This window comes from Carettochelys insculpta, chromosome 20 (assembly GCF_033958435.1).
Source record: "Carettochelys insculpta isolate YL-2023 chromosome 20, ASM3395843v1, whole genome shotgun sequence".
In the NCBI taxonomy this organism is placed as follows: domain Eukaryota; kingdom Metazoa; phylum Chordata; order Testudines; family Carettochelyidae; genus Carettochelys; species Carettochelys insculpta.
The window spans coordinates 24,189,130-24,326,878 of NC_134156.1; the positions used below are offsets into that span (position 1 = coordinate 24,189,130).

Consider the following 137,749-nt stretch of genomic DNA (forward strand, 5'->3'; position numbering starts at 1 on the left):
AACAAAGGACAAAAGTTCAAAATGGACACCGCCAGGTTCTCCTCATGGTCCTCTCTTGTGTCCAGGGACAAAAGCCCTTTCTCCTTTCGATCAGGCACTGGTAAGTTTGGCCTACCTGCGCCAGGTGGGCTGCTGTGGCCACATGCCATTGGTTGCTGGTTTTGCTGGCAGGCCCCAGTCATTGACGTGGCAGGTAGAATTGACGTCTGGGCCTCTGATTTCAGTTCCTTTGCTCAGCCCAGGTCACCTGACCGGCGGGCTGCTTTCCACTGAGAAGTCCCGCATTTCTAAGATGTGAATTCAAGGTGGGAGCAGCTGGTTCCATCCTATTGTTTAGCTCCGTGTCCCGGCTGGGCTGAGTTCACACCTATTGTGAAGCAAACTGGACAGTCTCTCCGTAAAAGAATAAATGGAGGTAAATCAGACATCAGGAACGGGAATGTGCAGAAGCCTGTGGGGGAAAACTTCAGTCTCCCTGGACACTCAGTGGCAGATTTAAGGGTGACAGTCCTGAAACAAAAGAATGTTACAAATCAAATGGAGAGAGAAATTGCTGAGCTGCAATTTATTTGCAAATTTGACTCCCTTACCCAAGGATTAAACAGAGACTGGGAGTGGCTGGCAGCTTACAAAGGCAGCTTCTCTGCTCTGGGTGTTGATATCTCCCCATTAGATTCTGACAAAGGCTCACATCCCTGTCTGATCTGATTTGTTTTTTCCTCTTTTGGTAAGTACTGTTGATACTGGGCCATTTCCACCTTGCTGAATAGACCTTGTCAGCTGTGGCCCTCCCTCTTCCTGCCCACCAGCTCTGTCCTAGAGCTACGACAAGAAAGCCCAGGCAGCAGCAGGCACAGCGGGGCTGGGACAAAGCTGCCCCCTCCCTGCATTGTCTCTGTGATCAGGGTCCCGGCTCAACAGGCAAAGCTCTGCTGATGCCCAGGGCTCTGCACGGCCTCGTGCTCAGTCACACCTGCATGGTGGCCAGGGAGGCCTGGTCTGGGGACCAGCCTGGGCGAGCACCGGCGCTGCAATTCTCCGGCACAGGGAGGACTGTAGAGGCCCACACGGAGCAGGGACAGAAGCAGCCCCGACCGGAAGTCAGAGCATTTCCCTCCCTTCTGCAGGCCCATCACACGCTCCAGCCCTGGGGTGAGGTCACAGCTCAGCACTACCCTAGAGCCCTGCGGGGTGAGGGTTTTCATGGGGTAGCCTTCGGCATCCTCTGCAGCGTGGTGTGTGGCACTGCCGTGGGTCCCAGTGAGCCAGGCTACCTCGCCTACCGTCTGAACCTCTCGCATCCGGCAACAGCAGGGGCCCGGCATGACTTCAGCTCGCCGGACGACCACTTGGTCGTGGGTGTGGCCGAGATGTGGTCTCATAAAGTCAGTTTCCAGCCACCAGGCCTGGTTCCCAGTGTTCTGTGCTCTTATTTCGCTCTAAGTTACCCTGAAACGTCTTCTCCAAGCCCAGCAAGCAGTGGCCGGGTGGGGAACGTGCTAGGTAATATTGACCTCCGGGGGCCTGGCAAATTCCCTCGTTCGACGCCAGTCAGGTCCCGGGGGTGCCACATTACAGAGGTTCAACCTGTACTCCCAGGCAAATTGCTGCGGGCCTGGCCCAGCCGGGGATGCCGACCACTGCAGACATTACGCCCGCCAGCTGCCGGCGGCGCAAAGAGGAGAGGCGGGCGAGCTGGCAACGTGGTGGGGCGGAACGGTCCCTCCAGCCCACGGTCCTGCCGCTGGCTGCTGCAGAGAGAGGCAGGAAAAACCCGTCGGGCAGATGGGCTAAGCAATTTTACCTCCTAATGGGCCGCAGCATGAGGAAGCCTTGCTTTGATGAGGCCCAGTGCGGGTGCTCAGATCTGGGGTGGTTTGGCTGTGGGGTCCTGGCCCCAGCTACAGGCCCCCAAGCTGCAGATGACTCAGCGCTGACTGTTATTTGCTCCCTGTGGCTTTAAGGCCCCTCCTCTCCTGGCAGCTAGCCCTGCTCACCGCTGGGGCCTGATGCTGCATGGAGCAGGGCTCTCCAGAGAGCCGGGGAGCTGGAGTGCTGGACACAGCCTGGTGCATCAGAAGGGGTGGGTGGGGCCTTCCGAGGGCCCCACGGTGCCCAACAGGAGCCTGCCCCCCCAGACTTGTGGGCCGGGGGAGGTGGCTGGCGGGTGGGCACCTTGGCAGTGCTGGCGGGGTGGGTCTGTGTTCCCTGCGCAGGCGGAGGAGCAGTTATGCCACCAAACTGAACCCTGGCTGGCTGCGGCCACGGGCTGGGCAGCAGATTCCCCCCTCCAGCCCCAGCTGCGCCCCTGAGAGCAGACACGGACAGCTTGGGGGGACCCGCTCACGCCCAGCGTTAGCCCAGCCTAGGATGGGCAGAGCAGACGCGGGGCTGCAGAGAGGGTGCCCACTCGGCTTGCATCCCCGCATCGCCCTGGGAGAGCAGCTCGGCGCCCCTCCCCGGAGCAGGGCCGCAGGGCGGACGCAGGCAGGCAGGCTGGCTGGGAAGCTCGCCAGGTGGCACACGAGGCTGGCTGAGCCAGGGAAGAGACTCGGTACAGACACCGAGGGCTGCTCTGCTCTCCTGCGCTCCCCAGAGCCACTTCCAGCACAGAGCCCCCCGCAGGACACAGGGCTGGGGGCGGCACGCTGGCCCCTGCCCAAGGGCTGGCGGATCCATCCCAGGGGCCGGGCTCAGCCCCACTGCCCTGCACGTCCCTGAGGAACGCCCCCACGCCCACTCCAGTGCTATGGAAACGCGCTGGCAGCCAGGCACTGCCTGCCCACGGGCACAGGCTGGGGTACAATAGGAATGAACCAAGTGGAAGGGATCCCCCCCGCCCCCCTCCAGATCTCTGGCTGCTAAACCATGTCACCTGCTCTCACGGTTCCCTGCCCCTGGACTCCCTCTGCCCACAGCCCCCGGCAGGGCGGAGAACGTGGCTGCTGGGTACGTCACGGTGACCCCCAGGGCCCCTGCAGGCTGCGCAGGGCAGGGATGTGAGGGTGCTAGGCACCCATTGCTCTCCTGGGGGCTGGCCCAGGGCTGTGCCCCCGGGCATTGCTGGAATGACACCGGCTTGAAGAATGCACCTATCAGCCCCTGGTCTGTCCCCATCGCCAGGCGGGGGAGCCAAGGGCCAGTCCCGGAGCCAGCCGGCTGTGTTTGCAAGGCGTGGGCGGCTCCCAGCCAGCAGCCTGAAATCACCAAATATAGACATGCCACAGGCTCCATCCCGCCGCCACCTGGGTAGCTCCACCTGGTGCCCACACCCATGAGGTTTCGGGACAGGCGGCTCCCCCTGCACGTCACGCTGCCGGCGAGTGACACATTCTGGGGAGAGCCTGGCGGGGTGGGGCGGGGCGGGACAGGGACCCCACCAGCTGGGCAGGGCCCTGCAGAGTGAAACAGAGCAAGTTCCCTCTTCCTGGGGGCTGTTCCCATACCATGCACCGGGGGGTGGGGACTTCTCCCCCACACTGGGGAATGCCCCACACCAGGTAGGGGAGTCAGGCTGGGGCTCTGCCCCCTGGAGGTCACACTATGGTGGGGGCAGCTGCCCCTCAGTCCCTGCACCATAGTAGGTTGGGTGGGCAGGACTCCACCCCTCCTGTCGTACCCTGGGGGGGCAGGGACCAGGGAACCCCAGGCGTGGGTGTGCTACTGAAGAGGGCCCTCTGGGTTTGAATGCTGGGCTGTGGGTGCTGGGGGCCAGGAGGGGCCAAAGCTGCAGAACACGCCACCTGCTTTAGTTGGTGATGTGCCCAAACTGCCCCCCACTACTCTGCACAGCTGATCTCCGCAGTTTGCATTGCCACCTGTAAGAAGTCAGTCTGGCTCCCGGCTGCGGGGGGTGGGCGGGGGAAGGACCAGCCCGTGACGGGAGAAAGCCCCGGTGCAAGAAGAGGAAGGGCGACAAGGGCCTTGCCATGCAGGCCGGGCTGCCTGTGTTCGGCGCGCAGCAGAACGTACACGTGCAGCCTGGAGCCAGCCCGTGGGTTGTTATGGTATCCCTGGGCCTCCTGAGGGCCCCAACAGGAGGCCGGGTACCATCGCCAGGCACATTGGGGAGCCTGGGATGCTGATGGGAAGGGGTCGAGTCCCTCCTCTGATCACCAGCAGGGAGCGTGGAGGTCTGTGGGTATCACCCCCAATGTGGTTTGGGTGGGTTACAGGGTGATCTGGGGAAGGGGCAGCCGGTCACACTGGTTATCTTAGCAAGGCTCTGTCTACAGAGGCAGGTTGCGTTCCGCTCAGCAGCGGGGTCCTTCTGGCCCCCTGGAGGCGTTTTGCCCCTCCCAGGATCTGATCTGGAGTTACTCATACACATGAACGCTCACTGCTTGGGGCTTGGCGGCACTGGCAATTGGCTTTCTGGTTTGGACAAGAGGAAGAGAAACAGGTTCGTGCTGTGTGGGAGGAGTGAGTCACCGGTACCTACCCCAGGGCTGCTTAGCCAGCTGTGTGTGGAGAGCGTGGGGATGGGAGGGACCCAGCCATTTAACTCTCCCGTGCCAGAGCTGCTTGTGTGCAACAGGGTTTTGCAGGCCATCCAGCTTGGCCAGGAGAACAACGCACAGCAGCGGCTGCTCCTTTCCTCTCCCTCCGTCCCAAAAGGCACGGCTGGTTTCCATCAGCACCTCTGGAGTGTGGCTGGAAAAGCCTTTTAGTGCTGGGCGGCTGAATAACGGCTCTTTCCTCTAACTAGGTGATTCGCCCATTTCCCCCAGGCCCAGAGCCGGGAGTGATGGAGGATGATGTGTTTTCCTAGATGTGCTGGAGATGTCCTGGGCTGTAACAGGAAAGGAAAACAAGGCAGCCTGGCTTATTGTCGGAGGACAGGCAGCCGAGCATGAGATGGTTGTTCATCGCTCCAGCTCAAATATTAGAGAGCCCAGCACATCCCTCCCCACATATGTTAAAGAACTCATCCAAACCGTAACTTCCAGCCGCACCCCACCTCCATAACACATGCCGGGAAATTCTCTGAGCTCCTCCCCTCAGATTTTTTTCAAAAGACGAGATGATCTGTGCCGACTCCTGTGTATTTCATTACTCCACCTCATCCGCTGGTGCGTTATTTCATTTCTATACACCTAGGGGCTATAGTGCATCTAGATTTCCTGCTTCAAAGCTAATGGTGGGTATTTGTTTATCTAGCACCAGGGTGTGCTCAGGGCGTTCCATGGCAAGGTCTCTCCCCCAAGTGGGGTTGAGTCTCCCTAATAATAAAGGTGTGATGACAAATACAGTGCACTGCCCCCCCAGCCCCGGAGCCCTTTCTTCTCTGTGAGCGGAGAGGCCCCAGTGACCTGAACTGCATTCTGGACATGGAATCAAGCTGGCATTTTTGTTCCATGTCCCTGGCTGCAGGGCCTGGCGGCTCACAGTGGTAACTAGCTGTCAGGGCTCCAGCTCTGCTACCGGCTTCCTGTGACCTTCACCTTTCTCTCTCTCCGTTTACCCACCTGTAAAATGGGGATAAAGCTATCTGCTCACCCAGGCGATAGGCTAGTAGGCAGAACAGCCCGACAGCGAGTCACATCTCAACTTTCATTCTACCTCCAGCCACTATGTGCAAGTTCTGCTGTCTATTTATTTGCATCACATGGAGAGATTTCAATTGACTGTTAGTAACCATCTCCCCAGTGTGTCTGACCTAGATTCCTTGGCCCCAAATATGCAGATCCTAGCAGGTCTGGCAACCCATGCAGGTTGGAGGAGAATTGTTTGACTGACACCTTAGAAACCGAGCTCCTGCACTGATACTTCCAAGGCGCTTTGTACACTGACGTCCCTGGGAACAGCAATGCTCTTTCTTGGTCCTGCTGTGTCATCCTTCTCCCCAGAAGTAGCTGCATTTCACTGCTGCTGTTCGCACATTCAGTGCAACTCACATTTACAGAAAACTCCATTCCATGCCCCCTTTTTTCATCTACACTGACTATTTCCTCCATTATCCATATTTATTTAGTGCTCCCATGATCCCCTAGCAGAGGACCTGCTGCCCTCTATGGTAGGGCTGGACGCGGAAGCCTGAATAAACCTGGGTAACCTGGTATTTGCTTTTTCTTGCAACGGTGATTCACAAAAGCAGACTGCCTGGTATTTGGTCCCCAGCAATGGCTCCCCCAGGCACTAGAAGAACCCATGAAAACAACCACAATTACAAACATTAATTAGTTAGTTTGTGAATCCCTCTGATGACGGCAATCAATAGTAAAAAGAAACGCAAACTCTAGGCGACCAGTGCCCCTGCGCAGTGCAGTGGAAAGGTGCTCTGAGATTTAAGCCATGAAGCTGCAGGGCCGGATTACAGGGCCACGGGGAGAATGCGGCCCACCCTGCTCCAAGGCTGGCGTGACAGGGGTATAAGGTGGTAGAGCAAGGCGGGGATTAGACGATGGCATTGGTGCTGAGACACTTAGGATAAAGCTCATAGCAAAGTTGCACTGCAGGGGGCTCTCAGCTGAGGCACAACCACACCATGCTGCGGCTGGGCCATGCCGTGTCTGGAAAGGGACGGTAGTGGCACTGGGGCGCTCTAGCAGTGCCACTGTGTGACCGGGGGGGCTGGGATGCCTCTGCGGCACCAGGTGCAAGGTGCGGCAGTGCTGTCATCGTAGAACATATTGCCTGGCTCAGAGGTGCTGGAGGGCCACCCAGCGCAGGGCCCGGGGTGATACTGGGGACACAGCACAGGGCCGGAGATGTCGAGTGACGGTCCCAGGAGGAAACAGCAGCGCCTGGGTTGATATTGGGGCACACAGCCAGGGCTGATCTCGGCGTGAGGGTCCCAGGATACAGCAGTCTGGGCTGATATTGGGATGCACAGCCAGGGCCAGAGGTTAATATTGGGGTGCATAGTGCAGGGCCAGGGGTGTGCCAGTGGGGCACAGAGCACAGGGCCCAAGGGTGATATTGGGGCACACAGCACAGGAACAGGGATATCGAGTGAGGGTCCCAGGAGTGCCAGGAGCACACAGCATCTGGGGTGATATTGGGGTGCACAGCCAGGGCCGATCTCAGGGTGAGGGTCCCAGGAACACACAGCAGTGTCTGGGGTGATATTGGGGCACACAGCCAGGGCCGATCTCGGGGTGAGGGTCCCAGGAGCACACAGCAGTGTCTGGGGTGATATTGGGGTGCACAGCCAGGGCCGTTCTCGGAGTGAGGGTCCCAGGAGCACACAGCAGTGTCTGCGGTGATATTGGGGTGCACAGCCAGGGCCGATCTCAGGGTGAGGGTCCCAGGAACACACAGCGGTGTCTGGGGTGATATTGGGGCACACAGCCAGGGCCGATCTCGGGGTGAGGGTCCCAGGAGCACACAGCAGTGTCTGGGGTGATATTGGGGTGCACAGCCAGGGCCGTTCTCGGAGTGAGGGTCCCAGGAGCACACAGCAGTGTCTGCAGTGATATTGGGGCGCACAGCCAGGGCCGTTCTCGGGGTGAGGGTCCCAGGAGCACACAGCAGTGCCTGGGGTGATATTGGGGCGCACAGCCAGGGCCGTTCTCGGGGTGAGGGTCCCAGGAGCACACAGCAGTGTCTGGGGCGATATTGGGGCGCACAGCCAGGGCCGTTCTCGGGGTGAGGGTCCCAGGAGCACACAGCAGTGTCTGGGGTGATATTGGGGTGCACAGCCAGGGCCGTTCTCGGAGTGAGGGTCCCAGGAGCACACAGCAGTGTCTGCGGTGATATTGGGGCGCACAGCCAGGGCCGTTCTCGGGGTGAGGGTCCCAGGAGCACACAGCAGGGTCTGGGGTGATATTGGGGCGCACAGCCAGGGCCGTTCTCGGGGTGAGGGTCCCAGGAGCACACAGCAGTGTCTGGGGCGATATTGGGGCGCACAGCCAGGGCCGTTCTCGGGGTGAGGGTCCCAGGAGCACACAGCAATGCCTGGGGTGATATTGGGGCGCACAGCCAGGGCCCGAGGGGATATTGGGGCGCACACCGCACGCCAGGGCCCGGGGATCCCGGGGTGCACGGCGATCTGCGGGCACACCTCGCACACCGCCGCCCCCCGCCCGTTTCCCAAGCAGGTTCCGGGGCGCGCGGGGCTGGAGGGCGTGGCCAGGCCGGTGAGCCGCCCCACGTGGCCTGGGCAGCGCCAGCCAATGGGCGCGCGTGTTCCTGAAAGATCTCCATATATGGCTATGTTCTCGGCCGGCGAGGCGGGGCCGGCACCCCCGGCTATAAAAGGGCGGGGCTGGGCACTCGACGGTCTCACTCAGCCGGCGGCAGCGCAGCCAGCAGCCTCGCGTCTCGCAGCACCGAGAGAAGCCTCCTTCCCCGCCCCAGGTACGGCCCCACCTCGCGCGTGCCGGCCGGCCCGCCCGCCGCCCGGCATCGCAGCTGCCCGCGCCTGCGCCGGCCCCGCAGCCCGCCCGCCCGGCGAGCCCCTCCGGCTCGAGCCCGGGCTGGCCCATTGCGGGCGGCGCGACCCGGGACGCGCCCCGGCCGGCTGTTTGAGCGGTGTGAGCTTCTCCCCCCGCCCCGGCTCGCGGTGGTATCGCCCGGCCGGCCGTTTGAATGGCGCGAGGCCGTGTGCGGGCTCTGGCTAGGTAGGGGCTGTGATTGGTCCCCTTGGAGGGTGACGTAAGGGAGCGGGAGACTTGAATGGCGGGGCGGGGCTGCTTCTCCCCAGCGCAGGGGCGGGGGCTGCAGCCTTCTGGTTGCTGTGGCAACGGGCCCCTGGGGCTGAGCGCGTGCTGCCGGGGACCAGCCAGGGGGCGCTGCCCTGCAGGCAGCCCGAGCCGCCGGGCAGGTGTAATGGGCGGTGCCGTGGTGCGGCGCAGCCTCAGCTGGACCGAAGGTGCAGCAGTGGCGGGTGGGTGGGGCTGGCCCGGCTGCCTGGGTTAGGCTGGCCCAGCCCTTGTGGGTGCTGGAGGCTCGGGCTTCAGCCTGCGGGGAGGGCCCCTGGGTGTCCAGCGCCGCCGACCAAGGGCGTTCCCATCTGCAGCAGGATCTCCAAGATGGAAGAAGAAATTGCAGCGCTCGTCATTGACAACGGCTCCGGTATGTGCAAAGCTGGCTTTGCAGGCGATGACGCTCCTCGAGCTGTGTTCCCCTCCATCGTGGGACGCCCCAGGCACCAGGTTAGTAGCCAAGCAAGGTGCTGCTTGACGTTCCCACTTCCAGTGTTAATAGGAGTTGGCAGAGATGAGCATCTTGAAACCTAATCACTTGCCTTGTTTTTAAAAGGGTGTTATGGTTGGCATGGGACAGAAGGACAGCTATGTAGGTGATGAGGCCCAGAGCAAGAGGGGTATCCTGACTCTGAAGTATCCTATTGAACATGGTATTGTCACCAACTGGGATGACATGGAGAAAATCTGGCATCACACTTTCTACAATGAGCTGCGTGTGGCACCTGAGGAACACCCTGTTCTGCTGACAGAAGCTCCCCTGAACCCCAAGGCCAACAGAGAGAAAATGACACAGGTATAGTTACTGCAATATATAACCACGATCAGCTGTCATCTGTTTTTCACGGATCCTTTTTGTGTTATCTTCTAAAATGTAAGTGTTCTTTCAATATTTTCAGGGTTCTGTACACCTGGCATTGCCTTCCTGAAGTCTCAGGTTTCTTTTATTTGCTTTTTCTGCCTGCATTCTTTGCTTTTCTCAGCACCTCAGTTTTTGCATGTGTGTGTCTAACATGGGTTTGAGGGGTTTTTTACTACTTGTAAATAAAACATCACTTTGTTTTTCCTAGATCATGTTCGAGACCTTCAATACCCCAGCCATGTATGTTGCTATCCAGGCAGTGTTGTCTCTGTATGCCTCTGGTCGTACCACTGGTATTGTTATGGACTCTGGTGATGGTGTTACCCATACTGTGCCTATCTATGAGGGTTATGCTCTGCCCCATGCCATCCTGCGTCTGGACTTGGCTGGCCGAGACCTGACAGACTACCTCATGAAGATCCTGACAGAAAGAGGCTATAGCTTCACCACAACAGCTGAAAGGGAAATTGTCCGTGACATAAAGGAAAAGCTGTGCTATGTTGCCCTGGATTTTGAGCAGGAGATGGCCACTGCTGCTTCATCTTCCTCACTGGAGAAGAGCTATGAATTGCCTGATGGTCAGGTGATCACCATTGGCAATGAGCGGTTCAGGTGTCCAGAGGCCCTCTTCCAGCCCTCCTTCCTGGGTAAGTATTTGCAGACCTTTATTGAGGACAAATCCAGGCTTGTCTGGACATGGCTGAAGCACTGACCTAGCTTCAGGAGACCCAACCCCTGCTTTAGGCTGCTGCTGTGTAAGGAGCTCACAGCCAAGCTGTCTTGCAATCCAGAGGGTATCTACCTCATGCTGTACTAAGTGACCACTCCTGTCTCTTAGGTATGGAATCCTGTGGCATTCATGAGACCACTTTCAACTCCATCATGAAATGTGATGTAGATATTCGAAAGGACCTGTATGCCAACACAGTATTGTCTGGGGGAACCACAATGTACCCTGGAATTGCTGACAGAATGCAAAAAGAAATCACAGCTCTGGCACCCAGCACAATGAAAATTAAGGTAAATGACTTGACACTCTGAAAGTGTCAGTGAAATTTGGGGCGGGGGGCTGGATTTTTTGATTGACTGACTGATTTACCTCTCATCACTTCTAGATTATTGCTCCACCTGAGCGTAAATACTCAGTCTGGATTGGTGGCTCCATCTTGGCTTCTCTGTCTACCTTCCAGCAGATGTGGATCAGCAAGCAGGAATATGATGAGTCTGGCCCATCCATTGTCCACCGTAAATGCTTCTAAATGGACTGCTAGCAGATGTACAGCATCTGCTGCATGAATTTTCACTAGTATACATTTGCCTGGGCAAATTTATACACTTCATGCTAGCCTCAAAACTGGAATAAGCCTTTTTCAAAGAACTTGCCCTTGGAAAGTCTGTATGAGAAATAGATCCAGTGTTGGATTGAACAGTCGCTGATTTGACCCTGTATTCAAGTTAACTGTTCCCTTGGTGTACATTTCAGCACATACCCTGTACATATCTGAGCTAAACCTTGGTTACAGGTGCCATCATTCATGTTGACAAATGCTAGGGTCAACTTCTGTTCTCTAGAAGGAATCTACCAGTGAGGCTGTAGTTCTGGTAACTTGTCAATATTGACAAGTGACACTCCCGTTTTAAACTCTTCAGGGTAAGACTAGATGTGTACAGGGTATTTGTTGGACTTCCACTACACAGCGCTGAGTGGTCCAGATGGTGGTAGAGGCTGGTAGGAGTTCATCAGAACTTTTTTGTTGCTGCCATTCTAGCAAGGCTGGGAACCCTGACATTCAAGCCTTATGAACCAGGTTTTGTTTTATTACCCCCACCTGTTTCCTAGCAAACATCCTCGGGGCTGAAGTTACTCAACTTGGGTTGCTGAAACTGCATTTACACATGTAAATTTTACACATCACATTTAATTTATGTAAGGTTTTTGTATGCTGCCTTAATGTTCTCACCTGACAGTAGAAAAACAATTTGTAAGTCATCTTGAAGTTGAGAAATTGTAATGCCCAAACACATCAATGTGTAAGGAAAAATAAAGTGCTGCAGTAACAACTCCATTCCTGTCTAATGGGTTTTTTTTGCAAGCGTCAAGCTTGACAACCTCCTGGGAGCCTATGGGTTAACAATCAAATGTTTGGGAGTATGACAGGCTCTAAAAGGAGTAGACTACTACACTGAGCCAATAGCCCTTCTTGGCATTCTAAGACTCTCATGTTCACCTTAGTGTTGGGGAAAGGAGATGGTATGTTCATTGTAATGGGGGCTAGGTAAGCTTTTTTGAGAGCAGGAGCCTATCAGCTGCAGCCATAGTGCTGGGGCTGTGGCTGCGGCTGCAAGCATGAGTCATGCCTCAGCGCAATGATATCGACTTGTGTCCAGAGCAGAAGTTTAAATGCTCCCCTACCTTAGAAGTTTGAGCTTGATGCATCAACCAGAGCTCTTAGTCTTACATATGAGTAGTCGGTTTCTCATTGAAGTAGTACAAACATGTTAATGCTCTTCAGAAATTCCCATTTCAGTGTCCCTGGAAGAGCTGGTGGCTTTAGAAATGCTAGTAACTCCTGCCCTTGATTCAGGTGCAGTTTCGCTTTAAAGCATGGGGTTAAGCTTCACGTGGTGGTGGTAGGGCTGTTTGTTTGCCTGGCATGAGCAAGGATGTAAGTTCAGCTGGTTGGATGCTTTCACCCTGTAGGTTTTGAAATATGTAGATTGCTTGTGAGGCTTTAGTATAACGAGTTTCCTGTTGGCAGGGAGTTGGCTTGCTGTAAAGGAGATGAATTTTCAGCAGTATGCAGAGGCCCTGTAGAGAACTGGCTCATCTCCATAATGGTGCACTCTACAGAGCTGTGTTGCGCACACACACTAGCTCATATGAAATCCCTGCTTGGTAAGTTGTCTTAGCAAATAGGGGAGAAGAGATGCTAATTAATTGAAATACTGAAGGTCATGCAGTGAGTCAGTGGCAGAGCTGCAATTAGGCACTTGCATTTGCTTCTCTAATTAGTGCTGTGCCACTGTTCAGAACCTTGTGGTTTAAATGTTAAACAGAGCAGTGCTGCTGTGTTAAGCACCATGGCAACGGGTCTTAACCATCCAACATCACTTGCCTCCTTATACACAAGCTGCTGTGGCAAATCAGCATTGCAGGTGGATTTTCAATGGTGCAGGCACATACCTGGGGAGCAATATTACAATCTAGACTGTAAGAAGGAAATAGGGCCTAGAATAGGGGAAGTAAGAGTTTCAAGGTGATAAGATTGGGAAAAGTAAAGCAATCAGCTTAGGAGCAAAGTTGAGCATTTTGAAAATGTGTATTCAGCATGTTGTAGGGCTGTGAGCCAGGAGTGATAAAAGATTCAAAGACAAGAATATTGATGATCCAGAGTTACAGAAAGATCCTGAGAAAAGGATGGGTGCAGAATGTCGCCAACAAGGAATTACATGGCAAGATACGGCTGAAAGAACCTGCTGCAGAAGGTTGTGACACCAGTTACAGCTAGTTAGGCGCATTTGCAGAATGAAGAACAAAAAATCAAGACCCTGGTATTTGGCATGATGGATGGCTCAAATAAGAGGCAGACCCTGCAGAGAACGTGTAGCTGCTACAGTAGATAGGTGCAGTGTTAGTCTACAGAACTTAAGCCATTCTGTGCTGGAGAGGGAAAGATGGAAACAGGCATCAGACACCAACTAGAGCTGAGCCCATGGTTGATGATGATGAGCTGGGTTTTGCACAAGATACAGGGTGAGATTTGAAAAGTAGGACTCAGTGCATTTGCTTGGGCCTAGCTCCACAGAGACATTTAGGCTCCTACTTTCATTTCCAGTGGATGCTCCTTTCTTCAACCCACTCAACCTTTCAGATTTCCAGACTGAGCAAAACCGTAAGGGTGGAGCAGCTTCCTTTCCATGGAAAGTGTCTGCTTGCAAAGTGCAGCCTTCAGCGAGCATGAGGTCATCAATCACTGTTTTAGAAACTGCCAGCTTGGATCTGTCTTGGGGTGGGTCCTTCTTGCCCCGGTGGTCTGTTTCTGACACTAGCTAGCCCCAGATGCTTACCCTGAGTTTCTGACTCCCACTAGCTAGAGACTACCTGGGCCCTGAAAAATGAGGGTTTATATCCCTCAGAGCTTTCCTACCTGGTCTATGTTTAAAAAGTTGCATCGCTCAGGAGTGAAAAAATCTCCACCCAAGTGACTCAGGCCAGGTCTACACTAGGACGAAAAATGGATGTACAATATGCAGCTCCAGCTATGTGAATTGCACACCTGGAGTCAAAGAACCTTACAGCAATTTACTGTGCTGACCCCATGACAAGAAACTCTCCTGTTGACTTCCTGTAATCTTCACAACTGTGAGAAGTCCTGGGGTTAGGGGGTGCTACCAGACCTGCTAAATCAAACCCTGGAAGACCAGCCTCTGGAGTGTCATCTCCGGTAAGTACAGACACACCCTCAGATAAGCCGAGTTCATCCCCAGTGCAGACAGGGAGGGGCAGGAGGTGCTGTGCTGATGAGTGAGACCCCCCCAATGTCAGATCAAGATGTGTCCACACTGAAACTCTCGCAGCGCTTTTGCATCCTGCCTCACCCTGGCCTCACCAACTTGTGGCAGTGAATTCTCTAATCTGCCTGAAGAGGAACAAGCTGTTTGTGACGTGTAGAAGGCATGAGAAGGTGCATTAGCCATTTCCACGGGAAGAGCAGCAGAGATTTTTCACTGCCATAACTCACCTCATGTTGGCTTTTTGCTGTGCGATTTGCCAGGGAGCTGGAGGGGAGGTGTTGAGGTGTCTTGTTTGTCTATAAATATCCTCCGAGCTGGCCGGCAGGGTGAATAAGGCCTTACCTGAGCAGCAGACTGCCTTTGGATTCCAGGGGGCAGGGAGATTTCCTCTGCCGTGGAAAAACAATTCCGTCTTCTGAGATGCCATTTGGGATGCCTAACAGATGTCAAGCTAAATAAGCAGACTTTGTCGGTTGGAGAAATTTTGATTGGCAGCCGCTTGCGTCTGTGTTCACAAAGGCCTTAGCTCTAAATCCCCTTGCAAGGGTTTGTGTGTTACAGGAGCTGATGCAGTGTCCCTCCCCTCCTAGGTAGAATGGTGGCACATTAATCACCCCAGGAAAAAAGCGAAACAAGAAAGAAGGAACAAAGTTCTGCAGGGGCAGCGGGAGTGGGAGGCTGCGCCTGCTTACTCAGAGCAGCCAGTATGCTGCATCCCAGAGCTGTGAGTTCACCCTGCCTCTTTGCTTAAGAGCGTGGCAAGTGCTCTGGCCACAGGTGGCTTTCCCATGGTGCTGGGCATACATAGCAATGCCCCGGGGTCAGGCACTCAGTGCCCCCCAAGGCACCTTGTGTTTGCATGCCAAGAGACAGGCCAGGCCATGGCTTTGAGCGGTAGGTCAGGTGATCTGGGGCCTTTACTTCTCCTCCCAGCCATTGTCTGCCTTGGCTGATCAGCTGGTAAGTGCTTGAGGCAGGGATGGTCTCCCACCCTTTGCCACGTGCTCCGTTTCCTTCCTGGGCATGTCCCTGGCGCTCTGGGCCAAGCAGCGACTGCACTGTGGGTGGACAGCCTGGGTGGGAGTTGTGCCTCTGGTTTAAGGTGCAGCCTGCTTTGCCCGTTTTGGGGGTTGAGTGTTGGGCAGCCGAAGTAAGTTATGTTACAGCGTAGCCCGGCAGTCACTTCGCTGCCCAGGGCTTGGATCACACCTGGCTCCATTCCGTTAGCAAATCCCTGGGGCAGAGTTTTCTGCATGAAAACTTCTCTCAGCCCCATGTCCTTAGCTGGGCAGATGAACTGTGTCTGGCAGCGCTGGCCGGCTGGACAAAGGGCTGCACAGCGCGTCAGATGCTAAGCCACCAGTGGGTGATGCGATTAGCTGCAGAGAACCCGGCTAGTGAGTTCTGTTCCCGGGATTCCAGGCACACTCTGTTCCCTTCGCTGCAGAATAGACAGGGCCCCACAGTCCCTGCCTGGCCTCTCCTTTGTTTCAGGACAAAGGGCCCAGCCTCGGGTCAAATTCAGCAGCCAGATGTCGCGCCCCATAGGGGCCTGTCTAATAAATTCTGCTCTCCCCGGGGCTAGGGAACCACTGATTCTCTGCTAATCAGATTGCTTCAGCCAAGCAAATACCCCAGTGCCAAGTCCCACAGCCCCCCAACTGTGATCCCCCAGCCAGGGCTGCACCCTGGCCCTACCCCGCCCCAGCTCACCAGGGCTAGCGGAAGCTTTTTTTAAAAAAATTGTGTTTTGCCAGAAAGTCACAAACTACAGCAAAAACCGATGGCCATTCGGGGGGCGGGGCTGTTTGTTTTAAGCCCCCTCTTCCATTGGTTACATCTAAACGGGGGGAGGGGAATCCACCTCTCATGCCCACTACCTCCCTGTCTCCCTAGCTTTTTGGAGCCCCCCCCCCCAGCAGCCCATGAGCTGGGAGGGGGGGTGAAGCCCAGCCCTAGTAGTTTTGTTGTGTTCTGTTTTTAACAAAGGATAGCACGTGCTCTTTGCCCTCTGCCTGCCGCCAGCCCTGTGTATTTCAGTGGGCAGACAGGATTTCTCCTCCACTGCCCTGATCAAGGCACCTGTCTGTCCGTCCGCTCCATTCCATACCCCTCCGCATGGTCGCTCTCCCTGCCCCAGCTTGGTGTGTCTGGCCTCACCCAGTAGCCCTGCACGTGCGTGCGCGCAGACGCACACACACACACACACACACGACCAGTAGCCCTGCAAACACACACAGACACACACAGAGCGAGTAGCCCTGCACACAGACACACAGACACAGACACACACAGAGCCAGTAGCCCTGCGCGCGCGCGCGCGCGCACACACACACACACGCACACGCACGCACGCACACACACACACACACACACACACACACAGAGCTGGCCAGGCGTGTGCCTGGAGGCTGCGGGCTGCCCCTTCCCCACCCCCGCCCCCGGCTGCCGGAGCCGCGGCTAACGGAGGAGGCGCCGCTGCGCAGGCGGCGCGCTAGGGGGCAGCGCAGCCCCGCGCGCGCCCGAAGCGAGGCAGGGGACGGCTCCAGCGCCCCCAGCAGGGCGGCCGGGCCGGGCCGCGCAGCTCACCAGCGCCGCACGGGGGAGCCGGGCCCTGCGCTACCTCCCCGCTGCGCGGAGCCCGGTGCCGGCGTCGCGGCTGGCGCTCGCGGGGCTCCGCGCTACCCGCACGGCGGAAACAGGCCCCGCTCCGGCCAAGACTGACGCCGGCAGCCGTGGGTGGGCCGGGGGAGGGGGGCGAGATCCCCTCTCCGCCCCAGGGGTGAGCCCTGCAGGGCAGGCTGCGGCGGTGGGGGGCGGGGAAAGGCGGCCAGCATGTCCAGCGCCGAGCACTGGGCCCCAGGAGCTCCCAGCCCGCTGCGGGGTACAGCAGTCTCCTCGGGGTCGGGGGGAAACTGAGTCATGCAGCGAGCTAGGCCGAAAGGCCGGTGAGTTTGCGCCCCCAGGCTGTAGGCTGCTTTTCAGTGGGTGCTGAGCCCCAGCCTGCTGCTCTTCGCGGCCTGACTGCTATTTTGCAGGGCAGAGGGACTGGGTTGGGGGCCCTCCAAGGCAGGATTATGGGGGACCAGCAGAGATGTGGGCACAGCCAGACAGCACCTTCAGAGTGACCCAGGAGCAGTGCCCAGCAAGGGAGGCTGCTGGGATGCTGGGGAGTCTCAGTCTGTGTGCATTGGGGTGCTGCGCTGGGCGGGTCAGAGTCGAGGTCCCACCAGATTTGAAAGTGCAGTCATGGTGCTGGGAACACTCCTTTGGGGTGCAGGGATCCCTGCAGTGGTGGGGGACTCCTTGGGGTGCTAGGCCACTGCTTGCAGCCTTCTCCTGGAAGAAGGAAAATCCGTAGGTCAGACATCTGCATGGGGTGGCCCCCAAGAGTCCCAGCAGGCCTCAGCCAGAGACCAGCGGTCCCTGCCCTGGAGGGGAGCCAGCCTGCACAGTGGGCACCGTGTTTTGGGGCCCCAGGTGCTTGCTGCACATTGCTGTGCCCTGGTGGGGGGAGACCTGTGGTGAGGGCCAGTGGAGGGGCCTGGGACATGTGGCCATCTGATGGGGGCAGGGGGCTGGGGCATGGTAGAGGGCAGCGTCCTGTCCCATGATGCCCCCTGCAGGCAGCGCCCCCTCTGAGAGCTGAGATGTGCCAGGGGGCATTTACCGTGACCCAGCACCCCAGGGAAGGGACCCCACCGAAAGGGCAGCCGTGGGGCAGGCCAGGGCAGCCCAGCAGGTGGAGGCTGGCGCAGAGGTGAGCCAGGGAGGGCTCTGGCTGCTGGGTCTGCCAGCCCCCGCTCCGGCCCTTGCCCTGCTCTCACGCTGTACCGTGCCTGGCTTGCTGGGAAGGAGCGAGCCTGACGCAGCTTTTGCTTGTATCTCAGCTGGCGCTTGTCACGGTCTGGGAAAGCCAACTTGGCTGCGTGTGGTGGTTCACTTGTTAACTTGCTGAGTCGGGGCCGTTCAGGTCCTGGCGTTGGAAGGGATTCCCGGCCTGCCTCCCTGGGTCCCTGTGGCTGCTTAACTCTGCCGCAGCCTGCAGACAAGCCCCAGGGCTGGCACTGCACCAATTGCAGAGCTCTGGGGTGCCTGCTCACTGCCCTGGGGATGGCACATGCCCGCCCCCCCAAGTCCAAGGAGCCGGTGCCATGTGTGGGGAGAGGGTCTCCCGGCCTCCCCCGCTCAGGGTCAGAGGCTGCTACGTGCTGGGGGGGTGCATCCCCTTCTCCCAGCTCCAGCTGGCACCTCCTGCTCTGCACACACAGCCCACCTGGGCCTGCAGCGTAGATGCCCCTCGGCGCCCCTGGTGCCAAGTGGCAGCTGCTTGCCCTGCCTGCCATCCTCGGGGCCCTGTGACTGCTACTCCATCCTGACCCCTGTTGGGGGCTCCAGGACTCACCGCCCCCCCAGCTGCCCCCTGCCCTTGGCATTGGCCTGCTGGGTGCCACCTCGTGGCTGAAAGCGGGATAGCCTCGTGCGGCTCAGCTTGGGGGTGCAGGAGAGAGGCCCAAGGCACTGCACAAAGGGGGCCCGTGCAGCTTGGCACACATAGGGGTCAGGGTCACGGGTGCCCACAATGCCGGGTGGGGGGCCAGCTGGGCTCCGGCTTCCCGCGCCCGTACAGCTCCCCTGGCCGGTGCACCAAGGCGGGGCCCCGGGCTGCGAGCCGTGCTCCGGACCCTGCTGGCCAGTGACTGCCCCGTCGGGGGGGCGTGTGGCTCACGTGGCTCTGCCCACGCAACGGTTTCGCCCGTGTCGGGGTGACCCCGGCGCTCCAGTGGGGGGGGGGGCCCGCTGGGACCCCTGAGGACTCACCGGTACCTCTCCCCGTGCACCACTGAGCTGCCGGCTGCTGCGGGATTGGGGAGGGGAGGCACGTGCGGGTTCCTGCCCCAGCCCCAGCCCGGGACGGTCGATGGGCGGAGCTAGCAGCGGCCCTGCAGCGCCCCCTGGGGGAGAGCGGCTGCGGCTGCCTGGCCTTGCCGCGGGCAGCGAAGGGTTAACCTCACCCGGCTGGCGAGAACAAAGGGGAGCCCCGCTGGCCAATAGGTGCGCAGAGCTGCATTTTGACGCGCTCCGGTTGGCTGCGGTAGGACCAATGGCAGGTGGGCGCTGGGCGCCGGTCCTGTCCCACGTGGGTGAAGGAGCCGCGAGGCACGTCTCCATTGGCTGGCGGGGCGCCCGTCCGTCGCTCAGCCCGGCCCACGTCACCTAGCGTCAAGGAGCCGCGTGCGGGGCCCGGTGATGGGCGCTGCAGGGGGCGGGGCCCGAGAGCCCGGAGGGATTCCCCCCTCCCCCCTCCCCGCCGCGGTGGGGAAACTGAGGCAGGGGGAGCGCCGCGGTTTGCTCCAGCGCCCCGTGCTTGGGGCGGAGCCTCCCCTCCCCCTGGGCTCCGCGGCCCCGTGACGGGCTGTTCTGCCCCGCCCATCCCGCCCGCGAGCCCCGGCGCGTGTCCCCCCCGTGTGCGTGGCCGGGAGCGGTGCGGGGGGAGTTGCGTTCCCCGTCGCCCTGCCCCGGCCGGAGCTGCCCCCCCGCACCTCGAGGCCTGGAGCCAAACGTTCGTCAAACTCCCCCGGCCCGGCTCCTGCACCTGCAGATGCAGCGCCCGGTCCCAGCGGCGCCTGCCGCCGGTCCCCAGCCTCATCCCCGGGGGGCCCGGCCAGGGCAGAGCACAGTGCAATGGTCTAACCACTGACCACCCGGCCGGGGGCGGACCGGGTCTGCCCTGCCCCGCTGGGAGCCCGGGTGCCTCCCGCGGGAAGTGACTTTTCCCCTTGCACTGGGTGTCAGGCTCTATAGGCCGGCTCCCTGCAACCCGGCTGAGCCCAGCGGCGCTGGAGCTGGGGGTGCCCAAGGGGCCTGCCCGCCCTGCGGCCGCTTGTGGCTCTGACCCCACAGTCCCCCTTTCCTAAGAGCTTCCCGGGTCTGGCCTGGCACCAGGAGCTGGGCAGAGGGTGGCAGAGCCCTGTGGAGCATGGCTTGTCTTGGTTCTAAGTGGGTATCCGGCAGTGGGAGGGGGGAGCCGGTGTGCCAGGGGCAGGCCAGCAGCTCAAGGTAGAAGCTGGGAACCCTGGCTCCCTGCACGGGGCTCGTGGGTCATGCTGCCCAGGGGACTTAGGAGCCTAAAGACTTTTCAAATGGGCCTGGGCAGCCTGAGCGTTTTGGGTCCCTAATTCCCTTGGAGAATCTGATCCCAGCTGTGGTCTCTGGGCACCAGGGGCTGCTCTGCTCTTCCCTCCACCCCACCAACTTGGCATCTCCCCCACAGCAGTTGGTGAGGATGGGTGGGAGCTGCCGGTGGTCACTGGCCCATGGGTGCCAAGGAGGAGCCAGGCAGGGCCAGGGTTTGCCTTGGGGCGGGGGGGAGCTGGGGCGGCAGCTGTCATTTGCCCTGGGAAGTTGGGGTGCTGAGAGCTGTGTGCCTCCTGGAGGATCCCCAGCACCCCAGCTTAGCAGCCACACCTGCCCCTTTCCCTGGATGAGGGACTGGGGTGGGGGGGCTGTTGCTCTCTGGCCTGGCCCCTGCCCGCACCGCTGGGCAGAAAGCGAGGTGGGCGCTGGGTGGGTGGCTAATGAATGCACCTTGGTCTCCAACTGGTCTGTGGTAGAACAAAAGAACTATGCCTTGAGGCTATGCCTAGGGAAACTGAGGCACCCACCTGCAGGGCATCAGGAAACATGCGACCCCAGGGAAATAGCATCCTCACCCACCCACTGCGCCGCAGCTTGCATACAGCAGTGCAGGGAGAGGCGCTCAGTGCAGCCTGCTACCCTGGGGACCCAAATCCAAGGGTGGGGGCTCACTGGGCAGCTGGATGTGGGGCTGACAATTCGGGCTCCTGGGCCCAAGAGCTCAGCTCGCGGGGTGCATGCAGGTCTCCGCACAGGGGGCTGAGCACCAGGGCTGCCGTGCGGCTGATGGGCTGTGGGCGGCTCCAGGGCCTTTGGGTTCTGTCGCTGCCAGTGCAGGTTGGCTCTGGCCCTGGACTTTGGGGGCTGGCATCTGGGAGCGCCCCCCTCCCCCACCAGCAGCCTGGGTGGTCCTGTGAACGGGGTGCTCGTCACGAGACGGTGCCGCAGAGCCCTTGTGGGACAAGCCACATCTGAGCCGCCATGACTGGTCAGCCCAGCACGCGTGACAGCTGCTGTGGCATCAGGCAGGGCCTGGTGATGGGCTCCTGTGCCAAACGCCATCTTGGGCTTCCTTCCACTCAAGAACCATGGCATTTCCTGCCATGGGCCAGAGTGTAAAGGGGACCCTGGTGTGTCTCCACCTCAGGCTTCAATCCAGCTTGTCAGGTCAGGAGCAGCTTTGCTATGACTGGAGCCGGGCAGGCTCACAGTCCACGCCCCCACCCCACCGGCATGGCCCCAGAAACCGCCACCATTACGTGCCCCAGGCCACAGCCCCCCCCCCCACCCCCGACACACTGCAGCCCCTACAAAGGCCCAGCGGCCCCCCCCCCTTCCCCGCGAGGGACTGGACACTTGGCACCAGCAACATTTCATATATTTATTCATAAGCCAAGTTATCGATAGAAAAGTTCCATACTAAAAGGCCTTTACATCGTCTGCTGCTCAGAAAACCGTCGTGTGTCCCGTTTTTGTTGCAGTTTTTAGTGTTTACACTGAACCCCACCCCCAGCCCCTGGGCGCAGAAGGGCTTTTACACATGTACAGCGTGGCTGCGGGGAGGGGGGGGTGTCTTGTGCACTCAGCAGGAATCTGGGGTACGCTGAGCCCATGGGGGGGGGGGGGGCCTTGTCTCGCAGGAGTGCTACGTTTGGCCCTTTTCCTCCAGCGGAAGCGGGGGCTGGGACGGGCCAGCGTCCCCCTGCACCAGTGAGGGCAGAACCCACAGACAGCGATGTATTGCACTGGGATGGGGCTTCGGGGCACCTCAGCGCGCGCCGCAGCCCTGGGCTGACACGGGGACTTGGGGAAGGCTGGGCCGCGCTTCGGTGGGGGAGAAGGCCTGCTCAAGGGGGGGGGGGGGCCATGCCACCCTGGGCTGCATGGCACTTGGGCAGGCTCAGTGTGTGCCACCTCTGGGCAGGGGAGCTGGCACGGAGTCTACATGGCCAGCCAGCACAGGGACCCACTCCTGCCTGTCTCTGCTGGCTCCCCCACCCCAGTGCAACAGGGGGCTGCTCTGGGTTGTCTGCGGGAATCCACCTACTGCCCCTCTGGCTCATGCGGTGTGCCAGGGGCCAGGATCTGAGCAGGGCACAATGCCCACTACCGCCTGGCTCGTGCCCCCGGGCACCTTCGCACTGGGTTCTCCGGCTTTCCAAAAAGGCCCGGGGGGTTCCCTCGCAGGGGCAGCCGCGTGGGAGCGGCTGACAGCACGTCCCATGGGCAGTGCAGGCGCCTGCCTGGCCCCCAGCTCCTGACAGGGGCAGGGTTAGTTTGGTGTAACAGGGTTCAGACCAGAGGCTTGTGGCTGTCAGGTCCCAGCTGGGTGGGGTTGTGGTGCTGTATGGCCCCCCCTGCAGTCTGGCCCCCCCCCCCCGCGTGCCCCACCTGTGATGACAGCTCCTCCCCCCCCCGCCCCCCCCCCCCGGGCCATTGGCACACACCCACCTTATCCGGTAACCAGGGTCCTGGCGCGGCAGGGGGATGCTCAGCTCGGCCCCGGTTGTGGTGTGTGTGGGGGTGACGGGGGGGCATGCAGGAGCCTGGCCGGGGGGGGGGGGCAGCCTTGGGTCCCAGGGAGCTGATGGTGCCCCCCCGCCCATCCCGAGCGTGGCTTGGCCTCCCTGCACTAGGTTATAGTAATATATATACTCTGCGGCCCCGTCCCAGGGCACGGCCCCTCTGCAGCACGCCAGGGCCACCAGCAGCCACACAGTCACGACAATATGAATACACCCGAGGGGCTATATTACAGTCTGGCCACCCCAGCCATGGTGGGGGGCGGGGGAGCACGCCAGGGCCCTCCCCGTTCCCTCCCTATATACAGAAATCCCCGGCGCCCTGGGCCTCCGCCGGGCTGAGAGCAAACTGCTTTGCAATACCCGCCCGTCCATCAGTTTCGCCGTCTTCCATAAAACTTCCCAGAAGAAATACACTATGTACAGAGAAATAAATAGAATAATACACCTGATTTCTGCGTTACCTGCTGGCACAGTCCGAGGTACTAGGGACAGTATGGCTTGAATTCACAGCCTGCCACCAGGGACAAGCGCTGTGTGTGGGCCGGGAGCCGGGCCACTGCTCTGCGGGGGATTGCATAATTCCCAGCCCGGCTCCCAAGGGTGGAGGCAGCGTGGCTGGGGGAGCCTCCCCGCTGTGGGTGCCCCTCCCTCGGCCGGCCCCGCCGGAAGTGGCGGCAAAAGGCCCCGGGGGCCTGGTTCCTGGCCCCTCTCCCCTGCACTGCTGGCGGGGGCCAGAGGTGGTGGTTCCGCCCCAGAGGGGTCAGGACAGGATGGGGACGCCGTCGGCCGTCACCAGCCGGCCCGTGGTGGGGTCATAGGTCCCGGCCAGGTAATACAGGTCCTGTCGGTCCTGGTACTTCTTGTTCCTGGTCAGCTGCTCGTAGTGCTCACGCCCCACCACCTGGCACTTGTGCGAGATGGTTTGCACGTCGTTCTCGTCCTCGTGGCACGACTGGTACAGCGCGTTCTGCAGGCAGAGGGCAGGCCCGGGCCTCAGGGGTGGGAAGTGCAGCCCCCAGCCTGGCGCTGGGAGCGCAGCCCACAGCTTCTCTGGGGGGCTTGGGGAAGGAGCCGTCCCGTGCCCGGCTGCCCAGCCCCTCTCCTGTGCCCATATGCCCAGCAGCCACCCCCAGGTCCAGGGTCTGTGCCTGGCTGACCCCCACCTCCCACCCCTCCTTCCAGGCCCCTGCCCAGCCCCCCGCTCACCTTGCCGTCGCTCTGCCGCTTGCCCACCTTGGTCTCCTCGGGGTGGTAGAACCACTTCACCTTCACCACCATGTTGCTGCCCCAGGACTCCCACATGCTCTCGATGCGCCCGATGTAGGGCAGGTGGGGCCGGCCGGCCGAGAGGAACACGGCGCAGTCGCCCACGCGCAGCGTCTCCTTGCCCCGCACGATGGCCTTGTAGAACAGCTTGCGCGCCTTGCCCTTCATGCCCCGTCTCTGTGCGGGGGAGGCGCCGTCAGGCCCAGCTCCTGCCCCATGCCGCCGCCCCCCCCGACCCCGCCACAGGGGCCTGGGAGGGACCCAGCTGCTCCAGCCCCGGAGCAGGGCCGCCAGCCGGGGTGGGAAAGGACCCGGGGAAATAGCCGGTGTGCGCCAAGCCGCTGCAGGGGCTGCCTGAGCCGCAAGAAGCGCCATGCCAGGGCTCTGCCGGCAGGGGCTCCCTGACCCACACGTCCCTGGGAAAGGCGCACCCCCCCCCCCCGCCCCCAGCTCTCCCCGGCCCGCCGGCACTGCTCTCACAAGCGAGGGACAAGCACATGGGAGACCTTGGCCTGCCCTGCTGCTGAGTCTGCCCTGGGACTGGGGCCACGTACACAGGGGGAGGGGCCAGACCTACCCTGGGGTGAGCCCAGACGTACCTGACGCAGGGCTGGGTATAGCCAGGGCGGAAGGGGCCAGATGTACTAGGGGATGGGGCCAGAAACACCTGGGGGCGGGACTGGACCTACCTAGGGGTGGGGCCAGAGGTTCCCAGGACAGGGCCAGATATAGCTAGGATGACAGGGGCCAGATGGGCTGGGGGCGGAGCCAGGCACACCTGGGGGCGGGGCCAGGCACACCCGGGGCGGGGCTGGACCTACCTGGGTGGGGTTCCCCGACCACTTCCAGAGCTGGCGCGCTGGCAGGAATGCGGAGATCTTTGGCCGATTTTCCACCGACGGCAGCCGCTGCCTCCGGGAGAACTCTTTGGCTTTGGAGAAGCTCAGGGCCTCCTTGCGCTTCAGCTTGGCCTTGGCGCTGGCAGCGGCGGCCTTGGCGAGGAAGCAGCGCTGGGGGGCGCTGCTCTTGGAGCGCAGGGCTTGGGACTGCGCCAGCAGGGTGGGCACGGGGTGGGTGAGGCAGGTCTGCAGCAGCAGGGCCGAGTCCTCGTCGTCGGAGCTGCAGGAGGAGTCCTCGTTGTCGGAGGAGCAGAGGCTGGAGGTGGAGCCGGAGCCCGAGGAGGAGGAGGTGGATGAGCCGGAGGAGGAGGACGAGACCGAGAGGCGCGTCAGGAAGCGGGAGGGGACGCTGGTGCCCAGCCTGCCGGCCTCCTCGTCCTCGTCCATGTCGGAGTAGGAGCTGTGGCAGTCGCTGTCGCAGGGCAGGGCGTAGTCGGCCTGGCCGGAGTACTTGCGCAGCGCCAGCCCCATGGGCAGTGGGTGCACGGGGGCCCGCCCCTTCTTGTCCTTGCCCACCAGGCCCGGGTGGTCGTAGCCGTGGCTGGGGAGGGGCCGCTCCAGCTTGGGCCCAAAGCCCTTGTCACTCATCAGCAGGGCCTTGCCGGCTTTGTTCTTGGGCGAGGTCACGCCCTCGTGGTCCAGCTTGACCAGGTACTCACTGCCTGACTTCCGTCGGCTGCCCTCTGCCTTCTTGGCCCGCAGCAGCTTGTGGGCGCTGGGCAGCCCCAGGCCGGTGCTGGCGCCGAAGGAGGCGTAGGAGCTGGCGATCCTGCTGAAGGAGTCGGCGCCGAAGCCATTGCCAAAGATGGGGGCGGCCACACTGTGCACTGGGAAAGGCGCCTCCTTGCGCAGCTTCTTGCTGCTGCCGTTGAGCTGGAAGAGGTTCTGCAGCGCGGCTGGGTTTTTGCTGGCTGCCTTCCGCTTGCTCTGGGCCACAGCCGACCAGCTGAGCAGGGGGCTGCCCCGTCGGGAAAGGAAGTGATCGGCTGGAAGCAGCGCTTTTGCACCCGTGGCCAAGGCATCGGCTTTACCTGCGGGGGAAGGAAACAGCCGGGTCAGGATGCGGGAGGCAGCTGAGAACAGCTCCTGATGCACCGCCAGACCCTGCCCACAGCCCTACCAGCACTGAGCCCCCACACGTGGTCGCCGGGTGCAGCTGAGATGATTCCCTGCTTGAGTCACAGATGAAGCTGATGGCTGGAGAGTGCAGCTTTGCTGGTGCTCCTCACTCCCAACCCGCAGCCCCCTGCTCAGCCGGTGCCGGCCTGTGTGTCGTGTTCCCTCCAGGGAGCAGCGTCGCTCTGCTGCCTGTTTTGGGGCAGGGCAGAGACCCCCGGCCTGCTGGGGCGCTAATTCCCAGCCCCAGCTTCACCTACCAGCTTGCTCTTTGCTGGCAGCTGTCTTGCTGGGGTTCTTGGCTGGCCCGGTGCTGTCGCGCCCATCCACGCACCGGCTGGGGGCCGCCTCGCTGGAGGGCCGCTTCGGGCGCCGGCACGTGCTGGTGACCAGCAGGGCAGGGGAGGGCTCCGTGCCTGTGAGACAGCCAGCATCAGGGCTGGGGGGACCTGGCTGAGTCCCTGCCCAGCCCCCAGCAGTGCAAGGTCAGCGCCCTGGTCCCCTGCCCTGCGGACCCAACTTGAGCCTCTCTGTGGGGCTTTCCCCAGCGCCGGGCAGGACATGGGCCCCAGTCCCCTACCCTGGCCCCAGGCAGGACGCACCCCTCAACCCCTCCCCCAGCCCCAGGCAGGACGTGGCCCCCAGCTCCCTTCCCTGGCCCCGGGCAGGACGTGCCCCCAGCCCCCTCCCCCGGCCCCAGGCAGGCGGCTCACACTGGATCTGGTAGTCGGGGGGCAGCAGGCGGATGTTGGACAGAGAGATGTGGCCTGTGTCCCCGTCGTCGAACTCCACCACCACCGAGTCCAGGTCGTCATCCTCCTCGTCGCTGGAGGCTCCTGGGGGGACAGGCTGTCAGTGCCATGGGAGTCTGCCGCCCGCTCACCAGCTGGGGCGCTGGGCGGTTTGCCAGGGCCTCTCTGGGTCACCATTGCTGCCGCACGTGGCACAAGGAGAGTCCTGCTGCCCCCGCCCTCCCTCCAGCCCATCCCCGCTGACGGGGCCTGGCTGGGCAGGGCCGGCTCTGCGGAGCTCTCCTCCGGCTGCCCTGCCACCCAAGCACCACGCTGATGTGCGAGTCCCTTCGTCCCAGGCGGGCTGGGGCGCGTCAGCCCCCTGGCAGCGGCTCGGCCCACGCCCCGCGGTGCCCACCTTGCACAACGCTCCCGGGGTAGAGGCAGCGGGACTTCTGGCTCCAATAGGCACACACCCGGGCGCCTGGCGGGAGGTGGCGGCTGGACTGGGGTCGGACGTCCAGCACCTGGAAGGAGACGAGAGCGCGTGGCAGCAGGAGCATCTGGGCAGGGCCAGCTCCCGGCTGCAGGGCGGGGCAGCGGTCGCGTCCCACGGCCGGAGCTCTGCCAGCCCTGGGCTCCAGCACCTTGTCTCCGCCAGCGCCCCACACGCAGCCCCTGCTGCCCGGCTGGGGCTCAGCTGGTCCCGTGCGCGCCAGCCCCATGCCCCCGGTGCCTGCTGGCCCACCGCGGACGTGCTCCTGACCTGCTGGCTGCGGTGTGCGGCGCGAGCTTGCCCCGCCCGCCCTGCCCAGAGGGCCAGGCCCTTCCCAGTGGCCGCTGCGGGCGGCTCCCACCCGGGGCGCTGGGCCAGGCTGGGAGTTTGCCCACGGCAAGGGGAGCACTCACGGCTTCCTGCAGGAGCTGCTCCAGGGAGTAGATACGCTGGCGGTTCCCTCTCTCGCCCTCGAGCACCACGCTGTAGCTGCAGGGACGAGGCACATGCGGCTCAGGCCAGCGGGGCGGCTCCCGCTTTCACAGCTCGCCCTAAGGGGCAGGCGGGAGGGCCGGCACCAGGGCCGTGGCGGTGCCGGGCGGCTCCTTGGGCACAGGGGCAGCGGGACTTGGGCAGGGCCATGGCAGCAGCCCAAAGAGCAGAGCAGATCGCTTCTCTCAGCCCCTCCGGGGAGAACGGCTGGGAAACTCCCACGGGGCCCCGGCCTGCCAGGCCTGGCGGGCAACCCACCGGGGGCAGGGCGGCAGCGTCTGCCTCCCTCCTTGTGTGTCCCCAGGCCCCTCCCGGCCGCCCGCCCAACCGCCCGCCTGCCCGGCCCTCACATGTCCGGGGGCTGCAGGGCCTTGACGCTGCCGGCGTACAGCAAACTGTCCTCCTTGGGGATGAGCACGCGCAGCCCGTCCTGCAGGTCCTCCTTGTGGATGGTGCAGATGTGCGCTGGGGAGAAGGCAGGGCGTGAGTCCTCCAGGCTGGCAGAGTCCGCCCTGCCCACGCTGCGTCCCCAGACACACGCACGCTGCACCAGGGATGCACACACGTTGCACTACAGACCTTGCACGCTGCACTATGGACACTTGCACGCTGCACCAGGGACACACACACATTGCACTACAGACCTTGCACGCTGCACTATGGATGCTTACACGCTGCACCAGGGATGCTTGCACGCTGCACGATGGACGCTCACAAGCTGTACCACAGATGTTTGCATGCTGCACTATGGACACACTACACTATCGACACTTGCATGCTGCACCACAGACACTGGCACGCTGCACCACAGACACTTACACGCTGCACCATGGAGGCTTGCACACTGCAACACGCATGCTTGCACGCTGCACAATGGACGCTCACACACTGTGCCACGAATGTTCGCATGCTGTACCATGGAAGCTCGCACACTGCGCCACAGATGCTTGCACGCTGCACTAGGGACCCTTGCACGCTGCACTAGGGACCCTTGCACGCTGCACTAGGGACACTCGCACACTTCACTATGGCCACTTGTGTGTCTCATGTCCCTCCCACAGCTTGAGGCTGGAGTGGCTCATTGGCTGCCAGGGCCGCACACAGCAGACTGGCTCCAATGAGCGAGCACCACAGTGACTGGTGAGGTGCACAGGGTCCCCAGGACCCTGCCGTGCCCTGCTGTGCTCAGGCACCCCCGAGCGCTGCGCACGTGGCTGGATGGAGCCCCCAGCCCCAGGGACACTGGGGATTCCTGCACAAAGCCCGGCCAGGGCGCAGGAGCCTGGAATGGGCTGCCGTAGCCCCGGCCCCCCAGCTGTTCATTTGCTCACGCCCCAGGAGGCGCCAGTCCCCGAGCCCTGCGCTCACCGTGGGCTGTGCCCCGCCCAGCTCCCCGCCGTGGGCTCGCCTCCTCTTCTGAGAAGCTGCTGTTGTCATCAAACTCAAAGTCGTCCTCCACGGCGAAGCTCTGCAGCAGCCTGCTGACCGCCCGGCCCTTGCACTGTGGGGACATGGCAAGGGGCAGTCAGCAGCCAGCCCCTGCAGGGTGGGGCGGCCAGGGAGCCCCTGGGCCCAGCCGCTGGCCTGGCTGCTCAGTGCAGCCATGCCCAGCCCAGGGGAAGTTGCGGGGAGGGAGGGAGAGATGTCACAAGGGGCTTCCTCCTGCTCCCAGGGGCAGGCCCCGGCTGCCCCCCCTGCACTGCCCAAAGGCCCAAAGACAGCCCTGGCCAGGCCTCCCAACCACCCACCCCAGGCCAGCTCCATCTCTGGATGGCTCTGCCTGCAAGTGCCTGGCCAGCCCCTTCTCACTGCAGGGTGAGGGGCTCTGGAACCCCACCCATGGGGGGCTGGCCAAGACTGGCGCAGGGCCCAGATCCTACACACCCAGCGTAGGGTCTTGGGGGCAGGGCTGGCGGAGATGGGGGAGGGGTGGCTGTAGTGGGGGCAGGGCTGGCAGAGGTGGGGGAGGGGCTGGTCCTCTGGGGGAGGGGCAGGACTGGCAGAGCTGGGGGAGAGGTGGCTGCAGTGGGAGGAGGGCTGGCAGAGGTGGGGAAGGGGTTGTTCCAGTGGGGGAGGGGCAGGGCTGGCAGGGGAGGGGGAGGGGTGGCTGCAGTGGGGGGCAGGCAGGGCTCCCTGGCTCCCTTACCTGCTTGGTGGCCACTTTGCTCTTCACCTTGCTCAGCTTCTTGCCTTTGCTGAGGATGGCTTTGGCGTTCCTGGGCGAGAGGGCCAGGGCCAGGGCCCCGTTCTTCCGCTGCCGGGGCAGGGGGGAGGGCGGAGTGAGTGCCCGGCTGGTTCCTGCCCACCCCAGCCCTGAGACTGCCCACCACAGGCCACTGCCCCACACCACACACCACACCCCCAGGGAGCCACCAGCCCCTGCTGTACCCCGGCAGCTTCCCCATACGAGCCCCACCCTGCCGCCTGCAGGAGCCCCCCTGCCTCGAGCCCCCCCCAGCGCTCACCCGCAGGAGCCCCCCAGCGCTCACCCGCAGGGCCGACTGCAGCACCTTGCTCTTGCGTGTGGCTTTCTTCAGGCGCTCGCTGGAGATCTTGGCCACGTCGTCCCTGGGCGTGAACTGCCTGGAGCTGGCGCTGGCGAAGGGACTGGCACTGGGGCCCAGGCTGCCCGCCCCGGATGGCACCAGTGGCCGCAGGCTGTCCTTGGACTTCCCCTTGAGCTTCTTCTTGGTGCCGCCCTCGCAGGCCCCAGCCTTCCTCCTGACCGGCAGCTTCTCCAGCTTCCCTGTGCCCGGCTCCGGGCCGGGCTTGCCCGGGCGCTGCTTGATCTTGACTTCGCCCTCCGGGCTGGAGATTCGACAAGGCCCTGCAGGGGGAGAGGTGGGTATGGGCGGCTTAGGCTGGGTCCCAGCAACTGCCCCAGCGGGCCTGCCGGCTGGCACTGAAACATCGAGTCCAGCCCCTGCCTCAGGGCAGGACCAGTACTACCTAGGTCGCCCCAACGGGTGCGTCTGAGCCGACGCTGCAGGGGAGGCCGCGCGAGTGCGCAGGGGTCCTGTCTTGCTCACAACGCTCCTGTCCAGCCCCGGGCGGAGGTTTGCTTTCTGCGACTGGCCCATTTGCTGTGTGTGCCGCGGCGCCCCCGGTCCAGCTCCCTTCCCATCGCCCCCATGTGGGCCCCTGCCCCAGGGGAGCCCTTTGCATTTGGCCTTAGTGAACTGAACGGCGCCCGGTTCACCCCAGAGCACGGGGGTTGGTGAGTCCTCGGGCACCCCTGGGGGAAGCCGGGACGGGTGTGCCCACGTGAAGCAGCCCCTCTGCTGGGTGCTGGCCATCTGCTGGTGCCTGGGGCCAGCCCGAGAGAGGCCAGCTCAGCCCGGTGTGGCCCAGGTCACGTGTCCATCATGGCAGCTGCAGAGCAAAGCCTCCGGCACGGCCTGCTATCTCTCCAGGTGGGTGGATGGGGCCAGCCCTGGTACGGCCCAAGCCGTGCCAGCGCACGGCCCCTGCTCTGGGCAAAGGCAGCCCAGCCTTGGCGGCCTGCTCCCCTCTCAGGAGGGTCGGTGCCAGGCCCCCGGCCCTGTGCTCCCCGCACCTGGCACCTGCCCATCCCTGGAGCCCCTGGCCTGCCTTTCCCGTTACCTAGCAACCCCTGCCTTTCCTTTTTCTTCTTCGCCTTCTGGTTGGCCTCCATCTTCACCACCGAGGAGGGGGAGGGCCCGACCACGGCGGGGGGCAGCGAGGGGGGCAGGCTCTCGTCGGGCGACAGGGTGGCGCCATCCTCGCTCTCGTAGTCGGCATCTGCAGGGCAGGAAGAGATGGGGGGGGTTGTAACGGTGGCCATGGGACAGAGCCCCAGACAGACAGACAGGAGGGTACCTGGGCGCAGAGGGGCCTGGACCTATGCAGCCCCGGCTCTGCTCCACCCACCCTGCCCCAGCTGGCCCCGCAATCGGGGAGGGACCCACGGGGCAGCTGCCGGGCACTCAGTCCCTTCCACAGGCAGGATGTGGGCGATGCCCGACACTCTGCACCTCCCGGCAGCACCTGGCTGGAGCCGCGGCCCAGCTGGAGAGCACTGGGGACTCCCTGGGGTCCCCCTGAAGAGTAGGGTGCAGGGCTGGGATCCCGTTTCCAGCTCCAGCCCAGCCGGCAGGGGCATCTCTCCTGTCGGCCGGTTTGCTGCAGCCAGGCACTGCTGAGCCGGGCCAAAGCGGGACATTTCCTCCTCCGATCTGCCCTTCCCAGGTCTCTGCCCCTTGGCCAGGGCAGGGCGCTCCCCGGGGACGGCAGCTCCTCCGCCTTCACAGCGAGCGCTTCCTGCCCCGGCTTCCTCCGGCTGCATCCTGCCCCGCCGGGCCCCTCTCTTTGTTCTGCCGGACCAAAGGGCTCGTGGGGAGAGGAAGCCAATGCTTTTTCCCAGTCTTGTGTCAGGGCCTGGGGGCAGCGCTGGGGTCGCTCCTGGGCCTCAGGAACCAGCCTGGGCCAGGTAGACGCAGCTATTTTTAAAGTCCCACACAACTTCCTCCGGCCCTCAGCCAGCCCGTCCCCCGGGTCTCTGGATCCAGTGCTCGCCCCCGCAGCCCCCCAGCCCCGCTCCAGGCTGGCACCCGCAGGAGCCTGCGGGGAGGGCGGCAGAGCTGCAGCCCTGCCAGCTGCGCCGGGCCCACCGAGGCCTCTGTGCAGCAGCCCTAGAGCTGGGCGCCAGGGGGCCGACTGCGCCGCAGCCCCGTCCCTACCTGCGCTGGCTGCCCCCGGGCTGGGTGCGGCTTGGAAGAGGGCGGGCTCCCGGCTTGCCAGGTCTGGCTGTGGGTACTTGGGGGAGGCGGTGGCTTTGGTGCTCTTGGCCTGGGAGAGTTTCTTCTGGATCCTGCTGCCGGGGTTGGGCTCCTTCCGGCGGAAGGGGCTGATGCCCGCGGGGAGCCCTTTGCTCTTCACCTTCTGCGTCAGCTGGGAGACCTTGCGAGCCACCTTGCAGGCCAGTTTGCTCTGGGAGCTGCTCTTCTTGCACCGCGCCTTGTCCTGCATGGGCCGGGGGTGAGTTCCTGCCAGCGCTGGCCCCAGCCCCGCCCCGCCAAGCCAGAGGCCGAGGCTGTCTGGGAGTGGGGCTGCCCCGGCCCCCCCGGTGAGCCCTGGGCACTGCTCAGCGCACAGGGCTGGCAGGATCCCTGTTCCGTTGCCCACAGGACGCCCGGAAGCAGCTACACGCCCCCCCTCTGACTCCTACCTAAGGGTGGCCCCTGCCCCAAGCGCTGCCTCTGCAGCTCCCATTGGCTGGAAATTGGCCAATGGGAGTGGTGGGGGCAGGAGCTGCCAACAGGAGTGTGCCGAGCCTCCTGGCCACACCTCCAGGTAGGAACTGGTGCATACCGCCTGGAGCCTGCCCCTCTGAGCCTGGCCCCCGACTCCCTGCCCAGCCCGCCCCCACTTCCACCCTCTGAACCTCTTGGCCCCCTCACTGGCTCCATACCACACCAACCCCCTTCCAGCCTGGGGCAAGTGAGCTAAGGATGGAGTGAGCAGGGGCGGGGCCTCACAGGAGGGGTGGGGCCTCATGGGAGGGGGAGGGGCCTCATGGGAGGGGGCGGGGCAGGGCTCACTCCCCTGCTTCCCCCAGTCAGCCAGGCAGCGCTGCTCACCTGGGCGCCCTTGAGGCTGCTGTAGGCCACCTCGGCGATCCTGCTGCGCTTCGTCTTGGGCTCGCCGGCACCTCGCAGCTCCGCACACAGCAGGGACAGGCTGGTCTTCACGGCCCTGCGGGGGACGGGGTGCGATGGCCCTCAGTGCCCCAGGCGCTGAGCCGCTGCCAGGTGGGCGCTGCCCCGAGGGCCCAGAGCCCACCCCCCAGCCTGCTGGGAACTCTGCCCTGTCACTGCCCCCGCCTCCCCCGGCATGGCCACGACCCCTGCCCCCCTCCCCAGCCCTGCCCTGCTGTCCACATAGCGGACGCCGGAGCCTCAGCTGCCCGCCAGCCTCCACCAGCGGGGCCAGACCCCGGCCCCCATGACACCCAGCTGGCAGCTGTGAGCAGCCCCAGGGGGCAGGGAGGGCTTTGCCCCCGCCCGGCCCCTCTCTGCAGCACCACAGCATGCAGCTGCTGGGGCCCGCTCCCTGCTGGGCACAGAACCAGAGTAGGTCCAAACTTCCGCCCTGGCCAGGGCACCGCTGCTCCTCTCCGGGCGCCCTGTGCCTCAGTTTCCCCCCGTATAACGTTTCTCTGTACCCTGCCTGGCAACGGGGAATCTCAACCCGGGGTGGGGCTTTGCATCCCTGGGGGAGGGGCTGCATGGGCCCTGCGAAGCGTCACCGCCCCCCACCCTGCGCCCTCTTCCCTTTCCCAGCCGGGGCGTTATTGCGGGCGCCAGGCTGCACTGGGACCCCCCCAGCAGTGAGCACAGTGCAGGCTGCAGCTGGGGCAGCCCCCGCCCTGCCCCGTGCATCTGCTCCCTGGCAGGCGCCGGGGAGGGGGGGCTCCTATCCCTGGGACATTCCTGGGCTGTCCTGCCTTCCTGTCACATTCCTTGGGGAGCTGAGAGGCGGCTGCTGCCGGAGCTAATTAATGCGGGGGGGGGGGTGTCCGTGGACAATCGCCTCTTTCACTGACAAGGCACCGGCGGCCCCAGCTGTCATGGCGCTTTATGGGCACGGGGCTGGCATGGGGCGATCGCTCCCACGTGCGGCTGGCCCGTTTGCCAGAGGTGTAGCGCTCCGGGCCGCCAGTGGCAGGGGGTGGGGGACGGCCAGCCCCGACTGGAGAGGCACTGGCACTGCTGCCCGGGACGCGGGAGGGGACGGGTATGAGCGGCGAATCGCCCAGGTCTGTACAGCACCGGGGAGCCAGGCCAGGCCTGGGAACAGCAGCTGGGCACAAGCGGGAGGGGAGAGGAGTCAGGTCACAGCCGGAGCTGGGGCTCCCAAGACCTCAGCTGGCATGGGGAGGTGGAGGCGACACAGGACGTCCCGGCCCTGCCCCCACAGTGCGATCAGCAGGGCAGTCCCTGGGCCCCAGGCACACACCAGACACCATGGCCAGGGCTACGCCCTGCCCGCTCTGCAGGCACCAGCCCGCGGCAGCCGCCCCATGAGCTGTGGGAGACTCCCCGACCGGTCCCGGACGGGGCTTGTTTCCTCCCCCTGCTCACTCCTTCCCAGGGGCGCAGCCCCTCTGTCTGGGGCACCTCCCTGCCCGTGGTCTGGCACCGGGATCCCTACTGAGCCCCTGGCTGCGGGGAAGCTGACTTCACTCCCCGTCCCCTCGGCAGCGCCTGCTGGCACAGCTGGGGCAGGGAGGCAGCCTCAGCCAGCCACCAGGAGTTCAGGCAGGAGAGGAGGGAGGGACGTTTGCAGCTCCCATAGCCTGAGAGGGGGGTCCTGCCGCCCAAGGCCGGGGCTTTGCCTTTGGGCGGCACCTGCTCCGATAGCCCCACGCCTCGGGAGCTCCCGGGGGAGGAATGTCGGGCAGGATGGCGGCCAAAGAGGGGCAGGGCCCAGGGGAGCGAGGCTGTGAGCCACGCGTGGGCCAGGGTGTGGCTGTGCGGACAGGCATGTGCAGGGGGTCAGAAGCAGCGTGTTAGCCGGGGAGCGGGCCTCACCGCGATGGGCACACAGATGCATCCGTGCGAGGACAAGCCAGGCAGGGAAGCTGCAGGACCCCCTCTCAGGCTATGGGAGCTGCAAACGTCCCTCCCTCCTCTCCTACCTGAATTGCTGGTGGCTGGCTGGGGTACGCGTGGCGCGAATGAACTGGTTTGTGTGGGGGTAGGGTGTGCAGGAGCAGCTTTGAGCAAGCGCGTGAATGAGTGGCAGGGCCGTGCCGGGGCGAGCGGCACAGGCCCACTTGACTCTTTTGCCAGGCAAGCAGACACGCTTGTGATTCCGGCCTGCATGCAGCTGGGAAGGGATTTCCAGGTTTGCCCGTCCCCTGGCCCTGGCCCCACCGTGGCATCATCCGCCCTGCCAGAGCGCCGGCAGCTCAGGCAGCCCCGGCCCGGATTCTCATGCACGGCTGGTGGTGCCACGTGGGGGCTGGCCCCGTGCTCCTCATGCTGGTCGAGGGTGACGGGAAGCTGCAGAGCTCTGAGGACGGGGGGGCTGGGGGGAAAGGGGGATTTCTCCACTGGTGTCTGTCTACACTGGGTGGGGAACAGCAAACACAACTGTACAAAGACCCCAGGAGAATCCCCCCGCCCCAGCCATATGGTTGAGCCATGTTGCAACCCTCCGCCAACACTACCGATTTTTTCTGTCTAACCTTCACTCCGTTTGCTAATGTTTTGTGACATAAAACCTCGAGATTAATTTTTTTCCTCTGTCTTAATTGAAGGCCCCATTTAGTGCAGATTTAACTATTATTACCAAATCATCGGGATTGATGCACTGCGAACACGCACTCCAATCATGTTTGGACTAGCTCGGAGGATTTATGCAAATAGGCCTGCCGGGAGAGGCAATTTGTAGCCGAGAAGGACAATTATACAGGGCCCGGGAGTGCGGGAATGACTGTGCCGGGCGGCTAATGGATAATAATAAAGCGCCGGCAGCAATGAACAGCGCTGCAGCGTGACCAATGACTTTATACAGCGCAGATAAAGAGGCTTTTATGCAACACTGCTTTCCCTTGCGCGGGGGGGAGGTCCCCGGAACTGCGCGGGCGAGTTGGAACCGCTCCGGCAGCGGCGGGATCGGGGGGAGCACTGCGTGCAGCGGGAGGAGGAACCAGCCCTGCACCCGGCCGCTCCCTGGGCACGCTCGGCACCGAGGCGTTCCTGTAACTGCTCTGGCGGGTGCACGGAGCAGCAGGTTCGTAGTCCCTGAGGAGGCCCCCGCACACACAGGCCAGTGCACGGTGCTTGGTGGCCGCAAGGTCTCTCAGCCCTGCTTGGCTCTGAACGGGCCGGAGCCTGTCAGCCCTGGGACAGCCAAGCAGGGGTCCCCTGAGCAGTGCTCGAACCTGTCCCTCCATGTGGAATAAATTTTGTTCCATGCACCAAGGCACAGGCAGAGGTGCACCACCAACCAAAACACGCTGCTGGCTGCGGGTGCTTTGCCACTCAGCTGGACAGCCCTGACTCTCCCGGGGCTGCCACCCCCACGCTCAGCTTGCAAGGAACGCTGCTCCCGAGTCCGTCTGCCACCCCAGAGAGGGGGATGAGCCTCCCCCCACCAACAAGTGCAGCAGACGTCTGGAGCCAGAGCCTGGGGCTTGCTGTGGACGTGTGACCCCAGAGACAGGCCCCCACTGCTGGCCCAGCCCCATGACCCCTCTGCCGACAGCAGCGCGCTCAGCCTCGCTCACTTGACTTTCCTGCCGTCGGCCCTGCTGAGCGCGCTGCTCTGCCTCAGGGTGCTGAGTGTGCTGGAGTGCTTCCGCTTCCTTGGCCGCCCTGGGCCGCGCCGCGCCGGGCTCCGCGAGCTCTCGTCATGCCTGCGGGCAGCAGCCAAAGCCACAGTGAGGCCTCCTGCCTGCCACCCTCCCGGGCTCAGCCTGGGCTGCTGCGCCTTCTCCAACGACTGGCTTGGGGGAAGCAGGCTAAGAACCGCCTCAAACTCATCACCCCAGTGACTCTTCACCCGCCGCGTTTCCCTGCCGCTGTTACAAGCTCCACCTGGGGCAGCTGTTCTGACACCCCCAGGACACGGCAGAGGCCACCGGGGCTCCCTCCTCTTCCCTTTGTGGCGGATTTTCCGCCCCCTGCACCAGCGCCTCCCCCCCGGGCCTGGCGCCGCAGTGGGACATACTCGTGGTCGTGCCGGCGCTGCAGCTTCACCAGCTCCCGCTGCTTCTCCTTGTAGCGGCGCTGCAGCTCCGCCAGACGCACCCTCATCTCCACCTCCTGCGTGTCCAGCTGCTCGATGGCCGCCTTCAGGGGGCAGACCTGGGGGCAGGCCCAGCGTCAGCGCAGGGAGGAGAGCCACGAACGCACCCCTGGAGCCTGCAGAGCTGGGGGCGCCGGGGAAAGCAGCCAGCAGCACCGTGCAACCCCACTGCTAGGGGTGGGCCGCCCCACCCTACTCCAGTTTCCACCGCTCCGGAGGGGCTGTGGGAGAGCACAGGGGGCCTTTCCCGGGGGGCAGTGAGGCTGCCACTCACAGGCTTGGCTTTGGGGGTCCAGCTGTACGTCCGCCGCAGGCTCCGTGCGCGGGAGGGCCGGGGGGCCGCCAGGGGGCTGAGGCAGGGTGGGCTGCGCTCCTCGTTGGCCACCTCCAGCAGGGCCGCAATGGTGGCCAGGCTCCGCAGGTTCACGGCTGCCACGTCCTCGTCCTCCCCTGCATGGAGCAGAGTGGTCAGGGGAGGTGCAGGCTCCCCGCCCCTCCCCAGGGGCGGCCCGTGGGGCTCGGGGCCTCACCGCTCCCACTGTGCTGCTCCCAGGCCCCATCCCGGGGGCTGCACCTCCCCCCCTCTCCGAGCGCCCCAGGGAACCCAGCCGGCTCCGTGCTGGGGGAGCTGCATGGGCTGGGGGGATCCCTCTGGCGGCAGAGAGCAGAACTGGCTCGGCCCTGTCCCAGCCTTGGGCAGGAGGGCGCTGGCATGGGAGGTGGCAGGGCAGGATGCAGGGAGGGAGCGATTCCAGCATCCCAGCCCCATGCCCCCAGAGACAGGAAGGCACCAGTCTGCACTGGGCCACTGCGCCCCACTGGCCACCCTGACACCCCATGCATCCTCCTGGCCCCAGTGCCAACCCCACACTGCAACTGCCCCACCCCAGAGTGAACCTCACACTGCAACCGCCAGCCCAGTGCCAACCTCACACTGCAACCGCCAGCCCAGTGCCAACCCCACACTGCAACTGCCCCACCCGCTGCCCACCCTACACTGCAACTGCCCCACTCCAGTGTCAACCCCACACTGCAACCGCCAGCCCAGTGCCAACCCCACACTGCAACTGCCCCACCCAGTGCCAACCCTACACTGCAACTGCCCCACCCCAGTGTCAACCCCACACTGCAACTGCCAGCCCAGTGCCAACCCCACACTGCAACTGCCCCACCCAGTGCCAACCCTACACTGCAACTGCCCCACCCCAGTGTCAACCCCACACTGCAACCGCCAGCCCAGTGCCAACCCCACACTGCAACTGCCCCACCCAGTGCCAAACCTACACTGCAACTGCCCCACCCCAGTGTCAACCCCACACTGCAACTGCCAGCCCAGTGCCAACCCCACACTGCAACTGCCCCACCCAGTGCCAACCCTACACTGCAACTGCCCCACCCCAGTGTCAACCCCACACTGCAACCGCCAGCCCAGTGCCAACCCCACACTGCAACTGCCCCACCCCAGAGTGAACCTCACACTGCAACCGCCAGCCCAGTGCCAACCCCACACTGCAACTGCCCCACCCGCTGCCCACCCTACACTGCAACTGCCCCACTCCAGTGTCAACCCCACACTGCAACCGCCAGCCCAGTGCCAACCCCACACTGCAACTGCCCCACCCAGTGCCAACCCTACACTGCAACTGCCCCACCCCAGTGTCAACCCCACACTGCAACTGCCAGCCCAGTGCCAACCCCACACTGCAACTGCCCCACCCAGTGCCAACCCTACACTGCAACTGCCCCACCCCAGTGTCAACCCCACACTGCAACCGCCAGCCCAGTGCCAACCCCACACTGCAACTGCCCCACCCAGTGCCAAACCTACACTGCAACTGCCCCACCCCAGTGTCAACCCCACACTGCAACTGCCAGCCCAGTGCCAACCCCACACTGCAACTGCCCCACCCAGTGCCAACCCTACACTGCAACTGCCCCACCCCAGTGTCAACCCCACACTGCAACCGCCAGCCCAGTGCCAACCCCACACTGCAACCACCCCACCCCAGTGCCCACCCCACACTGCAACCGCCAGCCCAGTGCCAACCCCACACTGCAACCGCCCCACCCCAGTGCCCACCCCACACTGCAACCGCCAGCCCAGTGCCAACCCCACACTGCAACTGTCCCACTCCAGTGCCAACCCCACACTGCAACCGCCCCACCCCAGAGTCAACCCCACACTGCAACTGCCAGCGCAGTACCAATCCCACACTGCAACTGCCCCACCCGCTGCCAACCCTACACTGCAACTGCCCCACCCCAGTGCCAACCCCACACTGCAACTGCCAGCCCAGTGCCAACCCCACACTGCAACTGCCCCACCCCAGTGTCAACCCCACACTGCAACTGCTAGCCCAGTGCCAACCCCACACCGCAACTGCCCCACCCGCTGCCAACCCTACACTGCAACTGCCCCACCCCAGTGTCAACCCCACACTGCAACCGCCAGCCCAGTGCCAACCCCACACTGCAACTGCCCCACCCCAGAGTGAACCTCACACTGCAACCGCCAGCCCAGTGCCAACCCCACATTGCAACTGCCCCACCCGCTGCCAACCCTACACTGCAACTGCCCCACCCCAGTGTCAACCCCACACTGCAACCGCCAGCCCAGTGTCAACCCCACACTGCAACTGCCAGCCCAGTGCCAACCCCACACTGCAACTGCCCCACCCAGTGCCAACCCTACACTGCAACTGCCCCACCCCAGTGTCAACCCCACACTGCAACTGCCAGCCCAGTGCCAACCCCACACCGCAACTGCCCCACCCGCTGCCAACCCTACACTGCAACTGCCCCACCCCAGTGTCAACCCCACACTGCAACCGCCAGCCCAGTGCCAACCCCACACTGCAACCACCCCACCCCAGTGCCCACCCCACACTGCAACCGCCAGCCCAGTGCCAACCCCACACTGCAACTGTCCCACTCCAGTGCCAACCCCACACTGCAACCGCCCCACCCCAGAGTCAACCCCACACTGCAACTGCCAGCGCAGTACCAATCCCACACTGCAACTGCCCCACCCCAGTGTCAACCCCATACTGCAACCGCCAGCCCAGTGCCAACCCCATACTACAACCGACAGTCCAGTGCCAACCCCACACTGCAACCGCCCCACCCGGTGCCAACCCTACACTGCAACCGCCCCACCCCAGTGCGAATCCCACACTGCAGCCGCCAGCCCAGTGCCAACCATACACTGCAACTGCCCCACCCGCTGCCAACCCTACAACCCTGCAACTGCCCCACCCCAGTGTCAACCCCACACTGCAACCGCCAGCCCAGTGCCCACCCCACACTGCAACTGCCCCACCCCAGAGTCAACCCCACACTGCAACCGCCAGCCCAGTACCAACCTCACACTGCAACCACCCCACCCCAGAGTCAACCCCACACAGCAACCGCCAGCCCAGTGTCAACCCCACACTGCAACCGCCAGCGCAGTGCCAACCCCACACTGCAACTGCCCCACCCCAGTGTCAACCCCACACTGCAACCGCCAGCCCAATGCCAACCCCACACTGCAACCACCCCACCCCAGTGCCAACCCCACACTGCAACTGCCCCATGCCAGTGCCAACCCCACACTGCAACCACCCCACCCCAGGGCCAACCCCACACTGCAGCCACCGCCCAATGCTGACATGTGATGTTATTGGATTTTAAGCTGAACATGCAAACTATTGCAACCACCCCTGAGGTTTGCACTAAATCTTGTGCCAGGTGGGTCAAGGGAGGTGTCTATTGAAATCTGGTGACTCGCCGAGCCTGTTTGTGCTGCTCAGATGCTTGTTCCGTTTTTACATGGGGAGTTTTAAGCACTGCTCTAGGTGGGCATTTGAGAGTTTAGTTTCTTGGAGGCTGCCCCTGGAGACGTGGCACCGACTGCGGGCAGTGCCTAGCCGGGGAAGATGTACTCGACAAAGGGCCTTCTCAGGTGCCAGCCAACATGTGAGGGGTTTGGCTGTGAGGTGCAGCCCAGCACAGAGGCAATGGCTGACACCTGCTTCCACCCAGCCAGAACACGGAGCTCCCTCCCCATGGGCAAGGGGGTAAGGGGGCCCTGAGGTTCCTCTGTCTTTGTCTCCACTCCAGCTCATCGCTTCAGGAGCATCTCTGCTCTGAACCGAGCGCGGAAGGATGGCTCACTCGGCCTAAGAGCAGACAGGCTCCAGGGACTTTAAAGCCAGTACCATATTCCACCTCTGCTGCCAGCCTGCGCCAAGGCCTGGCTGGGGCGTGGGACCCGGTCACTTTCACCACTTTATGCTCATCCTTTTCTGTCCTTCCTTTGTCACTAAACCCTTTGGTGTTAGCTCTGAGGGCCCAGCCCGGCTGCTCGCTGGGGCCAGGTCTGAGGTAGTCGCTGCCCTGGGGCTGGGGCTGGGCCTTTGGAGTGGGAAGAAGCTGTGGGGATGGGGTGCGATGGGTTTTCAGAACCTCCCACTAGCGCACGGAGGGCCGGGCTTGGCCCCAGGGAGGCTGGAGCGCTGGGGGGGATTGCTTGTGCGACGTGCTGGCCAGTGCGGCGACAGAAGGGCCTGGTGTGGTGCCCGACAGTGGGGGACCCCCAGTCCCCGTTTTAAGCCATTTGCCCTGACTTGGCTCCCAGGGCTGGGCCCAGAAAAGCTCCAGTATCACACCCCACCCGCAGCCGCCCCGATTCCATCCCCACACTGCCCAGGCCGCGGGCTGGGCACCCAGTTACAGCCCAGGAGTGAGTGGCACTGCCCAGGCTGTGCCCAGGGCTGCTCCTTACCTGGCCCGGTGGCGTCACACCGCTGCCGCTGCAGCTCCAGGTCGGCCAGCTCGCTGAGCAGGGCAATGCCCGGAAGGGCTGAGCCGCATGGGCAGAGCGAGGGGGGAGCCGCTGGGAGGGGGCTGCAGGCGGGGCTCAGGGCCGGGAGGTCCCCCAAGTCGATGCCCGCGATGATCAGTGCATCCAGCCCGCTCAGGCCCTCCCGTGGGAGGCTGAGGGAGTCGCCCTCCTGCTCCTCTTCACAGCTGGCCTCCTCTTCCTCCTCCTCCTCCTCTGCGCCCTTCAGGGCTGGGGGGCTGGGCCCTGGCAGTGCCCCCAGGAGCTGTGCTGCCCCTGGCAGCTCCTCCAGGCCCTGGCTCTCCTCCGCAGCTCCCTGAGCTGATGCTGAGCCGGGCGTCCCCAGCACGGGGCTGTAGGGCGCCTCACCCAGCCCCTCTGCTGCCCCGAGCAGCTCCCCGGAGGCCAGCCCCGGGGCATGGAGGAGGTGGTGGTGGCGGAGATGCTGCCCCATGGAAGCCGGGGCCGTGGGCTCGGCCATGACGCCCTCGGGCGCCCGCCCGGGCTCCTCCAGCAGCGCAGTGGCGGTGGCACAGGGCGGCTGCTCGGCGGGGGGGAACGTCCGAGATTGCTCCGGCTCGGCGGCCGGGGACAGGCTCTGCATAGTGTCGGGGTCAGCCGGCTCGGCGGCGGGCACGGCCAGCGGTGAGGGGTAGCCCATGCTGACAGCGGGGTAGCGGTATCCGGGCGGGAGGTCTGTGGAGCCAGACAGTGGGATCAGTGGTGGGAGGGGCCCGCAGGCCCCACAGCCCTGGGCCAGCCTCATCCCAGCCCAGGGCCCGGACACTGTTCGGACACCCACTGTCCTCCGGGAGCCTGGGCACTCCCTGCCGGGTGCTGGTCAGGGAGGCCCCACAGCCCTGGGCCAGCCTCACCACAGCCCCGGGGCCTGCCTGCTGGTCAGCGGCACTGGGGAACCCTGGCCCTGAGCTGCCAGGGGCCCAGGAACACATGTAACAGACCCACATGTCTGTGCCTGTACCTGCCCTGCCACACCGTGGGGGCCGTGGGATGGGTCGGTAGCCCACGACGGCTCAGGCCCCTTGGGTGGGCCAGGCCATCCGCTGGAGCCCTGCACCCCCGCTTACCTAGGGCTGGGTCAGCCCCGGACGGGCCGCACAGGGCGCTCAGGCCCACGCACCCCCAGCTTCTCTCCCGACTGCCACCCCCCTCCCGCAGGCCCCATGGGGAGCCAGGGCCCCCCAGCACCCCACCCTGCCCCCAGGGATCCAGAGCTGCCAGCACCTCCCCTGTCCCACGGCCAGCCCCGGGGGGCCCTGGCACCCCCCCACCTCCAAGTCCCCCCACCCCCAGCGGCCTGCTCCCCACCTGGCTCCAGCGACTTGGGGTAGCCCCGGGCCGGCTGCCCCTCCACCCGCTTGTCTTCCGCCTGGTGGCCCTTGGAGCTGGGCGCAGGGCCGGGGCTGGCGGACGGGGAGCGCGGGGCCAGGGCCGAGCTGGGCGCCGGGCAGACGGGTAAAGTGCAGGGGGCGGCAGGGTGCGCCGAGGGGCATTTCGAGGGGTGCCGCAGGGCAGGCGAGTGGCAGCAGGGCGAGAGCTTGGCAGGGCAGGGGGCCGGCGAGGACAGGCCCTGGCTGGGGGGCGTTAAGGCAACGGCTTTGTGGTTCGGCTTGAGGGGCTTCTCGGGGCCTGGCTCCTCCAGCTCAGCTGTCTGCTCCTCTGCCTTCCGCTGCAGGGCAAGGACACGCGTCACCCCACTGCCCAGCCCAGAACAGCCCAGCCCCACTGCCTAGCCACGTGGTCCAGCCCCACCGCCCAGCCCAGAACAGCCCAGCCCTACCGCCCAGCCCAGAACAGCCCAGCCCCACAGCCCAGCCCAGAACAGCCCAGCCCTACCGCCCAGCCCAGCCCCACCGCCCAGCCCAGAACAGCCCAGCCCTACCGCCCAGCCCCATGGTCCAGCCCCACAGCCCAGCCCAGAACAGCCCAGCCCTACCGCCCAGCCCCATGGTCCAGCCCTGCCTGAAACAGGTCCCCCCACAGCCCGGCTCAGACCAACCCAGCCCCACGGCCCAGCCCAGAACAGCCCAGCCCCACCGCCCAGCCACATGGTCCAGTCCCACAGCCCAGCCCCGCCCCACGGCCCAGCCGGAAACAGCTCAGCCCCACGGCTCAACCCGAAACAGCCCAGCCCCACGACCCAGCCCAGAACAGCCCAGCCCCACCGCCTAGCCACGTGGTCCAGCCCCACCGCCCAGCCCAGAACAGCCCAGCCCCACCGCCTAGCCACATGGTCCAGCCCCACAGCCCAGCCCCGCCCCACGGCCCAGCCTGAAACAGCCCAGCCCCACGGCCCAGCCCAGAACAGCCCAGCCTCACCGCCCAGCCCCATGGTCCAGCCCTGCCCGAAACAGGTCCCCCCACAGCCTGGCTCAGACCAACCCAGCCCCACGGCCCAGCCTGAAACACGTCCAAGCAGGGCCCAGGCCCACAGCCCGGTCCTGGAACAGACCAGCCCCACGGCCCCCCCACGGCCCAGCCCCACAGCTCAGCCCTGCACAGGTCACCCCACAGCCCAGGCCGGAGCAGACCGGCCCCACGGCCCAGCCCGACACCCATCCCAGAGTGATCACATGGCCCCAAGCCAGCTGCCCCAGGTCTGGCAGGGGCAGATCCCTGCACCCCTCCTCTGGAGCCCCCACCCCAGCCCCCGGCCCCACCTGGATCTGCGACTGCCTCTGCAGCTCCAGGGCCTGGGCTGCCCGCTGCTGCTGCTGCAGGGCGTACAGCTCCTGCTGCCGGAGGAACTGGGCGCGCGAGTAGACCGGGAGCTGCCCTGCGTGCTGCAGGTGGGAGCTGGGGCCCCGGCCTGGGTACATGGGCGGCCACAGTGACGCCTGGTCCATCACGTCGGCTGCCGGGAGAGAACGGGGCTCAGCTCTGCCGGCCGACCCCCGGGGAAGGGGCCGCCCAGCCCAGGCAGGCAGGCGAGGGGCCTGGGGAACGGGGCAGCACCTCTGGGGGCCGTCCTTACCCAGCGCGTGCGGGGCACCATGGGCCGGCGGCTCCGTGGGCAGGATGACCAGCTGCGCGGGGGGCTCCTGCGGCAGGGGGAACACGGACTGCATGGTGCTGGGCATGGAGGCGGGGAAGCCGGGCGGCAGGTTCTGGTGCAGGGCCGGGTGGCTGATGCCTGGGGAGGGAAGAGAGGGTCATGGGAGCCCCAGCCCAGCTGCCCCTGCTCGGGGCCGGCAGATGGCCAGGCTCTGGCCCTGGCACTGACCATACGAGGGGCCCCCCATCCAGAGGGAGGGGCTGCGCGTCCGGGGCAGCCAGTGCGCGTGGGCGCCAGGGTCCCCTCCCAACTGGCTGGCCTGGAGGGGGGAGCTGCTGGCGATCATGAGGTGGGGGCCGAGGTCGCCCGGGCAGCTGTTGGATGGGTGGATCCTGGCAAAGTCCACGAGGTCCTTGTTATCCCTGCAAAGGAGAGAAGAGCATGAGGGGCCCCCCCCGGAGCCAGGCCCTGCGCCCCCACCATGCCCACTGCTGTGCAGAGTTGAGGTGCCAGGGACAGTGCGGGCACTGGGGGCCCAGGGGCAGCACCCAGCAAGGTCCCAGCCATGCACCACAAGGGCAGCTGCCACCTGGAGTCACGTGGGCGCCAGGCAGGGCCCAGGGAGGCTCTCCCCCTGCCACAGCGACAGCCGGTGCCCAAGGCCAGGCCTACAGCAGCGCCAGGAGCGGACCCCAGGTATCCTGGTGCCCAGCGGGCTCTGCGCCTGGCTCGGGGACGGCTGCTGTCTCCCCACTCCCCACAGTGCAGATGGGCCCTAAGCCGGGGGTGCTGAGCACTGCTGGGCCCCAGCAAGAGCGGCCAGTGCTCGGCGCCATTCAGGATGGGGCCCTGGCCACGCTCTGGCTCCCAGCCCGAGCCCCACTCCAGTGAGGCCCCCCAGAGCAGCAGAGGCCCAGGGCAGAGGGACGCCGGGGGTGGGGTGGGGGTGGGGATCCTGCCAGGGTGCTGGGTCCTTACTGGAGGAGAAGCTCTCGGCCTGCGATGCCCAGCCGCTCCTCACCCACCTCCAGGTCGATGACGTGCATGGGGCGTGTGGTGCCAGCTGCCAGCCGCCCGCGGGAGAGACCAGAGAGAGACAGGTGAGGGCAGGAGCTGCAGCATCCCCTGGCTCCCTGGGCTCGGCAGGGGGCACCAGACAGGGCTCAGCCTGCCCCAGCCTGGGCTCATCTTGCCCCCGGCACGGCCTGAACTCTCAGTGTAGGGCTATGGGGCTGCAGGAGAGGCCAAGGGTGCGTCTGAGGGGCAGGCCAGGGACGGGGCTGTGGGTCACAGTGAGGGACATGGCTGGGACGGGGCTGTGGGTCGCAGCAAGGGGTAGGCAGGGCAGGGCTGGGACGGGGCCGTGGGTCACAGCGAGGGGCAGGGCAGGGCTGGGACAGGGCCATGGGTAGCAGCGAGGAGCAGGGCAGGGCTGGGGGCTGCGGGTGGGGATGGGGCCTGCGCTGACCGGCAGAGCTGTGGCGGGGGCTGCGGGTGGGGATGGGGCTCGCGGGGGCTGCGGGTGGGGATGGGGCCCGTGCTGACCAGTGGAGCTGTGTCAGGGGCTGCGGGTGGGGACGGGGGCCTGTGCTGACCGGCAGAGCTGTGGCGGGGGCTGCGGGTGGGGACGGGGGCCTGCACTGACCGGCGGAGCTGTGGCGGGGGCTGCGGGTGGGGATGGGGCTTGCGGGGGCTGCGGGTGGGGATGGGGCCCGTGCTGACCAGTGGAGCTGTGTCGGGGGCTGCGGGTGGGGACGGGGGCCTGCGCTGACCAGCGGAGCTGTGGCGGGGGCTGCGGGTGGGGATGGGGCCCGTGCTGACCAGTGGAGCTGTGTCGGGGGCTGCGGGTGGGGACGGGGGCCTGCGCTGACCAGCGGAGCTGTGGCGGGGGCTGCGGGTGGGGATGGGGGCCCTGGCTGGATGGAACGCAGCAGCCCGAGGAGGTTGGCGGGGGGCCCCGGGACGCCACGCAGCGCGGGGGGCATGCGGTTCCCTGGCCTGGCCCCACCCGGCCCTGCCCTTCCCTGGGGGCTGCAGGCGAGCTGGGCTGCAATGAGAACCAGGCAGTGTCAGTGTCTGGGCCATGCCCCCCAGTGCTGCCCCGGCCCCCGGCTGCCCCTCGGCACTGGCACTGGCCCTGCCCTTGGAGGCAGCGTGCGGCCGGCCTGGCTCCGGTACCTTTCAGGCCCAGGGCTGCCTGGCTCTGCCGGCTGGAGCTGGGCCCGTAGGAGGGCTCCGGCCGGCTCAGCGTGTCCTTCTGTCGGGCCACAGCCACGGCGATCCCCACGGGCGGCTGCCGCACCTCACCCTCCCCGTGCGCCGGCTCGTGGTCTCTGCTGCGGGCACAGTCCGGCCGCTCCAGCTCCTGCTGCCCTTTGCCAGCCGGGCACTTCCCGTCCTGCTGGGCGCAGCTGCCCTTGAGGGTGCCCAGCCCCACGAAGGGCGCCTTCTGGCCCACCAGCAGTGCTTGGTTGCTGTACTTCAGCAGGTTCTTCATGGCGGACACCTCGTCCGGGGGGCTCTGCATGTCCTGGCTCAGCACCGCGCCTGGAGCCATCAGCCCCGCCTGCTGCAGACCGGTGCTGAAGGGGTCCAGGTAGGACGCCTTCCTCTCCTCCGCCAGGGGCATGGGGGCGCCCTGCGCTTGCATGCCCCAGGGTGGCAGGGGGGCGCCGCTGTACCCCATCGGCTTCCTCTTGGCCTCCGAGCCGGCCCCTGCCAGCTCGAGCTCCAAGGGCGCGTGCTGCTGGTGCCGGATGCGTGCCACCTTCTGGTCACCCGGGCCCTCCTTGGCGCCCTTGTCTAAAGTGCAGCAGGACTGGCTGAGCTTGAGGCACAGGGCGTCCTGGTGGCTGGCGCGGGAGCAGTCCTGGGGCGCCGGCGGCGGCGCCATCTCGAAGTAGCTGCCTTTCTCGGGGCCGCCTTTGGGGGCTGGGGGCAGGCTGGGGAAGGGGCCCTCGGAGCTGGCGCCGCTGGGGTACTCGGGCCCTTTCGGACGGGCGGTGGAGCCCTGTGCCCACTCCAGCCGCCGCTCCGCCTTGGCCTCCGCCTTGAGGTGGTGGAAGGAGTTACCGTAGGCGCCCGCGTGCTCCGAGCCCACCTCGTGCCGCTCCTTGGCCTCGCCCCCCAGGCTGCAGGCCTCGGCTGGCGCCTGGAAGGACCGGCTCTTGTCGGCCACGTGGCCCACGGAGGGCACGAAGGTGGCCCCACTGAGCTTCAGCTCCCGCCCGGCTTTGTCTTGCAGGGGGCACAGCGCATCGGGGCCGGCGTGCAGCTGCAGGCAGGGGAAGGTGCTGGCGGAGGTGCTGAGGGCTGGCAGGCTGGACGGCACGGTGTAGGAGACCGAGTGGTGCAGCAGCTGGCGCCGCTCCAGGCACTCGCTGTAGGGCTGGGGCGACTCGTGGGGAGCCAGCTCCCGCTCCGCCCTCCCGGCGTCCCTGGGGCAGCGGCTGGGGGCGGCGTGGCGGGGCAGGGCGCCCCCCGTGCAGCTGGGCAGCACGGCCTTGTGCGCGTCGCCGTTGAGCACTTTGGAGCTCATCAGGCAGGAGGTGAGGTGCTTGGCCCGGCTCTCGCAGGAACTCCTTGGGTGGATGCCCTCCTTGCAGTGCCCCTCAGGCGCCAGGGGCAGCACCAGCTTGTGCCGCTCCTTGGCCTCCTCCTCCGCCTGTCGCTCCTTGGCCTCCCCCTTGCCCGCCTTCTCCTTGGCCAGCAGGTAGCGGTCGTAGTCCTTGGGGTTCTTCTGCCCGGGGCCGGCGTCGTGGTCCCGGCTGCAGGAGCCGAGGGGGTGGCCGGGGGCTGCCCGGGCCAGGCTGGGGAAGTTGTGGTTGGCAGACAGCAGGGCGGGCTGGGCGGGCAGGTTGCGCAGGTAGAAGTTATCTGGGGGCACCAAGGTGGGCAATGAGCACAGGGCCGTGTGTGGCGACGGGGGCGGCACCCCCAGCTGGGCAGCAGCCCCCGGCCTGGCCCATGACAGGCACTCGACGGGGCTCAGCTGCCCCAGCGATGCCAGAGTTCAGCCCAGCAGCACCAGCGTCCACAGCGTCAGAAAGGCCCCTCAATCCTCCCCACCCCAGCGCCCCAAACTGCCCCCACAGCCACCACCTCCGTCACCCCCACCCCAGCACCCTACAACCCCCTTCTCCACCACCAGAACTTCCCCTCCTGTTTCCGTCTGAACGGCCAAAAACAATCAGCTGGTTGGCCCAACCCTGCACAGGGTTACAGGACGGGCCAGGCACCGCTCACAGCACCACAGCCTGGCCGGCGCCCTGCGGAGTCACTGGGAGGGACTCAGCTAGTCCTTGGCCACGTGCTGGGCAGGACTCTCCGTACATCGACTGGAGGTCGTGGTCTCCAACAGCTCCATTGGTGCTAAGGAGGCAAACCTCCCGCGGGGGGTAACGGGCCCCACTCCAGAGCGCCGCCAGGCCGGATCCCCCACAGGGAGCGCCGCAGGCAAAGGAGGCTCCGGGTGGCAGCCTGCCCCTTGCCCCAGCCCCCCGACTCAGCCGTGCCCCCGGGGAGCCCGGCAGCTCACCCCACGCCTGGGCCCGGAGCCGGGCAGCCTGGCCTGGCCTGACCTGACCCCGCATCCTGGTACCTGCCTTTCTGGCTTTCGTAGAAGCGGTGCTGGCCGTAGAGCACGTTGCCATTTCCATGGTGATCCAAGTGGCTCATGGGCAGGAAGGTGGAGGCCAGACTCCCCGAGAACCTGGAGTACCCCGGAGCTGGAGAGAGACAGCGAGTGAGCCGGGCCGGGCTGTGAGGGGAGGTGGTGCTGGGCTGGGCCGTGACGGGAGGTGGTGCTGGCCCAGGCCAGGCTGTGACGGGAGGTGGTGCTGGGCTGCGCCGTGATGGGAGGTGGCGCCGGACCACGGTGACCCCCGCCCACCCAGCACAGCAAGGGAGAACCTGCGGCCGCAGAGAGCACCTGAGTGGGGGACATGCCAGCCCCGCTGCACAGCTGCTCCCTGTGCTGAGACCCACCAGACTCGTGTCACTGGTGACTCACAGCCAAGATGCCACTTGTGGCCCCCGGGCGGGAAGCTGGGAGCCTGCAGCCCATCTCCTCCCACCCTGCTCTGAGGATGGGGTCTGTGGCAGCGGTTCCGTGGGGGCTTCCCTCCGGCACAGGTGGGCGCCCGGCTGAGTGATGAGCTCTGCACTGCCTGCCCCTTTCAGCCTCATTAGCCGCCGGTGCTGGGCCGGGCAGCAGAGCCACTCGCGACCCTGCCCAGGCAGCTGTGCACTGCCCCCCGCCCAGCGAGCCCCGGCCTGCCAGAAGCCAGCTGGCATCAGTTCAAACTACAGCTGGGCTCGGTGCCAGGGCATCGTGCCAATACCACCTCGCTCCTCCGCTCTGCATGACCCGCGCTGACCCAGCGCGTCGCACCCACAGCAGGTGGTGGCACCGCACATGCAGCCAAGCCAGTGGGATGGGGGGAAAGGGCTGTGGGGCAGGGCTGGGGGCACCAGCAGAGCCAGGGGCAGGGGTGGGACAGGAGGGGGCTGCAGGTCAGGAGTGAGGGGCTGGGCTGGCAGGTGATGGTGGGTTGCGGCTGATGGGCACCTGCGGAGCTGGGGGCACAAGGGGTGTCTCAAGGCAAGCCGGCTGCCCAGGGCTGCCGGGGGGCCGCAGGGGCAGCTCTCCCCTGGGGGCAGCTGGCTGGGGGCCGGGAGCGAGACAGGACAGGACAGGACACGGTTGGGGGCGTGAATTCTGGGGGTTTGCCCAGCCCAAGGCGGGCACCGGGTGTGCTGCTCCTGGCTGCCAGGGAGCCCGTTCCCTGGGGCAGGGCGCAGTCTCGCAGAGCCCAGCCGGTTGCAGTGCCGCTTGGCTGGGGGCTCAGCCAGGCCCCCCGTCTGCGGCAGCCGCATCCCCCAAGCAGCCGTTAGCGGCGCAGGAAGCCGGGGTGTCGCCGGTTTAACCACAGAGGCCCTGTGCCGCTGAGCGGGTGGGGGAGCAAGGAACGGTGCCGGCCCCCAAGCAGGCCACAACCCCCCACCCCCACTCTGGGCGCCGGGGCTGCAGGAGGGAAAAGGTCGGGGTCACCCCTGCACCCAGGGTGCTTCTGGAGAGGGGATGGGTCCATTCAACCCCCTCCAGGGCCCCTCTCCCAGCCCCTGCTGCTTCTCACAGCCATCAGGCTGGCGGGCAGACACCTGCACTGTGGGGCGGGTGTCGGTTATGCCGGCTGCTCCCTGCGCTGCTTCCTGGCACCTGCCCCCCAACCCCGTTCCAAAGTCCCGAGCTCCAGCTCACCCAGCAGCGCCACGGAAAGGAGACTGCAGCACAGTCCCCAGGCTGCCCTCCTCCCCAGGACGTGCCAGGCCTGTGGGCAGGGCCGGCCCCCAGGGCACCGCTCGGCTCACAGAGCAGGCGGAGCAGCCGCCACTTGGCGGTCACAAGTGACACGAGTCTGACCGGCCTCAGCCCTGTTGGTGCACATCAGACAAGCAAGTGGGGAGCCGGCACGGTCACACGCTGCCTGGGGGAGGGGAACTCGGAGGGCAAGAGGGGAATCCCTGCACACCCTCTGCCTCGCTCTCTGAGCACGGTGCTCAGCCACGCCCCAACACACCACCCCTGGGGCCGTCCCCCAGCACCTCGCTAAACAGTCTCTTTGCAGACACCGTCAGCCTGCAGCATGGCCAGGTGTCAGTGGCACACAGCCCACTGCCAGCTGCAGCTACCTCCTGCGCGCCAGCCATGCAGTGAGCCAGCCCCTGCCAAGCCTAGTTCTCTCGGGCCCTTGGGCTGGGAACCAGAGCTGGGAATGCCAACATCGCCTGCCTGGGGCCAGGAAAGTCACCCAGCCCCAGCCCTTCGGCTAGGGCCCTGCTCACACAGCCAGCCCGGCAGAGACATACCCAGCACATCCAGGGGGACGCAGGGCTGGGGGGAAGTCAGCACCTCACGGGGCAGACGGCCCTGGGGCAGGCAGACAGCCTGTGGCTGCAGGGTCGCTGGGGTGCTGCTGCTCACATCCACTCTGTCCCTCCATCCTGGTCCCCCCCAGCACCACGAGGCCCCTCCTTACCCTCGTGGGAGTGCGAGAACCACAGCTGGGAGGTGGTGGAGTGTGGGCCCCGGTAAGCTGGCTCCGAGGGGGCTGAGGCAGGGCCCGCGGGGTGGGGGGGCGCGGCTGAGCCCAGGCTGCTGGTGAGGAAGCTGCCCATGAAGGAGGAGGGAGGCGTGTTCCCCATCAGGCCGCTCCCAGCTGTGAACAGAACAAAGGACCATTAGCTCCACCAGGGCCAGGCTCACCCAGACATGCACCCACGGCCCTGGTCCTCGTGCACCCAGGCCATGTGTCCCCACGTGCGCCAGCCCTGGTCTGTGTGGAGAAATCGCTACAGGAACACCCCGTCCAGTTTGCACTTGGAGTCTGGTGCAAGGGGGGCACCTGGGAGGCACTGCAGACACCTGGAGCATCGCACTAGGGCGAAGGTCTGCCGGCACTGGTGTGCAGGGCGCGTGTGCGTTCCCTTGCACGTGTGCATGTGTGGGCAGGGGGGAAGGGGTGCCGCGTGCCCCTGCCTGTTCCTGTGTGTACACGCGAGTTGGCGCAGACGCACTGGTCCTGGGGAGCCGTGGCCACCCGTGGCAGTGGGCACCGCCCTCCGCTCGTTGGGGGTAGCTGGCACTGCACGGGGCCAGGAGGGCTGGGCCCTTTGCTTGGTCCAGTCCCCGCCCCTCTTCCCCCACCACCCTCCAGCCAGCTGCCATCCGGCCACACACAGCGAACCTCACTGGGCCTCCCGGCTCTGGGCCCTGCTCAGGCTTCCACGGGCTCTGACAGGCAGGTGCCACCGAGGCTGCAGGGCAGCTGGTCCCAGGCAGTAGGTGTCACAGGCGGTGCCCAGAGGGAGCAGCCCTGTGGGCTGGGCCCAGCGCAGAAGGCAGGAAGCCTGCCTTGGTGCAGGCTGGGGAGCACAGGGCAGCCAGTGCATGAGAGCGTAGCCCCATCCTGGCGGCTCAGGCCCCCTGGTGTCGGAGCTGGCACTGCCCCCAGCCTGCGGGATGGGACAGCGCCCTGCACAGCCCAGCCTGAAGTGCCCTGCAGAGGGCAGATCGCTCCTGTAGCTGTTGCAGCCTGCAGGCCTTGGCAGCGCCGGCCCGCCCAGCGGCCACAGGGTGCAATCACCAATGCCAGCTGCTCACCCTGCCTGGCCTGGCCTAGCCCAGAAGCAGCCGACTGTGATACTCCCCAGCTGGCAGGAGCCTGGCTGAGTGGGAGAGGGCCGTGCCGGGAGCGGCTGGGGCTGGGGAGGAGGCGAACGCGGACGACTGGCCTGTGAGATCATGCTGGAAACATCGCAGCCAGTAGCCAAGGGCCGGGCGCCTTGGCCCGGGGCCTCTCCCTGCCCCAGCACATGTGTGTGCAGCCGGGGGCGCGGCCGGCGGGGCCTGGCCGGGCGCCCACGCAGGAGGAAGTGAGCTGTGCTCTCTAAGCCAGCCCACGCTCCGGAGTTAATCCCCAGGATGCCTCAGGGATGAGTGTCGGGATGTGGTTACGATCACCCTGGCCTTCCCGTCCCACCGGCTGGGCCAGGGGCTGGGCACCGGAGCAGGCGGGCGAGGCCACGCCCAGCAGCTGGCCCGGGGGCGGGCGCCTTCTCCAGGGGGCCAAGCAGCCAGAGGGGCCGGATGCCGGGGCCTGGCTCCAAGGAGGAGACGGATTTTCCAGGCTGCGGCTGAGAACAGGGAGCCTGGGCCCTCCCACGCCCAGCGCAAGGGGATTCCCAGCAGGAGCAGGGGGGCCTGGGAACTGCAGCCTGGGCACCACACACCACCTCCTGCCCCCCCAGCCACTGCGGTGCCAGCCATGGGGCAGGCGACGCCCCGAAGCGGGGCTCACCTGGAACCCGCCCCCCCCGAGCGGCACTTGGCCCCCCAGGCAAGGGGGGGCTCGGCCCATGTTGCCGCGCAGCGCCCACCCACGGCTGCAATGCCGCAGGGATGGGATGGGACGGCACAGCCCAGCACCCCTGCACCCGCAGCCAGCCCAGCTCTGCCCCAGCCCAAAGCTGCCCGGCATGAGCCGTCCACGCAGGCACAGGGCAGGCTTAGAAGGGGCCGGCGCCCCCAAAGCATGGCCACTCCCAGCCCCAGCTTACCATCCGCCCCACCCACACTGCCAGCCCGGGGCTCCCCCAGCTAGGCCAGAGCAGAGCCAAAGCAGCTGGAAGCGGCCCCCAAAGAGCGCCCCCCACCCCGGCTCCCACTTGTACTCTCCACCCAGGGCCAGTCCCTGGCTCCGCTCACTGTCAGCCCAGCTCCTGTCCGTGGGCTCACACGGGGCCGGGCTGGAGATGCTTTGCTCCCAAGCCCCCAGCATTGCATCAGTGGCTCCCAGCAGCTCCGGCTCCGGCTGGGAACCCCCTGCTCCCCCGCAGCCATGGCAGAGCCAGTGGCAGCCTACAGGCCAGAGGCTCCGGAGCACTTGCCCCTCCCCAGCTCGCCCAGCCCGAGGTCTCTGCCTCCCCCCTTCCCTGCCCGCCCCACGTCGCCCCCTTCTGACGGGCTCTTCGGCAAGCACCTCCGCCCGTCCCCGGCTCCCGGGAGGTCCCTTCTGCTCCCCGGACCCTGGCAAAGCCCCGCAGCTCTCCGGGGGACCAGCCTGCCCCCAGGCCTCACCCCTGCACTCACCGAGCCCTGGCCGACTGCCCCGCAGGCCCACTGGCCCCGGCGAGCCCCACACCCTGCCAGCCCCGCCGGGCAGAGCTCTCGGCTTGATTTAAATTCGCTGCGCTGAGGCACGCCGTTTCCAGGCCTGGGCAGCTCGGCCCGCAGCCAGGCGGCAATTCCTGGCCTGCCGAGCCGGCGGGGGGGGGCTGGGCTGCAAACCCAGGGACCACCGGCAGGGTGCTGGGCAGTGGGGGAGGGGGCCCCCCTGCCCCCCCTGGGAGCCCCAGGCGACCCTGCCCCATGGCGCTCATGCTGGGAGGGGGAAGCAGGAGACGTCAGGGCTCATGGGCCCAGGTGCTGCCCACCCCTCAGGAAAGGACCCACAGCCTGTGGCACAGAGGCCTGGCCAGGTGGGGGAGGGGTGCTCAGCCTCAGTTTACAAGGGACACGGGCCTGGGGGGCCAGGCCCAGCAGGACCCCGGAAGCGGCTGCCGGCTGTGAGAGGCATCTGACCGGGACAACGGGAGGCTCTGGGGGGTGGCACCTCCCTCAGGCATACAGCCAAGCCCGTGGGGGCGACTGGCACCAGACAGCCCCGGGCTGGGCGGGGGGCCGACGGTGTGTGGGCCCAGTGGGGCAGAGAGACCGGGCAGGAGGGGCTCCGCAGGCAGCCCTGGCAAGCCCAGAAAGGGGGCAGCAGCCTAGGGTGGGAGGAGAGGGGGATCAAGGGGCGGGGCCAGGAGCAGAGAGGTGGTGTTGGGGCACAGCAGCTGGGGGGCCGGAGAGGGGTGTGTGGCGTCCCAAGGAGGGGGCCACCCCACCAGGCTGTGGCCAGGGCGCAGGACCGAGCTGACCCCCCCCCACGCTCTGGGGACTCTCCTGTCCCTGGCCAGGGGGCTGCAGCTCCCCAGCTGGTGGGGTGAACAAGCACCCTGCTAACCGAGCAATCTGATTGGCTGAGCCAGGTTCAGCGAGTAACTCCTGCCCCCCAGGGAGCATCCAGGGCAGGGCAAGGCGGGGGTGGGGAGCCGAGCAATGGGGAAGAACTGGGAAGCGGGGGTGGGGGGAGCTGGGCAGCAGGGGAGGGGGGGAGGAAGTGGGGTGGGAGCCAGGCAGTAGGGCAGGGCCAGGGCTGCCCCGTGCTCAGCCCCAGAGGCCAGGGCTCTGGCCCAGCCTGCTATGGCCGTGGGGAAGCAGGCGGCGGTGCTGGATGGCTCAGGGCTCCCTGAGAACAGGGCCCCCCCAGCCACTCTCACACCCCCCCATTTCCGACCATGACTCACAGGCACTGGCAGTGACTGCTCCCCAGGCTCTGGGCCTGGCTGCCGAGCCTGCGGGCAGGCGAGCGCCAGGTTCCCACCCCCCTGCTTTCACACACTCCCGAGCACAGCCCTCCTCCAGCAGAGCTCTGCTCCCACAGCCCTGCCAAGGGCCGAGGACACGCACGTTTCCCTCATTCCCAGCCCCGGCCCCGCGCTGCCGAGAAACCTGCGAACCCACTGACGAGGCCGGATCTGACCAAGGGCCTCTCGCACAGGGAGAGACAGCCCCTCGCACGGGGACAGACACAGCCCCTCGCACGGGGGCCCTGGGCAGGAGAGAGACAGCCCCTCGCACGGGGACAGACACAGCCCCTCGCACGGGGGCCCTGGACAGGAGAGAGACAGCCCCTCGCACGGGGACAGACACAGCCCCTCGCACGGGGGCCCTGGGCAGGAGAGAGACAGCCCCTCGCACGGGGGCCCTGGACAGGAGAGACAGCCCCTCGCACGGGGACAGACACAGCCCCTCGCACGGGGGCCCTGGACAGGAGAGAGACAGCCCCTCGCACGGGGACAGACACAGCCCCTCGCACGGGGGCCCTGGACAGGAGAGAGACAGCCCCTCGCACGGGGACAGACACAGCCCCTCGCACGGGCGCCCTGGACAGGAGAGACAGCCCCTCGCACGGGGACAGACACAGCCCCTCGCACGGGGGCCCTGGACAGGAGAGAGACAGCCCCTCGCACGGGGACAGACACAGCCCCTCGCACGGGGGCCCTGGACAGGAGAGAGACAGCCCCTCGCACGGGGACAGACACAGCCCCTCGCACGGGGGCCCTGGGCAGGAGAGAGACAGCCCCTCGCACGGGGACAGACACAGCCCCTCGCACGGGGGCCCTGGACAGGAGAGAGACAGCCCCTCGCACGGGGACAGACACAGCCCCTCGCACGGGGGCCCTGGGCAGGAGAGAGACAGCCCCTCGCACGGGGGCCCTGGACAGGAGAGACAGCCCCTCGCACGGGGACAGACACAGCCCCTCGCACGGGGGCCCTGGACAGGAGAGAGACAGCCCCTCGCACGGGGACAGACACAGCCCCTCGCACGGGGGCCCTGGACAGGAGAGACAGCCCCTCGCACGGGGACAGACACAGCCCCTCGCACGGGGGCCCTGGACAGGAGAGAGACAGCCCCTCGCACGGGGACAGACACAGCCCCTCGCACGGGGGCCCTGGACAGGAGAGAGACAGCCCCTCGCACGGGGACAGACACAGCCCCTCGCACGGGGGCCCTGGGCAGGAGAGAGACAGCCCCTCGCACGGGGACAGACACAGCCCCTCGCACGGGGGCCCTGGACAGGAGAGAGACAGCCCCTCGCACGGGGACAGACACAGCCCCTCGCACGGGGGCCCTGGACAGGAGAGAGACAGCCCCTCGCACGGGGACAGACACAGCCCCTCGCACGGGGGCCCTGGACAGGAGAGAGACAGCCCCTCGCACGGGGACAGACACAGCCCCTCACACGGGGGCCCTGGGCAGGAGAGAGACAGCCCCTCGCACGGGGACAGACACAGCCCCTCGCACAGGGGCCCTGGACAGGAGAGAGACAGCCCCTCGCACGGGGACAGACACAGCCCCTCGCACAGGGGCCCTGGGCAGGAGAGAGACAGCCCCTCGCACGGGGACAGACACAGCCCCTCGCACGGGGGCCCTGGGCAGGAGAGAGACAGCCCCTCGCACGGGGACAGACACAGCCCCTCGCACGGGGGCCTTGGGCAGGAGAGACACATTCCCCGGTGCAGCCATGGGCCCCGAGAGCCCCGTGCAGTGAGCTGAGGACAGACGGACGGACGGACAGACAGTGGGGGAATGGCTGGACGGACATGGATGCACAACCCAACTCCTGGGAGCCCAGGAAACACACGTCCCCCCGACGCGGCGCCCGTCCCCGGCTCGAGGTGACGGCAGAGACGCCGCAGGCCCAGCGCGCAGCAGAGGGGGCACAGCCGAGCCCAGCCCGGCCCTGCACTGGATCACAGCTGGCTGGGGATCCTCCCCACGATGCCAGAGTCCTTAGGGGAAAGCCCAGGGTGGTTCCTTCCCACGGCCTGCGGCTGGTTCTCACTGCCCGGCGGATGGCTGCCCAGCCCAGCCCAGCCCAGCCCAGCCCAGCTGCGCTGGCTCTCAGGGCTCCCGCGGGGCGGGGGGGGGGCGGGGGCGGCAGCTGGGGGGCAGCTGCAGTTTGGAGCTGGGGTCTCCCCGCCTACTGAGCGCCCACGGCTGGCTGCTGAGTCCTCCCACAGCCTGTCCGAGGAGGGCCGGGCAGCACCAGCCATGGGACCCCTATGATTGTGCAACCCCCCTTGCCGGAGCCCAGGCACCACCCCCCTCACCCCCAGCGCTGCCGGCGCCCCACCCCCCAACCCACGGCCCCAGAGAGCCCAGCCCTGGGCGCTCCCCGAGCTGCTCCGCGCCGACCCCCACCCGACCCACAGAGCCCAGCCCTTGGTGCTCCCCAAGCTGCTCCGCGCCGACCCCCACCCGACCCACAGAGCCCAGCCCTGGGCGCTCCCTGAGCTGCTCCGCGCCGACCCCCACCCGACCCACGGCCCCAGAGAGCCCAGCCCTTGGTGCTCCCCAAGCTGCTCCCCGCCGACCCCCACCCGACCCACGGCCCCAGAGAGCCCAGCCCTGGGTGCTCCCCGAGCTGCTCCGTGCCGACCCCCACCCGACCCACAGAGCCCAGCCCTGGGCGCTCCCCGAGCTGCTCCGCGCCGACCCCCACCCGACCCACAGAGCCCAGCCCTGGGCGCTCCCCGAGCTGCTCCGCGCCGACCCCCACCCGACCCACGGCCCCAGAGAGCCCAGCCCTTGGTGCTCCCCAAGCTGCTCCCCGCCGACCCCCACCCGACCCACGGCCCCAGAGAGCCCAGCCCTGGGTGCTCCCCGCCGACCCCCACCCGACCCACAGCCCCAGAGAGCCCAGCCCTGGGCGCTCCCCGAGCTGCTGTGCCGACCCCCACCCGACCCACAGCCCCAGAGATCCCAGCCCTGGGTGCTCCCCGCCGACCCCCACCCGAACCACAGCCCCAGAGATCCCAGCCCTAGGTGCTCCCCGCCAACCCCCACGCGACCCACGGCCCCAGAGAGCCCAGCCCTGGGTGCTCCCCGCCGACCCCCACCTGACCCACAGCCCCAGAGAGCCCAGCCCTGGGCACTCCCTGAGCTGCTGTGCCGACCCCCACCCGACCCACAGCCCCAGAGATCCCAGCCCTGGGTGCTCCCTGCCGACCCCCACCCGACCCACAGCCCCAGAGAGCCCAGCCCTGGGCGCTCCCCGAGCTGCTGTGCCGACCCCCACCCGACCCACAGCCCCAGAGATCCCAGCCCTGGGTGCTCCCCGCTGACCCCCACCCGACCCACAGCCCCAGAGATCCCAGCCCTGGGTGCTCCCCGCCGACCCCCACCCGAACCACAGCCCCAGAGATCCCAGCCCTAGGTGCTCCCCGCCAACCCCCACGCGACCCACGGCCCCAGAGAGCCCAGCCCTGGGTGCTCCCCGCCGACCCCCACCTGACCCACAGCCCCAGAGAGCCCAGCCCTGGGCACTCCCTGAGCTGCTGTGCCGACCCCCACCCGACCCACAGCCCCAGAGATCCCAGCCCTGGGTGCTCCCTGCCGACCCCCACCCGACCCACAGCCCCAGAGAGCCCAGCCCTGGGCGCTCCCCGAGCTGCTGTGCCGACCCCCACCTGACCCACGGCCCCAGAGATCCCAGCCCTGGGCGCTCCACGAGCTGCTCTGTGCCGACCCCCACCCGACCCCTGGGCTGAGCTGGTTTTCAAAGTGAAAATGGCCCCGCCAGTCACCTGCCCTGAGGACCGGAGGCAGCAGCCCCCGCCCCCCCCCCTGCCCGGCACACACAGCCACAGCCCCTCAGCTCCCGTGACCCAATGCAGCTCAGGCAAAGCGTCCCAGGCACCTCCTGCCTGCCCCAGGGGAGCTCAGGCCCCCGCTGTGGGGTGGGAGGGTCCCAGAGCCGGGCAGAGCAATGCCCAGTGCCAGTCCTCACCCACCTTCTCCCCCGGGGAGGCCACCGATGCTGAGCCGGCCCTGCCCAGCCTGCTGGTCGCTGCATCCGTCTGTCCCAGGCAGCCCGCGGCACAGCCCCATGACAGAGCCAGCCAGCGCTGGGCGGGAGCCAGGGCCTGGCTCCTGCTGCACACCCGGGCCATTCGCGGGCCTGCTGGCCAGGGTTGCTCAGGGCCCGGCTGCGCCCTGCGCTGGGCTGGGTGGGGAACCCGCCGCCTGGGCTCGGCAGCAACCACTCCAGCCAGCACGCCCTGACCCTGGGTGAGACCCTCTCCCCTCTCTGCCTGCGCGGCCCCGGCTGCGCCCAGCCCTGAGCGCCCCGCAGAGGGAGAGGAAGGGCACCGCCTGGCCATGCTGATGGCCGCCGAGCCGTTCCCGTGTCCATGTGACCTGCCGCAGCTGGACACCCCCCACCCCCCTGCAGCTCCTGCAGCCCTGCCCCAGCTCTGCTCCAGCAGGGACAGCGCCTGGGAACGGGGCGGCCCAGAGCCCTGGGAGAGCCCGGCAGCCCCATGTGCTTCCCATTAGCGTGGGAGGGGGCCAGCAGGCCGGGCTCTCTCCTCCCACCACCCAGAGCAGCCAGGCACAGGCCGCCCGGCCCCTCCCCAGCTGGGACCCACGAGGACCAGGCGGCCTCGCCCCCACGCTGGCAAGTGTCGCAGGCCCTCACCCACCACGCTGCAGGATGGAGCTCAGAAGGGCAGAGAGTGAGAAGGAAGGGCCAGTGCCCCGGGGCCAGAGCCGGGAGGGTGGCATCCGCCAGGGTTGGGAGCAGGGTCCCCGGGAAGCTGAGGGCTTCGGCGGCCGCCCCGGGCAGAATCGGGGGCTGCCCAGCAGATTAGCAGAGGCCCCCAGCCGGCAGCGTGTGCGTCTATCAGTGGTGCGCACCCGCACAGGCCTCGGCAACACAAAATTTATTCCACCCAGGGATGGGAAAAGTTAGCAGGACTCTGTGTGGAGGCTGGGACGCGGCGGCGAGCTCCCGAGCTTGGGCTGAGGCAGGTCTCAGGGACAGGAGCCCATCAGCGACGGCTCAGTGGGCTGGAGGGGCAGCACACAGGCGCCGGTGGCAGGACACATGTCCCTGGCCCTTGCCAGGGTCTGGCTGTGCCCCAGGCAATGGCTGGAGGGGGCCAGCACCAGGGACGGCCACGCTCTGCCCTGGGGGCTCCTGCCTTCCCAGAGACTCACCGCCTCTCCCTGTAAAAATCTCCCTCCTGCCGCTGGGCAGCGAGGGAGGTGCTCCCTGAGTCCCACGCTCCCAGGGGGGGCTGCCCGGTGTGCGCCAGGCCCTGCCCCAACCCCCTGCGCTCGGCTCGGCTCGGCTCTGCCGGCGGCTCGCTAATTGCTACGAAATTGTGGCTTAAAGACGGTGCAAACCCCCTCTCCCACCACACCTACGCAGCCAGACGGTGGCTGGCGAGCGATTGCTCGGCTGCAGCACCCGGCATCCTGATCCGGCCAGGTCCTCCCAGCCCGGGGGGCTTCCTGCCTGTGCTTCCAGGCAGGGGAAGGCGGCTGCAGGTGCCCCTTGAATCCTGACCCTCCCCTCCCCAGGATCTGGGGTACACGCACAACGGAGTGTCCCCTCAAAGGCCCCTGCCCTGCTGAGCCTGGCCCCCTGCTGCGACCTGGGCAGCCTCCAGGCACAGGTCCCCACCGGTGTTCCCTGTAATCGCTTCCAAGCACATGTGGAATAAATTGTGTTCTGTGCGCTCCGGCCCATGTGTTCGTGCACCACCACTAGACCGACTGCTAAGTGGGTGGCACCGGGACCTCCCCAGCTCGGCTGTGGCTCCGGCAGGGTGAGGGCCCAGCCGAGGGACAGAGCTGGAGGGGGCAGGTACCTGTGACCCCCAAGTGTCCGGCTTACAGGGAACACTGGTGCCTGTCCCAGCCACTGCCCCACGGGCACTAACCAAGGCCGGCTTGAGAGAGGTGCACACGCCACACCTGGGCCCCGAGCCAGCCCCTCTGCTCACACTGGGCTGGGCCTAAGCATCCCACCTGCCCTCCATGGCTGGCACTCTCCACTTCCAGCACCGCCCTGCACTGCTCCCTCTTGGGGTCCTCCTGCCCACAGGGCTGGGGCTGCATGGGGGGGCAGGCAGGTGCCTCCCCTGCTGGGCACGCGCCACCCCAGAGCAGCCTGCACAGCCAGCAGCCGGCACGCTCCCCTCCGGGCATGCTGCAGCCCTCGTCCCGGAGACGAACGCTGCAGGAGGGGGCAGTCCCGGGCAAGGGAGGCTGGCATTACGCGCTCTGCAGACACCTGGCAGCTCTGACCTGTGGGTGGCCTGAGCTGCACTCTAATTTACCCACAAATCGCTGACCTGGGCCGAGCAGCCCCAGACACCCTCCAGTCACAGGCAGAGCTGTGTTATACGGCAGTGCCAACTCCAGACCTTCACTGCACCAGGAACAGCACAACCACCAACAGCCCCTTCCCCAGCGAGTTCCCAACCAGCCAGGCAGACCACGTGGACAAAAGCTGGGAGGGGAAACTGAGGCACGACTAGGGCCATGACTTGCCCTGCGTCTCCCAGCAGCTCAGTGGCAGGGCTGGGAAAGGAAACGGGGGCCCCTCTGCAGCGACCTCATGCTGGGACAGAACCAGCACATGGCACAACTCACGGGGAGGGGCTGCACCGGCACCTTTCGTCCTGGGGTGGCTGTGCACACGCAGCTTCTCACGTATGTGCACGTTCTCACACAAACGTGTGCACATGTTCTCACACATGCTCACACGAGCACACACACACGTTCTCACGCGCACACACATAGTGCAGAACTTGGCAGAGGCAATGGATGGAACTCGAGCCAGGAAAGGGTTAAAACAAAATCTTGGGAAACGTGTTAAGTCTCATTCTCCGACCTGCCAAGAACGTGGGGCAGGGGCTGGGAAGTGGGGGCCTGGGAAGTGTGGGGGGCGCGGCGCTGAGAAGGAGCTGAGACATGGAACCCAAGTGCAGCAGGGCTGGGTGTGGGGAGCCCAGGGCTGGCATGGCTGGGGGCTGAGGGTCTGGAGTGAGGGACACCGGCAGGGCTGGGTGTGAGGAGCCCAGGGCTGGCATGGCTGGGGGCTGCGGGTCAGGAGTGAGGGGCACTGGCAGGGCTGGGTGTGGGGCGCCCAGGGCTGGCATGGCTGGGGGCTGCGGGTCTGGAGTGAGGGACACCGGCAGGGCGGGGTGTGGGGAGCCCAGGGCTGGCATGGCCGAGGGCTGAGGGTCTGGAGTGAGGGGCACTGGCAGGGCTGGGTGTGGGGCGCCCAGGGCTGGCATGGCCGGGGACTGCGGGTCAGGAGTGAGGGACACCGGCAGGGCTGGGTGTGGGGCGCCCAGGGCTGGCATGGCCGGGGACTGCAGGTCAGGACTGAGGGGCACTGGCAGGGCTGGGTGTGAGGAGCCCAGGGCTGGCATGGCCGAGGGCTGAGGGTCTGGAGTGAGGGGCACTGGCAGGGCTGGGTGTGGGGCGCCCAGGGCTGGCATGGCCGGGGACTGCGGGTCAGGAGTGAGGGACACCGGCAGGGCTGGGTGTGGGGCGCCCAGGGCTGGCATGGCCGGGGACTGCGGGTCAGGAGTGAGGGACACCGGCAGGGCTGGGTGTGGGGCGCCCAGGGCTGGCATGGCTGGGGGCTGAGGGTCTGGAGTGAGGGACACCGGCAGGGCTGGGTGTGGGGCGCCCAGGGCTGGCATGGCTGGGGGCTGAGGGTCTGGAGTGAGGGACACCGGCAGGGCGGGGTGTGGGGCGCCCAGGGCTGGCATGGCTGGGGGCTGAGGGTCTGGAGTGAGGGACACCGGCAGGGCTGGGTGTGGGGCGCCCAGGGCTGGCATGGCTGGGGGCTGCGGGTCTGGAGTGAGGGACACCGGCAGGGCTGGGTGTGAGGAGCCCAGGGCTGGCATGGCCGGGGACTGCGGGTCAGGAGTGAGGGACACCGGCAGGGCTGGGTGTGGGGCGCCCAGGGCTGGCATGGCCGGGGACTGCGGGTCAGGAGTGAGGGGCACCAGCAGGGCTGGGTGTGGGGCGCCCAGGGTGTTCTCTCTCACACTCACACACGCCCAGTGGGTCAGGGGCTCAGCATCGCCTCTGTCTGCAGCTCCCAAGGGCCACACAGGGAACATGAAGAAACAACTAGTTTGCAACTCAGCGGGTTTTGCGGAGACCTGCGTTCCAGAGGAGGGACAGGATCTGCCCCGACCTCACTGACACCCTGGGGCAGCTTTTGCCCACTCCCCGAGAGCAGCACCATGGTGGGACCCAGGAAGCAAACACCGGGGGCAGCGAGCCTGGGGCGAGCCGGATGCAGCGCAGGGCAGCCAGGAGAGCAGCCCCTGCCCCCCGCGCTGTGGGGACTGGTGAAGGGAGGGTCACGGGAGCAGAGCACCAGAGCAGGTCAGCCCCCTCCCTGGCAAGAGACCTGTGCCACGTCTCCTGAGGTCCGTCCGGTGCCCATCACCAGGAGGGCGGAGGCTGTGGTGCCAGCCAGGAGCAATGCAGGCATTGGGGGGCTGGGTCCCCCATCGTGCCCGGGGGGTGGGGTGAGGAGCTGATAATGGACACTGCTTAGCAGGGCCTTTCGCTTGCAGGCTCCTGAGGGCAGCTGGCATCCCCAGGGTGACAGGAAAGGGAAACTGAGGCAGGGAAGGGCCTTGCCCAAGGAGGCCTCCATCCAGCGGCAGACTTAGGACTAGGCCTCAGGAATGCCTGACTCCCAGTCCGAGCGCAGCCCGTTGGCTGACGCCTCTCTCCCAGGACTGTCTGGCTGGGTTACTAGAAATGCCAGAGCATGACTCAAGCCCCAGCCGAGAGGCCAGGGAGCGGCCAGGCCTGGCCTGAGTTACTCATTGTCTATTTCGGGTGTAGAACATTCTGAGCAGGGAAGGGGTCCCCAGAGCCGAAGGGAGCAGCCGTCTCTCCCGCCCCGGCCAGCTGGGGCAGGCGCTGGGAAGGCCGGCCTGGCCGCTGCGCGCCGCTAGCCGGAGCTCTCAGCCCCCTGCGCTCTGAGACGCTGGGCGATGTGCCCCACACCCACTAAGCCCCCTGCACGGCCAGCCATCTCCAGTCACCCCGTCTCATGCCGCAGCACACCCCTGCTTCCCCTGGTCGCTGGGCACACGCACCTGCTTGGGTATGACACAGGCGTGTGTGCGGTTCTAACGGTGCTGTGGGTGCACACGTATGAACCGGCGGGCAGGTGAGCAAGGCATCTGGGAGCACACGCGTGTGAAAACGTCCAGCCCACGCTCGCAGCGCTAAGGCGTGGGAACGCGCATGTCTGCACACGGGCTTCGGTCCAAGCAATGGGCACGCGCGCACGAACACGCTGACAGCACTGATTATCATGGCTCCACTTCTCCCTCAGGCCCTGGCTCCTGGGCCGATGGCCTCCCGAGCCGATGGCCCCCGGAGGAGGCCTTCCCCGCTCAGGCCCACGGCAGACCGCAGCCCCCGCCGGCAGCAGGGAGACAGTGAGCATCAAACCCGGAAGCAAAGAGCCTGCCGCTGGCCTGAGCTGCCGGTGCTGGGCCAGAGACGCTGCCCGGACCCGGGGAACCTGCGCTGGGTTTCGCCCCGTCCCCGCCGCACCACAAGCTTTGGAGACAGGGCCCGGCGTGCGGTCTGGCCGTTCCCTCCTCCGCGCTCTCTCTGCCCAGCTGGCCCCGTGCCCGCCCTCCAGCTGACTGCCGCAGCCACAGGAGGCCAGCGAGGCGCCCGGAGGCAGAGGAAGCCCCAACCTGACACCATCCTCCCATCTCGCCCCCCCCATGCAGGCGGGGATTGGAAGCACTGCGCAGCCGCGGCCCAGGCCCCCCAGCTCTCCTTGCCCCCGAGCACAGCCCCCAGTGGGGCTCTAGCGCCCCGTCTGCCCGGCCCCAGCAGCTCCCCAGCGCACGCGGCACCTCTCCTACAGGCCTGCTGACCCGCTCCAGAGGATGGGGAGGGAGCCTTGTGCAACCTCTTCCGCTGAGGCCGGCTGCTGGCCTGGGGCCTTCCTGGTTCTTCCCAGATTGCCTCAGCGCTGCTGTGGGAGCAGGGCCAGGGCCAGCCTCCACCAGCCGGAGAAAAGCTCCACAGGCGAGGAAGCTCCTGGCTGGGTTGCTCCCCATGGCCGGGTGCCCTTCGTGGAACGCCCATGCCTGTGCCCCCCGCCACTGAGCCCGAGGTGGCTGGTTCCTTGCAGCTCCGCCCAACCGTCTCCTGGGGCTCCCTGGTCGGGAATGACTGCGCTGGCCTGCCCACTGGGCTCTCGCTCCAGGCCAGAGACTGGGCCTCTGGGGACGCTGATGTTGGCACCGGGGCGGAGCAGCGGGGGACCTGCAGAACTGGCAGCTGCTTGGCGCTGCTCTGGTCTGTGCAGCACAGGGCCCCGGCCGCGGGGCAGAGACCGTCCAGGTGCTGCGCCCGTTTTCACGCCCACCCCCCCGCCGGCCGGGGCAGGCCGTAGCCAACGGTATTGCAGTCACAGGCGAGAGGAGGAATCTCCCGCGTTGCCCAGTTCCGCTGGGGGCAGACCAGGGCGTTCTCCAGGGCCTGGCCAAGCCGGAACCACTCGCTCTTGCACATCTCAGAGGGTCCAAATGCCCCCAGCCTCCTCCCTCACCGCACCTCTCCCCGCCCGGCCGCCCGCGCAGCCACACCCTGCTAATGCTGCATGCCCTGGTCCCAGCCCTCCCATGCACGGGGCTGCTCACAGCGCCCCAGGCCCAGGCTCTCTGCAGACCCCAGCAGCCAGCACTGTGCGGCTGGTTCCCTCGGGGGCTTGCCGGGGCGCTCGGCACGGGGAGGGCCGGGAATGTTCTTCTGACTCAAATTCAGCAGCACGCGGAAAGCCCAGGGCTCCTGGCTTTTTGCCAGGCAGCAGGCTCCCCACACGTCCTTGGGCATTTAAAGGGGAAATTTCCCCCTGCACTGGGCTTGGCCCCTGCCTGCGGCACTGCTTCCCTGGGACGCAGTGGGACCGCCGGCTCAGGACCATGGCTGGGGTGAGCCCTGCTAGCCTGGACCCAGCAGGGGAGCAGACAAGGAGCTCACACACACTATTCATGCCAGAGACTCCAGCTGCAGCGGGGACCCTTCCCTTGGAGCAGCGCCCGGGGGAGAGCTGGGGGCCGCCCCGCTGATCAGCAGAGCGCCAGAGGGTGGTGCTCATCGGCACCTGCCCCAGGGCACAGAAGAAAATTTATTCTGCCCACAACGGAAAAATTAGAGGAAACGCTGGTGCACAGGCCTCCAGCCCGTCCTTCCACACGCGGGTTCCACGCACGCCCCAGCCGCGGGAGCAAGGGAGACCCCCGTGAGACAGGGAAGGTGGGGGGGGGGAGGAAGCAGGACTACCCCGTCCAGCTCCGCTATCCTCGTTCAGCCTGCCGGCGCGACCCCTCGCCCACCCCCGCAAGGGATGCGCGACATTCCCAGGTGCCAACCATCAGACCTCGAGCCCCGAGGGGAGACGGGGGAGCTACCACCCGCCCCTTCGTTCATCTCTCTCATGCTTCCGTGGCAGGACAGCCAGGTCAAGTCTCAGCTCGACTCCGCCTCCCCCGGGGGCCTGGCTGACTCACGCGCCTGCTGCGTGCCTCAGTTTCCCCATCCTCCAGCGGTACCAGAGCTCCTTTTCCCGGCGTTCGGCCCCAGCGGCGGCGCTCTTGCAGGCCACGCAGCGAACATAAAAAGTACTTGCGGTTCAGTTTGCTGTTAAAACGCGACAATCTGGACACAGACTGTTACCAGTGAAACGCGGGTGGGTTACGCTGGAAATAGGGCAAAACGAACCGAGGAACCACAAGTAATTCCCCTTCCTCTGCGAGGATGGCAGAGCTGCGCAAGAAGCCCATCACCGGAGGCGCCAGCCGGCCTTCCGACTTGCTGCTGCTGCGTTTTACCCGGACCATCTCTGTTGTTTTGGCCCTGCAAACGTGCGAAATTGCTCCGGCTCTGCAGCCATCTGGCTGCTCGTTTGCAAGCCGCGTAGCCAGTTCCCTCACCGGCCAGGGATGCAAATTAGCACCCAAGTCGCATTGCAACCCCAACCAAGGCTGTGCAGCCCCACCTCCCCGGCAGGTCCTCGCAAGGATCGGCATCCTGCCCCCTCCAATCTAATTCCACCACCCCCCCCCGTCTTCCCCATCCATCAATTTGTGCCAGAAAGCTCCCTGACACGCTGAAATGTCGGCTAAACAGCCACTCCATCAGGGTATGCAAATAGAATAAATCCATCCAGCGTCTCGAAATATTGATTATGCGTCTTAATTTATAGCAAAATAATAACGATAATAAAATGAAAAGTCGGGTGCAGTGATGGGGGTGGGGGGCCAAGGGAGCAGGGTGTGACTGGAAAATAAATGGCAGCTCACATGGAAGGAGGGGCCAGTGCCTGGCAGGAGAAATGCGCTGACAACGCGGCGTGGTGGGTGCTGCTATTTTCACTGGGGCGACGGCGACTGGGCCAAGCCACGGCCTAGCTGTGAGCATTGCGTGGGCGCTGCCTGCCAGACCCCAGGCCTCCCAAACCTCCAGCCTGCTTGGAGTCAGCCCTCGTGGTCTCTCCTCCTGGCGCCTGCGCGCCCTTGGGCCGTCACGCCCTGCCCTGTGCCTCAGTTTCCCCACCCAAAGAAGTCGCTACCACCACCAGTCAGGGTTCCTTGAAAGCTGAGCTGAGGCGGCCGCACGGGCAAGGCTCAGGCTCCGCCCAGCAGAGCGCCCACAGTCGCACGCGCCTGGTGCACAAGAGAATGGATCCCACCCACGGATGGGAAACGTGCAAGGGAACACCCCCACCCCCACCCCGTGAAGCGCTTTGGGAGCCGCCGGTACCAGCCCCACACGCACACAGTCCCATGTAGCCCACAGCGGTGAACGTCCAGGGGCCCAAACACGGGGCCCTGGCCCGGCTCAGCAGCAGCCCAAGAGAACGGCGGCGCGGCCCCACCAGGCTCCAGCCCCAAGCCAGGGGAGCTGTGGGGGGCCGTGGCCAGGGAAGCAGAAGACGCCACCGCGGGCTGGGCCGGAGCACAGGGGCTGGCCTCCGACAAGCCGCCTGCTCAGTCGCCGCCAGGCCAGAAAGGGGGCTTGGCCCAGTAGCTTGGGGCCACTGCTGCAGCCCACAGCTTCCGGCAAGCCCCAGGTGGAGCTCCACCTGCAGGATGCACCAGCGCTAGGGTGCTGTCCCCAGCCCGGCCGAGCTTCAGCAACGCCTGCTGTGCCATCCCGGCACCGGGACCGGCACCCTGCCTGCACCACACTGCACCAGAGAGCTCCTGGGGGCAGCCCTGGGGAACCCGGCTCTGCTTTAGCCATCCGCTGGCAGAGCCACAGCAAATCTCGCACGGCGCAGGCCTGACCTGCTGGGAGCCCTCGGCCTCTCCACAGCTCCAGGCCCAATCAGCGCCTCTCTGCGCCGGTGCTTCTGTGACCAGCCCATCACAGGGCCGTGGGCAGGGGGCTCTCCCTGGCCCCTTCCCCAGAGTGCTGGGTCTTTGGGAAGCTGCTCCTGTCCCAGCCAGCAGCCTGGTTCTCCTGGCGTTACCGGCTGCCACCTCTGCGCCCTTCTCTCCCCTGGGCGGTTCGGGCCAGTTTTCAGTCCTGTTCCATGGGTTGGGGTTGTGTCAGCATCGCAGCAAGGGGGGGCCCCAGGCCCTGCGCTCCCACCCCCCACAGGTGGACGTGACTCTCACTCGGCAGGAGAACAGGAGGTGACGGGCGACAGGGACACAGCACGGAACAGACTTGTCAGCACAGGGACCAGACACCGTCAGCACCATCCATCTTGGGGAGAGAGGCCCGGAAGGGTCCCTGAGCCGGGCCCTGGCCCCCTTCCTCCCTCTCCAGCCAGCCCAGACTGCCCCACTCCACCGCCCAGCTCCAATTCACACCAGCCAGGTCCCTCCTCCGCCTTTGTCATGTTTCTCGGGAAAGAAAGGGGTCAGCTGGTTGCCTGGGTTACAACGAGCCGGGAGGGCCTGCCTAGGTGGGAGATGTCATCACCCCCAAGCCCCCAACACCACTGTGCACTGACACTGTGCCTAGGGAAACTGAGGCACCCCACATAGGTTCCTACAGGACAGTGAGACCCACATGCCACCCAACCAGGGGAACGAACCCTTCCCCCCACTTCATCGCTGTCTGCGCCAACGCCGGACCTGCCTCCCAAAACGAAACCACCAGAAAGGGAACGTGCACAGCAGGGAAGACAAGAGAGGCGGGTGGTCCTGCACACCCTCACGCTCACGCACTGGGGCATGCAGACACGCACACCCGCCCCTGCTCCCTTCCCGCCTGCTCGTGGCACTGGGAAAGGCAGGAGAGAAACCCAGAGGCAGTTCCTGGACCCTTGGGCTCCTCTCCTGAGGGACGGCCCTTTCCCCCCGTGAGAAACGTGATCCATGACTCCCAGTCCCCTGCCGGGTTGTCACCGAAATCGCTCCCGGCCCAACTCAAGCCACATGTGGCCCCAGCCCAGCCACTGCGACCAGAAACCAAGGGGTCGTTTTAAAAATACGGGCAAGGAAACGGCGTAACGAAAAACGAACCATCGGCCGTTGGGTGGGTCGGTAGCAAGGATGTCCCGTTCCCGTCCCAAGCTACCTTGGGCTGCGGTGTTCAGGACCCCTCCCTGCAGCACCCGGCACGATGCCTAAACCGGCACCTCGGTAGGGAGCACGAGCTGGAGAACTCCTCCTCCCAGGCCGGAAACGCAAAGGGAACCAACCAACAGCGTAAACAACCACAATCCTCCCAAGGCCGCCCCTTGTCGTCAGCTACCGCATTAGCCTGGAGCCAGGCAGGTGACATTTGGTTTGGTTTTCCCTCCCAGTAAACCGACTCGTCTTTGCCTGACGCTGTCCCTTTAAATGTTTGGCAAATAGGAAATAAGTGTAATATCATTTCCTCGGTGTTACAACTTAAGATTAATCCATATTGTTATGGCACTAAATAAATGCTGTAATATTGAAATGCAGTTCAAATTAGCTTGACAGAGTGCCAGAAGCACAATTAAAATGTTATCCAATGGGTAATCACAAGCTAGTTTCCACGTTATAAGTGCCACTTGCAATCTGTCGCCTTTCGACAGAGGGAACGGAGGAGCGGTTCCGATCGGTGTTTGCCACTTCTCATCCCCGTGCTTAAAAAGCCACCAGAGCAAAGGCCCCCAGAGCTCCCTCTGCCAAGCTCAGGCCCCCGCCGTCACCCTGATCTCACTCACATGGGCTCCCAGGCCAGCGGTGGAAAGCGACAAGACACAAGCTGCTGTAGAGCAGTGTTCCCGGTGAGCTGAGCGCTTGGGCAGCTGCCCGGGGGAGAGTCAGGTGCCCCCCGGCTGACCAGCAGAGCAGCCACAGCCAGCACCGCGTTTCTCTATTGGTGGTGCACATTGGCATGGCTTGGTGCACAGAATAACATTATTCTGCACATGGATGGAAAAAATAGAGGGATCCCCGGTGCAGACCCCATTGGTGACACCCTCTCCCCAGCTGTGTTCAGAACATCAGCCCCCACTAGCCCACAACTTGGCAGGCTGCTTCAAAGCCCTGCTCAGCTGGCCAGCCACTGGCACCTTGCTCTCTCTAGGCCTGACTGCCCAGGGAGGAGTGGTCTGCCAAAACAGCAAGGTGCCCCCATAACGGGCCGGGAAGCAGCGGTGGCTGCCCCCCAGGGGCTGGGCACACCCCAGGAACAGGTGGGGATGCACCGCTCTCCCTGGGTTGCGAGGGAGTCAGATGTGCTCGCTGCTGGGACAGGCAGTGCCTCCGGCCAGCGGGGATCTGGGCAGCCTGTGAACTGGGTCAGTGGAGGACCTTTTGGGCTCTGCCTCTACGAGCCCCTGGCTACTCACACAGCAAAAGGTAGCCTGGAAGGGAGTCTGATCCTGGGGAGGGGGGAGAGAGAGTCACACCCCCAGCTTCCAGCATCCCAGCCAGTGCCGGGAAATCGGTACCAACCCCCGGCTGTGCTCCTGCGTTTCTGTAAGACAAGCAGGAGCCTCCGAGCGCGCTCCTCTCCCGCCCTGCAAAACCCAGAGGGCCTTTGCTGACAGCTGCTGTCTGCAGGGCTGAGAACCAGCTCTGGGAATGGCTGCCTTAGAGAGGGTTTCAAACACGAACGATCGCCACAAAGGGGAGGAGGCAGAGGAGCCCCCTTCTCTGGGGCCCAGAGCAACCCCACAACCATGTAACACCCAAACAGAACGCAAGCAACACAGCAAAATGCACAGGGAGGCAAACAGTGACTCCCACATCAGCTTCCCAAGGGGGGTTTCTCTGCCCCCACCCCCCCCGGCGATTCGATGGTGCCGCCCTGAATTTCTAAACGCAATGGAGCTGGGGTTGGAGCCATGCCATGCACCCACACTCTCTGTTAGCGGAGTGGCTCACCGGACATGGGGCTCGGTCGGATGCCCAGTGGCCTCTGTCTGTCCATCTCCAGGGTGCAGGAAGAGGTGCGTGCAGTGGTTTCTAGCTGTAGATCTCAAAGGAAGCCGAATTTCCTCATCCACACTTCAGAGATGGGGAATCAGTGGTTCTGAGAGGGAAAGTGACCATGGCCATGCAGCAGGGCGGTGGCAGAGCCTGAAATAAGCCCACTGCTCTCCTGGCTGTATCACACCTCCCACTGACTGGGCCTGCCCCTGGAGCTGCCTGCTCTGCCACTGGAGAGGCGGGAGGGGAGCTGCCCTGGCCCGTGAAAAAGTCCTTATTGATCAAGTCTATCAATGGTCTGTCCCCGCTGCACCCACATTCCAGGCTGGGAAGAGGAGGAGGCCATAAGGGGAACACCTGGTCCCCGTGAAGCCAGTGGCCCCCTGGCCTCGAAGCTGGAGCAGCACCTGGCTGGGTACTTTTCCCCTCGGTGATTTCTCTCCCAGGCCAGCAAGTGACAGGCCCTGCTGGGATCCAGCCGCTGTTTCTCCTCCGACCTCCTGCCCCGCGCCTGGCTCCCAGCATTTCTCCAGTGCCCGTGGGCATGCGCTGGCCAGGGAGAGACGATTCAACATGCTCATCCCACAAGGAGCAGCTGGCATCACCCCAGCTCCGCTCGGAGGCAGGTAAGAAACCCAGGGCCAAGCTGATCCACCCTGACCCAGGCGACGGACGTCCCAGGGCTGTTTGTGGGCCATCCGCCTCCAGATCCTGTCTGAGGGACCAGAAGGAGGCGGGAGACCAAGCCCCCAACCGAGGAGAGGTTCCCAGCCTGGGCCTGGGGAGAGCAAGAATTGGTCTGAGCACCCGGGATCAGCTTTTCTGCAAGCTGGGGGGATTCCCACGCCCCGAAGTAGCCATGCCTCTGGCTGGGGGTGAGTACAGCCAGGGCAGGAGGGAGCTGAGTCTGGGCCCATCGCTGAGTGCATTTGACGGAGTGGATGAAAAGCACCAGCCCCGGAGCCCCATTGCTGGAGAACGCCGCGTTTGCACATGCACCGAACGGGGGGTGGGGTTGGGTCTCCCCCGAAAGCCCATGTCCCCGGATCGCTGGCTCCCGCTCCCGGAATGTTTTGCTACAATCACCAGCTTCGCTGCCGCTTCCCATCCCGTCAGCACACGGCCCCTGCCTGGGGAGGTGCTACCCCTTGTGCAGCGCTGCCCCGCAGGCGGGTGAGGGGACTCCCTGTACGGGTCGCGCCGGCAGGCTGGGTGCAGCTCGGCGACTCGTTGCAGCTGACCCCCAGGGCGTCCCTGGGGTGGAGACAGGCCGAGAAGAACTCGAGCTGCACAGGGGAGGGAGGGCAGAGAACCCCACATTCATCCCCCTGGTGTTACTGGTCTTGCTGCCAGCTTGGGTCCCTTGCTCAGCGGAGGAGGAGAGGGTCAGCTCAGCCACGCCACATCTGAGCTCTGCGATCCCCTGGGCATGCCCGTGTCCTACACACCAGCTCTGCTCGGGGAGCGCTGGCCACCTGCCTGCCCAGAGAGCTGGCAAGATCCTGGCAGGGCTGCTCCGGGCAGGGGGCCGGGCGCTCACGGTCTGCCCAAAGCAACCTCGCAGCACCCTCAGGAAAGGCATTTGTTTGCCCAGCCTGGCCCTGCCCTGCCTCTTCCCTGGTTACATTCTGAAGCTGCCTGTTTAAACACCAGTGCTTCCGGCTCCAGATTCCCTGCTCCCCCATGCACCCTGGGGGAATGGGTTAGTCAGGGGACATTTGTTGAAATCTTGAGGGCTCAGCACCCTGGGGACCCTGGAAGCAGAGCTAAGTGACTGAACGGTCCATTTTTCTTTCCCTAAGAAACGCTTCTCCCTGGCCCCCAGGATCTCTCTCTCTCTCTCTCTCTCTCTCACACACGCCCAGACACACACAATCACTCACAGAATCTCCTCTGACATCACCGGCAGCTGGAATATTTATGCCTCTTTCACCCTGATGAATAACAAATTTATACCCCCCCCGCCAAAAAAAAAAAAAAAAAATCCCGCAGTACATCAAAGAGATTCACGGCCCTGAAACAGGAAAATCCAATCCCCGGTCAGCGCACAGCACCCCGTGTCAGGCGCTCACTTCCAGATTTGGAGGCGATCACACCAGTATTTATTAAGGACGCTTAGTGTCCGCAGGTGAGATCGTAAAATCCAGCTATTGTAGCTCCGGCTGCGCTGCCTCTGCCCCGACATACACACGCCAGCGTCTCTGCCCAGACCCAAATAATAACTAATGAACAGATGAAACCACTCAAGTGTAATTCCACAAGATTTCGGTTTCGGCGCATTCTGCTTTTTTTCTCCCTGACACATGTGCGTTTCCCTCCTGCCTGCCCTCCCCAGTAATCTTCAGCAGGAGTGTCACTAATAAGGAGTAGACAAGTTAATCTCAAAATCTGTTTTAACTTTGACACCTCCGTTTTAAAATGCAGGGCATGTTCCAGGGAGGCTGGGCCGGGGAGCCGCAGTCAGGCACCAGCGCTAGGGAGGAGCGGAAGCGAAAGCTCCTTTTAGGATGATGGATAGCTAACCGATCCCTGCAAGTCGGGAGTCCTGTGTGCGCTCAGCCTACACCCATACAAGCCAGAAGGCTATCGTGGTCCCCTGCAGCAGCCAGCGGTACGGAGCCGGCTGTATACACGCCCCCCAGTCACACGCACGCTTTAAATGAGTCAGATTTAATCATAAAGTCATTAAAAGACAGTTGGGAGGTGGTTTGCCTCAAAACCCATCCTGCGTTCTCGCCCCCACCCAGCACTGTTTTGGTTGCTTCTCTCATGCTGGGTGGACCACAGCTGGAGACACACACAGCTGCACCCCAGCACACGTGTGTGCAAAGAGGGGCTCCTGCATCCCAGGTCACCAGCCTCTGCGGTGACGTGGCCGCGGCTGCCTTCAAGGTCTTAGGAAATTAGAGGCACAATCTCAAGCCGGTTTCAGAAGGAATACCCAGCCCCCCCATCTGTTTGGGAGCCAGCCCATTTGTGGGAACGCCGGAATCAAAACCCCCCGTGTTCCACCCGAGCCCTGGCTGGAATTCAATCCACCAGAACAGCTGCCGTGGGAACCGACTACAGCAGAGATGCTGGCAGCGTGGGCACTCGGGGCTCATATCGGACCCATGACAGGACCTGACTCAAACCCAGAAATCACCAGGATCATGTCACCAGGGTGCCCTCATCCTCCCTCCGCTCCTCAGCCAAAACTCCTGCCTCATGTAAAACCCCTTCCAGGCGGCTGCCCGCAGGGTAGGGCATTACTATATATTACAGCCAATAGAGAGCTTGGCTGCTGTGACAAATAGCCCTACAGGAGCGAACCTATATATTAGCCTATAAAAATGTCACAAGGGCAAAAAACGTAGGCTCTGTGTAAAGTATCAAGTTCGCAGAACCTCTCCTCCAAGTTTGCCACTTCTTCTTTGCCGTCTTTCCTTTCTGCACCAGCAGCACCACCGGAGCTTCTAGCGCTGGGCCGACCTCCGCCCTCGGCCACGCCGGCGGGAAGTCAGTGTCACGCTACAGATGGACCTCAGGGTCACTTTGATGAGCCTGATTTGCTACTCTGAGGCAGGACTCGTGTGTGTCTCTTTCCTGCACCTCGGCAGGATCTGGCCAGCTTTTCCCACTGACCTTTCAGTTCCTTCTTAGAACTTCACTTGTGGAACAAAGTGACTTTTACAGAAAATCTGTTCTATATTACAAGGCATGAGCCTCAAGGGATTTTCAGGGACTTTAATGGGGGCGATGTAAGAAAATTAAAACATGCCCCCATAGGTTCCGAAGCACCAACTGTACTCTGGACGGTTTGCATCCTGCTCTAATTGCACCAGAGATGAGACATGTGGAGCACCCAGACTCTCACACAGCAGAAGCCACTGAGGCACCTCCCTGGACCCACCGCTGCTCCGAGAGCGCAGCTGCAACTCTTTGCCCTTATTTAGTACCTTGCCTCATCAGAGACTCTCAACGCCCCTTACAGAGACAGGTGCATGGCCCCGTACGGCACAGAAGAAGAAACTGAGGCACAGCAAAAGACCTGGGCAGCAAGAAAGTGACAAAGTTGGTGGTGATTTCCAGAGCCTGCGCCAGCTCCACAGAACGGTCTCGGACACGTTCATCTGCACAATCTTTGCGCCACAACCCCATGAAAAGCGATGCGTCCGGCTGCTGTAACGGCGCGGCTTTGACTGATGGGTTTAATAAAATAAAACAAAACCTTTTTGTCTTACATTCTGCACATCCGCCAGGTCACCCACGACCTTGGAGCCGGCTGCAAGGCATTCTGGGACGTGTAGTCCCACGCTTGAAGGGGCAGCGGGGGAGGGAGGGAGGCATGTTACAGCCAGCCAGCCCTGGGGCCTCATTTCAGGGCCACACTCTGAGTTGCACTTTGGCCAGCCCTGACCAAGAGGCGAGGCAGCAGGGGCCGAAGCACAGGGCAAGACAGATGTGGGTCCTCTCCTCCACCCTGTAAGTCCGGGCGGCTCTCCTGGCTTCGGCGGCACTGCGCTGTTTTGTACCACATGGGGCTCCAGCCCTACGCCATCACTCCTGCTCTGCGCCCGGCCCTCCACCTTTTCCCCTTAACTGCAGCCAGCCCCCTATTTTCTTTGGTTGTTTATGGACGAGAGTAATTACTAATCCCCACTCGCTAGCGTTAGCCATGTTTCCAAAGCGCCCAGCGCCGGGCCGGGGAACGGCAGCCAGAAAGGACTGAATGAAGCAGGGTTAGTCCCCATGTGGGATCGGGAACCAGCAGCATCTTCCTGCACCCGCCTGGGCTGCTTCTCTCTCCCTTGCAAATCAGAGAGCCAGCCGCTGGTGGCTGGGCCGGCTACCCCGCCTTTCCCCCAGCGCACTGGGAAGTTCCGCTAGCCTGACGATGGTTCTATTTTGAAGGCTTGCTGCTGGCAGCAGCTCCAAGGCGCTGACCTAAAAAGGGGCAGGAGGGAGGGTCTGATTCTGCTCTCCGAGCGCCCCGACTGGAAGGCACCCGAGCAGGCTCATTTGTGGGTAGCCAACAGAGGAGCGGAGGATAGTCAGAAGCGTAGCGCCTTCCCATTATTTATGCTCGCAGCCTGCGCTAAAGACATAGGTAAGCTGACAGCCTACATCCCAGCCGCCTGCTGGAGTGCATCTTGATTGTTCAAACACACTCTTAAAGGTGTCCAATCATTTATCACGTTTCAATGACCGCGTTTGTGTCCCAAAGGCCCCGAGCGTCCAAATCGCAGCCTCCTTTCCCTCACCCTCCTACCCCAGAGCCCCACCCCTGCACCAGCTGGCCCCCCTCTACAGGGCAAATCTCCTTGTCCTGCCTGTGGCCAGAAATACGGCATTGCACGATTCTGCCTTTTTTCATTCTCTGCCGTCTCACAAACTCCAATACAAATCTACTAATCCAGCAGAAATGATGGACTCCAGAAGCCCAACCAATTAAATTTAGACTCATGAAAAGCTCGGTGGCTAGTAAATTATAATTTTTATTAGCTTGAACAATGTTCCTGTAAGAGAAAGTGGAGACTCTCCCATGAATGGCTCTTGTATAATTTATTTAACTTTCTGGGCCTTGCCAAAGCCCGGAATATTTTTAGCTCTTTCTGTTGTTGGGTTTGGCTTTTTTTTTTTTTTAAGTGAATTTCTGGATGGGTATTTTTAGACTCCTGCATGTTATTTTAACAGACTTTTTTGCATTTGGACTTCCATATGTCACACAGCCTCTCCTACAAGGCTGGGCAGGCTTCTAAGAATTGCTGGAGTCAATTTCTTTCGTTAGGATGAGCTATTTGCACCAAGGCTTTGCCTGCCACTAAATTAGCATCACACAGCATGGATAGTCCTATAGAAAAATTCCACTTCTTATAGGAATAATTAGACATGATGGTGCAGCAATTCCCTGTGGAAAAATGCACATTCCAAAATTGAGCTTTAATTTCCCAGTGTGTGTGTTAACCGCAGCTGCCTTGCATAACAATGTATATCTTACAGTGGTTGTGCAAAAGATCAGCCCTGGCAGGTCCTAGCTGTTATCTGTGCATTGCCTTTGATGTCTCATGCTACTTGTCATTTATAAGTAAAGATGGTTAGAGTCTTTAGAACATGGCTTTGAACAGTAACTCTTTTAGCACCTATTTAATGCTGGTAACTGTGTTGCAGAAACACTAGCTGGTGTCATGCAGTTAATGAGGTATTTACTAAAATGTATTTTCTTTAAAAAAAAAAAAAAAAAAAAGAAAGAAAGAAAGAAAGAAAGAAAGAACACTAAAGGCAGAGGGGACCAACCCCTTTAAAGGGCTTGTCTCACCAGGAAATTACTGGATTTAATGATAACTAAATCGATACGAAGATCTATTATTCCTTGCAAGTTTCAGGGCCTGGACAGTGGTAGGGTAACGGATAGCGGTACACCACCAGAAATTCTCAGCTTGCAGTCCTTTATGATCCCTGCTAGAGACGGCTGCCATTCCTGATTACTATTAATCTTTATTAATTAGTCTGATGATTATATTTGTGTATCTAGCTGCAGCAGTTCACAGATTATTTCTTATTGGCTTTTCCATTCCAGCCAAAATGTTGAACATGCAGCTACCTTGAAGGGATGGCTGGGGAGAGAGAGGAGATGTGTATATTTGGAGGTTTCCCCAAAAGATAAAAATGTCTCTCTTCCTAAAGAAGAGCCTATGGCAGGGTAGAAATTTCAGCGGCTCGAGGTAGCAGGACTGCTAAATAATCCTTCTCCTCTCTCTCTCCCTCCCTCAACTTTCACAGCTTTGACTTTGGACCATCTGCATTGGAGACAAAAAAAAAAAAAAAAATCTACCACTGCACTAAAAATAACGCTACAAAACATTTTAATTGCACCTTTTGTGACAAGGTTACTATAACAGCACTTTACCATAAAATCTCTACAGCAGGATTATAAAACTATCAGCACCCCGCTTTAAGAAAAACAATTTGCGAAACATTAAACGCTAACTTCAAAATCAAGGTCTTTGCAGCAGACCGAAAAAAAACGGTCCGGTTGGAGAGGAGGGAGGCAAGCTTGCCGTGGGGAGAGAATTCCACACCAACGGGAGTGTTACAATACATGCGTGATCAACTCCGTCCGCCTGCTGGAATTTTGCCTGACTAGAGCAATGACTGGACAGAAAAACAAAGCAGTGCTTTTCTGATTGGAACCAGCCCCCTCCCCCCAGGAGCTGTCTCATTTAGGGGCTCCAGGCCGCACATTCCAATTTTAATCCAGATCTCAATCTGAAAATGGAAGGAGTCAAAACACTTCTGTCGGGACAGGTTTTGGTTGTCGCCCTTTCTAAGCCATCTCTCTCTCTCGTGTGTGTGTGTGTGTGTGTGTGTGTGTGTGTGTGTGTAAAAGCTGGGAGCAGGGGGTTAAGAGATATTAATAACCTTTTTTTAGTTAAAAAAAATTGGCAAAGCTCCCTGCAGTCTAGTCGGTATATTCCTACTCAATGGCCTCTGGTCCTTGTGAGGTTGTTCCCCGTATTATAATTAAATACTCAGTGTCAAGACACCATCAATAATTTATTCTACAGGCATCGCCAATTTGCTTACCTGCAAATTTTCTCATCTCCCCCTGAATTCCCCAATGAGATTGAAACACGGCGCTGAGGACTTTAGAGAGAGGGCTTCTCTGAGCTACATGAAAAAGGCTCTGTGTTTGATCCAGTGACGGCGACACGGGGCTTTGGATCAAACCTTCTCGGAAACAGGATGGGGCCCGTCTGAATGAGCAGCACCCACCCAGGAGTGCAGAAGAAACAAGATTTAAGCACAAATCTGACTGTTTGCCCTGTTTGTCCGGCTTTGTGGTTTAAAATAGACCCCCGAGTCATTTGGGAGCAACTGATTCTAAAAGGCTGAGCGGCAATTAGCATAGTGCAAATTCTTTTTAAAAGGAAAGGGAAGGGAAAGGAGGAACAGTAAGAGGCGAGGCGCATTTCACCCCGGGAAAATTCTGCAGCTCTGCGGAGTAATTACGGAGAACGCAGCACATTTCAGAACAAGCCGGCCTGGCTCACTGCAGCGGTTAGCGGCCCTTTTTTCCAGCTCCTCACGCCGAAAGCCCATTAGCAATTACGCCGTTTTGGCCGCTGTCGTCTCTTTTAGGAAATTCGGCGCCTTCCACCGCCTGCGCTCCCCGGTCACAACCCTCCACTCCAGCCCACCTCCTGCCGCCCTGTTTAATCCGCGCCCCAACCGGCACCGCACCCCGGCGGATCCCATCGCCCTCCTCCGCCCCGTTCGTCGAGCCGCGGGAGCGACTCCTCCTGCCCGCCGCCAAAGCCCCGCGCCCCGCTGCCCAGCGCCCCATCCCCTGCGCACACAATGGCCCCCACCCGCCCGCCGAGCGCCCCGGGCAGCCCGCGCGCAACGGCAGGTTCCCGCTCCCAGCCCCAGGCCCGCGCGGAGAGCCGCCTCCCGGAGCTCAAGGCCGGGCGCGCTGCAGCCCTGGAACGCGGCGCTGGCCGGGATCCCCCAGGCCGCTCTCCGGGGCAGCGGCTCCCGCTGCAGCCCCCCAGCCGCGCCGCGCCGCGCTCACCTGTGTGCGCCGCCATGGAGATGGGCGCGGGGAAGAACTTGCCCGGCTGGAAGGGGCCCGGGTGCTGCACGGGGCCCGGGCCGGGCGCGGCCAGGCGGCCGGCGCCGCTGCGGTGCCCCGCGGTGCCCCGCTCGGCGAGGAGGTGAGGCGGGGGGCGCGAACTCGCGGCCGTCCATGCCGGGCCCGGCTTCATGCGCCCCCCCGGCGGGCGGCGGCGGCGGCTTCTCGGCGGGGCAGCGCGCCTGCTTCAGGGCTCCGGCGGGCTCGGGTCCTGCGGGGGAGCCCCGGTCCTGCTCCCGGCGTCCCGGCTCATCCTCTGCGGGGGGGGAGAGAGGAGAGGTGAGGAGCCGGCGCGGCGCGGCCCGGCCCGGGGCCCCCTTCACCTCCCCCAGCGCTCCCGGGCAGCCGCCCCGAGGGAGAACCCGACCCCGGCCCCGGCCCCGGCCCCGGCCCGCCGCTGGTTCTCGCGCTCCGGCCTGCAGCGACCTGCCCCGGCTGCGCCATTGTCTGCCCGGCGGGGGTCCGGCCCCAGAAACGCGGGGACCGCGAGCGCCCAGGGGCAGCTCCCCCGGCGGGCCGCCGCCGCGTCCCTGCAGCGCCGGGGAGCCCGGAGCCCGGAGCCCGGCCGCGCCGCCTGCCCTGCCGGGCGGGTCCCCGGCGCTCGGTCCAGCCGCGCGGCCCGGCGGGGTCGGAGGGGCCCGGGAGCGGGCGGCGGTTCGGGGCTGCGCGCAGGAGTCGGGCGCGGCCCCGGGCCGAGCACAAAGGGGGGATCCCCCCGGCGGGCCCTGAGCCCCCTCCAGCCTCACCGGTGCCTGCGGCCGCGGGCCGCGCAGCACCGCCCCGCGCCGGGCTCTCCGCAGCCGGCCGAGCCGCCTCCCGAGCGGCGGCGCCGGGCGAGGAGCCCGCGAGACAAAGCCGGGCTCGCCCCGCAGCCACGCGGCCGGTCGGCGGCGGGGACTAGCCCCGCTCCCTGGTGCCTCCGGGCCGCGGGGCTCTCGGCGCAGCGAAGCGGAGGGGCCGGGAGCGGTTACCGCAGGGGGGCTGCCACCCCGCCCCGCGCCGCGCCGCGCCGGCTCCCGGCTTTGTTTGCACAATGGGAGCCAGGATCGTGCCCCGCTTGCAGGCGAGGGCGGAACGGGGCCCGGAGCTCGGCCTAGCCGCTGTTCTCGGGCCTGGCACCGGCGGGGCCTCGGCCCCCCCAGCGGCCCCTCCCTGCACAGCGCTCGTCGCCCCCCGAGAGGAAAGGCCCCCGCGGGGCGCGCAGCCCGGCCCGGCGGCTGGAACAAAGCGGGGAAGGGACCTGCGCGGCGAGCGGCCCCACTGCAGCGCCCAGAGGAGGGGAAGCGGCTCCCCCGCCGCCGCCCCGCTCGGCCCCGGCCCGCCGGAGCTTCCCCGGAGCCCGCCGAGCTCCGCTGCGGGGCTGGGCCGCTCCGCAGGCCCGGGGAAGGCCGGGCGCTTTCCTGCCCGCCCCGCCGCCCGCTCCTGCTTTCGGTTTGAATTCTGCAGAGCCGAGGGAAGAAGCTGCCGCGCCCGCGTCGGCACCGCAAAATCCGGCTCCGAGCCCGCCGCTGGCGGCTCCAACGGGAAACGGCACAAACCCCAGAGCGGCTCCCGCCGCGGAGGAGCCGCCCCGGGCGAGAGGAGCCCCGCAGCCGCCCGGCCATCAAACGCGGGCGGCCTTGCAGCCAGCCGGCCTCGCTGCAACCAGCAACAACAGCCACATGTACCGAGCCCTCCGCTGGAAAGCAGCCGGGCTCCCCCGACTCCGATCCGCCCCGAGCAGCGACACATTAACATGCAAAGACCGTGTGACCATTTAAAAAAAACAACAGCCCCCGTCGCACCTTCCCCCGACGCTCGGTCTGTTTTGGGCGGGGGTCTCTTTCCCCCTCGAATTTGTTTTTTTGTTTTTTTTTTTTCCAATTCAGATTTGCCTTCTATTCAAATGTAACAAATGCGCCGAGGGAGAAAGAAAGAACGTGGCGATCGCGGCAAACCTAACCCTCTCCTCCAACCACCTATTATTTATTTTTTTAAAACAGAAAGGGTGCAAATTTGCATCCATTGCGCCTTTTTTTTTTAAGTGCTACAATGACTCTGTTTGTTTTCCCTTGCAAAGCACCATTCATGGCTGCATTTTAAAAACCTTAGAATTGCATTAGGAAATTTGCAAACAATTGTATTTTTGTTGGTGCTACCCGGCGCTAGGTACAAATTTCCAGGGGTACAGAGAGCAATTTACTGCAACCATTTAAAAAATGCCCTGTAGCATTTCTTTTCATTAGAGGAAAGTGTAGCGTATTCCGACCTGTTTTTTTAACGATTATTATTATTATTATTTTCAATTGATATGTGTTCTAAACAGTTCCAAGCAATACACTGTTATTAAATTTTTTACAGATGTAACATCACACAGAACTAAAGAATGTCCTCAAAGGAAAAAGAACAGAAACATGGTATTTTCAACCACCAAAAGTTCTCGCTATGCAAAAAAATAAAATAAAATAAAATAAAATCTACAATCCTGAATTTTACAATTTTACAATCCTGAATTTTATTTTAATTCTCAAAAAATTTAAAGCAAACAAAAATAATTGCAGTTACTTACTGGAGGTATGTTCCTTTCACACAGTGAATGCAATACAATTAAATCAGTAAATGGGACTTTGTATTGTATTCCTATTGGTATTTGCACTGTGCTGACTGTTGCACTGTAAATGCACTGGCTGCTCTTGCAGAAGGGAAAGGACCCTATAGTGGGTTCCTTCCAGCCTCAGCAGCTCCCCAGCCCGCAGCTCAGTCCTGCAAGCAACTCTCCCTGCATACTAATAAGCTCGTGCCACTCACCCAGGGTGAGCACGCTAGCTGATTGGACGCCGGGCCCTCCACGGTAATAAGCTCGTGCCACTCTCCCTACGTAAACAGGCTTCCCAATAGGCTGGCGCGAGGCCAGCGAGCTGCCAATCAGAGAGCCGCCGGGCTACTACTCAGCCCAATGGCGCCTAATTCAAGCCTTGCAGCTGCGCAGCTCCTCCTGCGCAGCTCCCGTCCCTGCTCGCTTGGTGAATGGGGATGTACAGCAAAGGCAGCGGCCTTGGGGGTGGAGGAGGTGCAGCGAGTTCTGCCCGGGCGCTGCTCCAGCCCACACACACTCAGAGCAGCGGGGCAGGGAGAGTTTTATTTTTCCCGTTGGCGGCCTGGACGGTGCCCGGGGTTTAGCGCACCACACAGTGCTGGGAGCTCTGGCACAAACCACTGCATGGAGCTGTTGCGCAGGCTGCTACGGGGGATTGTGGACTGGGCTGGGGACGTGGGCGTTGCACCAAACCGAGCAGCCCTCTGAATGCAGAAAGTGCTGCAGTCTCCCGATGTCCCCTCGGACGCGGCGGCTGCTGGCGTGGCTCGGGGGCTGCCTGGCGAATAGGGAGCAGTGGGCTTTGCAAGGAGCAGGGGCTCCGGAACAGGGACGGCGACCGGCGACCTCTCCCCCGTGCCACAGGAACCAGGAGCTCTGTGCTCGTTCCCACGCATCCCCCGTCGCCCTCCTCTCCCGGGGAGGTACCCAGCACCATTAAACCCTGCCAGCCCAGTCCGCCCCGGTGGCACCTCGGCCCCTCTCTGCAAAGGGGCGCCCTTAGATTGGAGCTGAGAAAGCCACGCGGAGGCCCACGCAGACAGAGCCCGTGGCCACGCAGCCCGGTCCAGGCGCCGGGTGCCCGGAGGGAAACTGCTCTGCCCCGTTCCCAGAACAAACCCCGCGGTGGCGATTTCCCGGGGCTTCGCCCTGCACCAGAGAGGGGGAGCGCTGTGCGGTTGCTGCCGAGCGGCGGCGGCGGCCCTCGGCTGGAGCTCGCGGCCCCCGCCCTGCCCCTGGAGAACGAGCTGGAGAGCTGGCAGGGCACCCACCAAAACGCAGGCGCTCCCTTCCTCCATTCTGCGCCGGTCACACAGGGGTTAACCTCCTCGTTTCCCGTCTACCCCCCCCACCGCCCCACGGGACGGCTACGATTGGTTGGCAGCCTGCCATCCCGCTGTCAATCACCGAGTGTAAACAAGGCGCTGATTGGCTGCAAGCCAGTCCGCACTGGGCTGCCTGAAAAAAGCAATTACTGGCCCCGCGGTTTCAAGGCGGCCCGGGGCTGCCGGATGAAAGGAGACGAGCGGGGACAGTTTCCAGGCGGCCCCCGGGCAGACCCCGCCGGCCCCGCAGCCCAGAAGAGCGAGGATCAAAGGGACGGAGCCGGGGCAATGGACTGAGCGAGCGCTCGCGGGGATCCCCCAGCGCCGGGCGGGCTGGGGCGCGGGGCAGCAAACCCCCCCCCGCCCCCCGTGCACCCGGCCAAGCCTGCGGCGTGCAGGGCCGGGCTCCGCGGCGCACATAGGTAAGAGGGGCCGCAGGGGACAGCAGAGAAGGGCCAGGCGGGCTCGGCGCGCCGGGGGCCGGTCGGTGCAGTGACCCCCGTGCCCGCGCTCCGGGACGCTTCCGCCCCGCGATCTGGCGCCGGGCGGGGATGCCCCAAGCCGCAGGCTGCGGGGGAGCGGGGATCCTCCGGGCCGCCCCGCCGGGGGCACCTCAGCGGGCCGGGCTGGGGCGGGGAAGGGCCGCGGCTGTTCCTTGTAAGGGCGATTAAAGCGATTTTGCGATCACCCCCGAGGCTGTGGCTGACTGAAAACGCGGGCCGGGCCCGAGCGCGTCGGACGGGCGAGTCGGTCACCCGGCGGAGCGCGCAGCCGGGCGTAGCTGGAGCCTCCCTGGCCGGGCTGCACAGGCCTCGGGGCTGCGCGGGAGCAGAGGCGAGGGTCGCCCCAGCGGTGACAGAGCGGGAGGGACGGAAGGAGACCCGAGCCGGAGCCGGAGCCGGAGCCGGAGCCGGGCGAGCGCGGAACCTGCACTCAGCGCCAGGATCGGGCCGCGGAAGCAGGCGGCAGCCGCTACCCGGGGCTGGGCGTCACTGGCAAGCGGCGCCTCCAACACACGCCGCGAAGACCAGGACGCGCCAAGGCGCCAGGCTCCGCGGGGTGCCCCGCGCCCCGGCCGCGGAGTTTGCGCTCCTGCTCCGGGCGAGCGCTGCGGGGAGGCCGCCTCGCCCCCGGAGCTCTGGGCTGGCCGGATCGGGCTCTCCGCGTGGTTGGAGGAGCAGCAGCAGCCGCCGGCGGGAGCAGCGCTGCCGGGGAGAAGGTGGAGCAGCGCAGACCGCGCACCCCCGCGTCCCCAGCCGTCGGGTCTGGCGGGCTGCCGGGGCTCGGCGGCTGCTGCGGGAGGAGAGATTTGGAGGTGCAGACCTCGAGGGCTCCCCGCCTCCAGGCGCTGCCCTGTCACCGATGGGCCAGGCCTGCGCGCTCAGAGGGGCCTGGATGGAAGGGTAATTAATGCAAAGTGACTGATGGCGCTCGGAGGAGGCCAGTCCTGCAAAGAGGATTGTCCCTGGTCGCTGAAGCGTCTCTGATTGACACTTCCCGTCCATCTCGCACCCGAGCGGGGCGTTTGTCACCGGCTCAGGCCCAGGCTTGCGGGTCTCCCGGCGCTGCGCACCCGGCGGCCTGGTGGAGTTACTGGACCGATAAAGGGGCGTTTGCAGAGTCGGCACCGAGCGGGGCTAGCGGGGAAGGCGAGGGTGAAAAGGACCAGGAGGGGGGAAACTCCCAGGTGTGGCCTTCACCCCACCTTCCCAGGGCGGCTGGATCGATTTCCCTTTGCGCCCCTGGAGAGGCTGCCCCCCCCCCCCACGCGCTGGGTTGCAATGAGGGCTTGACACCGATTTTTCTATCGTTTTAAAAACCCCTTCTAGGCCTCCGCCCGCTGAGAGCTGCAGCCAGGGGAAGGCCCCGCGCGCCCCTCTCCGCAGCAGGGAAGGCTGCCCTGATCTCCGGTTTGGAACTGTCCAGAGCCAGCGAATGTTTTCCTGGGGCAGGAACCAGGCCCCGGTATCTTGGTCTCCCTTTAGACAAGCGGGAGCGCAGATAAGGGCCAGAAATAAATATTTACACTGCCGGGAGATCGGCCCTGGCTCCCCTTCCCCGGCGTTTTGCAGATGAACCGAGAGGCGCCCGCAAGCTCTGCTTGTCACCGCGGGGTCAGAGCCCGAGGGGGACCGGGCTCCAGCAACCCGGCTCTCTCGGCGCCCCCGCCCCCGCCCCCGCCCCCGCCCAGGGCTTGGCCAGGGTTGGCTGCTTGGCCGAACACCCCGGACCTGCCCCGCGCCCGGGCTGCGGCGAGGCCTTTCATTTGCCCGTCTTAAGGAGGCTGAAAATCCCCTTCGCTTCGCAGAGCTTCTCGGTGTATATTCTCTGCTCCGCGGCCCCGGGGTGGGTTGGGGAGCTGGGCGGGGGGCAGCTTCGGAGCTTGGCGTTCCGCGACCCGCACCCTGCCAGAGCGGTACCGCAGCGAGCTCCCCCCCCGGTGTCGCCCAGCGGAGCTAGGGCCTCAGCAGCCCTGGCGAAGGCCACCTAAAGCCGCTGCCTGCTCGGTCCGGCTGAATCTGCAGTCCCGAGAAGCGCTGGGCCCTGGGCGACACTCCCCACGCCGGGGACACGGGTTAAAATATTGCATTTTAATACCGCACCAGCTGGAAAGGGACCAGGCAGGGGCCCGGCCGGTTAAATAATATTGCAGATTAACCCGGCACACTAAATAATTGCCTAATAGGGCTGCAAGATGCAAATCTCTGCATTTGGGTAATTGCATGTTGGGCGCCTCTGAGTAATGCAATTGTTTGGGGCCGACTCATTGTTCCAAGTGCCATTAGTCAAAGAGCAAATTAGAAACAATTTCTCGGCTACAAAAAATGACTCTTCATTCTTCAAACCCAGGCGCTCCGGGCGCCGGAGGAGTCCCTCCCCCAGGGCCCCGGGCTAGGGCCTCGGAAAAGCCGAATGTCCCCGCCCCGAGCCCTCCTCGCGCTCCGATCCCAGTGCAAATAATCGGAACAATCAGCGCCCCCCCCCCCCCCGCCAGGGCCGCGGCTCCGGGCCCGAGCGCTCGCGCACAGGAGCCGGCTGGCGAGCTCCGCACGCGGCGCGGCGCGGGGGGGTGAGCACGTGCTGGAAGTCGCTGCCAATCTCCCTGCAAATAAGCTCTGTTTTGCATTACTCGTTACAAAAACAGGCTACCGGGGGGGGGGGGGGGGAGGGGGGAGCCCCGCGCCGCAGAGGGAACGAGTCAGGCGGGTTGCTGGGGTCTCTGCCTTCCGCGCGTGCACGAGGCCCCGGGCACGCGCCTCGTGCACCCGGAGGCTCGGGCGGGTGCTGGGCCGGGCCGGGCATGTGGCCCTGTGTGTGTGAGGGATTTGAAACCAACAACACGTGGGCGGCGCCAGTTCGGGAGAGCGATCCCAGGCAAACCTCCAGCCCCAGGGCCGGCACCAAAGTCAGGGGAAGGAAGGTGTCTGCACCCCCCGGGGCTGGGAGGGACTATCCCGAGAGCCCCTGGCCTCCCCAGCCCCCACGTGCAGGCTCTCCCCCTGCCCCTGCCCCGCCTCCGCCCGGGGACAGGCAGGGCCTGCAGGCCCCACAACGCAGCCCGGCTGGCAGCCGAGCCCAGGCCCCTGCATCCCCGATGTCGGGGTCAGTAGGTCCTGTGGCACTTGAACAAAACACTTGGTGGTGCCCCCCAGCCGCAGGAAAGGGCTCGGGCCCTGGCTGGGGAGCGCGTGCGCCCCGGGGCCTCCCCCACCCGCAGGGCCCGGAGCAGTGCCCCGGGGAGGGGGACGCACGATGGAGCGGGAGGGCGGGAGCCCCCCCCCCCCCCCCCACGGCGGCCTTGATTGCAGGGGGCTTGGCCGGGAGCACGGCAGTCAGGAGCAGCGACGAGGCCGCTGGGCCTCCGAACCGCCCCGTTTGGGGCGCTGGCCCTGGCCAAGGGAGCAGCCCCCGGCCCCCGCAGGAGCCCGCCTGGGAGGCGTTAGCGGACCAGAGCCGCGGCGCGAAGGGCGGGGACTCCGACCGACACTGCTCTGGCAGCCGGACGCCGCGCCCAAGCTCCCACGGCAGGTCTCATCTCCCAAGTGCTGGGCATTGCGGGGAGGGACTGGAGCGCAGCCAGGGGCCCGGTGTGGTCAGATGCAACCAGCCCCACACAGCGCTCCACCGTCTGGGCAGCGTTATATCGACAGACACGCGCTGTACCTCGTACATCGCGCCCTGGATTACCGGAGATGGGGGGCACGCGAGAGCCCCCCCCCCATGAGCTGGGAGCCCGGCGTCCGACCCGCCCCGTGCAGGTTTTTAGGGTAGGGGCTCGGAGCTTTCCCGCTTCCAAACGTCCGGCGAATGCGCTGGTAAATGCCAGTCGCACTTTGCAGCTGAATCCGCCGCGGTGTTCGCTCCCCGCTGCGTTTGCGGCGCTAGGGTCTCATTAACGAGCGGCCCCCGCCCTGCGGAGCGGGGACGTGCAGCTGACCGGGCAGGAAGGGGAGGGGAGAAAGCCCCCCGGCCGGGAGAGGGCGGAGGCCGCGTGTTGGCCGCTCGGTTGCTGCAGATAATCCTGGAGACAGGCTCCCAGAGGCGTCCTGGGCCTGCGGGCCCCCGCCCCCCAGCCGGCTACCTGCAGGCGGGCCCCGCCTGCAGCCCAGACACGGGAGCGCGCGTGAGGGGGGGGGCGCTGCGCAAACATGTTGCGACATGTCGGAAGGGGCCATGTTCCGACACACAAACACGACATTAGCCGGGCCCCGGCAGCCCGTGGCGCGGGGTCTGCAGGGCAGCGCAGCCCCACGGAGCGTTACCGCCGCCGCCTGCGAGAGGGAGGCCGGGCTTGTCCTTGGGGATCCCTCCCCCGGCAAAGGGCTGCGACTTGCACTGCTGTGTGGAGGGAGGGCCTGGGCCTGAGGGTGGGGGGTGGCGCAGCTCCGGGCACTGTGCGTGTGGGGGGGTCCCCAGCTCGGGGTCCTGAAGCGGGGGCAGGCCCCGGGGCTGTGACCTTTCCCTGCGGTGCACCCCCGGCCTCACGCCTGCGGGGTTCCACAGCGCTTCCCAACGCCGGCGCCTTCCCCAGGCTGCTCACACCTGCGGGGGTTTTCCCTAAGCGACCTTCCCAGCGGCTCCGGCCCCTCGGGGGGCGGGGGTAAGCGCAGGGGCGAACCGCGGGGACCGAGGTGAAAAGTTCGCGCTGCCTGTCCAACGGGAGCTGCGGCCGCGCAGCGCCGGCTCCTAGGCCTGCGGCTGGGGGGCTGGGGCCGCTCTCCCCAGGAGGGGCTCCACAGCTGCCCCCCATCCGTGCCCCGAGTCAGGAGAAGGCGGCGCTGGACTGGTTCCCCCCCGCCCCGTTCTTGCCCAGGCGGTTCCCACCCAGGCCGCTCGCTGGGGAGGCCTCAGCTCTTTGCTTCCTCGTTCGGCTCTTTTGTTTGGGCCCCGCTGCGTCGCCCCCAGACGCGGGGAGGCGGAGCAGGGCCCGGGGGAGCAGCCCCGGAAGGTGGGGGAGGGGGCAGCCCCGGCTGGTTGCGCCGCAGCGGCGGAAAGCTGCTGGGACAAACCCGAGCCCGAGGTGCCTGCGGGCAGCGGCTGCGCCTCATGAATGGCGCTTCGAAACCGCAGCCACGAGCGCTGCTTTCAGGGGGGCCGCGCGCGGCTGGTCCCGGGCCCCGCGGCTGGGGCGGCTGCCACGGCGGGGCCTTGCCCCGGGCCGCTCTGGGGGAAGCGGGGAAGACAAGCAGCGCCCTCGGGAAGGCGGGTCCCGGGCGCCGGCGGCCCAGGGCTGTGGGGCGCAGCGGGGTTTGGTTCCTCGCCCCGGGCTCTGGGGCAGCTTGTACCGACCCTGCGCTCCCCTGGGGAAAGGCCGGAGCCGCCTCCAGTCCCCCTGCTGCGACCGGGGCAGAACCAGCGCCAGCCGCCTCCCCCCGGAACGGAACCCAGCGCGGCCCGGCTCGCCGCCCTCCCCCGCCGGCCATCTTCCCGGCCCGCTGCATTTCCGGGCTCGTCCTGCACGGCGCGAGGGGCTGCGAGCCGGAGGGGGGGTCCCCGGGGCTCCCCGCGGGGCTGAACGCGCGAGAGGAGACGGCCCGGGCGCCGCTCGGAGTTCCCAAACAAGGGGGGCGGGGAGCGGGGCCCGGCCCGGCCGAGAGGGGCGAACCGAACGCTGATCGCGCAGCCGCTGCAGGTGACCCCCGGCCCGGCCCGGCCCAGCCCCGCTCCCCTCCCCTGCCCAGGGCTTTCACCACCTCCTCCGAGCGCACACGCGGGCCCTTTAATTGCAAACCCCGCTCGCGGCCCGGATCTGCGCGGCCGAGCCCCGCCGGCGGCGAACAAAGCTGCAGACTCGGGGCCGGGTTTCGGGCACGTGACGGCGGGGACGGGCGGCTCCATTGTTTTAAAGGGCGGGCGGTGGGGCGCAGCGCAGCCGCGCAAAGCCCGCTCCGGGGGCGGGGGCCACGGAGCCGGACCCCGCTGCAGGGCTGCCCCCGGCGCGTGTTCCGCGTGGGCGCCCGGCGAGTGCAAAGGCGAAAATAAACGTCCACGGAGCGCGGGCGGGAAGCGGCTCTGCGGCGAAGGCGGGAAAACGCCCCAGCAACGGCGGGGCGGGGGGCCCGGGCTGCAGGGGCCGGAGGCCGGGCCAGGCCACGCGGCTGGGCTCGGCTCGGCTCCGCCCGGGGACGCGGCCCACCCGCGCGGGATTGCAGCTGGGGCTGGGGTGCAGCAGCGGGCCGGAGCGGCCGCGAGGGCGCACGGGGGCCGGCGGCTTTATCGCTCTCCCGAGAGCGGACGCTGCGGCTGCGGCGGGTCCCGGCTTCTCCCGCGGCGGAGCCGGGAGCTGCTGCCCGGGGCCGGCCGCCCGCCGCGGCTCAGCTGAGTTTGCTGGTGCCCGGCCGGGTCTCCGGCCCGAGCGCCGGGGTCCTCCGCCGCCGCGGCGGCAGCGCGGAGCGGGGCACTCACCTGGCTGCCCGCGGGCTGTTCCGCGCCGCGCTGCATTGTCCCCCTTCCCGGGCACACGAGCCGCGCCGCCCGCCGCTGGGCCCTCCCTGGCTCGCTGCGCGGACGGCTGCGCCGGCTCCCCCCGGGCGCTGCCCAGCCGCGCTGGCAAAGGCTGCGGCGTGCATGGCCCTGGCGCTCCGGGCTGGCGGGAGTGAGGAGCGGGGCACGTCCCGGGTGCCGCGGCTGAGCCTGGCAGGGCGGGGGCGGGGGGGGGAATCCTCCAGCGCACCGCGGAGCTGCGGGCTCTGACTTTGCGCACCCACGACAACGCGGCGCTCTCCCCCCCCCCCCCCCCGCCTTCCTTCCCCGCGCTCTCCGGGCTGCGGGGGCCTGTCCTCCGCTGTCCGCTTCTCCTCCGGGCCCCCAGCCCTGCGGGGAGCTCCTTCCCGCTCCCTTGGGCTCGGAGCAGCTGCCCAGGGACTTGCCCCTGTTGAACCTAGAGGCCTCCTGGGCAGATCTGGCGGTGCTAGGCCCTGCACCTACCTGGAGCCGGATACATCCCCCCCCCCACCCACTTAGCTAGGAGGACACAACCCCGCCGCCCTGCAGACACCCAGGGGTCCAGGAAGATGCTTAGGTCACATCTGCACCAGGGTTCCCTCTACTTTTTCCGCCCATGTGCAGAATAAATTTATGTGCCCCAAGGCATGTGCGGTTGTGCACCACCGATGGAAGCAGCGGCGGACTGCAGGCGCTCTGCTAACCAGCTGGGCAGCATTTGAGTCATTCTGGGCAGCCGCCCAAGCACTCAGTGTAGCGGGAGCACTGCCTTGGTTAGCTGCAGGAAGTGTCTACACTAGGGGGCTGTGCGGGGACAGCCCCTGCCCCCAGGGGCCTAAGGCTGGAGGTCTGCCATAGGCTAGGCACAGGCTCCTCCCTGCAGTGGCACAGGGCCTTGCAAAGTAACAGAGAGTAGGCCGTGCTAGTCTATACTGGCTGTGGTCTGAAGTGGGTCTGTCCCACGAAAGCTCACCTAATAAACTATTTTGCTAGTCTTTAAAGTGCTACTTGACTGCTTTTTGTTTTGATGGGACCTTGCAAAGTCAGTGGCCCAGGGACGTCTACTAAATGCCCCTGGAGACATGAGTCCATTGCAGGGTCAGGGCCTAGGCAAGGCAGGTACATGATGGGAGGGGGCAGCATTACTCTCATTGTGTGGATGGACATTCCAGGTATAGGGAGATTAAGGGATTTGCCCAAAGTACCCACAGGGACCCTGTGGCAAAGCCAATAATCCCACCCAGTCCCAGACCCGCTCTCCCTCGTTCTCTATACAGAAACCTAAGATGGCCCCCTCGGAGCAGTGTTAGCAGAGCCAACTCCCCTTTCCCCTCCCCCCAGGCAGTTTCTATGGGACTCCCTGCAAGATGCCTGGGGCAAGTTTTATTGTTAAATAATCCTTGTTTATTTCTCAGGTGCCAGCCCTACGCTGGGTGGGGTCTGAGGCACAAAGAAAGACTTTGCAGACCCCAAAGCACTTGCCACAAAGACAGACTAGGTCAGTGTTCCTCAACCTTTTCGTACAAATATCCCTTCTTCAGACCCCACTAGCTGAGAACCCCAAACTCCTCTCGCCTTCCCCGAGGGCGCACGTCCCACTGGTGAGAAACAGGGCCCTAGGGAAATCTGAGGTCTTGGAACAAGCGCCGTTCAACCTTTGCAGATCACTGCACCCTTTGCGGATTTGTTTTGCATCCCCCCAAGTGACACCTCACTTAAAAACGACTTACACCGACGTGCAAACCCAGCGCAGAAGATGACTGCAGAAAACTCGCTGACTCTCCACCATCCTGTTAGCAAATAAAGGCCTGGGAATAGAACCCTGTACTTACATTTCAGCCTCAGGCATCTCAAGGCGTTGGCCAAATGAACTTTTAGATTGTACTGACTTTACTACTGGCTTTTTTACATAGCCTGTTGTAAAACGAGGCAAATATCTAGCTGAGCTGATGTGCCCCCAGAAGAGCTCGGTGTACCCTGAAGGGTACACAAACCCCTGGGCGAGAACCACTGGCCTAGGTGATACGGGGAAAGCCCAGGGAAAGAAAGCTTCTGGTGCCAACCTTGCAAACAGGCATATGAGGGCAGCCCCCTCTGCCCACATATGTGCATCTGGCAACTTATTAATTATATTATAATTCTATTGAAGAACAGTCCAGTGGATGACATGTAGTTCGGTTTGGGCCATGCCTCTCAGAGCTCTGGCATGATAGCGGCAGAGGAGGCCGTCACCAGGGAAGGATCCAGAGCAGAATCCCAGCATGGCATTTGAATCGTACCTGAGCACTCTCCATTTACCAGCCATGAGGCCTGGCACTGGTGGAGCATGCAACTTTTATTCTGAGGTGGGGCTGACATGCCCCCTGGTTATTTTCTTGCAGGCTTTTTTCATTACAGCCATTTGGCTTACTTGATCATTTGCAAACCTGGTTTCTGCCATGTGCTGTCCCACCGAAGGTGTTTCTCCTCTGGAGGTTTCATTTGGTGTTCACCATCAGGGCTGAGTCTCATTCAGAAAGGAGAGGAAACGGCTCCTCTGCCCCCAGGACTCATGGGAGCCAGACCATTCATTCTAGAAAGCGCTGGGTAGAATGAAATCTCCATGCATTGGGTAAACGTGTCCTAGAAAGGGAGTGTGGAGGAACTTTAAACTCGGGGGAGTAAGCGGGGAGTAGAAGAGATGAAGAACAGCAAGGTGGACCTCATCCACCTCCCCAAAAGCAATGAGTCCATAGTGCAAGGCCCAGGCCAGCCAGACATGAGTAATCAGCCCCACTTCTGCACACAGCCTGGAAGGGAAAGGCTGGTCTCGTGGCACCAGTGTTCTCGCTCATCTTTTGCATCCATGAACAGAATAAATTTTCCGTGCACCAAGGCATGTGTAAATGTGCACCACCGGGAGACACACAAACCTGGCTGTGGGCACTCTGCTAATCAGCTGGGTGCCACTGGAATCGCTCCTGAGCGTCTGCAGAAGCGGGCAGCTTGCAGAGAACGCTGCCTGACATGCAGGCTTCTCTGACTTCTGAGTCAGGGAAGGAAAGACTTTTAGCTCCCTGCCCAGGGCTCTGTGTGACCGAGAGTCTCCTTTGCAAACGCTCCGGGTAAGAGGCCAGATCGCCTCCCCAGGCCATGGTGAGTCTCTAAGGGTCAGGGTGCTCCCCGGGGCCCCTGAGCAGATGATTAGAGTGAAACTAGTTGCAGCTAGTCAGATTGGTATTCAAAATGTGTCACACTCTGGTGCACTCTGACCCCTTCCCCCCCCAACGGCCGCCAGGCTGCCTCTCCATTCCACTCGCCGGCTGCTGCTCTGCTCCAAGGGGGGCCGAAGGCCACAGTCTCCTTGTGCATCATGGGTGCATTAGGCCTCCAAGGCCCTGGACGCCTCCTGCCGGGCAACACTTCAGAGCTTGCCTGCCATCCCATCTCCCTCCCCCACTCAGGTGTGCCAAGCTCGGCAGCTCCGTGGGTGTGACATGGCCTCTCTTCCGGGTCACCTTCCAGTGCAGCCGTTTGTCTGTCTGTCTGTCTGTCCTCACTGCCCCCCCCCCCCGCATAGTAGATCTGCACAGCCTGCATCCAAGCCTCAGGTATTCTGCCATCTCACAGGGCAGGGGTTGAGGGAAGTGGACAAAACAGCCCCAGGTTAGCAAGAGAAGAAATTGGCACAAGGACACCAGGGACCGGCTGCAGAATCTCTAACGTCCGCACACAAGAGACAGGGCCGTGCAAGGCCTCGCACCAACCCCCAGCCTGAGCGAGCTCCACGCTCCTTGATGTGCCACCTGAAGAAAGGGGGAGTTGGAGGCCCCTGTGGGGGTTTGGATCTCTGGGTCTGGAGACGGGACATGTGGGCATTCGTCAGACTAACCCAGGGCTCTGCAGCCGAAAGAGCGAGAAGAGACATGTTTTCAAATTCAGTTACCAAATCAACCCTCCAGGAGCTGCCGTGTGCAGGAATATGAGTCGGTCCTTCATAAATAACGTCGCTCCGGGCTTTTGGCAGCCCTGTTGTACGAACAGCGCACGCCCAATGATTCGTCCCAGGTAGAACGTTTCAGTTACTTTCACCCCAGGCTGGAGAGAAACGAGGACAAGGAAACCACTGCGTCTGGGGACAGGCTCTTAAGCGGGGGTGGGGGGGCAATGTTCCCACCAGTGTTCCACGTTCCCCCCTTTCGCAGGATCTACCCCCGCCAGCCCCAAGCCTGCTCCCCACTTCTCCAGGCTTTACCTGCCTCAGCCCCAAATCTGCCCCCTAGTCCCAAGCTTTACCATCCACCCACCAACCTGCCCCCCATCCCCAGCCTTAACCCGTCTCACAGGCATTAACCTTCCCAGATGGCCAGATGGCAGAACCGCTGCCCTCTGCCCTAAAGATGGGGACAAGGGTCAGAAACCCCCATTGCGTGAGCTCCATCCCAGCCTCCTGGGGGTGTCAGCACGGGTTAGAGCTCCCGGCTGGCCTGGGCAGCAGCAGCCGCCCCTTCAGGAGCCAGCAGAGCTGAGCTGGCCTGGGCCTGGGCCTGGGAATGACCAGCCTGGCTGCGCACACCAGCTGCCGGCAGGGTGGAGGCACTCGCTGCCCTGGGGATGCTGCGTGAGCAGCCCCAGGCTCTGTCCTGGAGGCAGGGACCTGGTGGGTCCCTGCCGGGCTGTATCGGGCATGCAGCAGGCGGCGGTAGAGGCCCTGGTGCTCTCAGCCGGGAAGGAGCCAGGTGCGGCACTGCCACAGGGGCTCTGCATCCTGGGTGGGCTGCCCCCCAGCCAGTTCCTATGGGAGCACGGGGCCCGGCTGGCACAGCTGCCATGCGCTGTACAGCTGCTCCCAGCCCGGCCCTGCCCCTGCCCCTGCCGCTCATGAGGAACCGCCCCCTCTGGGCAGCCCCAGCCGCATGCCCCGCCAGCAGCTCCATGCATGTGGCCCACTGGGGCCCCGCACAGCATGGCTCAGCCTCCTGTGCCCCAGGGAGAGGCTCGGGCTGCTGGCTGTGCCGCACCAGGGATGGAGCCGGGAGTGGGTGGAGCAACGGAGAAAGGGGGCCCCAGCGGAGGGGGGAGAGGAGGCCGGCTGGATGCAGAGTCAGGCCTGGAGCAGCGGGCAGGGGAGTTTGGGGTGCCTGGGGGTTGGGTTTTAACCCAGCCTGGCCCCCCCCGCCGCCATTCCCCGCCCTATCACTGCGTCCTCACCGAGGGCTGCCCCTCCTCCCTCGCCATCATTGCTGCTGCCTGGGCAGCGGCAGCGCTCGGAGCTGCACGTGACTCCTTCAAGAGCCGCCGAGCTGCAGGTTGCCAACCCCTGGACTAACCCGGCCTCTCCAGGATGCATTGGCCGTCCCAACTTGAAAAGGCTGACACGGATCAGGCGGGCGCCCACAAGGACCGATAGTGGACTTGTGCTGGTGTCGGAAGCCCATGGTTGGGAGGCAGGCATGCTTGGTTCTAGCCCTGCATACTGCTGTCCGTACTATGGTACTATCCCAGGTGGGGACACACAGGGACAGGCAGAGGATTATTTCCTTTCTTTCCAGAGAGGCGACGTCTCTCCGCAGGCAGTTCGGAGTTGCAATGGCCTAAACGTTTTCTCGACACATCCCATTGCAAAACCACGTCTCGTTTGCTGTCCATGCTCACCCCGAGGTCTCTTTCTCTCTTTCCCTTTGTCTTCCCCGCCACTCATGTACAGACACGTCGATGGCATCTGTTGCATTCCAGAGGACAATGAAAGCCTCACCCTGGTAGCTCTGATTGAGTAGCTCCAGGAGAGCTGCATGAAACTCATGAAAGCGAGGGAAGCCCTCTGTTGTCACTTGTAATTCCAACACGGCGTGAGAAAATGAGCTATATCTGTGTTCTGCCACATTGCATTTAGCTTACTGCTTAGCAGGAGGGGCTGCGGCAGGAAAGCAACGCACAACTGTTGCATGTGGTGTCTGCACTGACAGTCCAGCGTGTTGTATGTAATGCAGGTGAACTGCCACTTTGTCGTCTCTGTAACAGCGGAACATGCCTGCTGCTGAGAACACTTGCGGCTCTGGGAGCAGTGCCAAAGCCCACAGGAGGGAACGGGCATTTTTCTCTCGTCCAACTTCAGAACAGGTCCCCAATCTCCTAATTATCCCTGGACATTGCCAGTCGAATGTTGGCTTCCCCTGGCTTGTACCATCCATTCTGGCAGGGTCGCTAGGCTGGTTTGTGGGCATTTATTTTCGGGGAGAGACAGCGCTCAACAGCCCTGGCTGCGGTCCTGAGTAAAAGGGAACCAACTTAAGTCCTTCAGACTCTTTCCATTGTATCAGATGTGGTAATAATCGGTTTTGCTAATGCCACTGCTGCTCTGATGCGAAAATCCAACTGGAAAATGTATTAGAGCAATTATCCTTCTTACCGCCACAGCCTGGTGTAGCATTAATATTCAATTCTATGTGGAAGTCCTATTATGTTAATGACTTTTGTGACAAAAGACGTTAACATGAGACTTTTTCTATGGTGCAATGTTAGCTGGGCTTGAATACGTACACGATGCCAAGGCAGTCTAACAAGATCAAACAAACACTTGTGACAGCGCCTCGCAGTCCCAAAGCATATTCCGCGTGCGTTTGCCGACAGAAAATGAGATGTGCTACCAGGTCAACATAAGCACCATAAGCAAAGCGACCGTTTGCAGTTGGAGTTCACCTGAGACATGTTAGACGGGCTGGCACTGTGCGGCCGAGGTCACTCTTGGGTTATGGAAAGTGACAAGGATCAGTTACGCAGTTGGCAGGATACAGAGGGTGCTAGCCAGCTCTGTCCCAGAGCGGGGTGCATTCATTTGGAAGCATCGGAGAATAAGCACTCGCGGGTGGCCACCCATAGACTGTGCAGTCAGAATCAGTGGCGGCAAAGCAAATAAGTCCAGGTTGAACTTCTCTAATCTGGCGCTCTCTGGTCCAGCAACGTCTGTAATCCGGCACGATTTTAGTTAGCTGGACGACCACTTATCATGGGGGTAACCATGTTCCCGCCGTCTCATAGCTTGTTTCCAGCCACCAGCCCTGGCTCGCAGTGTTCTGGGCTGTTGTTTCGCTGTAATTTACCCCTCCGTATCTTCTGAGGGCCCCGTAAGCAGTGGCAGTGTTAGTGATGTGCTAGAAAATATTGACCTCCTGTGCTCCAGCAAATTCTCTGGTCCCCCCAACGGCGGGGTGGGCAAATGCAGCCATTGTCCCCGGGCCCATTTGACATTCTGCAGCAGCGCTGCTCCAGCTGCGTGAAGCTGTAAGGGAGTAGGGAGAGGCAGGCCTGTAGTCCAGGCAGCCCTGCAAGCAAGACCGCTCTTGGCCCCGCCCCTTCCACTCGTGGCCCCACCCCTTCTACTCTTGGCTCCGCCCCTTCTACTCTTGGCCCCGCCCCATTCAGGGCAGAGATCCAGCCCCCTCCCCTTGTTCTTCGGCAGATAGCAGCTGTCAGTGCCACTTGGCACCGGTCGAGTCCCGAGGGTGCTGGACTCAGGAGGTACAAGAAGACAGAGCCCCTTCTAGCCCAGGCCTAGTGCTGCAGGACTACAGCCTGTAATTAGAAGCTAAAGAAAAGGTGGGTGGTCATAGCACTTGGATCACAGAAATCTCCCAGCCAGATGTGCTGGCGAGCAGCTGCCACAGAGGCCTCTGGCACAGAAGTCACAGCCGCCCCGGGCGAGCACTCGTGTCAGCCCCGGTTGGCCTGGGCCTGTGTGAAGCCGCGAGTGTCTCACTGGGCAGGGCTGTAAATGTCAGGGGGCGGAAGCGCTGAATCAGGTAAGTGGGTTCTGGGAAAGTTCATAGCCCAGAAAGCGGCGACTCGGCGTTGGCAGCAGCTGCCTCTGCTCTGCTGCCAGGCGATTGTTTTGCTGCGTTCCTTGCAGCTATGGCCCTGATCCATGCGTGCGGCTCAGGCCCTCTTCATTTCGAAGGTGAGCCATATCCCTGTGCCGAAGGAGCTGAGCAGGGGCATGAGGCTGGGGCGATAAAGTGCTATCTGCTACTGTTTCCGTGCACCCTGCACTGACTCAGCCCCAGGGGGCCACGCGGGACCCCACGGCGCTGAAGAGGCTCAAAAGCCGAGAGGATGAGCGAGAGCAAGAGACCCCTCCTGTCGTCCCTGGGAGGCGCGGGTGCGGAGCAGGCAAGGGGGCTGGATTTCGGTGTGTTCAGAAGGGTTGGAGTAGTCGGCCAGCGGCGATTCCCTCCCCCTGCGCCTTCTTCCCTGGCTCGTCAGGGGTCCAAAGGGGCAGAAGTGCTGCGGCTCCCGAGGTTTGGGGGCCAGCTGGTGACCCGGCAGGTGGAAGAGGGGAGCGGTGGCAGCGCCGGGCAGGCCCTGCTCTGACAAAGGAGGGGTAACACAAAGGCTGGTGTCGCATCCTGTTTCCCCTGTGCTGAGCCGCACTCCTGCCTGCGGGTGCCCTGGGCCGAGGCAGCCTGTGCCATGCTGGGAGAAGCTGCATCCCATCTCAGCAGCCCTCCGGGAGCCGGGCCGCATGGGGAGCAAAAGGAAAAGAATACAACAAGCACCAAAGAGGCACAGCAGTGCAACCTGACCTGATCTCTGCAATAACCAGCAGCGGGCTAACTGCCATCTCCCCACACCTCGGCCTGCTCCCAGAATCGACTGCTGAGCGCCAAGACCCTGGGCCCAACTGAACCCCTTTGCTCCCCCGCCACCTCCGATTTGCAAATCCTCTGCGCAAATCAGCACACCTGCTGTGCAGGCCACGTCCACCGGCGCGAGCGATGGGCAACGGCGCAGGGGCTGCCCGACGCATCCCGGGACTGTGAGTGTGTCGGAAGCCCTGTTCCTGCCCAGGCCGCAGCGCAAGGAGGGCCATTCGCGGGAAGAGAACGCCTCTGTGGGGAGGGGAGAGGCGACGGACGGAATCAGGCCAAAGGCCCCTGTGTGAGTGGGGAGCGAAGGCCAGGGCGTAATGCAATGGGCACAGACCTTCATTTGCAAAGGAAGAACACGGCACTGCAGCCAACCGGCTTGTTTTGTTCCTGCGGGAGGGGGGCGGTGGTGGAAGGGAGAAAGAAGCATAAAGCGCCTCTCAAGGAGGGGGTTTCACAGAGGCTTCTGGCAGATGGTAGAGTTCAGGCCCGGGGAAGGGGAGGTTCTGGTCCATAACTTTGCTAGCAGGGGCCAGGTTCCACCTTCCTGCGTTGACTGGCAGGGCCAAGGGGGTCAGAAAACTTGAGTCGGGGGTCTCCCATCAAAACAAAGAGCAAAGCGACTGATGCAGCAGCCGCAGCGAAGACTCAACTGTCTTGCAGCACCACTTGTGCCAGGTGCTCCGGGGTTCGAGTGGGAGCGAGGGAAGCCAAGACACACACCGGTGAAGAGACGTGCCCTGGGGGCTCAGTTCCACCCGGCCTTGCTCAGGCCGAGTGGCGTTACACCAAAGGGATGGTGCAATGCAGGCTGAATAAGGAGGGCAGAATCGGTCCCAGCTGCGGAGAAGAGGCCTCAGGGATTCAGGGACAGTGAGCTGGAGCATGAGAACCCCAGTGTGAGCCCCAGGGGCTGAGCCGTGTGACCTGGGGAGCTGCAGGATCTGGAAGCAGAAAGTGAAAAGAGTCAGTGGATGGGAGCATGGCTGGGACCTGGGCTAGTGGTCTCCTGTAGCCCTGCAGGCACGGGCGGCTGGCTGGGGGTGGGACCCCCCGCAAGGAGAGCTTGGCACCAGCCGGCCTCCTGGCTGCTCCTATCGACAAAGACCGAAATCTTTGCTCCATTTCAATGAATGGGAAATGGCCAATTGCCTGAGGCAGGATCCCCTCCACCCCGGACTCTGCTCAGGGCCTGAGCCTGCAGCCGTCAGCCAGGCAGGGTGTAGAGTCCTTCCTACCCCTCCTTCTTCTGCTCGCTACAGCCCCACCAGGAACTGGGGAGGGCCCCTCGCTTGTCCCCACTACAGCTCCATGCTCTTCCCCGGCTTGCCAGCCTCTCCCGAACCTGGAGCTGTGCTTTGGCGACTGAGCTTGTGGGAGCAGGGCGCTTTGCACCCCGAGCTCAGAGGGGGAACGCAGGACCCAGTGGGCACCAGCCCCTCCCCTGGTTGCAGATCTTATCAGGGAAGAATTTACACACGTCTCTTTCTGATGAGCTGACTGGCAACTTCAGCAAAGCTGCAGCCACCACCCGCTTGCGGGCTCCAAATCTCCCTGCCGAATTCCCCAGGAGGCGTATTTTATAATAAGAGCTGCGGCCTGCTGCTGGCACCCCCTGTGGCTTCCCTGCTCGAGTCGCTCCGCGCCTGCACCAGGTGTCTGTGGAATTCAGGCAGGGATTTGATTTCCACTCTCCCCACCCCCACATTCAGGGTGGCTGCGCTGCAGGAGATCAGCAAATAACACTGAGGACCTTGGAACCACGTGCCAGGAAGACGCTGTACGTGGGGTGCTGCGCCTCACAGCCCGGGGGACTCGTGGTGCGTGACGAGGCCACAACTCCATCCAGGGGCCCTGACCACCTCGCCGTAACCACCAGCAGAGGAGACCGCCTGGCTCAGCTCTGTGCAGGGGGCAGGTGAATTCCAGGTGCATTCAAGTGCCATGCTAGACAAGCTGCCCACACTGCAGCCACTAGGCCGGGCTTTTACCTCTGCGCTAGGTAGGCCTGATCAGAGCAGAGGTCCGCAACGTGCTGGGCCCAGTCCCAAGTCCAGCCACACCAGCGCTCAGAGTACAGTAGTGGGAAATTCAGAGCAAACCCTCCAGCCCTGGGCACAGCGGTATTGCAGAAAGTGGGGGAGCTCTTGTTAGTCTGGCCAGAGCTGTCACGACCCTCCACCAGGCGGGGATTGGGAGTGGGAGGGACCCAGACAATATTTCACCACTTGCCGATTCGCATACAGGAAGGGAAATGCCTCGCTGGCCCTGGGAGCACAGTGGGCTTTGGGCCTGGGTCTGACACAGCCCGTTTGGGAGCGCCAAAGGGGAGCTGAGAGTCAAACACAGGGGTCAGGCTTTGCCCCTGTCAGACACAGGAATGCCCAGACGCGATCCTCTGGAGAACTGGCTTGGGTGGGGCCCTGCAGGTGCAATGAGTAGCCATGCACTCGCTCCACGAGGCTTGCTCCAGGCTCAGCAATTTGGGAAGCAGGACGTTTCGGCCGACTCCACCCTGGCCACAACAGTGCTGCGATCAAACGTGCCTCGTGCGGCCTCCCGTTTAAAGAGCTCTGCAAAGACACCTGCAAAGTGCCTGGTCCCCGCGTGCATGTGCTCAGCGCGTTCCGAAAAGCAGCTCCCTCGGAAATGGCTCAAGATAACAGAGGCCTTGGCAGCCGCCAGCCCCTTGCGAGAATCTTGTCCCAGGAAAATACACAATTTCTTAACGGCGAAGCCTGGGGAGGGAAATGCCCCCCAGCTCGCTGCGTCCGCAGGCCGGTGTTGTTCCAAAGACTCCCCAGACACAGAAAACGGTTGACGTTGTACTTTGAACACAGAGGGCCTGACTGTGGGGCTCCTCACCCAAGTCACAGTTCAGCCCAGTTACGCCCAGCCCAGAGCAGATTCCTAAGGGCTTGAGTGGGACTTAGGAGGTGCCCAGACCTCTGCCCGAGGGGAGCTGTGCCCACAGCGCAGGGATGAAGCGCAAGATCATCGTGAGTTGCAGGCTCAGGTCTCTGGAGCTGACCACTGCAAGCCAGGCTCTGAGCGCTGAACATTGCCCCTGATGGACTTTTCCCAACGCAGTACAGACGATACTAAAACCCAAGAGCAAGAGGGGGGCTGCCTGATTCTGCCCAGCATTCGAACGGGCCAGGCAAGACCCAACAGGCATCCACCCTGCAGCTCTCCCCCACTGCAAGGCGCCAGCCTGAAGAATAGCTTCCCAAGCCAATGACCTTTTCAAACCCGCACCAGCCTCGTGAGCCAGAGCCCAGGGCATGTCCTTCGGCAGACTCCCAGGGCAGGCGGGGGACAACGGCCCAGCAATGAGCTGTGTGCAGTCCCAGGCCCCAGGGCCCTCCCTGACCCAAGGAGGTCAAGGCAGTTCCCTGCAGGGTTACGCCTCAGCAAAAATTGCCCTCGCTCCTTTAACTCTCATTCCTGTTCTGTACGGGCAGCTCGCTCCTGGGTGCGGGACCCTAGTGACTGCAGACCGAGCCGGCTGATGAGCTGATGGCTGAGTTTCATTCACGGGCACGTGGCGTGTAGGTTGGTTGGCCAGCCCGGGATCTCGCAGGGACACGACAGGACCTCCGAATGCATGAAATTTGCTTCCCTAGGCCCGCCTCTATCTGAGCTAAAATGGGCTCTGGGGAAACATGGCCCTCGGGGTTCCTAAGGCCGATGGCTGGGTGAGGACCCAGCCCTGCCATGAGAGTCTGACCTAAGACACGAGCACCCCCAGCCCCATGAGAGCTGGGCGTCTGGAAGGGTTCCCTCTCCCTAGGGTGGAGCTGCTGTGCGTGGCCTGTGCTTCGCCCGCCCTCCGTAGCCTACAGGCCATCATTAGGCCACGGCCGGCTGGGCCACGTATCACATTTATGCCACAGTCTACACTGACGGCCAGGTAATTGCTCCAGGAGGCCGTTGCTCTGGAGCGGCAATTTTCTTTTAATTACAGCAAGTAAAGGCCATCCAGAGAAGCGGCCGGATCCCTCTTTAATGAGATGCGACCTCCTGCCGGTCAGAGGTCGCCTCTCAGGGCTGCGCCGAGCAGGATGGGCTCAGGCCAGAGCTGTCAGAGCAGCGTCCTGGGTTTGGCCTTCGGCGACAGAGGGTCGCGTTCCCAACCTCGCTGCTGGGCCGTGGCCGAAGCTGCCCTGGGCCCGGCTGCCGGAGGAAGGGACTTTCCTTCCTGGTGCTGAGCTGTGCCTGGGTGCTGGAGCCCTTTCTGCATTCTCAATAGATTGCAGCATGGAGCAGATCCCTGCCCCTGCTCCTGGCTCTCCCTTGGCCCCACGGTTAACGCTGGCGTCGAGCCGCCTTTTATCAAGGATTTGCCTGGTGCAGGCGAACGTGCGGAGCGTTGCCGCTCAGAGGGTGTAGCAGAGGGGGTCTGATGCAGGCGGGGCAGGGTCGGGGGCTGAGCTGCTGCGTCTCTGCCTAACGAGGTGTCCCCTCCTGGTTCTGCTCAGCTGGGCACTGAGCCGTGTTGTGAAACGCGTTCTGCTCCTGCGTCCCAGAGGAGAGCCTGACCCAGATCTCAGCTGTGCCAGCCGTGCCCACTGGGCTGAGCAGCAGGTAGCCCGGACTCCACCCGACGCCAGTGTCACCATCACCAGAGCAGCCTGAGCTAGGCACTAGCCTGGCACCAGCGGACGGAGACGGGCGGGAACTGAGCCCCACGGCCCAGAGCACAGGCCTGATTCCGCTCGTGTTTGTGACTCCGGAGTGACTGCAGCAGGGTCAGCCTGTCTGCTGACAAGTTCTCACCTGCTGGTGGACAGGAACGATAGTAATTCTACTCACTGCTCTGGGGTGGAGCATCCCACACGCTCAAAGGGCCAGGCCTGGGACCCTGAGCCTGGCAGTGAAGTCCTCTCCGCCATGGCACAACCTTCCCGTCTGCCCCGCCCCTCCTGCAAACCCCGGCAGCTCCAGCCAGTCTGCAGGATCGGGGCCGGCGGTCACAAACCCTGTGAACTGGATTCCCTCCTCTCCCGGCCCCGACTTCCACCTCCTCACCTAGAGGAGAAACTGACTCCCCGCAGCTGGCAGCTGGCGTTAGCCCCCAGCAGTCCCGCCTCTGGGCTTAAGGAGGAGGGAGGAGGCCGTTTGGTGCTGTTGTTGAATGCTCCCCAGCCCCGATGACACGCTGTCCTTTGTAACCGCCAGCCGGGGGGCGGAAGGGCCTGCGGTGGCGGTGCAGGGGGCGGTGGGTTGAGCGGTAGCGGCCGTGATGTGGCAGGGCCGCCGGCTCTCGTCGCGGTCTCTCTCCAGCTGAACACCGCAGGCTCCGTCGCCGGTGCCGGTGGGAACAAGGACTCGCTCTTCTGCCCAGCTGTCGGCGCGCTGCGAGCTGGATGAACGCGCTGCTGTGCAAGCGGCGTGGCAGGGGCGGCGTATCGCACCAGGCCCTGTACATCCCCACGCTGCGCTGCTGGTCCCAGGGCCAGGCTCGAGCGGGAGGCCCAGAGGACGGCGGCAGGGACACAGGCGGTCAGCAGGCCTGGGGGCCCTCGGAACCTGCTTCCTTCTTCCCAGGCCACAGAGATTCCCCCCGCTGGCTGCCGGGGAGAGGGGTTTTCCCTGAGCACATCTGCCTGAGCACATCCTGCAAGCCTGGCGGGGGTCACTTGCTGCTGGGGTCAGGAACAGGGCTGTTAATTCCCAGCCGGGAGCCCCAGCGGGAAAGCTCAGACTCGAGTTGGGGGCGGGGGTGTTTTCGATCCAGAGCCTTGTCGGAGTCCCTCCTTCTGGCAGCCAGCCCTGCTCCCCTCTAAGTGAAACCCACAGCCCTCCCCCCTCCTCTCCTCCTATCCCATGCTGCCAAGAAGCCACCAGGCTCCCAGGGCAGCAGGGTGGTTTTGTCACTGAGGATCAGGGCTTCCTGGCAGAGGTGGCGGGATGGAGCAGCTGAGGCTGGGGAGGAGCTCCCTAGACCAGACACGTCTTCATTTGCAGCTGGCGAGTTCCTCTTTCATCCAGGTGAGGCAGAGACCCCACAGGCCTCCTCTCATCCCCGGCTGCAGAACAGAAGGAATTTGGGTGGTGACCTGGCTTCTCCTTCCTGCCCACCTGCGCCTGCATCCTCTCGCACAGGGAGCCAGAGATTACCAGGCGTTAATAAGGACTTACCTTTATAACTGGCCAGTACCAGGCCAACCCTTGGCACACGCCAAGCTTCGCCCAGTGGGCGCAGCTGGCATTAGAAATACCCAGCTGCCCCTTGAGTTGTGGCACCGGGGAGGGTGACCAGCTGTCCCGGTTTTAGAGGGAGGGCCCTGCTCGCCTGGGCTCTGTTCCACACAGTTACCCTCCGCCTCCTGCTCACAGGCGCTGTCTGCTCGCCCTACCTGAGCGGGCAGGGGGCTGAGCAGAGGCTGAGCTGGGACACTGGGGCACACGGCAGCTGCCCGTTCGGGCTGCGTTGTGGCCTCTTGTAGCTGGGCCGTAGAGAGCTTGGGCAAGTCGATGCCTTTGGGCTGGGTCGGTGCTGACTACGTGGCCCAGGCTGGAGATTGGGGCTGTGCCCATAGTGGCGCCCCCAGGGAACTGCTCTCATCCAACACCCTTCTGTGCCTGGCCCCGGAGAGCACCAGGGGCTTTGCAGCTGCGGCTCCGTCAACCATCCCAGGCCCCCGGGGGGGGAAGTTAGTGAGGGCTGAAGTGATGCACCCACAGGCACTGAAGCAGCAGGGGCAGGACTTGGGACTGCTGGACCCAGCCCTGCTGCCAACCCTCCTGGACACACCTCAGCAAAGGGGCAGAGGAGGAACTGCTGGGATTTCCCTGGCCTCTCCCTGCCTCAACTGCCTGCCTGCCTCCTGGCTGAGTGCAAACGCTCGGTAGCTGGGAAGGGGCGGCCCTGGGGACAGCTCAGACAGCCCTGGCCCAGGCTCCCTGCTCTTCCCCTTCCTGTTTTCTCAGGCAGCCTCTGGCTCCAACCTGCCCACAGCCTCTTGCCAGAAGCTCCCTGACTGGAGCCAGGGACAGGCACTGGACGGCCCCGCCTGCACCTTCTGCACAACCCTTATCTCCAAAGCCCCTCCTGCACCCACTGCTCCCAGCTGGTCCCCCCCGGTGCTGCAGTTCCTGCCCCCAGTCTCGCTCGCACCCGGGTCCCACTGCTTCTCTGGCTCACGGACCCCAGCCCAGGGGTCCAGCGCAGGAGAGCCCTCGGCCTGTGCTGCTGGCCCTGCAGCGCCCTGGCAACAGCGGCGGGTTGATCCTTTCCAGGCTGAGGACAAAACACAGCCCACACCCACGCCCCCCTCCTCTGAAATGCAAGAACTTGTCCCATCCTCCTCCCTCCCCACCCCCTCTTGTGGGCTTCCTGCCAGCCTGGGGCTGAAATCAGGAAACCTGCAGCAGAGCAAATGGAACCACTGCATAGCAGGCCCTGGGCAGCCCCTTCCTTTCTGTTCAGACATGGCTGTTGGAGCTGCCCGGGGTTCCTTGTAACTCTCTTCGCCACAGGCGGAATAAATTTTGTTATGTGCACTGAGGTGCGTTCAGATGTGCACCACCAGGAGAATACAGGCTGCCGGCTGTGGGCGCTCTGCTAACCAGCTGGGCGGCACCTGACTCTCTGTTGGGCGGCCGGCCCAGCACTCAGCTTGCAGGGAGCCCTGTGCTGGGCCAAGGCGGTGGGAGGTTGCTGTCTGGGCTGTTCCTCTGCACACCTCCCAATGAGGAAAACCCTGAGATCTGGCATGGCCAGGCCCGTCTGTGGTGAGCAGCTGGCTTCCCCGGGTTCCTAGCCAGCCCCCCGGCGTGACGCACCACTGGGCAGGCTGGCGAGACAGCCAGGCTAACCAGGCCATGGGGAAGAACGTGGATGGGCCCATTCTGTGAGCAGAGGAGGTCAGCCTCCATGCAGCAACGAGCAGCCCATAGATCCCGGGGCCAACCGACCGCTGGACAGGCAGGGAGATGGCCCTGAGTTCCTTGTCTGTAACACTAGCAGGGTGAAGCCGGGGGAAGCCCTCAGCTCCATGGATGGCAGCGCTCACAGAGCTGGGCCGGACACGCTGCGTCTGGCTCAGCCCCAGGAGGTTCGGGAGTGAAGCAGGAAGCTGGACAGCCGGGCGGAAAGAAGCGATGGGAGATCTGACAGCAATGGGGAGAGGAGCTGGAAGGAGGACACCGCCTGCAGTTCCACAACTGGAAACTGGAGCGTCCAAGACGGCAACGTTCCCTCGACCCTTTGCATCCCTGGGTGGAATTTTTCCCTCCAGGTGCGGAATAAGTATTTTTACCTGCACTGAGGCATGTGTGTATGTGCAGCACCAGCAGAAATACCCTCCCCCTGGGCGCTCTGCTAATCAGCTGGGCAGCGTTTGAGTTGCTCCTGAGCGGCCGCCCAAGCGCATGGCTCATGGGGAACCATGCAAGACAGGCTCACCAGTCGATCTGGGAAACCGGGTGCCTCCAGGACCACCCCGGTCCAGGAGGGAGTTGCTCCATCACAGAGAAATGACGGCTCTGAGTGAGCAAAGGCGGCTGGGAGCAGAGCAGCAGCCACCACGCAGGAAGGACATTTCACATCCAGGCCTGGAGTGGAGCTCCCAGGGTTGGGTCCCAGTCCCAGCATTCCCTGGAAGCTGAGCACTTGGGCAGGTGTCCAGGAGAGATTCGGGTACCGCCCAGCAGATTAGCAGAATGCCCCCAGCCAGCAGCCTGGTTTTCCTCTTGGTGGTGCACCTCCGCACATGCCTCAAAACAAAAATTATTCCACACGGTTGGCAAAAATGAGAGGGGCCATTGCGGTGGGATGGCAGGTCAGGAGCTCCATGGACAGCAGCTGCAGCAGAGCCATAGCCAGTGGGCTGGAGGTGAGGAAGGCTGTGCCACTAATACAGGGAGAGGAAGGGCCCTCTGGCTTAGGCCGGAGGTCCCTGGCCATGTTGTCTGTGGCTCATAGAAATCAAGCCTTGTCTCCATCCAAAAGCTGAGTGCTGTCCCCCAGAGGGCGAGTCTCCTTGCAGCCAGTTCAGCTCAGCCCCACAGGCCTGTCCGCCCACTGGGAGCCCAGCAACAGGGCTATTTGTCGGGGCACAAGAGTCAGAGCTGCCCGGAAAGAAGCCAGACTTGCCTGGAGCAGCTGAGATCAGCAAAGGATGAGTTTTAACTCCCCCTCTGTGTGTGGTTCAAAGCCCCTGATTGTTTGAAAGGGCAACACGAGATGGGCCCCAGCTCCCTGCTCACGGGGCAGGGGAGGGAGGGACAGGGACAGGAAATGGAAAGACAAAGGGAGGACTGTGTGACATCTGACTTGGTAAGGGAAAACCAGGGTGGATCCTTCCCTCCCTGCATCCAGTGCGTGGACTTGGCTGAGCATTATTTGTACCACAGCAGCACCCACCGGCCCAGCCACGAGTCAGGCCCCGCTGTGCCGGGAACTGCGCAGAGCCCGGCTGGGATCGGGGCCCCGCTGTGCTGGGAGCTGCGCAGAGGCTGGCTGGTATCAGGGCCCCATCTTACACAGGGGGAACTAGGTCAGGGAGTCTATACAACTTGCCCAGGAGCTGCAGCAAACCAGGAATTGAACCCTGAGTCCCAACCCTGCCTCCCGGGTCACATGCTCCCCTATTCACTCCCCAAGAGCTTTGTGCATTCACTGGGGGCTTGGTGCTCTGTGCTAACAGCTCTTGGGCACGTCTCTGCAGCCTAAGGGACTTGGGCACCTGAGGGGTGAGGTGCTGTCAGCTCTCGTCCAGTCACCCTGACTTACTCTGGGGCCTGCCTCTGACTTTGCTAACCTGCCCCATCCTCCCCGCAGGCCTGGCCATGGTAGGCGTGTGGGCAGGATGCAGAGCTCTCCCCGGGAGCCCTCGGTACCCCGGGAAGTGCCGGGCGGAAAGGCCTTTTGTTTGCTGGCGGAAGCACACCGGCCTTTGCAAAGACCTTGGTCTTTTGTCTCCACTGCAGCCGAGGCTCCGGTGTTAAAAGCCTGGCGCATGGTTCTCCCTCTGGAGCTCAAATGGAGCCCTGCCTCTGCCAAGCACGGGAATCCTGGGAGGGGCTCCCAGAGCCTCCCGCTCCCTTACCAGCCCAGCCGGCAGAGGCATGCGCCTGCATCTTGTTTTCAGCTGTCAATCCGCCGAGCGGGGCACTTGCTGGGAGCGTGAGCAGCAGCTGTGGCTGCTAAGGGCCCCGGCGCGGACGGGGTTACCCTGGCTGCCGCCCCGCTGCTCGCCAGGCAGGGCAGGACATGGGACGTGCCCACAGTCTGCGCCGCCTAACCAGGCCTGCCATTCTCCTGTGTGGGGCGGGCCAGGCTCAGACTACCAAGACGCTGCTTTCTCAGCACAATTGCTCTGGTTTGCCCTGGTGACTGAGGGCTGGGAGAGGACAAGCTCCCAGTCACGTGCCTCTCGCCGGCCCCAGCCTAGCACCCCGAGCACTCCAGCGGGGGGACAGCTCCCTTGGAGACCTGGCAGCTTTGGCTACGTCTGCGGAAAGGCCTGGTCCAAACGGCTGGGCTGGGAGCCACTTGGAGTCCCAGGAGGCAACTCTGAGGACTCTGGGGAGCTGCTGCAGGAAGCCCCAGTCCCAGGAGAGCGCAGGGAAGGAGAGTCCTGCGGAGGAGCTGCCTGTGTGGGGAAGATGCTGAAGAACACTGGGGACAAACCCTCCCTACTAGCCACAAGGGTGACAGACTCCAGAAGCAGCACAGCCAGTGCCTCTGCCAGCAGAGCGACGGTGGAGCACCCCTCCAGCACAGCACTGCCAAAGGAGAGGACCAGGTCACTGGCCAGCCAGCGCAAGGAGATCCCGGCTCCCTGCACCATTTGCAGCTGGTGATGAGCTCAGGGCTCTGCAATGCAGCAGCTCAGACCTGCCCAGGCAGATGGGTGCAGCTGTCTTTCCAAACTAGCAGCAGGTCCCCAAGGACCGGCCCAGTAATCCCCCAGAGCGGAGCCAACCCCACCTGCTGCGAGGTCGCTCGCCACAGCCTCTTGGGTCCCCGGCTTTGCTTCTGGCCCCCGTTAACTGGTGCCAGTGGAGAAAGGGGCTCCTGTGAGCCACACACTGGGCTGGCCCCAGCAGCTGTCTGTCGGCTGTTGGAGGCAGGGCCTCGCCATTCCTGATGTGAGCTGGCGCCCCAGGGGCAGCTAGAGAGGAGCAGCTTTGTCTCCTCCCTTCTGTCAAGGTCCTTGCCTTGGCCAGGCTCGAACACTGAATGCAACAGACTTCTCTAGTCCCTAGTGCCAGAGGGCGGCTCTCAGCTGCCCAGGGACCAACAGCCCCCACAGCCCACTGGGCCTATGGGCAGAGGTCCCGCTCTGGCTTGCCCATCGCCGCTCTCCCAGGGACAACAGCCACTGGTAACAAAGGAGAGCTGGGATGGATGGCTGGCCGGGTCTCTGGCTTCTCCCCCTCTGCTGTGTGTGCAGGTATAACCACCCTTCTACAGGTCTGGCTGCTTCCCTCTGCCCCCAGCTAGGCATGCCCGGGTTTCCTCACTGGGCCAGGAACCACGTGGCCACTGTCTCCTTTCGTGGCCCCTGTCACCTCGCCAAAGGCGTTCCCCTCCTAATGCTCTGCATTCTTCCGCTCATGGGAAAGCCCCAGCCACGGAACTTCTGACAGGAACACAGGGGCTGTGTGGGATCACGTGAGCCCTCAACAGACGCTCTTCAGGAGGCAGGGCCCTTTCTCCAACCCGTGGGATGAAATTAACAGGGCTGCAGAACCCCCACGGCAATGATCTGGCAGCTCCATTTCCCACACTGGATATCAGAGCGTCACCCCCAGCTCCATCGAACCCCTTTGGAGCACCACCCTCCCCATCTTCAGCTGTCGCCCAGCGTAAACTGCCCCCAGCAGGATTCAATTTCTGCTTCAGTAAATCAGAACCTTCCTTCCAAGGGCGGGGGCATCCCCTGAGCACTGGGAGGCTGCCGCCTTTGGGAGATGAATAAGTGCTCACAATAGGCTTGCTTCCAAGGGCGGGAGGCCCCTGGGTCGGAGGTGCAGGGAAATGCAGCCCAGGTATCAATGAGTGAATACTGGGCCGGAAGGCGGGAAGGCACCAATCAGAGGGACGTCTTTTCCACATGACTCCTGCCTCTGCTCCTGGCCTCCCGCTATGGTTGTTGCTACTCTGGTGCATTCTGGGTCCAGGGGCAAAGGTCCAGCTCCTCGGCCTCTGCAGCGGCTTACGGGCATTAACTCTGAGACTTCATCCTTCATTTGAACAATTAAGCCTCGGCTGGAGGGTTTGTGTGGCAGACCCCAGCCCTTGGGAACGGCTGCGGGGGGACTGGGAGAGGGACAGGCAGGAGGAGAAACGCTCCTTCGTCCACCCCAGCTCGACTCTTCCTAGGGGAGTATTTCACGGTTCTCTCTCTGGTCCCCAGGCTCCTTCCCCACACAAGCTGCCCACCCTGACCTCAGCTGCTGTGTCCTTCGCAGCTTGCGGCTGACAGTGAGTTAGCCCTGGCCAAAGTGCCACTAGTTGTCACAGGCTCGGCAGGCAGCCAGGCCAGCTCCTTTCCAGTCCCTTCAGCATCCCCAGTCCTGGGCGGCTGGAATCGTTTGCCAGTTAAGAAGCTCAACTGGGAGTGTTACCTCAGGTCCCACTTTCACAGCCTGGAACAACCTTCCCTGAGAAGGCGCGGCTGGCATTCCCACCTGCAACTGCTAGAGGAGAGCGCTGTCATGGCTCCTAGCTGTTCCCAGAGGCCTCTGGAAACAGAAGCACTCCTATCAGTGTTCCCAGGAAGTTGAGTGCTTGGGTGGCACTTGCTGCCCAGGTGATTAGCAGAGCACCCACAGCCGGCAGCCTGTGTTTCTGCTGAGGGTGCACAACCCTTTGCACCCAATTCGCATTCACTGTGCGTGGGTGTAAACAGCAGGTTGGATTTGGTGCCGGACCCCAAGCTGTGCTCCCACTTCTCTCCCCTTTCCTTGCCGCAGTGAACCACGTAGCTGGCCTCGAGCGCAGCCACCGTACAGCCTGGCCCTGGGGGGACAGAACGCTTTGCCTTGTCTTGATATTGCTATCACAGCACGACAAAAAGCCCCAGCCAGGTCGCCCCTCCCCCCTTGGTACTAGCTGATATATGCACATTACTTCAAAATGAGAATAACGACAATTATACAACCCTGTTCCAATTTAATTATAAACCACGTGCATCCTGCTTCTACAACTGCTGTCCCAGGCAGGGGCCCCTGCATGTTTTCTAACCGTGTGGAATACATTTTGTTACACACACTAAGGCAAGTGGGCAGCTGGGCGGCACCTGAATCTCTCCTGGCTTACAGGGAGCCTTGGTCCTAGGGAAACCAGAGCAAACGCTACCTGTATCAGTAGCGAGATGGTCCATGCTTGGAGCCTGTGTAGATACAAAATGAGGATCCACATTCGCATCTGCAAATAGGAACAGCAGAAGTTTGCAGCCACAGTCACCCATACCCACAGTCTACGTCGGCTACCTGCAGATTTGCAGGGCTCCGTCTATGCTGCTCAGTGGCCTGTATGGAGCTTAGAGGATCTCAGTAGTTTCTAGTGACCAGGTGTCCATGTCACATGGAAAAACCATCCACACTGGTACCGGCTGACAAATTTCCAGGCAATCGCAACAGAAAGAGGCAGGGTGACCGTCTGCCTCTCGGCCTTGTGGTTTCTTCAGGTCAGGGTCAGGCACTCAGTGCAGCTGCTGCCTGCACTGTAACGGTTCTGTGAATTAATGGAAAATGTCAGTCTCAAGGGGCTGCCAGTCCATAAAATGCATTTATGCATAAAACCCAAGGCAAATCACAGGGAAGAAGGCTAGCAGAGCTGGAGGAGAGTAACCAATGAACAACCCAGTACTTCAGTATTGCCCTTCAGAGGGACGTGAGACGCTGTTAAGGCACAAAAGTTAAAGATTTGCTTGACAACAGGAACGATGATCACAGGTTTTTCAAACTGGGGTATTAATAGAAATGTTTCATGACTTGCTTTCTCCATGCTGCATCGGCAACCCAGAGACCGCAGCATTGTGCTAGCGCATGCGAAGCAGAAATGAAATGGAGTAGTAACCAGAGATAAAAGGAAGCTGGTGTCGTCCCCCCCACCGTGTGCGTCACATGCTGGGCACCCAGGTGCAGGAGGAGCTGGCCTGCTCCCAGGGCTTCCTGCAGGCTGCTATGTTAAGCAGCAGGTAGGTGAAAGGGCCATGTCCCCACCTGTCCAGGACTGCCCCAGCCCCCCAGTGCCCTTTTGGGAAGGCGTGGTGGGGGTGCTAAAGCTCCTTCCCCGATTTATACAGGACCCTCAGTATTGCTTTGCTCTTCCCCTTTCTGTCAGGGTGCCGGGCGAAGTGGGTCTTGCCCAGGAAAGCTCAGTACTTAGAACACACATCTCTTAGCCTTTAAGGTGCTACAGGACTGCTTGTTTTTTGCGGAGCTCCAGACTCACACGGCTCCCCCTTGGCAAGTTTGCTGCTGCATTCCTTTTCCTCCGGCTGGGGAGGGCAGGGGCAGGCAAACCGGGCACTTTGCTCTCCCTGCCTGACAGGAACAGGAAGGGGAACAGCAAGTCAATATGAATCTGGGAGGGGGGCTTCTGGCCCCTGCTCTCCCTGCACCCAGCACATCCCTGTCCTGAGCCCCCACATCCCCAGCCCTGACTCCCGCATCCCACACCCCACCCCTCTGCCCTGAACCCTTCCGCCCCACCAACCTGAGTCCCCTCACACCCCCATCCGCACTCCCTGCCATGAGCCCCTGCACTTCCATTGCTTACAGGTCCTGTCACATCACAGCCCTGAGGGAAGAACTTGGGAGACAGCTGAGTCACTTCCCCGGCTGGCAGAGAGAAGGGAAGAGCGAGGAGACTGCTCAGTGCTTCGCTTTCCGCCGATTTGCTCCTCTCGCCCCCCCCTCCCCCCCCCCGCCAAGGCGGCGAGGCGCAGGCAAAGGACGACTGGCTTTTACTCGTGCTAATCCCCGGGGCGCCGCCTCGTCCCTCGCGCGGTTCCACGCACAGCCTACGTTAAAGCACCGTTCCGCCGGTGGTGGGCTCGGGGCCAGCAGGAGGTGAGGCGCCTCCGGTGACCTAGTGACCCGCCTTTGTCTGTGGGGGTCTGACTGACCCCCACCACCCCACCAGCAGAGAAGAATCGGTTTGTGCCCAGGGGACCCCCGGCTGCCGGCAGGATTTGGGCCCGGCCATCCCCACACGGAGACCCGTTCCGCTCCGAGTACCGGGAGTCCCGGGTCCCAGCTCAGCCCAGGCCGCGAGTAACCCCCCGCCGCGCCTCCACCATTGTTCCCAGAAGCAGCCCCACCACGCGGGCCCAGCCAGCTGAGCACGCACGTGGCGACCCTGCGGCATCCCCAGTCTCGCGCCCACCAGCCTCCGCCGAGAGCCGCCCTGCCATTGGCCCGAGCGCCCTGGCCGCTGCGCCCCAGCTTTCCATTGGCGGAAACACGGTTCGCAGGCCCAGAGGGAATCATTCACAGAACAGCAGCGCCTCTTCTGATTGGTCGAGGCGCGTGGGCGCGGGGGGGGGGGGCGTGAGGCGGATTTAAGGTGACCCAATAACGCTACAAGCTGCTGCGCTGTTTAGCCCGGGCGTGACTGATGTTTGGATACCTCTGCCCGGGGAAAACCCAACCCAGCCACACCCCACCACTCGGGCTTCCGCTGCGTGAGAGGAGCAGTTGCAGCAGGGCTGCCTTCCGTTCCTCCTTAAAAGGGCTCGGGTCCGGGATCCCGGTGACTCAGGCAGCTGGGGGAGGGGTGGCCTCTCCGCTTGCCCGGGCAGCGCCTGTTGCTCCCTGGAAGTGGGGGCGGCGGCGGGGCCTCGATGCGCAGCTCGGGCTGGGCGCGGCTGCCCCCCGGCAAGGGGCCCCGCCCGAAGTGACTCGGCCGCCGGCGGGGAGCTCGCGCGTGCGGGGAGCTGGGGGAGGGAGCCGCCCCGCAGCCATGGGGCGCCAGCAGCTCCCCTGGCCCGGCCCGCGGGGAGGGCGGATCGGAGCTGGCCGGCTGGAGACCGCGGCGGTGCCGGGCGCAGCTGCCCTGAGGGGGGGGGCGCGCTGCGGGGAGCGGGGTCTCGCTCGGCTCCGGGAAGGCAAACTCGGCTTTTGGGGGAAGCGCAGCCGGGGCCCCGGGCCGGTTTGCAGGGCCGAGGGCTGCCGGTGTGGGCTCGCTCCCAGCCGGCCGGGCCGAGCCCCAGTCTCGGGCTCACTTCTCACCGCTCTCCCCCCTCGGTTCCCCTTCCCTGCAGGGGCCGCGGCCGGGTTCTGGATTTCCAGGTACGTGCCCTGCCCCGGGGCCAAGACGGGGGCGCTGCCTCTCGGGCCGCGGGCTGCAGCTCCGGCTCCGGGGGCAGGCGGCTGGCGGAGGACACCTTCCACGCGGCACGTGGAGAGGCCGCGGGGAGCCGCTTCGGTCGCGGCGCTGGGCCCCCGGGAGAGCAGAGCCGCCCCGGGCCCTGGCGCGGGCCCCGCGGAGCCGAGGCTGCGTTTGCAAACACCCGCCTGGGGGCGGGCGCGGCGGTTTTCCTGCGGCGCGGAGCGGAGGGGCCGTTTCCTGGGGCTCTGCCGCCCGCGGCGGGACCTGCGGGGCCGGGGCTTGTGGCGCTCCCCGGGCGGACGCGCAGCGGGTGGAGCCGAGGGCACCGGCCGGGTAACCGGGGCCCGGGCGGAGGGGGGGAACAAAGGGGCGTCCCAGGCGGGGGGGGGGGCGGAACTGCCGCGATGACTGAGGGGCCCTGAAACAGCCCCGCGGGCCCGGAGCCCCCTAAGGACCAGCAGCGACTCCCGGGGGCGGGGGGGAGGGCAGCGCAGCCTGCACCGAGCCGCGCCCGTCCTTACGGGGCGCCGGACCGCTCCCGCTTGCGCGGAAAGCCGCTTTCTCGGGTCCCCTCCCGGCCCGGCCCAGCGCTCGGTTCTAGCTGCCTTTCGGGGCCCCGGGGCTAAGGTGCTGCGCCCCCCGCTCCCTGGCCCGGTGGGCGGGCTCCGCGCAGAGCGGTATTAATGCGGACCGGGCCGGGCCGGGAGGCGGCCGAAGCGGTTCGGGTTTATCCCCGGGAGAGGCCTAGGCCGGGGCTCGCACGGAGGCGGGCCCGGCCCGGCAGCTCTCGGGTGTCCCGGCCCGGTTTTGCCGACACCTTCGTCCCTTCCAGGGGCTTTGTGTTTTCCGCACGGTGTGTGGGCTCCGCCCCCAGGCGGCTTTGTCCTGGGCCAGGGCGCAAAGCAGAACCCCGCCTTGTGCTGGGGACCCCCCCCCGGGCCTCTGCAGCCCACGTGCCAGGTGGGGGCCTGCGGGCCTCCCGGGGCCTGCACCCGCGGGGCGAGCCTGGAGACAGCTCAAAGCGCGGGAGGAGCCGCAGAGCCTCATTCGCACAGGGCGGGCGCCGCTGGGCGCCCTCGTTTGTGGCCTCCTGGCGCTGTTGGAAGGAGCCTCCTGCCACGTGCAAGGCTTGTCCCAGTGCGCTGGCCCGGGGGCGTAATTCCATGAGCCACCACGTAGCAAATGCGAACAGTGGGGGGCTCTGACTGTGCCAGGTGCAGCGTTCCTTGAACCCTGAATTTACAGCCAACACCTTCCCCGTTGTGCGGCCCGAGATCGGATTTCACAGCTTGCTGCAGCCGCCTGGTACTGTTTAAGGGGCTCCAGCGGAGCTTTATTACCTGCAGCCGAATTGGATGTTTGTGCTTTTTGGGAGAAACGGTTGTGACAGGAAGAGTTGTGGGGTTTTTTTTTTTTTTTGTTCGTAAAAACGCAGCAGAGTGGGATTGCCGGCCCGTGTACCCAACGTGCTGGCACACCCCCCCTGTTGCACACTGATGTGCACGCGCTGGCACACCTCCTTTACACACCCACACATGCGTGCTGGCAGTCCCAGCTCTGGTCCGTGTGTCCTCAGCGCTGTGCGGCCTGGGCCCACAAGCAACCAGCCTCTCATTGCCAAGGGCTGTGCTCTGCGCAGGGGGCATTTCACCCCAGCCTAGCCTGGCCTGTCCTGACCCTTTGACCTGTTTTCTGCTGGACTCTTTGCCCCCCAGCTTGTCCCCTGTCTCTGGGCCCCGTTCTGCACTCAGTCCTTAATCTCTGTGCTCTGAGCACAGTAATGCTCACCAGCATTTGCTGACCCACTGGGTGTGCAGGGCGTGGCTGGGGGCAGGAGGCTTCAGGCCTCTCTCCCAGGTTTGTATCCGAGGGATGTGGTTTAATCAGAACCCTCTTGGGCCAGCCCCCGGCTGGGAGGTCTGATTCCTGCAGGGTCGTCAGCCCCTTCTGGAGAGCCAAACTACCACAACCGGCCACCCTTGTGCTGAGGGTGAAGGCAGCAACGAGCAGGGCCCTGCAACCTCCCCGGGGGGCCACAGCTCCTCTCCTGCCTCCGGTGCACAAGGGGGGGGACAAAGTTTCACCCAGCGACTCGAGCTGCACGTTTGAAATAGACCGTGGCCCCTGAGGGCCCAGGCGCCCGCCCTGTGGGAGCTGCTCAGCCTGCGGCTGGCCTTGAGGCGCACTTCACCCACGTTCCGCTCCTGTGCCGCTTGCTGCTTTCCCCAGCTCCCTGGGGAGGGACTGGTTTCTCCCCGCCCACCACTGAGGGGCACTCGCAGGTTGCTGGGGGGGCCTGGCGGTTTCTGGTGGCACTGCCCATGGGGCCAGACGGGCCTAGCAGGTGGCGAGCCCACCCCAGACAGGGGGCGGCATTTAACAGCCCATCAGTGCACCCAGCAAGTGCCCAGAACCACGGCTAAGGAGGAGCAGCGTTCAGCCCTGCAGGAGTGGGGCAGAGAGGCCTGCCCCAAGGCAGTGTCCCATCAGCCTCTCCATAAGCCCAGCCCAGGGTGGGTGGTAGGTGCTGTCTGGGCAGGGAGTGCTGGGATGATGGGGGTGGGGATGGCTGAATTTCCTCCTGCCCTATTTACACAAGAGCCCGCCCAGGCGGGGTGACCAGTGCAACCCTTGGGCAGGCATGGAGAATGGTAGTGACGAGCTGGCTCTTGGAGGGGCCTGGCCCCTTAAGCTCCTCCCCAGGCCCTCTCGGCCTTTTCCTTTCTCCCAACCTGCTGGGGTCCTGCAGGCTCTGGCTGGGGCTGGGTGTTGTCCTTGCTCAGTGATTTGGAGAACATGACCAGAGCGGGGGAAGGGCTGAGGTGGCAGGAACTCAGACACCCCTCACCCCCCTGGCACACACGGGGATCAAGGCTGTGAGCTACCTGCACTGGGCTCTCCTACCAAAGTGGGGCAGGGGCTGGCCCTTTGCCTGCAGGGTGATGCTAAAGCTCAGGTCAGCTCCATGGTGCTTGGCCTTCCCTCCCTCGCCCACCCCAAAGCTGGGAGGGGGGCCAGGCTCTGCAAAGCATGCTGACCCCTCCCCCTGGGGCGCTTTCACTGTTACCTCCTCCCTGCTATGGGGGCCGGGGCATCTCGCTCTGGCTCTGGCATGTGACTGGCCTTCTGGTGCAGGCTTCCCTGCATGGAGCCACCCTGGCTCTAGAGTGGGTGGCTGCAGGGCCACCCCCAGGTGGCCAGCGTGGCTGGGCACTTCAGGTCTGGTGCAGAAACAAACCAAGTACCGCAACAAGTTACAAATTAAAGAGGCTGGGTCAAACCCTGGCTGCCACTGCCCTGGGGTTGTTTTTCGGGGAACGTAGACCAGAGGGTTGAGTAGTTAACCTTCCTGGGGGCTGAACGAAAACACCCAGGCCCCCTGTGTTAAACATCACAGACGAGGCCTTCCCGACCTGCAGGGCCAGTGCTTCCGGGTGGGAGAAGGGGACCAGGAAAGAGCTCAAAAAGGGAAGTGTTGGGATGGGGGGTGCTTATTTAACAATTGCTGCTAGAGCAGTGAAGTGGCCCCTGGAGCCCCTTATTTGCACCTTTCCCCCCTCCTGTGTTAATTGCACTTTGTGTGGGGCTGAAACTGTAAGCCAAGCACTTGGGTGCTACCCGGGAGAGATTCAGCTACTGCTCAGCTGATTAGCAGAGTGCCCACTGCCAACAACAGGTGTTTCTATGGGTGGCGGACATCTGGCCATGCCTTGGTGCACATAACAAAATTTATTCTGCACATGGATGGGGAAAAAATCAGGGCGGCTGGCCCAAAAGGAGCGGGTAGGTAGTGAGCTCCGTCCTGAGTGCACACACTAAACTGGGGGCTCAGGAGCTTTGTGGTTAGTTCCCAGCTTTGCCAGGTCTTCATCTGTCCTGCAGTTTCCCATATGTACATAGGGAGGAAAGTTCCCAGCCTCACAGAGGTGTGCGTTCATGAAGCTGGAGGCCATGCAATCTAGGTAGGTATCATGGGGCCAGCTTTAACCGTAGGGTTATGATAGCCGTGTTTGTTAACGTCTTTGCTTTTCTTACAGGGCCTCTTTATTCCTCTGCTGTTTAACCTCCAAGAATTCTCTGGTTCGTAAATAGACGGGATAAATAAGATCCCTCTCTTCCACTTTCCTAATAGCGACCATAAATTTATTTACATTTCTAATATGCCAGGTACGCTAACATGACACATTGCATCTTCCAGTGTGCGCTGAAGATATGAATTGAACTTTAGTCTCCAAGCAATTAAGGCGCCTGAAACTGCACTTCATTAATGGTTGTTATGCAATAAAAACGATAAAACTGCCCTTATTTGTGATATAAAAATGCAATTTGTTTTAATTTATGTTTTTAACTACTTGCGGCATTTCTGGGCGGGCCCTGCCAGGCATGTGTCTCCATGGCTGGGTGGAAGGAAAGGGCAGAGGACATCAGAGGCTCAGCTGACACAAACCTGAGCGTCTGCATTTTTTTGAGGACTCTCCCTGGAAATGTTGCTGGGGCCAAAATATCCAGACCTCCCCTCCCCATGCAGAGCAGCTGTGAAGGGCGGGAACACCCCTTGGGAATGGGCGGAGCTGCCCAGAAACCCTTCCTTCTCCCCAAAGCCAGCGGACCCCTCCTACCCCCATCTCTACCCTGCCACCCTCCAAGTCCATGGTGTTTGTGCCCCCAGGTGTGTCGAGGAAGTGAAGGCCCCTGGAGCTCACTCACACAGTCCCCAACCAATTTCCCTCAAATTATTTTCCACCTGTGTGCAGAATAAATTTTATTCTATGCACTGAGGCATGCGCAGATGTGCACCACCCGTGGAAACGCGCTGCCAGCTGTGGGCGCTCTGCTAAGCACCTGGCTGAAATTTAAATTTCCCTGTGTGGCTGAGAGCTTTGGCTTGTTGGCCACAGACAGGCCAACAGCTCTGGAGAATGTCCCAGAGATGGGCGGGGAGCCCCTTGAATGTGCCTGTGAAGGCTGTACCCGTCCTGTGACTCAACCCCCCGTCCACCTGTCCGGGTGACAAGCCCCAAGGTGTGACTTTGTCTTCTCTTGTGGAAGGCCACTGGGTCTGAGAGAAGTAAGACAGTGTCGCTTCTCAGCGCCACATGGAAAGCTGGCTGAGCCCATGACCTGCTGCACAGAACAGTCTGCCCCTCTGGTGTGGGTAGGATGTTCCCCTCTCCACCCAAAGCAGCTCTGGCCCCTTCCAATTTGTGACTGCTTTGGGGCCAGGGCTGCTGGCTGGCTCTGCGGGACTCCCCCTCCTTCCCCCGAGGTCACTGCTCTTCTGCCAGGCCTCCTCCCACACGCCCCCCACTGTCTGTTGTGCAAGCATCTTTGCAAAGTTAATTGCTAAACTTTCCCAGAAGTGTACTTGGCAGGTTGAACCGAATGATGGGGCAGGCTCTCTTCTCCTTGCTCGTCAGGCAGCCTGGCCTGGGATAAGCAGAATCAGCAAGAGAGAGACTGCAAAGCCATTCGTATTACAAGGAGTATCTTGGAGTGGGGAGCAGGGCTCCCTCTAATTTTTTTCACTCCACGTGCAGAATAATTTTTTATGTGCACCACTCAGAATCACAGGGTGCTGGCTAAAAAAACAAAAAAGGGATCTTAGAGTCTCCAAAGAGAATCCTGATGTTCCAGCTCACTTTCACAAGTTTAGTGTCCTGTCTATGCCCGCCAGGAGGCTGAATCCCTGCCCTCCTGCTGCTCTACCTAGGGGGGTAAATGAATACACTACTAGTTAGCATCCCTAACTGAGGCAGAGGGAATTTGAGTGACATGCCAAGTCACACAGCAGGTCAGGATTAGAACCCAGCTCCCGTTCTCGGCCCCTGTGCCACAGGTTCCCCCATGTGGTCTGTGCCTGGCGGGAGGGTGAGGGACAGGCATCTCACCTGTCTGGCCTGTGAAAGGTTCCACTTCCACCCAAGGAGGAGGTCAGACAGCCTGGGCAAGCAGCTGCTTTCCCCCCACAAACACATTGTGTTCCGTGCACTCCCTTCCACAGAAATCACCAGTGCACAAAGTCACGTTCTTGCACACTTGGGGAAAAGTCAACCCTTTTCACACTCGGGTCTGGAATTTCTTAGCATGTGGAAAATTCACTTCCCACCCAGAGCTGTTTGCACAGCTCCAGCTGCCTCCTTCCACGTGGGCGAGTTCTCAGCTGCCTGAGGTGGGGCGCTGGGTGGGAGGGATTCACCATTTTTCTTTGGCCGCGAGAAGCTGTGTTCCTCTGCTGGGGCTCACGGAGCTGTGTGAAAACCTGGGTCGTTTCTCAGAGCCCGGCTGCTGACCTTGGCAAAACTCCTCAAGGAGAGCCTCAGCACACGGAAACCTCTCCTGTCGAAGCTGGGAGAGGAGGCCGAAAGCAATTGGACCTGGAGTTGCCAGCACAATGAATTCCTAGAGTGAAAAACGTCAGGCCTGGGAAGGAATCAGCTGCTGGGCAGAAGACTTGGCCAAGGCAGGGATTCCATAGGCCAGCAATTGGACTGAAGGAGTTGTTTCCTGAGGAACAAAGTTATACATGTGAAAATGCCAAATCTGCCTTTATTTCCCCAACTACTGTATCTTCCCTCTCCCTCTGGATAACACTCACGGCAATGCACACCCCCCCCCCCCATGCTATTCAGCCATTTAAGACGAAGGCCATCTCTCACTAGGAGGATCTGTAATCAGGTCTCATTTATTGAGTGCGGGACCTCCTGGCGATTTCTTGCATTCTCACAAACCAGACGGAGAGCCAGAGCTTGTCCAAGGCCACCTTTTCTAATTAAAATAATTACAGCCTCCCAGCATCCCTCGGGGGTGTATTTATTCTCCTTAGCTCTTGAAATCCAACCACAAGGAATCTGGTGCAGCAGGCAGGACTGGAAAAGCTGGCCCCTCTGCTCGGCTCCCCAACAGCCTGGAATCTCTTATCAGAAAGCACAGCCATTGGCTCCTCTCTTGGCTTCTCCTTTGGAAAAGGAACTGTTCTTTAGTTTGCCTTTGAAACGTTTGGGTCACGCTCAGGAGACGCTTGCATCCTGCGGGCAGCTCCCCACTCTTCCTGGCCATGGTGACACGGCGGGAAGGAAGTGTCTTTTATTGGACCAACTTCTAGTGGTGAGAGGACCAGCTTTGGAGCCGCATGGAGCAGCTTCTCCCGTACTTGCTCACAGCACAAGGCGAGCCTGTTTAGCAGAAGTCATTCGCATGCTTGATTGGCCTGGCTGCATTCCCTGAGTGACCAAAACTCCCTGCAATGTGCCAGAGAGTTGGCCCCCCCATTTCGGCGTGACTGTAGAAGCTCGCCAGAGTTGGAGCTCACCAGCATGCCTCTAAAAGCTGCCAGCCCTGAAGGAGTTGGCTGGCTCTGGGAGAGGGAGGTGTCGACCCTGAAGGTGTAGGTTTTACTGCTGCCGGGCCTGGGAAAGGCAGCCCCGGGTGGCTGGCTGGTGCTAGGGGGCGGGAATGCGTGTGTTGCACAGAACCCAGAGATGGGTGCAAGGGACAAAGGGAGAAAGGTGTGGGAGCAGGACAGGTCGCAGGCGCCAGCTGTGGGCCCAGTCCCAAGTCCGCTGCAGTAAGACAGCCTTGGAACTGCTTTTGTGGGGCGCTGGGCAGCCCCCTCCCCTGTGCTCTGAGCCAAAGCGGGCAGGGGGATGCAGCATGCTGAGGATGGCTGGGCGGGAAGACAGGGGTGCGGCCCTAGCTGCGAGGCCCTGCCCATGCCAGTGCTGTTCTAAAGGCAGGGGGGAGCCTGCCCCAAGGCCAGTGTCCAGCAGGGGCTGGTAAGCACAGCCCTGCCCACGCAGCACAGCAGCAGGCTCGGGTGCTTTTTGGCCAGGGGCTGCACACCTTGGGGCTCCTGCTGCTGAAGAGTCACCCTGATGCCCTGGACCCCCGGGGAGCACAGAGGGTCCCTCCAGACAGGCTCTCCAGTGTGCGAGATGGCCAGTCCCCTGGGATTCCAGCCCAGGCACTGAATCTTCCTTCTCTGCAGGCCTCCCCTCCCTCCCGGACTTCTCCTGCTGTCTTCAGAGGTCCCGCCCACCGCACAGCCACCCTCCTCTTCATCTCAATCCCTCCTTAAAATCGTCTTCCTCCCCTGCCCAGGCAAGGGATGCGTCTGCTCCGAGATTGCCCACCGGGGCTAGGCCTGGCTGGCTGGCCAGTCTGACTGCAAGCTCCTCAGGGCAGAGCTTTGCCAGGCCCTTGTGCAGCTGGGGCCAAGCCGCCAGTGCCTCAGGAAGAGTATTAGCAAAGAGGCGTGGCTGAACACAGGGTGTTTGGACGACCAAGCCCGCAGGTGTGGGTCTGTCCGGCTCCGTAGGGGGCTGGGCACCTTGCCACCCTCTGGCCCCCCCACCTCACTGCCTGTGCCACACCCAGCCCTCCTGGGGGCGGAAGGGCCATCAGGACTTCGCAGCCACCCCAGCCAAGGTGTGTCACCTTCCCCCTGCAGGGCAGCTGTGCTGATGGGTCAGCTGGGACCTTGGGGGGCTGCCACATGGGGCAGAGGGGGGCCTCTGGCAAGTCAGGAGTCTCCCTGCGCCCTCTGGTGGACATCACTCACCTGCACATCTGCTTGGGACCGTCAGCTGCCTGGGTTCTGGGGTGGGACCTGTCCCGTCTCTTCCTGGGGCCTCTGGAGGGTGGCAGGCCAGGAAGAGGGGTCCTGGGAGGGCCCGTGCCACAGCCCCCTGCGTGGCAAGGCCATTCGGGGTGGGGTTTCCAGAATTACTCAAGGACTTGGGCACCCAGGGCCTCCAGGGCCCAAACCGCTGGGAATCCCTCGGTCTAGCTGTGAGTCAGCGCCAGGGCTGGCCTGGAGCGTGGGCGAGGACACGCCAGGCAAGGGGAGCTGCCCACGCACGTCAGTCAGAGAGGAGAGCCCTGGGGAAGGAGCTGGCATGTTCAGGGCAGAGCTGTTGCCTGCGGCCTGGCTGGGGAGCAGCTGTGATGCTCCAGGTCGGTGCTCCCACACCTGGGTGACGGGCGCAGGTGGGTGGGCTGGCTTGCGGTTCCTGGGGCGCTGGCTGGGCTCTGAGTTAGCAGGCCGGGAGGTCGAGGTGCTGGTGCTGAGGGCAGCGGAGCAGCCAGCCAGGAGACGCTGGTGGCTTCTCTCCGGCGAGCGTGGATTCCGGGCTGAGTCACCAGCACGGCCGCCCCGGGCTCAGCCAGGCCCCCGCACGGTTCAGCACGCTCACACCTTAGGCACTCAGAGCAGCAGCCGTGCCCAGGCGAGGGGCTCTGCCAGGGCACCACCTGCCCCCAAGGGCCCCTGAGTCACCCAGCTCCCAGCTCCGGGCATCCGCACAGGAACTCGCTCCAGCGGGGCCGGGGTCCCCTCCACACAGGGCTCAGCTGCAGCCGCCTCCCTTCCAGGACAAGTTGCACACCCCCTGAGGCACACATACCCACCCGGCCTCACACACGCACACACGGCGAACCCACGTGCACAGAGTCAGCGCTCCCCGACACACACACACACACACACAGTGCCCTCATATGCACACACCCGACAGCCTCACACACACCTGCCTGACGCACACTGAACACTCCCTCACACACACACCCGACACACACTGAACACTCCCTCACACACACCTGCCTCACACACTGAACACTCCCTCACACACACACACCCGACAGCCTCACACACACCTGCCAGACACACACTGAACACTCCCTCACACACACACCCGACACACACTGAACACTCCCTCACACACACACACCCGACAGCCTCACACACACCTGCCAGACACACACTGAACACTCCCTCTCACACACTGAACACTCCCTCTCACACGCACCCGACAGCCTCACACACACCTGCCTGACACACACTGAACACTCCCTCACACACACACCCGACACACACTGAACACTCCCTCACACACACCTGCCTCACACACACTGAACACTCCCTCACACACACACACCCGACAGCCTCACACACACCTGCCAGACACACACTGAACACTCCCTCTCACACGCACCCGACAGCCTCACACACACCTGCCTGACACACACTGAACACTCCCTCTCACACACTGAACACTCCCTCTCACACGCACCCGACAGCCTCACACACACCTGCCTGACACACACTGAACACTCCCTCTCACACACACCCGACAGCCTGAGACACACCTGCCTGACACACACTGAACACTCCCTCGCACACACACCCGACACATACTGAACACTCCCTCACACACACCTGCCTGACACACACTGAACACTCCCTCACACACACACACCCGACACACACTGAACACTCCCTCACACACACACACCTGACAGCCTCACACACACCTGCCAGACACACACTGAACACTCCCTCTCACACACTGAACACTCCCTCTCACGCACCCGACAGCCTCACACACACCTGCCTGACACACACTGAACACTCCCTCACACACACACACCTGACACACACTGAACACTCCCTCTCACACACACCCGACAGCCTGACACACACCTGCCTGACACACACTGAACACTCCCTCGCACACACACCCGACAGCCTGACACACACCTGCCTGACACACACTGAACACTCCCTCTCACACGCACCCGACACAGCCTCACACACACCTGCCCAATGCACCCTGAACTCTCCCTCACACACACCTCATACACACATATCTGACACATCCTGACATATGCACACATGCCCCCATACACACCCCACACACCCAACACCCTCACACACACATATCCGACAGACCCTCACACACACCTCTGACACACCTCTGACATGCACACACCTGACACACACACGCAGGACACCCTCACACACATATCTGACACATGCACACACCTGACACACCCTGACACACCCAACACCCTGACACACACATATCCAACAGACCCTCACACACACATCTCTGACACATCCTGGCATGCACACACCTGACACCCTGACACACACACAACACACCCTGACACACATCTCTGACACACTCCTAGACATTCCCAACATGCGCTGACACACACAAGCGCAACACACATGGATACAAACCACACCTGAACACACCCTGGCACGCACATGACGCTACCTCACACACACGTACCCAGCACTCCCTGAAATGCCCTTCCACACACCCCACACACCCAAGCCCGACGAGCCCTCACACACGTATACCGAACACGCCCGACACACACACGCTGCACAGGGAACTGGCCTTGCTCACTGATGCTCACGTTGCACTGGTTGGCCCCAGGTGTGTACAGCCTCACTACTAACACACTGGGCCTGATGCCCCGCCCCCCCGCTCTCCCAGGACCTGAGAACGCCACGAATGGTCCATCCCATCCCAACAAACGCGCCTGCTCCAGGCCTGTCCTGCCACCTGGCCTTTCTCCAGCCCTGCGAGGCCGCCCTGCCCACCCCCCACGCGTGGCTGGTCTGGTGCCCCCCCACAAGCGAGGGGGAGGGGCCGGGGCAGAGTCCAACCCACTCTCTCTCCAGCCACAGCTACCATGGCTCACCCCAGAGGTGGCTGCGTTTCGGTGGCTGGGCAGGTGACCCACCACTGCAGCACTGGGCTGGTTACTGTGAGGAGTTAATTCAGCCGATCCCTTCCTGCGCGTGTCCTCCTCCTGCAGCAGTCCTGCTAGTTCCAGAGCTGTTCTCTGAGGCCCGTGGGGAGGGTTTTCTCCGAGTCTGTGGCTGCTCAGCTCTCTGCATGTTACTACCCCAGGCAATGCCCTCCTGCCTGGTCGATTCTCTTACTCTGTCTCGCCTGGCCCCCTGCACAGACAGAGCCCGGTTAGTTAGTGTGCAGGGAAAGCAGCAGCCTTCTCCTGGCCCTCCTGCTAAGCTGGGCAAGAAGATTGTTCAACTCTGGGCCTCCTGGGGCTCCCACATGCTGCTCGGGTCCCCCTGGAAGCAGCGAATCCCACCACTGCAGGCTGGGTCAGAGGAAAGGGGGTAGCCACTTTGTTTGAGGTGGGAGCACAGGGAGCAGGTCTCCTGCCAGGCTTTTTGGGAGGCAGGAGACCTGTACTTTGGAAGCTGCACCTGGGAAGGCAGGCCAGGGCAGACTGAGCCTGGACACCCCCCAGGTGGGAGGGTTAGTGGTCTGCTGTAGGGGGCCTCTCCTTTGTTCATCCTTGGGCAGAATACATGTTGTTATGTGCCTTGAGGCCTGTACACCACAGGTAGAAATGCCTGAGGCCAGCGGGGGCGGTGCTCTGCTGATCAAATGGGTGGGAAACTGGAAACTTCTGAGTGGTTTTAAACTAATGGAAGAGCTGTAAGAAGGGGGCCAGAGCCGCCAAGGTGGGCCCACCCTGTGAGTCCAGGCACCTGCTTCTCCAAGCCGAGTCAGCACAGTGAAGGGTGCTCAGCACCACCAGAACAGGACCCTTAAACAGCCACCCTGGCTCACCCCAGAGCTGGCTGCACTTCAGCCTGACTGCTGCGTTGTGACGACAGGGGCTGACTGTGCTGTGGGAGGGGTGTCTGGCTCTGCGCTCCCCCAGCATTACCCTGGTCCCTCAGATGATGCTGAGATGCCTGTTGCAGGGGGGTGTTGTACTGAAAAGTCCTGCGTGGGATCTTTTTAGGGGAAAAGGCAAAATGCTGCATCTATTGGTAATACACATATAGCAATTGACACTTATCAGATGCATCTGATAGATCCCATTCCCATTCCCATTCTCACACTCACACACACTCACACTCTCAAACACACACACACAAGCACACTCCTGTCTTGTTGCTGTTACCAATAGTTGCTCAGTTGCCCCCCATACCTGCACTGGCCAGGTGAGTTAGACGGGGGAGGGGTGGAGCCAGGCTTCAGCCGATCCGGATCGGTGCTCCAGTGATGACAAGACAAAACCCGGGGTCCCTATGTAAGATACCTTCCTTTATACAGGCCTCTCTCTCAGGCGGGCTGCCCCAGTTAGCTGGCTCATGCAGATGCATCATCTGGAAGAGTAATTTATGCATATGCATTTAGCACCTTCCTCTGGGTGGTGCTTCCAAAGGCCGCACTTGCTGGTGACTCCCCAGGCCTCCACGTGTCCAGTCTTCTGTCAATGGGCCCCTTCCCAGGCTCCATTGTTCTCACTGGGCTTGGATCTACCTTCTCCATACTGGGAGGTTCTGGCCTCCCACCTTTCCATTCACACCTCATTCACTCCACAGGACAAGCAATGAAGCAATCCAAAAAGAAAGGTACAGAGAGTTTTGTCTTTACCTTCCCTACTTCTAGGAACCCTTCTATGAAATAGAACTACATTTCTATCGAACGGGGCTTAACACAGGGATGCATCAAATGACGTGACGCTATTTAAAAACTCCAGTGAGAAGATGGTTAAAACAGAGATGTATCTACAGGGGGCAGGCTCCAAACTGCACCCACCCTTTTTTAAAAATTTCTCTGCAAAACAATGAGCCCGACACTGGCCCCCTTTGTGGGGACCTGAACCAGCAGCACTGGCAGCCACGAAGGACCCCCCACCACAAAGGGGCCAAGGTGATCAGCAGGCTGCAGGAACTGAGCTGGGCTCCCCTTTCAGCGAGCTGGTCATACACTGGTGCGAGGTCAAACCCACAGTGTCCTGAGGGCAGGGCTGCAGGGGCTTGGCAACCGTAACACCCTTTGCCTTGCTGGTCCTGCCACTTTGCCTTCAAGTCAGAGCTGCAGAAAGCCCTCCTACTGCGGCAGGGCCCAGCTTGGCACTACCCCAGCATGCCCTCAGTTGGACACGGACAGCAGAAGTGCCAGCCACCTGCCCACTCCATCCCGTCCCCTCCCCGCGCGCTGCTGCCCCCAGCCAGGTTGCTTGTCAGGGCAGAAGGTGCCACACTTCCCTTGGGGTTTTTTCTCAGGTTTGCACTGAGGGACGCCAGAGGAGCTGCAGGTGGAAGGGAAGCCCAGGGCTGGAGGAGCAGCAGGGCTGGGGGTCAGGCCAAGGGGCACTGGCGGCGCTGTGGGGGAGCCCAGGGCCGCCATTGCTCACCTGGGGCTGGACCCAGCGGGTGCCATTAACCCGGTGGGCGCAGCCGGTCTGTGCCGGGGCTCAGTGCCGGAGCAGGAATCCGCCTGGCAGTTCTCTAAGAGCTTTCAATTATGCGAGTGGCGCAGCCCCCAGGGAGGGCTGCTGTCAGCCCGGGCGAGCGACGTGCTAAGTGGGGACTTTTCTCCTTGCAACACGATTACAGTGTTTAGCTGGCTCCCAGTTTAATTTCAATCACAATTATTAGCGGCTCTAATATTCCAGAGGCTTCCGGGCGCTGAGGCTCGTTCCAGGGGCGGCGACACTTCAGTGCAGTTTGCAGTTCACCTTCTCCTCTTGGGAGATTAGGGGGTGCGTTGGGTCTCCCCCCTCCCCCCACACCCTCCCATGGCCCTGACCCAGGACCGGGGCGCTCCCTGGAGTTCCCCTTCATTTAGCGAGAGCAGCATCCTTCCCTCCAGCGCTGAGCACACCGCCCCGAGGGCAGAGCTCCCTTTTTTCCAGCGGCGTGCAGAATAAATTTTATGTACCCTGACGTGCGGATGCGCACCACCAACAGAAACACGGTGCCGGCTGAGAGTGCTCGTCTACTCAGCTGGGCAGCACCCGACCCTCTCCCAGGCAGCTGCTCCAGGGAACACTGCCCACGGCGGGCTGCTGCCATGGGAGTAGAAAGGTGGGGAAAGCATAGAGTGGGCTTGGGGGGGGGTAGGCAGGGATGCACAATACCTTCCCAAGCCCCTTGGGCCCAGCATTGTCCTGGAGGTTTGGTGCCCATTGGATGCTCTGTTGGGGGCGTGGGCACTAGGCTGGTTAGCTGTGTGTATCAAGGGATGGTCCTTTTTCTCTGCCCCCTCATGCTGCGGTGGCACCTCTCCGGAGTAGTCACTGGGGGGCAGTGGGTGGGTGGGGCCCTTGTGGAGGGCTGGGTGCCTGCCGTGTCAGGAATTCTCAGGTGCCCATGCGGTGCTGCCCCCTGGGAAGGAGCAAGGGACTCAGGAAGCTGCAGTTCTCCACGCCTCAGGGGCAGGGGGGGAAGGACACCCACAGTGCCAGCAGCTCCCGCCGTGGTCCTTAGGGAGCACCATGTGGCTCCTCTGCTGTGCGGCCTCCAAGCCATGCCGGCCCTTCCTGTCCCGCAGCTCCCTGTAGTGCCCGGCCAGGGCGCAGGCCACTGCCCGGCTCTGGGGCAAGCTCAGAGGAGGTCTCTAGCCAGGACTCGGTCAGAGCATTCCCTTCCCCCAGTGGCTGGAGCATCTTTCCCCAAATAACTGGAATCCTGCCTCTTCCTGGGGACCGGCTAATATAGGAACAGGGTGAGGACCCATTGTCCCTGGGGACCCCTCACGGCTGCTGCTGCTGCTGCAGGGCACCAGGCAAGGCAGGAAAGCAGAAGGGCACCCAGCAGGTGATGGGGAGGTGCAAGGCAGAACTCCCCACTCCTGCCCAGCCTCCAGGCCGCCTGTACTTGCGTGACTCTCACTGGCAGTGCTCTGGGGCTGAACCCCCTGCCCAGCAGCAGGTAGGAGCTTTCCTCTGCACAGCAAACCTCCTGGCCTGCACAGCACAGAGGGGTGGCTTGGGGGCGCCTCACCTCAGCACTTAAGGAGGCCAAATGTGCTTGCATGAGCCAGGGACGGGGCAGGCAGCTGCCCACATCCTCCATGCAGAGCTCTGCCCAGTCCTTGACCCACAGCGCCCCTGCCCCACCGCTCTGCCAGGGCCAGGCCCCCAAGTCCTGCAGGCTCCCTGCCCCTCCCCGCAGCCGCTCACACAGGCCAGGCCAAGGCCCATGGCTTCTGGAATGCGGCCCCGGTCCCTTGCTGACAGGCTCGTCCCACCCCTCAGGCCTGGTGGAGTTTCCCTGGAGATGAGATGAGAGGCTCAGATGCCAGCTGCCCATGTCCTTTCCCCATCTGCAGGCAGCGGCAGGGTCCTCACTTAGGTAGTGCCCAGCCTGGAGGCTGTTGGAGAAGCCGGGGTGTCTGCAACAGCTGCATGTCCTGGGTGCTTTGGGTGGAGACAGGGAGAGCTGGCTGGAGCAGCTGTCTTGTCTCCACCCAGTTTGGGGCAGCATCCGATGTGGCCCAGTGCATGTTCCCCAGTGGGGCTAATGCCTTAGGCTGCTGGGCACCAGGGCTCCCTGGAAGCTGAGCGCTTGGGCAGCCGCCCAGGAGGGATTCAGGTGCGGCCCAGCGGATTAGCAGAGGGCTCACGTCCGGCAGCCTGCAATTCTCCTGGTGGTGCACAGCTCCACATGCCTCGGTGCCCATAACAAAATTTATTCTGCCTGTGGATGGAAAAGGATGAGAAGAAACTCTGCAGACACCCCTTGCATTGCGGCCTGGCCCCTGCTTAGGGAACAACACCTGCATGGGCACGGGAAGAGCGGGTGGGGGGTGGCCCTTACCCACTGCAGCTCTCCCCCTGGGCTGGGGCCCTGCCTTGGCTCTCTCCCTCCCTGATAACTGTTGGCTCCAGCTAATCTGCTCCTCTGCTGTGCGCTCTTTTACCCAGCAAAGGACAATGGAGTCCTATGGCTCTGTCTCCTCCCGGGCTCCCTCCCCCTGCTTCCCCTGCTATGTGTGACCCATGACAGGCTACATAGGAGAGCCCTCCTGGCTGACCAAAATAAAGCATTCCCAGGATTGTTAAGCAAATCGAGTTCCTGGGCCGCTCCCCTTTCGCATTTCTTTGTCTTAATGAGCGGGGGAAATGGGGTTTTATTAATCATTTGGGCTTTAAAAATTGCCTTAAAGTGGTTCACTTTATAAAGAAAAATCAATAACAAAAAGAAAATAGAAGTATGTAAATGGCCAGGAGTGACAAAGCGGCCAATTACCCAAAAACCAGGGGCTGTTATAGGTTCCATTAACTCAATTATATTTTCTAAAGGGTCCCCTCCTCTCTCTCCAGACTGTACTTTGCGTAATTTTTACATCAACTCCAAGCCATTAACTTGCATAAAATTATTTGTTGGGGAAAGATGTGCTTCCACCCATGCTGGGGCTGGGCCTTCTCCAGCAGCCTGGCTCACTCGCTCGCTGGGAAGAGGCACCCTTTGGAGCTCAAGGGGGGTGAGGGTGGGGAGTGGCTGGCCCTAGTGGAGGGGGCAGGGGGGCTCTGTTTCAATGACATTTCCAAAGCTGCGCCCTGGGAAGCTTTGGCGTGCCGCTGCCTGCAGGCAGGAACTGCGCTCCAGTGGGCAGGGAGGCTGGGGGTCAGGCGGTGTGGCTGCCCGTGGTAGGATGACTGGTCTCGTGAGAAGGCCACGGCTGAGGCGGTGGAGTTGCTGCACATCAGGCTTGTGAAGTGTTGTCAGGGTGCTGGCGGGGCCAGCAGTGGGGTCTGCAGGGCGGGATTGAGGCTCAGAAGCATAGAATATAATAGAGCCCAGGATGGAGCCTGGGCTCAGGGACCCTCCGATTTCCTGGACTCTCAAAGCCAGATGCGGTTGCAAGCTGTGGTCCCTGGAAGCTGAGCCCCGGGGCGGCCGCCCAGGGGAGAGCCAGGGGCCGCCCAGCTGATTAGCAGAGCGCCACGGCCAGCAGCCTGTGTTCCTATGGGAGGTACACAGCTGCCCCTGCATCAGCGCACAGAACAACATTTATTCTCCACACCGGTGGAAAAAAATGAGCGGGACCCCAGTGCCAAGGCCGAACTTCCCCGCTGCAGTTGGACCCAGCCCAGACGCTGGCATTTGGCTGCAGCCTACACACTCCCTCAGGGCCTCTCTGCTGCCACGCGTGGCCTGGCGTCCTCGCTGGCGCACTGGTGGGATGGCAGCCCTGGGGCAGCAGAGGGGAGAAGTGGGTTTCCAGCACTGGGAAGCCGCAGAACCAGGGGGTTCTGATTGGCACCTTTTTCACAGAGCCCTGATGGCAGCTCCTTGCCCTCCCCGGCCTGTCAGAACAGCCCAGCCGGCCGGCAGATCAGTCCAATAGCCACCCTTCAGGTCCTTGAGATGCTCCTGTCCTAAACGCAGACCTGTGGCTGTCGTCCCGCCCTGCTTGGCACCACACACACCTGCTGAGCCGGGGACGTGCCATGCACAGTTCTTCCCAGCACCTGCCCCAGGAAGTGGGAATATGGCAACCATGACCGGGGGGGCGGTGTCTCTTCCCAGGGCCCCTGCGCTGAAGGTGATGGACGGTGGGATTGCTGCGTTAGCCTCCATCCGCCTGGTCACAGGGAGACCGTGGGCGGCTCTGCCTGGTGAGAAAGGGCAGAGATGCTATTGTATGGTGCCTGCCAGGCCCTGTACGGCAAAGGGCGATTTTGCAGGTCAGGTGCATGCCAGGGGGAAGCTGCTCCTGCCCCTCCAGCCCCACGACCCTCTGCAGTGCAGACACGGGGGGACTGCAAGATCGGGCCCGGCTGCTGCAGGTGTGATGCTCATCCCTGTAGCATCTGCATGAGCAACGATTCCCAGGGCTCCAAGAGCAGCATCACCCCTGCCGGGCTCTCCCTGTACTTTACCAATAGGAATGAACTCACCCCCTCCCCCAGAGACCCTCCCAGCTGCTAGAGGATTGTCCAGCACAGAGAGGGCAGCCACCAGGCTGCAAAGCAGCCGTCATTCTGGGTGCTCCATTCCGGGGTCCCCCAACCTGAGCCCCCCAAAGCTGGTGTCCGCTTTTGAAGCCGGGTCTGTTGCATGCAGCAAGTCCAGCCCAGGCAGCCGGCTCCGCTCTCCTCCCTCCTGGCGGCGCAGGGAGCACACCTCCGGCCTTCCCCGCTGCCTGCGTGGCACCTGCTCTGCCTCAGGACCCCGTGCTGCAGGCTCCATGGGGCTGGGGGCGTCCCAGAGGGGGCAGTGAAGTGCATCCTTAGCCTGGGCTCACTGGGGCCAGAGCTGCCGCTGGCTCTGGTGCGGGGAGCCAGGCTCTGGCCTGGCAGAAAGGCAGCGAGGGCTAGTTGGGGGCGCGCCAGCTGGGAGGGCTGGTCAGAGCAGCAAAGCCGCAGCCAGCCCATCACCTGTTTGCCCTTTGCGGAGCTGGTGCCAACCCCCAGCCCTGCGCCCTCGGTCCCCCGCCAGCGGGCTGAGGCCGGGAGGCGGCAGCCGGGCTCTCAGCGTTTGCAGACGCGTGGCTGCCAAATGCCTTTCAACACACAGCGAAGCCACCTGAGCCCTTCTTTCTGCCAGGGTTGAGTTAGGGGCCATGTAGAACTAATTGGATAAACATGGTTCCCCTTTAACGCAGTGCAGATGTCTCCCCCGAGCAGGAGCGTGGCGCCTTCTCCCTCCAACGGCCGGCCAGCTGCAGCGCAAGGTCACCTCAGCAGGTGGAGCACCCCGGGGAGCAAAGCAGCCCCTTGCCATGACTGGGCCCCAGCCGAAGGCCGGTTGCAGAGGGTCCCCCGCTCTGGCCTGGATAGGAGCAGCCTGAGCTGCGGGCTGGCAGCCGGGGGCCTGACCTGGGGTGGGGTCTGGCAGGTGGCAGGTCTCAGGCTCATGCCCAGGAGTCCCTTGCTGTCCTGGCCCTTGCGGGGGATCACAGGCCAGTGACTCCAGGCTGGTCCCGGGAAGCTCAGCGACCCCTTGGCCCCCAGGCGGGCGTGGGGCAGAGCAGAAGGACGAGGGCTCCTGCAGGCAGCGGCAGATGTGAAGGCACCGGCTGGGTGGGGCTTTGCCACCTCTGTTCCCGGTGTGCAGGGGGCAGAGGCAGGTCTCAGCAGGGAGGCTCCAGGGCTGTGCTGAACCCGGGAGGCAGTTTCCAGGGTGTGCACGGGGGGGGACTGGTGAGCAGGCAGCACCCAAAGAGCCCTTTGATCCAGGAGGTCCCTCCCTGGGCTCCTCCTGCCAGCAATGGGACCCCAGCTGGCCCCTCTCTGCCCTGCAGTTATTGGAACCCCAGGTAATGCCCTGCCTGGTGCTCCCGGAGCGGGCGGCAGCCGCTCCCAGCCTGGGCACGGGCCCCAGCGGATGGGCAGCAGCACAAGCACCATGTTCCTTCCCCACCGCAGCTGTGGAAGTCCACGAGACGGGCCCCAGCGCTCCCGCTCTCCGCAGGACCTTTCATTTCCAGGGGCAGGCCCAGAGCCGGGCTGGGGATTTCCAGGCGGGAGAGCCGCACAATGAAAGCAAACGCACAGGCGCTTCCTTCCTTCCTTCCCAACTCGCAGGGCTCCTTCCGCAGCTCCCCCTGCCTCCCCGTTTCCTGGTGACCTGCCCGGGTCAGAGCCTTGCTGGAGAGCTGCAGCCAGATGGCTCCGAAGGGCTTTGGTCTGGAGATTGGGCTGGAAATGGCACAAGAACGGCCAAGCCTGGGGCCGGGCTGGCCCTGCCGGGCCCCAGGAAACCCACAGGAGCCGAGTTGCCCGGCAAGGGGAGGTTCCCAGAAGCCTTTGCATGCAGTGCAGAGGATGGGGTAGGAAATTTGGGGCAGACGTCTGGTTCCTGTCCACCCCCTGTCCCAAGCGAGCTCTGGCAGCCCCTGCACTTACTGATTAGATACAGGGGCTTTGCAGCCAACCCCCTCCCGCTCCCACGCCAGTTGCCTCAGGACTCTGGGACTTGCAACAATTAAAAATATTTGCTAAAGGAGGCCGCCTGCCCCATCCCCCGTCCCTGATAGGTTCATCGCTTTACTGCAGCCAGGGACGGTCAAGGTTAAGGAGGATGTTGCTGAAAGCTTCCCCTTACATGTCTGAGCCAGGCAAACTTTCATAGCTTCAAGGCCGTTATCTCATCCGCA

General features: G+C 63.5%; 3 protein-coding genes across 5 annotated transcripts; 2 read left to right on the top strand and 1 right to left on the bottom strand.

Annotated features, from left to right (window-relative positions):
* The first annotated feature begins 8,231 nt into the window (after nt 1-8,231).
* On the top strand, nt 8,232-11,576 carry ACTG1 (actin gamma 1). 3 transcript variants are annotated; one of them, XM_075014181.1, is made up of 6 exons: nt 8,232-8,301; nt 8,963-9,098; nt 9,205-9,444; nt 9,719-10,157; nt 10,349-10,530; nt 10,626-11,576. In XM_075014181.1, the coding sequence occupies exons 2-6, from the start codon at nt 8,976-8,978 to the stop codon at nt 10,767-10,769; spliced, it is 1,128 nt and encodes a 375-aa protein (XP_074870282.1). In that variant the 5' UTR covers nt 8,232-8,301; nt 8,963-8,975; the 3' UTR covers nt 10,770-11,576. The 3 variants fall into 3 exon arrangements, with proteins under 3 accessions (XP_074870282.1, XP_074870285.1, XP_074870286.1); XM_075014184.1 differs by having other exon boundaries at nt 8,251-8,301; nt 8,966-9,098; XM_075014185.1 differs by lacking the exons at nt 8,232-8,301; nt 8,963-9,098 and adding an exon at nt 9,548-9,585 and having other exon boundaries at nt 9,361-9,444.
* A 9,954-nt stretch (nt 11,577-21,530) lies between these two features.
* On the bottom strand, nt 21,531-92,278 carry BAHCC1 (BAH domain and coiled-coil containing 1). Its single transcript, XM_075014315.1, is given in 29 exon segments — nt 21,531-23,655; nt 23,895-24,131; nt 24,776-25,884; nt 26,230-26,385; nt 26,683-26,805; nt 27,119-27,227; nt 27,610-27,685; nt 28,039-28,153; nt 29,057-29,189; nt 29,835-29,942; nt 30,178-30,515; nt 31,292-31,450; nt 32,389-32,671; nt 33,289-33,403; nt 36,945-37,073; nt 37,388-37,524; nt 37,740-37,915; nt 42,231-42,983; nt 43,617-43,977; nt 44,969-45,162; nt 45,283-45,441; nt 45,532-45,725; nt 46,282-46,366; nt 47,482-49,179; nt 49,908-50,030; nt 52,344-52,523; nt 81,258-81,411; nt 81,413-81,573; nt 92,124-92,278. Coding segments are annotated over 28 exon segments (7,632 nt in total). The 5' UTR covers nt 81,434-81,573; nt 92,124-92,278; the 3' UTR covers nt 21,531-23,448.
* On the top strand, nt 82,351-88,031 carry LOC142023753 (uncharacterized). Its single transcript, XM_075015027.1, has 3 exons — nt 82,351-83,063; nt 85,913-86,620; nt 87,047-88,031. Exons 1-3 carry the CDS (start codon nt 82,351-82,353, stop codon nt 87,291-87,293), a joined length of 1,668 nt encoding a protein of 555 aa, XP_074871128.1. The 3' UTR covers nt 87,294-88,031.
* Nucleotides 92,279-137,749: the final 45,471 nt, after the last annotated feature.

Excerpts from the sequence above, each read along its gene's own strand:
- ACTG1 (XM_075014181.1), top strand. The coding sequence starts at position 8,976 with ATGGAAGAAGAAATTGCAGCGCTCGTCATTGACAACGGCTCCGGTATG. Across the intron at positions 10,158-10,348 it reads CTTCCAGCCCTCCTTCCTGG|GTATGGAATCCTGTGGCATT; the intron begins GTAAGTATTTGC and ends CCTGTCTCTTAG. Across the intron at positions 10,531-10,625 it reads CCAGCACAATGAAAATTAAG|ATTATTGCTCCACCTGAGCG; the intron begins GTAAATGACTTG and ends CATCACTTCTAG.
- LOC142023753 (XM_075015027.1), top strand. The coding sequence starts at position 82,351 with ATGGGAGCCAGGATCGTGCCCCGCTTGCAGGCGAGGGCGGAACGGGGC. Across the intron at positions 83,064-85,912 it reads CACATTAACATGCAAAGACC|GCTGTGGCTGACTGAAAACG; the intron begins GTGTGACCATTT and ends ATCACCCCCGAG. Across the intron at positions 86,621-87,046 it reads AGAGGGGCCTGGATGGAAGG|GCCTCCGCCCGCTGAGAGCT; the intron begins GTAATTAATGCA and ends AACCCCTTCTAG.